Source organism: Onychostruthus taczanowskii, unplaced genomic scaffold (genome assembly GCF_017590055.1).
Source record: "Onychostruthus taczanowskii isolate IOZ18803 unplaced genomic scaffold, ASM1759005v1 scaffold1, whole genome shotgun sequence".
Classification (NCBI taxonomy): domain Eukaryota; kingdom Metazoa; phylum Chordata; class Aves; order Passeriformes; family Passeridae; genus Onychostruthus; species Onychostruthus taczanowskii.
Window position 1 is genome coordinate 23,277,006 of NW_024496525.1, and position 112,348 is coordinate 23,389,353.

Sequence of the window (112,348 nt, forward strand, 5' to 3'; positions counted from 1 at the left end):
CCTATCTTTAACTTGTAAAATCTGTTACCACCTCCACTATTCTAAACCTTTCCCCACAAGGCACTGAACTGGCTCTCAGGCAAGATGAGTGAAACCAGATGTATGGTTTGCCCTGCATACTAACACTGTTTCTGAGACAAAAACACTGCAAGCACTATCAAAACAAACACCTCTGAGCACCTCTCCTGCCATGTGCTGTCTGTCTTACAAGCTTCTTTGTATTTGCAGGGATCTGGATAAGTCAGGGAAATGCTGTGTTTCCTCCCCAGTGCTTCCCTCCTTGCTTTAGATTTAATAATAATAGTAAGTCACTGTGGGCATGTACAAGCACAGAGGTTAAAAAAAGCCTCTGAACATTAATCTCTTCAGAGAAGTACATTTTTTAGATGATATTATAAACCAAACTATATTCTTTATTCTTATTAAATTACAAATCTTCTACATACTCCTTTCCTACTCTCCAACCTCCTTCATGCTGCACATACACCAGACTGACACCAGAAGTGAAGGGGAAGGACAAAATCAGATTTCTAAAATGAACTCAGAAAGTACATTGCATTGCTGCAAAGCACATTTTGCAGAGAGCACTGAAAGCAATTTGAAGCACAGGCAAAAAAAAACTCCTAAATCACGGCAATGAAAGGCAAATATTCATCACTGGGAGATTATACACACAACATGCCAAAACTGAGCTGAAAAATTACGTTCAGGAGCAGCCTCACAATAACTCTGACCTTTTCTCTATTACTGCATTAGATAATTATCAGACCAGGAAAACCATCAAGCAACACAAAAAGGAAGCAATGCAGCTCTTTCCTTTTTACTTCACTGGGTTGTCTGAATTCGGTCAGTTATTATTCAGCAAACAGAAGTCACCAGTTACAGGCTAAAGGACAATATTCTGCTAGTCTGTAGGACACAAGTGAAAATATCAGCAGAAAGAGCATGTATCTTTACATTGAAACTAATTACCATTTCTTAATAGAGCTGGGAATATATTGAAGACACAGTACATATATCCAGTATAGCAGTTAGCATGTCATGCAGATTGTTGTGGAAACACATTGTCATTTGCATGGAAACCCTTATAAAGTCCAAGGGATTGCTTACAAAAAGCAACAACAGTTAAATCCTTACATCTCAATAGCTGAATTAAGTATGAATCCCCCAGGACAACCTTGACATCAAAGAAAGTATGCATGCCTGTAAAAGGGAGAGAGGCAGAGACCAGTAAGGAGATTTACTTTTGTTTGAGGCCCCCAAGTACCGGGACAAGAACTGTGATACCTTGTGACTAGCAAAGCAAAATGTGACACTTTGAGGATACTTTGGGGTAAGAAAGGTGATGGAAGGCTGCTGGTGATTGACTTAGGTACTAAATATAAGGCAAATAGTCACTGTTTGATTAATAAAGCAATAGCTCAGGCCCTAAAATAAAACAGAGTTCTCACATGCTCATTTTGTGGAGAAAAACTGAGTCAATAATAGCTTCAGGGGGCTGGAGAGTTCAGTGAGGAGTAAGACAGCAGGACAGACTGACCCAGAGGGCTGTCTGGCAATGAACCCACAGAGACAGCTCAGATTTGATGGTCAGCAGGCAAGGGAGTAGGACACGATGTTTCTCTTCACAAGGAGTACGTGAAAAGGAAAGGTTAGTACTGAGCACTGTTTGAATAGAGGGAGAGCTAGCAGGTGTGGACTTGACATTTCTGAGTATAAAGCTGGGAAGAGAAGCTTTCCTTGGAACAGCCAGTGGGAATTTCAGGCAGTGAGAGCTAAACGTTTCACAAGCCCATCAGGCAAATATTTGAAAGAAAGATGACACAATAAAAGTGGCATTTTATCGCCTCAGCTAATGAGAAGGCTTCAGTACCTGCTGCTCTAACGTAATTGAAAAGCAGAACACTACTTAACCTATTTCTCATCAATGCAGGTGTTTTATTCTCAAGTTTAATCTCCTTTCCTCACTTTTTCCACTTGTGATCAGCAAGAGTATTTCCCCCTTTGCAAGGCTGCTGAATTCTGCCTTTTGTAAAAAGCAGGACTACTGAATGGAATAACTCTCTCTGGGATTTACTTCTTTTCCTTGTTTTGATGGGTAAACATCAAGTCACAGTGACTTTTTCCCCAATATAAAACACACGTGTTGCTTTACAAGACCTATCAAAAATAAAGAAAAAAATATTTCCTAAAGGTTTTGCAAGAGTCCTATTTGGGATAAAAATAGATAAATAGGCAGAATAGAAAAGCTAAAAGAGACAAAAGTACAGGGTATCAGTCTGATGAAATATAGTTGCTACAGTTTGACAAGGACTGAGGTGCTGTTCATCCCAAATCTCTCCCTCAAATCAATGAGTTGTGGATGCTCAATCTGTACATTTAATTAATCTTACAAATATCTTCTGAATCAAATTTGACCAAGTTTTTAAAGCTCTCAAGATTTCCCTATCACTCTGATATTACAGACCAGAACAGCAACTGCTGTTCAATTCCTGTAAGAGGGAGGCCAAAAACCGTCTTGAGAAAGTGTCTTGATGCAGAAAACCTGAAAATTAAGAAAGCTTCATTAGAGAACCAGACCTTACCTCTTCAGTTATGACTTTTCTAGAAACACTGGGGCCCTGCTCATCCCTTCCTTACCCCTTTTCTTGAAGGAAATCTCCAGCCAAACCAGAAAACCTAATCTTAACGTTCCCAGCATTGACGGGGATGGAAGAAACAATTAGGGGAAACGTTACTTTTTTTTCTTGATAAAAACCTTTCAATTCTGCCCTCAGATAAAGATATGAAAAAGAGGAGAAACCTGATTCTGCAGGTCACCCTCATAGTCCTGACTTAATAATAGACACAAAGGTTTTATAGCAAAAGGACAAGAAGAATAGAGAAGGTATACATTATTTTTCTCCCTCTGTCCTGGGTCACCTGCTCAGCCATGGAGAGAAAGTGAGATTTTTTCACTTTAAAGTGGGTGGGTTGTATCTGTAGTTTGGAATGAAGCATCACAAAGAATTTAGTGCATATCAAACTTGCAATCCCCAATACCCTGTATGAAGGGTCCTGTATGAAGGATCCTGCTGACCACACCCACTGCTAGAACACAGCCACACCACAGAGACAACGATGAAGAAGATTCTGTACCCATGATCACGAATCACAGCAGGTAAACAGAGCACAGTGTAATGTTTTACAGGTTACAGGGCTCAGAGCCTGAGTGTTACACAGCCTGACACTGACTAATCAAGTCCCACACATCATGAGGACTTATCTAACACCAAATCTGACAGACAGATATTGAGGAGGCACCTTGCATCCTAACATTTCTGTGTACCTTTGGCTGGTACATAGGCCAGTGAGAGAAATCTCCCACTCCCTGGCCTACAACATCCTGGGTTTCCCTCAGAGGCTTCCTGTCCAAGTTCTGGCCGGGTTATGAACACTGATGACCTGAGTGTGCCCGGGTGGTGGTGCTCTAGGCATGTTCTGAGAGAGCCAAAGGCACTGCTCTCTCCCTCAGGTGACTCAGGCAGCTGTCCCGGGAGAAACTGTGCTTGTGCTGCACTATACAAGGGAAGCCATTCTATCACTGTCTGAGGAAAAATGACACTCCTGTAAATATGCATTTTTATTCTGAGGAGGAAATTGTTTTTTGTGATTAGTGTTCAAATAACCCAGCCATTTCACTGAGCAAAGCACACTCCAGAAAGCATACTGCCTCAAAGAACCCATTCCTACAAAAGCCAAGACAAGGAGCAGGAAATACAGTCACATCTGCAGAATTGAAGCAAAAGGAATTTACTTCTTAAGTGTTGTGCAGAAAGTCTGTGGCCAAGACCAGCTGCTTTGAGACCTGTCAGTCCTACAGCTAAGACACAAGATTCTGCTCCCTTTGCAAGCCCAGTACGGACAAACCTTTACCTTGATTTTGAGCCTTTCATTTCACTTCACTTTCACTGCTAAAAGTAGTATTGATCTCCCAGGGGGAAGAAAATATTTCTTTGCCTCTCTGAGGTGCCATGGCAATTAAGGTGGGTATAACTTTTTAGGAAGGTACCGAAATGGAAGGCACTTAGAAGTTCAAAGCAATATTATTATATTGCTCAGAAAATGACACAATATGCTGACAGAAATTATGCAGTATACTGCTTAATAAACTTAGAGCCAGCATAGTAAAAATTCTGTCAGTAATAAACTTCTTTCCCAGTTGACTGCAGTCTTGCGTTGCCAGAAATTGTCATCATCTTGCAGGTCCTGTAGCACTCCACCTTCATACTCAGTAAAATGGTACCCAATGACATTGGCAGCCATATTATTTATTATCTACAGTAATGAAAAATACAAATAATTGACCTTGGAATTCTTGGTCTTACTGCTAAATTGACCCATTAAAAAAGTAATAATATTTTATGCACACTTAGGTGAATGTGTTTCCATCTAAGTGGGTATGCCATCAAGATGTGGATCTGCCTGTATTTAATATCTTGGAGGTAATCTTTATTCTCCTATACATTTCTCTTCCCTGCTGCCCCAGATATAACTTACACTTACTGTCTTATTGCAGAATCATCTGGGCAATCACCTGTCCCTGCCTGGCCTACAAAGTAACCAACACACATCCAGAAGGCTTAAAAACAATACCAAACAACAATAAACCATTAGCTGATATATATTCTACTTTAGCACAGTGTCAGCTTTTCCTAATTTTTTAAAAATGGCCATAAATGATGTATTTGTGCACATGGGTGACTTGGGAGAAAAAACATGCCAACGGCCGGTAATATCAATGGGATCCTTTTGAAAGGCCTCTGATTTACTTCCTGTTAGTCATAAATGATCTGGACATCGATTATCTGATCAAAAACATCATCGTGTCCTCACGACTGTCAGCACTTTCTAAATGGAGAACAACACAATCTGAGAGTAATTTGTAAATAACAGAGCGAAAGCTGTTCACGTAAACAGATCGATGGACAAATGCATAAAGGGAATGGGGCCTCCTGACAGATTACTCATAAAAACAAGTTATTAGAATTCATTAAATAAGCATTACCAGTTTACCAGCTTTAACTATCACACAGCAGCAGATGACGGATTTTAGAGGACACAGCTCAGCAGTCTGAGCACAAGGTATTTGAAGTATTCGACTGCCTGTGAACTACTGGTTTGAATCCAGGCATAAGGCATAACATTTTGTCCCTTTATGGATGATAAGCCACATATTGGGTTCTTACAGAATCTAGATAAGACTTAGAGAGCAGTCTCTCCTGCTGGGATAATAACAATCACCTATCAGCTTTTCATTAAAGGAAAAGAATTAGTCAACAGTATGCTTGGCCAATCTTCTCAAGTCCAGCACAAGCATGCATGACTCACATCTTTCTGCTCATTGAAAACCTTTGGAGAGTGGCTTTTTTTCAGAGACTATCTATGACTATCCAAAGCTGAGTGCCAGAGTATGCCTGGTAAAACTGTATAAGTGGGAATGGCAATTCATCACAGGGCACAAACTGTGCAGCTGGAAAGATGCTATCACCAGTGCTAGAGCCATAAATCTTTACCTGAATCCTACCAAAGGGTTTAAGCATCATCCTGATGTGATTCTTCTTTTTTGCCTTTGCTATGAGAGACCACTTATGACTTGAAACTGATTCAGAGAAAAATTATTGTGTGAAATGAACATATTCTAAGACCAGCGTGGCTCCTTCTTGCACTAAAATTTGCTTATGAGTTCTTAAAAAGAGCACACACACAAAAAAAAAAGAACTGAGAAAGTAATTTTGCAACAGATATAATGAAGAGGGAAGTTCTTTTCTAAGCAGTAACGTCTCAAGAACAATACAGATTCATTGTAGTGTGGGAAACATCTGCATTTTTTTAATATATGTCCACTGCAGTTACCCTGTGATATGTCTTCTAAGAGTGTGATGACCAAATGCCACAAGGCCTTCTCAGAAATGTAGCACAGACCAAATAAATACATAAATAATCAACATTTCTTTGACATTCATTGACTTCCCAGGGGCTCATGGAATATGAAAGACCAGAATTTTAAGCAGTGTTGCCTTGTGTAGTTGAAAGGCAAAAGATGGAAGGATTTTGTTTACCTGTAGTCAGAGATACAGAGAGAATATGAGAAGCTGAAAGTAGAGGAGAAGTAGCTACTGAGCTTGTTCTTAAGCCAGAGATAACATGGATTTAGGTCTCTGACACAGAGAGCAGAGAGCCCATAAGTTAAACCTTATCTGTCAGACTAAGCTAGGGTTGATGTTTAATATTCATATTCCATAAAAAAAAAAAATTAAGGTTGAGCACAGTTCAAGATGCCTTCTCATGTCACAGTACCTGTGATTTCTTCTTTGACCAGTCTATTAAGATACAGATACTGCCACAATCATTCAGTGTAAAACCAGGAAAAAGAGTTTTTACCCCCTACTACTTGACCTCCCTCCCCAGCCCATCATCTATACAAGACAGTGGTAAATGGGAAACATATTTTTCCATTAATCAGGTATTTAGTCTTTCTACAAGATGCTTCTTCCAATTGGCTTATAAGGTAGTCAGTTTGGAAAAGAAGGAATTTACTGAGGAGGATTTTATGAAGCAAAACTAGCTTTATTGGTGATAGCTGATCCAATATTGTGCTGTTTGCTTAAAATGTATTGTTGCTGTAAGCAACACACTGAATTGCAAAACTATAACTGCAAATAGTTTATACATCTGTGGGTGTACACATCAGCAACAAAGCAGAATGCAAAGACGTTGGAATAGCTCAAACTCTAATTCAGCTATCATGCTTGCAGAGCTTGATTTACTGTTTTAATAGGGTGTCTTCTCTATGCTGGAGCTGTCTTAAGCATCATTAAAATACTAAAATTTGTTGCCAGCTAAGAACATACATATGTTTTTACAACAGCTCATCTCAAATATCATAACTCATCTGACAACAATTGTAAACTAGCATAAGATGAGGCTGACTCCTGAGTCAAGCCTCATGTATCCCTCCCCTAAAGTAGCAATCAGCCTCAACAATATGGAAAAACAGACTGTCAGTTTAATTTCCAGGAGCAAAGCACAGAGAACAAGGGTCCAGATCTATTCCTACTGACTCGACTGCCAGGCTGTGGGTTGCTCTGGTATGAGTTCTTCTTTCTTCTATCTGAAAAATCCTGCTCTGCTCTGGAATGGTAATATGTACTTCTAAAATCAGCATTTCAAAGGGCTGCCCATGTTTACCATTAAATACTCACAGGAAGTCATGCCTAAAGTCACTTGTTTTGGTGGTTTTGGACAGGGGGATGTGCCAAATGCACCCAGTGGATTTAACAAAGAATCACACCCTCCAAGTTCTTATGCTCCTCAAGCACAAGAAAATCCAGGAAAATTATTGGACCTTTTATCTTACTTTTGCACATTTTTTTGTGAACTAGTGTGGCTTCTCAGTCTGAATTCTTCACCAAGTGAGTTGTAAGGACAGATTGCACAAATTAAGCCTGACCAGAATCCAGGGAACTGGTCTGCAGAAGGGCTCACTACCCTCAGCTCCTGCTGAAGGTCACCCCCATCTTCACTCCCCCTGGGAGTTAGCTCCACTCCCTTACTTAAAACATCCTGCATCTGGCAAAGGGTTGCTGCTCAGCCAGCTACTCCCAGGAACCCTGCCTCACTCTCTTGGCCAAGGGGCTGACACAAGCCCTGCTCTCTGTGGTGTTTTCCACATTACAGCCCTCAGAAGCCTGTGCTCTGCCAGGCACTGCCCTCGGCTTTCTGAGGCATAGCTCTGTTCTCTTACTAGAACTCCTCCTCCTCCTCCTCAGCTTCACTGCTCTGTGCTCTGCATTACAGCACAGGGCAGCCCAAGCACCCACAGCACTGCAGCATCATGCCCAAACAGCTGAATTTTCATTACTGCTGGGGAATCCATCAACGGGAGTGCCCACCGGCAACCGGCAAGAACAGATTTACACCAGCATCTCGCCCAGGCTCTTCCTTCTCTCTCAGGAGCTAAAGGCTCCGTCTTAAAAAATTCACTCACTAAATAATGCAGGAGGAGCTTTTCAAAATTATTCAAAACATTGCTAACAGGCTGCCAAGCTGCATGTCTGCACTGGTTATACAAAGCACAGTTGTCCTGGTGCTATCCTGCTGGCTGAGACAGGCCCCTATTACTCACCTGCTCCAAAGATACTTTGCAAAAAACCACTGTCCTCAACAGGCCACATGATATCTTGGGATCTCTCAGTTTCTTGCATATCCTTCCCTTATCCAAGCACATTTTGGGTAAGCAATTTGCCTTCAAAGCACTGTGGGTGAAAGGGAAAACCTGTCAAAGTTTCAGTAACCACATTTCTTTCTCACTTTTGCACAAGAAACTAAAGTTATAGCAAGGAAAAGCACAATGAAAACCTGAGATGTTCCTGATGATCACTTTCTGTCAGAACAAACAAGGAAAAGAGCCATGACCCTGAAGCACAGAGCACCTAAAGGCCTCTAAAAATAACCAGCACTCAGAGGAACTTCATAAAGAAAACAGAAAAAAACCTACACAGACAGTATTAAGATTATAAACCAATAATCAAAATTTCTGTAGTTTTTAAAAAAGACATTACTTCTCATTAGATAGAGGGGCATGACTCTCCCACAGAAAACATTATATTCTTCTCCCACAGAAACAAACTCTCATTAAATACTGGTCTCAGGAGCCAAATAAGACAAACAAGACAAATAAGCACGAAGGTCCTTGCCTTGTGCATTCTCCCCACCCTACATATAATATATCCATTCTTTAAAGAAGCAAACCACAGGGATGCCTTACATAAAAGCAGGACTACAAAACAGTCCCCACTTCAGTTTCACACATCCTCTAGTTATTGCAACAATCTCTGTCAAAATCGGAAACATTTCTCACTTTGTTTCCCAGAAGACAAAGCATAGTGATACTTTTTCATGTCAGGATCTTGTATCTTGGTCTTAATTTACACAGACTTTCTGCTTCCCAGTCCCTGCATACATCCAGGTAGGCTCTTTCTAGAATGATGCAAAAGGTACAGAAAGAAAACCAGGGAACCCAGAACTAAGGATTTCCTTGAGTAAGGTGTTGCTGGAGAGGCTGAGCTGAGACAGCCCACACTGAGTCATGCTGCCTGACCGTGGGGGTCTGTGGGGGACAGGGAAGGACATCCCCTCAGGAAGCCTGGGGCTTAATTCAGAGTGAAAGCAAATAGCAAATAGCTGGCTATTAACCTACACATAAAGCTTTTGAAAACCTGGCATGAGGGAGTGAATTGCTTTCCCGGTAATCACTGCTCATTTACCTCTCCCATATTTCAGAATATGATGTTCTGAGACACTTGATAATGGACAAACCCATCCTCCCTTTCTGCTTTCACACTGTTGACCCCTATCTTTTCATAAGTTTCTTGATCACCCCAAAGTCAACCAGTTCCAATTGCAGATGTGATTTTTGTGTCCCCCCTTCACATGTTTACAGGGCTGCTGCCTTTCCTTGTCTCCAGACCCCTTTGAGCAAAGGACTGCCTTGTTCAAGTCTAAGCCAGATGACAATTCCTCTCAGTACAAATCTGCTGCTTCTCTCTCACAGTGGCTCCATCCCTTGCAGCTGCCCAAGCTATCAATTTCATATTTTAAAACTTCAGCAGAAAAATGAGCCCCACACCTCTGAAAACCTCAGACTGCTGGGAAATAACCATCTCGCAGCTGTACACTGTAAAAAGCTCCTGCACAGCATTCTCCTCCACTCGAGTCTGAGGTTTCACCCTGTGATCCCACCTGCACACCAGCACAGCTCTCCCAGACAGCCTCAGAGCACACACAGCTGCTCGCAGGGAGACCTTCTGATACTGGGGCTGGGGCATTTCAGAGGCTTTTAGCATATCGGCTGTAGCAGTGAAGAGCAAACTCATTGTACTTTAAAGATAATCACTGCAGGTCCTTTCTTAGCTTGAACAAGAGTTAAGAATTACCAAGACTCACACAAAAGCTGTGCCACTGGCGGCAATTAGAAATTGGCTTTTTCTTCATTTAATGGTTTTGATCCAGACAAACCACTGTAGGTAATAGACGCTTTACAGAGCATTCAGGGGTTTATAGGTTAATCTGCTTTAAGGAGATGCAAAATTATTAAATGAGGAATTAGTATTCCTTGTAAGGGAAGCCTTGAGTTCTGTGCACAGAAGGCCGCCGGTAGTCTAAACCTTATCTTTCTTCTCAAGTCAAGCTGCCTTCATTCCTTGTTTTTCATAGCTCAGAGCAGCTGGCCCCAAAGCCCGCAAGACAGCTGTTCCCTCAGCCATGCTTCCACTGCCATCTAGTGCCTCCAGCACTCACTGCAAGGGCCTCTTTTGCTTTACGAACTTGTCACAAAAGATAAAAAGTCCTAAGGTTCATGTCAAACCTCAATTTTTCATTCGGAAACCAATCTTTGTGATACCACTATAGATTTTTTTTCCGAGAACAGATCAGACTTGCTGTAATGAGGTGGGGTTTTTTTTGCAGCCTGAAGTATGAGCTACCCCTCCTGACTGTCTGGGCTGAGTGGTGATTTCAAATACCGTGTCAGTCACGCTCAGTGAACTGGAATAGCATTGTTGTTTATCTGGTTTCGGTTCGAACTGAGAGACTCTTCACAGGGACTTGGGTCTCCAGACAAGAAGTAGCTATAGTCACACAATAATATGAGCAGTGCTCGTTAGCTTCAGGAGAACAACACTGAGGAAAGGTGACTGCAGACAGAAAAGTAGACTTGGCCTTCTTTTTCTCTCGTACTGTTCTACTCTTTTGCTGGGTACAATTTACATCATTTTTTTCAGTAAAAAAAAAAAAAAAAGGAGAGAGCCTGGACATGAGAACATATTATGAACTCAGGTTTTTACAGATGCAATAACACTCCTCCTACCATTTTAAGTCATGTTAAATACACAGAGACTGATCCAACTCTAAGACACTATGTAAGCTTTACATCATTCTACCATGTGTTTCTATATCAAACATTTCCAACCTATCCTACTCATCTCCCTTCTACTGGCCCCACTAGGAAGGCAACTCTGAAGCACAGCGTGTACCCCTTACCTTTTCCAGATCTCCTTGCAGGCAGTGGGCAGCTGTTGATGATGTTATGTTTCAGCTCACTGACTCCACCACTTCTGCCTGTTTTTTCTATACTATGAGACTGTCAGACTGTGAACCCACAGCATTCCAATGTACACAGAATCAATGGAGTCCTTTCCAAAACTTTGTGAAGAGACCCCCACTCACAGTGTGACTATCCTTAGAGGCAGAGCATTATCTCTGCTCTGTGCAGACAAAGAATGAAAAAGGCAGTATGTTCAGCGGCAGATCCAAATGAAAATAAACTCATCCCTTTCAGTCTCCTACCACCTCTAACACAGAGCAGAGCACACCCACAGTGGCTTGTTCTCAGGGCAGTCATTTCCTCACAATTTCAACAGGAAGTGACACTGAGCTGTTAATCAAAGTTGTCCCCACTAATGCATTAAGTCTTTGTAGGAAGGAAGTTAAAGCAGCAGCTCTGTTTCTACTTAGGTCTACTAAGCAAGCGTGCTCAGTGCCATGGTATCCCTGTGTGCTTCCTCATGAGGAAACTGAGGCATGTGAAATGATCCCAGGAACAAAGTAAGGATGTGCTCCAGACCTCCATCCACCACTCATTTAAACCTCTGGTAACTGTAGAGAATTTAAAAGTTATTTAAAAATACAGATTTTTAGCAGGAGTACTATACACAATGCTCCATAAACACTTAAAACCAGAAGAGCACATTTTGAAATCTCAATACAGGTTCATACGCAAATTCATTGTATTCTGATTTCAGAACACTGTCTCAACAAAGAGAAACCTAAATAGAGACTCTAGAGCATCAGAAAAATGCAGTATGCAACGTATATTTCTCTCATTTGCAGTAGAGGACATGGGTAATATTTGCATGGTGTTGAGGTCCTTGCAGATTAAAGCGGGATGTGGCCCACCATCTTTTGAAGTGGTAGAAATGGGGAGAAAAAGATATTTCAGTTACCAAATGTAATGCTAAAAGATCAAAGGGCAGAAAATACCGCCACACTTAGAATTAGTATGTTACTGAAGAGGAAACTAGATACTTTTTCAGAGAAACTGCCGTCTGAAATGACTTAGTACAGATAACTAACCCCGGCGGAAGTCTTCAAAGGCATCTGAGGATGCAGTATAGGCTCATCAGGGAAGTTGCTGAACACAGAATTACTGTAATCAGGTTTTGATGTAATAAAAGCAACCAAGTACCCTTTCTGCATCATGCTTCTTGAAGAAAAAAAAAATTATTAAAAACAACAAAGAAACATGGTTCAAAGGAAAAGCACTATTATATTCCAGACTATTATATTCCAGTGCCTGATTGTATAATAAAAGTGATCAAAAACCTGCCTGACTTCCAGGAGGTTGAGTTCCACAGAGAAGGTACAGAAGATTGGCATTTATCATTCCCAAGTCACCATGCCACACACAAGAAAAACAGCCACCTTCAATCATTGAGGATGTTACCCAGGTAGCCACCCTAAATGGCACTGGAGAATGTGTGGGAGAAAGGAAAAATACAGGTAAGGTCACTTGGGCCTTGGGGGCTAAAACACCACAAGAAATTATAGATTTCTACATAGTCCTTTTGCTGCCTCCTTGCAGAGCCTGTTTAGATTAATATTATTTATTATAAAAATCAAGTGATGTGACAATATTCAGATCCAGCACAAGAAAAATATAGTTAGCTGCAATACAGAGGTAAAAAGATTCAGTTGTTTAAAAGATGAAGATTGTTGCATTTTCATATGGTGAAGTATTTGTTTGGGAAGGGTGACAGATATCCCTAAGTATTCACCATTTTAAAAGTACAGTCAGGAAAGGAAAAGGAAACCAAGGTATGTACTGAATGTATTTACATAAGGGGAGGCTGGAATTTTTGTTGTGGAGATTTACTAGAACTAATATTTAGGGAAAAAAATTATATCATACTATGGTATTTGAAATGAAGTGAAGCAACACCATAAGAGAAACTCCACTGGCTTGGGAACTGGGTGTTCGCAGTTGATGTATCTGCATGAAAGCATCCATCTAATCAAAGTATTTTGTCTCTCAAGGTAGAATCACAGGTGTTTCATGAAGGGCTCAATTCATCCTGCAAGTAAATACTAGAGCTAAATAAACACAAGATGCATTCTGCAGTATCAACCTTCCTCTTATGAATTGGGAAGAAAAGTTGAATGATCTCCCTGCATCCCTTACACAGATCATAAACAAAAGCAATGATGCTGTTTGTCTCAAAATCTATAGAATACCCACCTACAAAACAGAAGTGGGAGCTCTGTCACCCTTTTGTCTCAGCAGTCTAGTAAGGCACATCCTAAAAATGTACAGTCTATCTATCAAGGAGATGGGCTGAATGATCAACAGGGCATTCTCAGCCTCCTCCTTCTGGTACAGGCTTGTCCTGTGCACCGAGCATGTTTCGTATAATGCTGGCAAAACAATTTATTTAGGACAAGGTATCAGCTGGGCTGCAAGAAAAAAAATTAAGCTGGAACATTAAACAGCAATCTTAGACTGAACAGGAAATAGGCAGCTTATGCCAGAGACTTTGTGGATCCCAGTGAAGCTTTACAGATCTCTGCACTGAGCCATTTGTGTGCACCTCCGTTCAGCACAAAACCTGCCTGATCTCTTGCCAGTGAACACTACCATTTATTGCTCCCACTACAAGAGCAATCACATCAGAAGGGAATATGGACATCCTTAACAGGATTTGCTGCTAGCCATTGCCAGCTGCTCTTTCAAATGACTCTGTTAACACTATGTAATCCAGCCAAGAGGCTAGAGTCACTTCTGTGTGATCTCAGATTGGCCAATGTACACAAAACTTCCCAAAAACTTGGAAGGGGGGTGGCAGCAACAGAGAAATATTTGCCTTCTATTTTCCATAAAGCTCTGCTGCTATGCTCACAGGGAAGGAATCTTCTGCAACCAGGAGAGGGACTGAGTCACACACCACAGACATGCCTTTCAGCTGCATAACCTGTTTCATGTTTTCTAGCCTTTTCTGATTCTGCTGCTTTTGGGAAACAGCAGTGCCTAAAATTAGCTAAACATTTGCTTTTTAGCAACAATGAAGTCTTATATTCTCTATAGACATTTTAACTGAATCATTGTCCATGGAAAACAGTAAGGAAGATGGCTGTATTTTCCAGCAGTAACTGAACAAAGGAAGCCAAGTTAAATCCAGACTGTTCTTTGCTTTTTCCCTGTACTATTTGAGAACATGTGTGCAGTTTGGGTTTGTTTTTTTTTTTTTTTTTGTTGGTGATGCTGGTTTGGTTTTTTTAATAGTCATTTTGTTGTTACCACCTCTGTTTTAGACCATGAAGGATTCCCAGACCATGGCTGCATAACATTAGAATAATATTACACGCTAGGTTCAGTTTCCTCTTACATAGCCTCAAGTTAATTCTGTACTGAGACACCCCCTACAACAGTAATATCTTTGAAATGCCTCTGTGAGCACAGTAAAACCAAAGATTACTGTTCTCCTGCACTAAGTGAAGTCAAACTCAGTCAGGTACACTTGATACCAACAGAAAAGGCATTTTAAAGAATTTAAAAGTCAGCACTCCAACAAATACTTTTAGAATACTTTCATCTCTGCTTTCCAGAGACATGTGTAGGTTTAGCCTGGGGTACACAAAAGTAAGAGTCAGGTTTAACGCACTCATTGCAAGTTACCAGGAGCCCCTGACAAAACTGGTGTTGGGCTGTGTGTCTGTTTCTAACCTTATCCAAACATAATTCCTTGAGGGGAAAAACAGAGTTTCACAGTTGTTTGTCTTAGCCACTATGAAAACCGCAGAGAAGTATCTTGGCACAGAGCAAAAGCTTGGCAACACTGCTGCAGCACACATTTTCCTCTGCTCAATTACTAGTGGGCCTTTTGGGCTTTTTTTAGAACACAAATTCTAGAAACACAACCCTTATTGTTTCAGTGACACTTGGGCATAAATGGAAGGAGCACAGCAAGAGGAATTTGCTCATGCTGACTTTTCAGTGCACACTACTCTGAATTCTAAAAAAGCTACCTGATGATTCCACTACCAGCCTAGGAAGTCTTCAAAACTGGAGGGTTTTTACAACCTGCCTGTCTGCCACTCCCAGCATGTGCTAGACTTGTATGAATGTAGTACCTACAAAGGGCTTAAAAACAAACAAAAACAAAACAAAAGCACAAATGAGAAAAAAAAATAAAAACCCAAACCAACAAAAAACCCACACACAAAAAAAAAAAAAAAAAAAAAAGACAAAAACATCAAAGAGAGGATAATAAAGTCTCCAAGCACTGTCCCTCTTTGCCCATACTGCTGAAATAAGACAGCCATAATTATGATGGTTAAATTCATAATACCCACTCCCCTCCAGAAAATGGACTCTGGACAAAAACTTCAGGTAAACCAATGAAAATTTATTAAGTGAAAACAAACAACCTGCTGCTATGATGCAGTAAAACTGACTCTATGAGGCAAAAGCAAACCACTACCACTCCAAATCAAATCTGGAAGTAGAAATTTAGTTTTGATAGAGAGATACAAGGAGGCAGCTGCAAAAGGAGCCTAAAGAGTCTCCTGTAATTTTAAAGCAAACGAGTCCTTGTGTTTTGTATGAGTTTAAAAATCTCAAGAACTGCTCAAGTCTAACCTCAAAGATGGTAGCAGAGAAGGGACAGAATTGATTTTGATGCAGTGTTTGTGTAGGTGGTAGCACATAGCTGGTTACTGGAAGGCAACAATTCCAGGGTAAGAAATTACGGGCACAATGGACAGGGAAACATAACTAGCTCTATGGAATTTCTCCCTTCCTTGCAAAATCAAACCCTAAAGTTTAGCTTAAAAAAATAAAAATACTGTGTTTGAAGATAGATTCAAAAGGATAGTCAAAATAAAGAAGCCTTTAAACCATAGAAGTACATCCTTACAACACTGTCTGTTTCCAAAGCTACAAACTGACTTTCAGCTAAATCTCACATGACCTTAGTACTCAGCAGTTTTGCATCACTGGTCCTCAAATACAATTTAATTCCCTTCAATAAATTAAAAAAGAATCCAAATCAGAAAACCAGAAAGAAGCAAAATGTATATTGACTGCTATAAGAAAATCATTTTATCAATAGCACAAGTACTAATGCGAATGGATTTTGTGATATTTTTAATATGGACTGGTTGGCTATATTCTTCCAATCCAATTAAGTTAATATCAAGCATATTTATCAGAAAACACAATGGAAAAATTGTCAGCTTTCTTGCTGGAGAAAAACAAGACCCATTTTACAGAAGCATTCTGCACAAATAAAGCGTTTTTAAGTGTTTTATTTGTCCATTTGGAGTGATTAGCATTTATAATCAACAACATAAATCCACCCCTCAGTGAAAAACCCGACAGCTTGTTATTGCCAAACATATTACAGTCTACTGAAGGGTGAAGAATTACAGACATATAAAGACGAATAACATTATGTCACCATTAAATCACTTACTCTGTTCATAACACTTTAATCCTCCAACATTGTAAATTAATATTAGGGAAAAAAAAAATCAACATTTCCAGTGATAAAATACATAGTGTTCAGTACACAATAACAGTACAGTTTATTACACTAGTGCATGAGAAAATTAAAAAAATGGACAGCTCCTGTGGAATAACTGCATCATTGCTGATCTCTCTGCTTGTAGCCACAGAAGCTACCAGGAAGTCTCCAAGAAGCATCCAACTACAGAAATCCATCACAGCTAAAATAAATTTATTCTGAGATTATTATAGTCATATTACTTGAATATGAGGATCTAAAATTAGATTCTTTCACATGTGGAGTGACCAGTGACATTCCTTAGGAAATCAAGCAAGTAATGAACAGATCTGCATCCATACTTGAAAATTACATGGAAAATTGCCTTTCATTTTTCACCCACTTAAGTAAACAGTTACTTAACATTTGGTAGTCTTCTTTTTTAAAGAAGAACTCTTTTTTTAAAAAAGAACTCTTTTTTAAAGAGTTTTAAAGTTTAGTGGTTTAAATAATTTTTCAAGGTTACTGGCATGTATGAAATTTCCAAGCATGAATAAGTAGTATCAATACAACAGCTAAAAGACACAACATTTTTACTTACTAGAGATGGAATTTTAAGAAGCCTTCTCCAAAAATGAAAATGGAAGATCAACATTATAAACATTTTCCAGGAATGATCTCTATGACATTAATTTTATATTAGATGGCAACTTCAAAGACTCAAGTTAATTATTGGAATCAGCCTTCAAAATAAAGGGAACAGAAGAATAATCTCTATAAATCAAAGTACACTGCAAATCTTTTTCTCCAGATGTTGCCTGCTACAAACGGCCTCATACAGCTAATAGAGCTCTGTCAAGTATGTGGAACAACTTGCTAGTCAATTAAACAGGATGTGAATGTGAAAAGTAGATGGACACAGCAATCACATTTCATTAAGGGAATGGACATCATCTTCCTTCAAACTGACCAACAACAAACAAGAAAAATTCTGGAGCAAATTGAACTGCAAACGCTTGTGAGGAAAAACCCATTCAGTACCTCATGTTCTCAATTAATTGCTTTTTTAATAACACAGTAACTTGGAGAAAAAATAAAATGAAGCAACAGCTAAACAGAATCCTTCCATTCCCAAAGATCTGAATTATCCTCTGAATTTCATCCCATGATACCTAGGAAAAGTTTAAAAACAAATACTCTTCTGTCATTACCACTGCTTGGTACACTAAACAATTCCCTCTGTGTCCACCAACTGTTACTTACCTTGTGATCAGATTGCAAACTCTTAAAGACAAAGACTGCATTTTTTTTTTAAATTTCTTTTATACCAGGAAGTGATAGTATCCATATCTCCTCTGTGCCACAGTAATATAATAAACTAAATATAATTGTTAGGCTTTAATTATTTCCTATTCAAAGCTCTAAATCCATCAAAAGAGAGAGATGTTTGCCCAAGTTTCTAGGAACAAAAGGCCAGTTTCCACATGTGACCTGACATGGAAATATCCATGATGCAATGTTTTTACTCTTTGTACTACGCAAAAAACCCCACAATATTATCATCAACAAACTGTAAGTTATGGTATCTTTTCAGCCATTTCAACCCTTTCAGTGGAAAGAGGAGGTAGATTAGAAATAAGCCACATGCTGCACTCCCTGATCAGTCATAAGGCACATTTCCATTCCACTGAAAATAGGATATATTTTAGGGCTGGCAACAAAAGTTGAAAGATATAATCAAATGCATTTGGAGAACTGCAAAGTCTAGTCACAGACTGTAGCAAAAAAACAGACAAAACATCTTTTTTTTACTATAGGAAATCTAGCTACTTTATCCAAATGAAATTTGAGAATGATAGACCTACAAAAGTATGGGGCCCACTGGCTCATAAGGCTTACTGGCATTTAATTTTTTCTTTCACAGTGAAAGCAATGGACGTAATAGAGGAAGTGTTAAAAAATGCAGCTTAGGATGACTCTGTCTTCTGTTAACTTCTAAAGTTATTTTAGAAGTAAGCTGGTAAGTTAAGATGTTGTTATTAAAAGATATTTCAATCCAAGAATTTGTTTTCATCATTACCTTGAACTAAAATTTACCCCCAAAAACTGAAGGGCAAAAACCCACAGCAATAGGGGATAAAACTACAATCATGTCGATATCTACTCAAGTAAACCTTTAACAAATACCACGGACCGAATCCAGACTCTTTGCCAAGAGATCAATCACAGTGTAGCACTCAGCTCTCCTCCAGTTTGACTTGGCTCTCGTTCAAAGTAACGAGAACCAGGTTCCCCAAATGCCAAAGCCACCTCAGCAAGCTTCAACGTGAAAGTTGTCAAACTGTGCAAACTCAAAGGAGCGAGTTCCGAGGGCAGCCCAGCCGTTCCCCGGGTTGGAAACGGTGACATTCTCCCAGAGTGGATAACCATTCAACAGTCCTGAGGCCGAGTTGCCCTGAAAAAGAAAGGAAAATGTTAGCTTTGTAAAATCCAGGGTCTGTGTAGACACTGAGCCTGCTCACATGGGAGACAAGACAAAGCAGAAGGATGTCTAGTCCACTTTCAACTACATTTCACACATTTTTTCATGCAGAGATGCATCTAAATATTGCACAGAACCTTCTGCTGTCTATCAGCTCTGTGGAACAGATCTAATGCCTTTACAGTGAACACATTAAGGCTCCTCTTCTCCTACTCACAGCTTTGTTAACTCAGTGTAGAATCTGAAGGGTAAACTGGTTTTCGTCTTCCTTGATTCAGACTCTTTCAAAACAGCCCAACCTTTTTAAGGTGATATGATACACTTGGCACTGCTTCTGCAGAATGAGGCAGAAGTCAAAAGTAAAGAAAGATGTAATTTAGTAATTAAGCTGAAATAAAGAGCAGAACTTTTAAGTGTCACTGAAGCCACTTCAAGATGTTGAAATTCAAAGCAGTTTCAAGAAAAATTACAATTTATCTTTTGTGTGTTCCACTTAACAGTATTTAGAAAAAAGTACTTCAGCTTACTTGTATTTCTTAATCTGAAAGACACAGGTAAAAGCAAGGAATGTCTTTCAAGGAGTCAGCATAAGAATTATTTAAAGATGGCTCTGTACTTTGATCATTACACCAAAGACATGCTAGGTACAAAATACTTTAACAATGCAGATGGAAGTTTGAAGCATTGCAATTTTAAAATTACCAACACTGTTTGTAGTTTTAAGTGATTAATAACCAAATTCACATGCCTTGGCCCATTTTACAGATGGCAAACACTGTCATAAATGTAAGTGTACCAAAGCCAAAACTAAACCACATTCATTTCAGTGAATGCCTTAGGTGCAAATGTCCCTTTGTATCCAAATGTGACACTACAAGAGACAAAACAGCTTCTAATACTCAGTGACATTCTAGCATGAGGGACTCAGTGCATAATTTTAAGAGTCACCTTCAGTAGTAAAAATTCCCAGCCAGGATTCCCCACATTTCAAGCCAGCTGGAGTTGCAAAGGTTACATTAGACAAAGGGATAAGGCACTCAGAAGAGGAACTTAAAGCCTTTTAGGTGCTTGCACAATGACACACCCGTCAAAGCACACAGGGATATTTAAAGTACAGTTTGGGGCTGCTTTCCTCCCCAAGCCACTATGGTTAAAAAAGGTGAAGTGGGAAGGAAGTAAGGAAAAAAATGCAGACAGGCTCCTCATTAACTGCAGCCCATTTATACAATAACACAATGCCTGTGCTCTTCCAACACAGTAGAGAAAGAACTCAGCTCATCCGAGTTTCCAGTCCTTTACTAGCTCCACATACAAGGCCTTAGCCTGCAAAGGGAATTGGTGGGAGACAGATTTGTAACACAGCGTACCTTAGTATTTTACTGATCATCTTAAGAACAGGAAGCCAGGCCATCACCTTTCCAGCAGATAAAGAGACTTGCCTCTCTGACCCTTCTACCTCCAGCTTTCAATACAGCTTTCCAGTTATTTTCCATACCTTCTACAGATTCTCAGGATCTCTTTTACAATACAGGCAGCAGAACTTGGTATGGCATTTTAATATTGGTTCAATGTAACAGGCATTGTTTCTGGTTTTGATAGGGCAAACTAATGCAAGCACACCATCAATAGTATAGCACAGCTTTGTCTAAACCATTTAGGACTGGAAGTTTCATAACTGGTTTTCTAGCTTTTTGCCTGCGTCCTTACCTGAATGTTGAGAGTAAGTGTGTGCCATGCATTATCCCGGACACCAGCAAGTCCTTTCATTAATATTTCTTTTCCAGCTGCAAAACAAGCTTAAGTTAGCAAAGTGTTACTTCAGCTCTTTGCTGAAACTGATAAATACCAAGCCAGTGAAAGGATAATAATATCTATTTTTCAGAAGTGTTCAGGATTGACATTTTAACAATTTCAGTTGCAGCATGGAAGGCTTAATACACAAACCTGGACTCTGTACTACCAGTACATTCTCCTGTTTAGCCAGAACTGCTTTCTCACTGAAATCCTCAATGCTCTCAGCAATTTGTCATGAGATGAGGATTCACTCTATGGAGAGTACACGTTCACAAAGTGTGACAGTAGCTATTGCTCTGCTCATTCTATAGATCTTCTTGTTTATTAATTGTTTGTAACTATTTTAAAATCACAGGATTTCAGCTGCCACACTATGATGTTGTTTAGTTCTACCCAAAATTTAAGCTAAGCAAAAATAGGGTGTGATTGACACCTGGAGGGAAAACAAAGACCTGAAAAAAATTAAGTGCTACAAGTCTTCATTTATTCAGTAGACAGTTTTTACAGCAAGATAATTTAACATTCAGGCTCCCTTCTAGAAAAATATAAAGATGACTGAAAATAGCTGTACAGAAAAAATTATCATATTGTGTAACAAGAATCTCAGCCTGAAATAATGAGGTTGTTGATCAAAATCCACTCATTTCATTTAGGAAAAATTACTTCTGATAGCCTGAGAAACTAATCAGGTAATGTTGCCAGGTCTTACTACAAATAAATATTGAGTCGATCCTAAACACAAGTATGTATTTCCATACAGATGACACTTAAGTTTTTATGGAATTACACATTGCAAAGTTTCCCTAGAGAACACTGATGTGTTAAGAGAAGCTATGTAAAACCTTTGTTATGCTACCTGTCTATGGTAGAAGTGGAAAGGAATACAGACACACACACACACACACACAATATATCTTATCAGATATATTCTAGATCTAGAAGCTACATTTGACTCATCAGAAACTATTGAAAATTTTAATATATACTCCTAAAGTGATAGGAAATGCCTTTAAACAACTAAAGAGGCCAGTACCTGTCAAGTGCTCTAGAGATGAACACACAGGAATGTTAGAATCACAAGTAGAACATGTCCTCACTCCACTGAGCTACACTAACAGGAGGATGAATAATTTGAGGAAACAGGAGGCCACTTATGATCATCACTTAAGCCAGATGGAAGTACAGTGACTTGAACTGCTCTCTAAGAAAAGCCATTTCATGTCAATCGGGATTTTTTTTTCATGTGTAGTTTAAGAATACAGATCAAATCTTTCTGTAATTAATACTGTATCAGAGTATTTATAAAAAGCAAAATAGTTCATATTTGCTAGTGTAAAACAGACTTTGTAAGTGGAAAAACAAAAACTCCAGAAAGCTGAGCCTGAGAAATAGGCCAGCCAGTAGCCTTCAGATGCTTTCTCCGCATATGAAAAGTGGCCATCATTAGAACCAACAGGTTAAATTTATAGTAATGACAAATGAAGTATAAAATCTGAATGTTACCTATTTTCATCAAAGTTATCAAAATGACATGTCAATATGCCAGCATCCCCTTTTGCAAAGAACTGCTTACCTAGGTCACCAGTGACTCTGTAGGTGCCATCTGCAAAAACCCAGAAGAAAACTCCTTTGGAATGTCGCACGTATATCCCACCATTGTCAACTCTTCCTGCAATAAACACGCCTCCATCACGAGGTTTTTCTATGTAGATGTCACAAGTGACTGTCACGTTTACCCTGTAAGAGAAGATTCGTGTTTTAACAAGGAAGGAATCCATTTTTTTGAGTAGGCAGTATTAGAAATTATTTGATTTTCTAAGATTATACTCCAGCTCAACAGTAAAGCACTGTGTTATGCATGCAATGAGAGCTGTAAAGAAGAATAAAGCAAAGTAATACCAAAACCATCAAATACCACCCAGAAAATTTACACAACTTCCTCCTCCTCAGAGCTGCACTACGAATTTCTTAACCATAGAAATTCTTTCCTTCTATTAATGGATCTACATCCCACGTCTGAAAGCACTTGCAATACAGATACAGCCACAAGGTCACTTAATTACAAAGTAATAATTATCTATAATTATTTACAGAATGTGAAAAGACTCTGTGTGACAGCAGCTCAGCTGATACCTGAATCAGAGAATATCTATTCTAGCAACTTGTCTTCTCACCTCTAACATAGTAGCAAGAACAACCTGGGTTTTCATTCTAATGTAATGCTCGAGAATCTTGAATATATAGTCATTACACAAAAAAGATTACTTTCTTGCCTCCCCATTTATCAAAAAAGAGACCCCCACATTTCCCTTACGCCATTATAAAGAGACTCAAAGCAATACAGCAATAATTACACAGTAATACTTTCAGAATATATCCAGATTCAATAAAACCATCAGAGAAAAACACTAACAAACTCAGGATAAGCGAGCAAAAAGCTTTCACATGCACAAGTTTAAAATCCAAACTAAAACCAACTAAAAAATCCTGAAATTGAATCATGATAAATATCCATTGACAACTGAAGTAAAGTATCATCTTACAGAGAAATTTAATGCAAGATTGGCTCTGAATTTCAATAGAAGGTGTCCATTGTTGAAAATATCTGCCAGGGACAAGCTGACTCTCTTAAACTGAGGATGAAGCAAACAAACTTGAGGGCCTGAAATTGAGGACTAGCATTATAAAAAGTTAGAGACCAGTAAAACCTGAATAGTCAACTGAATATTCAGGAAGCAAGCTTGGTTTTGAAAGCAAGATGAAGGCACAGAAAGAAACTGAATGAAAACAAAATAATAGAAGTTTTTAGGAATCTCAGTACAGTAATTTAAAAGTATGTCCTATGTAACTGTTCTAGGAATCCCTGAGTATAATTTACTCAATGAGGGAAAGCTGATAGGGAGACATATATAGGGAGTTATAGGGAGAATATAAAACTTTTCTTAACAGAGGGCTGCAAAAGAAAACATCAGATAACTGAAGAACAGCTTCCAAGTACAAGAGGGTGGTATTCTTCCAGGCTTTGGATTAAAGTGGTCCAATCACATATCCAGACCTGAAATTAGAAGTGTGAGGCAAGTTCTGAAAAAGCATTTGCCAGATCAATGATCCAATTAAAGTGAAAAAAACCCTGACAAAATAGCTATTTTAAAGAATGTATCAAAAGAATTTAGATTAGGCCTCTAAGCAGAAAAGAAAGTTTTTAGCATTAAGTTTATTATTACTATTAAAATTATAATTAGTTAACAGGCTCTTTCCCAAATGCTTATTAATTTTAAATTAACATTATTCTAAAATATGCTTCTTGATTCTGAATTGCCATCATTGTAACTCCTAGCAATTTTTTAGCTCCTAGAAAGAATTACAATTGTAACCACACATTAATTAAGCAGTAAACTGCAGTTACTTTCACCCAGAAATAAAAGTGGTTGAAGTAGGATTGGCATCAAATCCACACAGTTCTAGGAACTGCTCAGAAGATGGCAGTCTCCAACAAATACAATTGAAGTATAAATGAAATAGTCTGAGAGTTATGAGACTGATCAAACTCCTAACAAATAACTCAAAATACTGTAATTCAAAATTAATCATTTTCTTGGTCCAACTTAGGGTAAAAGAAACTCAGGGCACACATTGGTGTTTCTAGTATGCCAACTCAGATCCATTAGTGTAAAAAATTAGCTTGAACAAATATGCCTAGAAGGACATAAGCAAAAAAAAAGCCATTCTAAGACAGTGTAGCATTAGGCTAAACAATCATGAAATGTGGTGGACTCCCCATTCTTTAAGAGTCATTTAGACAGACACAGTTGACCTTTGGCCCTGAGAAGGGCTCAATGACTTTTAGAAGTGCCTGAATCATCATTCCTACAGGTCTACAGAGAATCTGAAGGCAAAAGCAAAAGCCCTCTGTCCAAGAGAAATGAGGCTTGAGACAAATTAACTGATCATTACTCACACTAGTGAGGAGGACATTTCCCCAAATGTCACTACAAAAGAGTATTTACATACCACTTAAAATTTCCTATGACACTGATGGTCTGGTCTGCATCAGAAACCCAAGTGATGGGCCGCTGAACCACCACCTGGCGGAGTGTGAACACATGATCTCCTGGGTCAGAAGCATTTACAAAGTATTCAAATACACCTGTCTGATCTGCAAAATTTGGGGCTTCACTGAAAGGTGGATTACCTGTTCAGAAAATAAAATACACATCAACTCTAAAACATTATTTTTCTTCGGTGTACTTCTTTTCAGAAATTTCCCCTGAAAATTTTCTCCAGATTTTTGACTTGCTATATCAAAGCAGTCCCCAAAATGGAAGTTTTTTAAGCGGACACCAGTTTTGCAAACACATGAACACCAGGTAAGACATGAAATTAAATAAATGTCATTGAAAGCATAAGGTGTGCACTCATACAGGTGTAATTTGTTGGAAAAACAGGTATAAATAAACAAAAGCAAAATAGATCTTCAGGCTACGTCATGTAGATGACTCAAATAAGATAACTTACTGCCCTCCTACATTACAAATATATCTGTGTGAATGAAGTTTTGGGATAAGAGAATTCTGGCTTACGTATGTTGAAATCATCACTGTAAATGGAAGGAAAGGGCTGAGGAGGAGGCGGCTCTGGGTAACCACATTTCCATCCTGTCTTGAGTGTGGTTAAAGTGTAGACTTCATCCACATTTAGGTCTAAAGAAAATCTTCCCTTCCATACCTGAAATTGAAGAATGCTCAAGCTGCAAAATTTAACAACTAAATGACAAAACACCCAAGCTCCTGAAGTAAAGAAGATCCTCTGAAGTCCTGATTTCAGGCAAAAATCCCATCTTCTTGCCTCAGCATTTAAATATCTCTGGGCTATTTTTAAAACTCCTTTTCCCCAAACTCGTTTTTACCTCCAAGTACGTTTGTACACAGCCAGGGTACAACAGTCAAACAACAGTGTAGTGTAGTCAAACAACCTTAAAGCACACCCTAAATATGCAGCTTAAGCATGAAAGTTGAGAAGTTTCACCAAAGAGGGAAGACACACCTGAAACTGCAGAGAGACTGATAATTAAAACTGATCAACTTACCTGCAAAGGATTGAGTTGCTGGAAAAGACTGGAGTTTCCAAATTCAAAATCAAGTCTAGAATGCCACACTTGAAGGGTTTCTACCATATACTACAATGGAACACACCATACAATTTAAAACACAACAACAGCAAAATAAGCAACCTTGAATACTCAATTCAAGAAATACCAGTCCTCTAAGGGTGTCTAATTTTTGTTACTTTAAAGCTGTTGATCACATTAGAGGCCACAACTTTATTCATCTAATCATTACACATGCCTTACATTTTTATAGATTATACATCAGTAAGGCAATGCCCTAACAGGCCCTAATGTTTCTTATAAAGACAGAAAGCACTGCAAACACAGACACAATCTTTAGCTTCTCTGTCATCAACAATACACCTTGGATACAAGCTCTCTTCCAAGAAGTAACCAGACTGAAATAATATCCCACTAGTTTCACTTTTATGAGGCCTTCTATCTAGTTGCTAGCTCTTTGGTTTTAATTTTTAATCAAAGTATTTTGCTTACATGTCCCCAGCCTTCTGCAACACTACAGCATACCAACCACATTAGTTATCAGATTTTAATCACACATAACCCCTATGATTTCTTTTCAGTTACCAACATCAACAACAAAGTAAGAGACCTAGAGCTTGATTTGGATAAGCCATCTGATACTTCCCTAAAAGGGAGCCGTGTATCCAAATTGACACTAAACTACTTTTCCTAAGTGAACCATTTTATTGTCAAAGGTATCATCCAAATTATCTCCTTCTAAAGGAAATTATTGCTGCCAAAAAATCAAAATCAAATTCCAAATAAGTAACTGTCAAATTCTGAGAAGGAATCATCCAAATCAACTCACAATAAACTCCAGTTTACACCGTGAAAGTATTGTTCACATTTCAGAGGGAAATGTACTTTAGCGAGATTAAAAAATAGAACAAACAAATCAACAGCTGGGAGATTCCCAGAATACCTCTTCACAGGATGCAACAACAAAACCTACAGTATAAAATCAACTACAGCTATTCCCCTGAAAATTAACTAATAACTAGAAAGGCCATGGCTGTGCCAGCCCGACAAACTATGTCAGCATGTCAGAGCATCCAGCCTTGGAATATATTCTAAAGAAAATTTAGTTGCATTTCTGTCCTATGAAATTTCTTCTTCAATATACAGATGATTAGACTGAGAGGCAGCAATTCTACAATTTCAGTTATGACACTGCAACCTGTAATACTGACTTGCATGTATTTGATTATGAATGGCAATTCGTCTTACAAGGTTGATCACATGTATTCAAGATCTACTTACAAATGACCCTCTGAGGTAGAAAGTTGCTCTCTGAGGTATGACATTGAAATTTGGCAATGGAGGCCTGATACATTTAGAATGATTATGACTCTGAAGAAAAAAAATAAATGTAACAGAAGAGACACACATTACTGGAATGTAACACACGGCAACATTCATTAAAAACCTACAGCATAGAACTGAAATTAAAAGAGCAATAATTTATTTCACTGTTATCTTAATAGCTGCAATTGCAGTGTTTAATCATTTTATTCTGAATACAAATTTTAAGAAAGCACATGATATAACTTCCTCATAGTATGTCATCCAATTAAAGCTAATGTGTAATAAAAGGACAAAGATGGCATATGTATTGGCCTCCAGGAAGTCTCAACAAGGTATTTGAAGTTCAGATAGACCAAACAGCCTCTAGTGAACTCACTAATAAAGCTACAAGTATCAAAGAACATTCACAGATACCAAACTACACAAATCAAGACAGGTTCTTCATAACAAAACATTTGCTGTAACTTTTCTAGTCCACTGGAATTGCTGATGCACATACCATAGTTTCAATGATGATGGTAAGGTTCCCTAGGCCATCTGTCAGAGCTACAAAACTGCCACCTCCTTCTAAGTGTCCATCCACTTGCAAGTATGACCAGCCTGGCTGAGTAAACTGTGTGGTGTGTGCTGAGACAAAAATTAGAATACAATAATTAAGACTTAATAGAAATGGTAACATTTGTAGGCTTAATTAAATTTCTTTTTTATACATGCTGACAAAACTGAAACCTTATTTGGGGAAGAAAGTAATAGAACTTCCAAAACAAAATTTACCTATGTAAGAGGAAAGATTAAAGAATTACACTAAGGGAAAATTAAAAATATCAACACTGGCAGACAAAACAGTTAAAATTATAGTAATTATTTAGACATTAAGCACAAACGATATATGGTAACCATGTATTTGAATATTCATCACAGTTCAGATTTTTCCAAGTTTTCTTTTTTTTCTTTAAATAAATAAACATTTCTTTTTAACAAATAAATGGCAGAGAAAGCACAGATGGGCAACTTTATGATGAATAACTAAATAAGTAGGATTTTCAGAAAGTAAGTGAAACTATCAAAGAAGAATATGACCCAGATCATGAAAATCCTGAGCAACATGGACACAGTAAGAACTGCTCAGCTGTTCTATTCATGGGAAACTGTGACCAGTTTTGCTTTAATGCTTTTACAATATAGATAACTAGCAGAAGAACAAAAATTAAAGCATTTGTCTTGTTCCTCCTTCATGGCACTGCATAGTTGCTCTACAGAACTGCAGCAAAGACATTAAAATATTACAGGACTACAGAGTAGCCAGTGAATCCATGTGTCCATAGACACTACATGAACATGCTTCCCTTTCCCAAGCTCAAGGAAATGCTGATTTACACAAGACAAGAGTGTCAAGCAGGAAAAAATACAGAGGTTCTTTGTTCCACTTTTGCAAACTGAGAAGTACCAAATAGAATTGATTGATACTCAAAGATTAAAAATAAAAAAGGGAAAGGAAACAGGAAAGCACATTAACCTCTACGGGCACTTCAGATCAAAATATTTCAATAGTAACAGCTACAAAGGCAGTAGCTTATTACTTTCTGATACAGTTAAAGGTCAAGTATAAATATTTCCCTTACTATTATATCTTTTTGCTTTCTATTGAAATGAGATTATTTTCTTCTTTCTTAATGTATTCACAAAACTGTCAATGAATCAACCTCAATTTGGTACAAAAAATAATCCACATAAAAACACTAAATAAATAAAGGCCTCAGAAAATACAGTGATGTTTGGTGTCAGATCACCAACTTATAACTGCAAGATTTTTACCTGTAATCCAGATAGGAGATTCAACTTTATAGTGGCCACTCCACGGCTCCTGTGCTGTCATTAATCCACATCTACCAAAAGGCAGCTCCTCATAATAACTAGCCACCAGGTTCCATGCAATTGTTCTGGAAGAAAAACAGGTTTTCTCTATTCATATGGGTAGTATTAGATTAACTTAGTACAAGAATCCATTCCTCCTTTTTCTCCAGCATACAATGAAAATAATTTAGGAGGTGGAGGGAATATCTTTCTAGCTAAAAGGAAAAAGAAAACCAGCAGGAGAGGAAAATAAAGCAAATCAGCAAATCAGTGTTGAGAAATTCTTCCAAAACTGGTGGTAAATTCTCTGGCTAGAGCACCACAAAAAGTTTTACATTAAAAGAAATATGTATTGAGGGTAAAGACTCCATTTGTTTGAGGTTTTTTCCTGTTCTGAAGGGAAAAAAATTTGTTAGCAAAGTCTGCAGCTTTTTGCTGAATGTTGTTTCATTGAGGTTTTTGTGATTGCTTGGTTATTTCTGTGCATGGTGGTAGTTGTTTTGGGTGGAGTTTTTTAGGGTAGCAGTTAAGTACCACAAAAAAAAGTAAAGATCTTTATCCATATAAGTAACAAATAGAAAACAACTTTAACCAGCCAGCCTCAAGGAGTTGTTTGCTCTGTCCTGACAAGGATAATCACTTCACGCGCTTTGATTTGGGCTTCACTGAAAACGCTTTGCAAGGACTTTAAACTTACAGACCTCTGGGCCTTAAGTATGGAAATACAGCTTAACAGAGCAGTTAAGCAAAAGGCAAAAGCTGTCAATCTGTTTTGCTTTTGCATACAGGTGCACACAAAGGCCTCATTCTAAAGTCAGTGCCACAGACTTATCACTCTAAACATACATAAAAAAGAGATCCTGGAATCCTACAAAAACGTGACCATAAAATAAACAACTGTTGAATTGTAAATTCAACTTGCTCACATCAGATCTGTTCTGTTGATTTCAAACTTGGAAAGAAAAGTAGGAAACAGCTTCAAAGGAAACAAACTTAGCCGAAAGATAAGCTGCCTTTCGTCAGAAAGATTTTGTTTTCAGTATTGAAGCTAAGATAACTTCACTGTTGGACATCTGGACTTGGAACTATTCTACAAAATACAACACATATGCCTTGCTGTTAGGCTGCAAAAGAAATGGGGCAAATATAATTTGAAAGAGCTTGGAAAACAATGGGAAAAGACCCCAAATTAAGACATTAAAGTATATGAGGATTAAGAAGCAAGCAGAATGTTCAGGAATTCATGCAGGAAATATTCATCTGTTTGAAAATTTCAGCTTGCAGAAAAGACAGAAGATTTTTAGAAATAAGGTGACTAAAGAAATTCCCTTTTACAATATCAGTAATTTTTTCTGCAGTCCACTTGAAGCAAGAGACAAGAATATTTCTCTTTATTTTTCAAAAATGAAGTTACAAAGCATCTAAAAGCTTTGAACAACTTTGCTTACATCTTGACGCCTACATTTTCTTTAATCAAACTTTTTCTTTCAGATTACCAGTTGTTGCACCAGAAACATCAAACTTTATTTTTTATTATTTTCTAAACCTGAGTTATGTAATTTCCCACTAAAAAGAATATTTTTCTTACAGTTTTCAGTTTGGAAAGAAAATATGCAGAAAACAGCAAATTTATCATGCATGTTTAAGAATGGATTCTGAGAAAGAAGTATGGAAATACTAGATAATTACATTTGTAATTATCTGTTTAGCTAAAAACAGTCTGATAAAGACCTAAAGAGAAATATGATAAATTAGTTTTAATGTTATTTTCCTCCAATGTTAGCTCTTCTTAAGAACATTCTCCTTTGAATAATTATCATCATTCTCAAAAGCATCTGAAATGAACTGCATAAAGCCACTGCATAAACTGCATAACCCCATCAAGTGCTGGGGAATAAGATTACATTGCAACTTGTGGGACCTCTACTCCAGAAAGAGGTCAGAACAGCAATATTGTCCTATCTTACAATATTTGAATTCAGACCACATTGGGGTAACTTTCAGTTTACCTGTTTTCTCACCAAAGCAGATGGATGTGCTATACAGCACTTTAAATTATTCTTACATCCCAAGTTGTGAAGTAAGCAACAGTGCCCAGCACTTACGAGGTCATGTTTCCATTCACGTAGTTTTGGTTCAGGATCCGAGCCCAGCAGCCTGCACCAACATCATTATTGAAAGTACTGTAATCTTCTGATGACCACAGTTTCTTCCCAGTTAATATGGCATTTTTCACTGTTTTTGTCCCAGGATAATGAGCCCTACACAATATTTTGAAAAGAAAGAGCACTTAGTACAACGAGAAAATAAAGTTTGGAAGTACATACAGCAGCTATGATTCACTTCCTTCAAACTGAAAATGAAAGATAAAGTTTCTTTGGAATACAAGTGGAATACAAGAAAATTGAATAAGGGGGAGCTGTAACATTCCAGAGCTTATTGTATTTACATCAGCAGATTATCTCTTCTACTACATTATAGCATTTAGATAAACTTAGATTTACAGATGCCATGCAATTTTCACAGTTTGCTAAAGCAAATTCTGTCCTGAAATTGAGCTTGAAGATGGTCATTACCATAATGTGCCTAATAGAGAAAATACATGCTAACTCATACTATCTTAAACAAAAGTACAAATAATGTAAAACCAACAGCAAGATACAGCACTAGGCATTATGTTAAGAATTTAGCTGCATGAATGACTTAAAACTAAATATGAACTTGACTGATTTTGTAAATCTTTTTTAATAAACTCAGGTTTCAAAAAAACATGCTAGTTGGACTCGAGAAGTTACAAAGTATAAACTGATAATACTTGAACCATATAAAGACAGCTAATTTTCTTTTCAAGATCTTCCTTAGTATGAGGAGACATTCTTTCTCCCAATGGAGTCTTTGATTATACTCAGTCGCAGCACTGACCCACCATGCAAGGTTTGCTGACTGAAATAAAACCTTTCAAACCACTTGCAAAAAATAGGGTTGTGATTTTCCTCGCTTAGCACATTCATTGAACACACTTAATATATACACTAAAATGAAACTATTTCCTTAACTATTAGCCTGCAACTTGACAAACTGATACATTTGTAGCAGGACTACAAAAAACCACCAGTTTTTCTAGGCTGACTGTTCACGATTCTTTCATTATTTTCCCTCTAGTGGACAATGACCTACTTCCCAGTGTTGTAGTCCTTCATGTAGCTGCACTAACAGTAATCTAACAGATAGTAGGGATTTCAGCTACATTCTGCTCTGTTGTAGAGATTACTGCGCATTTCCCCTTTGGCTTGGAAACCTAAGTATTGCCTTAGTACCAAGCAAAATGTTTTTGTAATGGCATAAAGTGCATAGCTTGCAAAAACAAAGCAGAGAAGGAATAATTTGTCTCTCTACACTACTGAAAAGGTGCATCTTAAGTGTCAATACCCCTGCCCAATAAAACCTGAAATATACAAGTGATATTAAATTTCCCTGTTAAGACTGAATCAGAGTAGGGATGTAAAACTTACACTTACAGAGTTAAGCAAATACACCTTACTTAGACAGTGTAAAAACTGTTGAGCTTCATCCAGACATGATCCAAGACTCCACCTATGAAAAACTGCCAGGATACTCTTCATGTTCAGAATGTGGGGAGGAGGTTAATAGCAAGGGTAGATGACTCTGCCTTCCTATATGTATTTGCAGAAAAAGCCTTCATTTCTACACCTCCTGTGGTTCACATATATCAAGATGAATGGAAAAGTCAAATTGAAGGAAGGAACTGACAAATTTGAAACGTGATTGGGTCAGGCAAGTTTATGGGACCTAGTAAGTAAATTTTAGAGCTACAGTAAAAAGAAAAGTTAATGAACATTTCGTACACACATTTCCATTCAGCCATCAAGTCAGTAATCAATCTCAAACTTATTCTACTAGTAAAATATTGTGACAAAACCCAGAACTAGGATAACAAGTCAGCTGGTTCCATGTTTTCCAAACAAATTTGTCATTAAAACAAAATGGGAACTAAGAATCAAGCCATTGTAACTCAAAGAATCACAACCCAAATTCATTTCTGGATCACAAAATTTCAGTAACAAGCCAGTGGAAATTACAAGGCCATGTACTAAGCTGTAAAGCTAAAGCACTTTTTGCATATCAATTAAGAGTAAACAAAATCCTCAGGATAAACACTGTTGTCCAAAAAGACTTTCAATCCATCAAAAGTCCAACCATGCCCAACAGGAGTCTTCAGCATGATAGAAGACTCCTGATTAATTAAAGGTTGAGGCTGTTACTGGGACAAGAGCTGCATGATTTGATTGGGTTAGTAAGAAAGTTTTATTGTATCAATCCTTTCCTTGCAGGTAAGAGTACAGAGAGCTAAAGCCTTGTCTGTGTTAGTTATAAATAAGATGAAGACAAACTATAAACAAACCACCGAGAAAGAAGAACAGAGAGAACCCCCTACCCAATCACATCGACCACTCCGTGGAGCTCAGAGTCAATCATCATGACAAAGGAAATGGGCTCCCACAGTCTATCGCTGGCTATGATCCTCACCTGCTCCAGACCATGCTTATCCAATGTGTACCTCAACAGCTTGGAAAAAAAAAAGGAGAGTAAAGAACAGACAGAAGGGAAAAATAAAAAAAATGGTTTTCAAATTGTCAAAACTTTATATTGGGAAAGGCAGCATCCTCTTCAGCACTAGCTGGAAAAAAGTACTATGCTTCAATTCATGTTTTTGCAACTGTTACACCAAACAAAAGGTACAAGATTGTCAAGCACAAAGTGACTTAAAAGGACACCTTCTTCTTCCAGCATACTGAATTCCAAACTACATGACAAAAGGAAAAATTAAAAATGTTTTGTTCTTCTTACAGACACAAAAGTACAGATAAAGCATTTCATGCAAGATACTCTATTTGCAGATCAGATGTTACAGTGCTGATGGGTAAACTACACGACTGTGTATGAACTTTCTGAACCTGAGCATTTGAAGGACAGACACAAATATTATTTTTCACTAGTTCAGCAAGAACTCTCTATGATAGTACCTTAAAGTCAGCATTGGTTGAGAAACATGGTATTCTTGTTTTGTACTAACCTTAATTTCTCGATAGATAACAAAATCACTGCACAGGCAAACCTGACACTTCATTTTTTGTGATCAGTGGTGGTGGGGGACGTGGGGAAAAAATCTGTATGACATTCAAGAACAACCTCTGACAAAAAGAACTTCCATTTTAAAGAACAACTAAAACATGTCTGTGTTTCTAAGGGCACAAACAAAAACAAGTACTCCTGTCCTTGATTCTGTCAAGCCCTTAAAGAAAAAAGAACCTTACACAGTCAGTGCATTCATTCTTCAAGCTGTATTGTCATAGAGATCATAACTAAAACATTTCCTAATGCACCTGCTGAGCTGCAAGTCTTGCCTAACCTAAGAAAGTTTTTTTAAGTTTATTTTAGACCATTATGATTGATGTTTACAAACTCAACACATACAAAAGCAGTTTCTTTATAAAATCCCAGCTTAACTGACTTACTATAACCCTTCAACCATGTGTTCACTTAAACCATGATGAGCATATCGTATTTCCTTACATACAGAGGATAAAATGGTACATGAGTGACCACAAGAACGCTCTTATCACAGCAAAGTTAACAACAGAGATAAACAAGTTAACAAATGTAGCACAAGTGAGCAATTTGTATCTGCATAGGTAATTTCCACTGGGAAAATGTAATTTTCTAAAAATGATTAATAATTTTGAGAAACCAGAGTTTACAAAAAGAGCAAGTGCAGCAGCGTAAATTGCCAGAAGCAAGTAAAAAAGTGTATTATGGAAAAAGAGAGAAGGCAAACAGTTGAGTTGACATTTGCTGAAACACCAACAGAAAAAACTGAGATAGGCTGTATTAGTTTACAAACTTTGGGTGCTTGTTTTTACTTCTATGTTACTGTCAGTGCATGCATTTCTAATTTTATCTGTTATCAGAAATTAACCAAGAAACAGAAACTTCTAGCTCTAGTACATGACCAGAAAAATCTCAGCTGCAGCCACAGAAAGTCCCAGGGTGATAAGTCCCACTCTGAAAGCTCAAGTTCACCCAAAATGAAAACCAGTTGCAGACCAAGAATCCAATCCTAAGGTTTTTTCTGACTTGGAACATGCACATGCAGATTAGTTAGAAGTTTCCTGTCATTTGCTAGTGCTAAGAAGCCTAAAACACAGCTCCTAAATGGACACTTGAAAGAAATGATAGAAGAGTGATAAAGTCAGCTTAGACATGTACTAAACTGAAAGAAGAAAGACAAGAAAGACTAATCCATCACCACTGTACATAATGATGGAAAAAATGGAAACAGCTAGGAAGTATGAAATAAGAGCATATGACTCTTGAAAATGGAAAGGAAGACTTACAGATAGGAAGCAATGTTTAAAAGGCCTCCCTTCTCCCACACTTACCCGACTACCTCAATAGCATCATTAAGATAGGGATCAACTATCATCTCATTTGAGATGTTCCAATCTCCATCCGCAGCGATGATGCCAATGTTCCATAGACCCAGTCTGTCCAAAGAATGTCGAAGCACCTTAGTAACAGACAACACCACTTAAAGTACAGCCTTCATCAATGAGGCAACATGAAATTTAAGACTGAAAACAAGAACTTTGGAAGGAGTCAGTGGAAGCCTCTATTTGCAGACCGGGATGGATTAGAAAAGTTCTCACTTCTCAAACAAGAGCTATGGTGGCAACTAAGATGAAGTTAATGGTAAATATTTAAAACTGAAGGGTTACCACTGATATTGAGATGGTCATTACCCAAAAATGGGCTTCTCATCACTTGGATGACTTTTGACACCACATGTGCACACATATACTCCACTTGGACACTCTCAACATACTGACTCCCTGGCATGTATGTAATTCATTACACAAAAGTAATGGATTTATCATCAAGTCAGTCATGTTAAACTAATCTGAAAATGACAGCTGGCTGAAATGTGGAAGTGGACATATCTCCCCAAGTCATCAGAAGCAAAAGTTAACCTGATCCCCAAAAAAGTACATTGAAAAAACAGGGATTGAAGTTTTAACTAGAAAAGACATATTCATGCAGCTCTCTACAAGAAGAGAAATCTCTGCCAAGCACCTGTCCTGTTCAAGTGAAGAGCACCTAAACATTTTTCACTGCCCATTTTAGTGAACAAAAAAAAAAAAAACCTTGACATTTTAAGTGTTTAATATTTAAGTTTACCCACTACTTGGTTCTCATGTTTCACTAACTTTCAGGGAAAGCAATGAATAAATCTAGAATTGCATATTTACAACCAAACTAAGGGCAACCAACTTTGAATCCAAACATGCCAGCAGAAAATAATTCCTATTCTGTCTTTCCAGACAGAAATAGCTTCTCTTTACTATTTCACTGTTAAAGATGATAAACAGCTTACATTTGTCTGTGGAACTTCTTAGGTAAAAGATACCCACACAAAATATACTCAGCCGCAATAGTTAAGAATTAATAGTTAAGAATAGTTAAGAACACTTATAGAGGGCTGATACTATCTGAAAACTCAAACCAGAAATTTAAAAAAAGAAAATAATTAAAAAATATATTTCAGCAGCTTGCACATACAGCTGCATCTGAAAAAAACCCAGTCCACAGTTTAAAATGCTTTTTTCAAATTTAGATATAAAAGAATGATGCACTGTGTGCATGCATGCACGCATAAAAAAGATTTTTGCAACTTGATTCAAAGATCAGTAGGCATGAACCCTCAAATTATTTCTTGCCCCCTGGATATGTGAAGAAGAATAGGGAGTATTTCTCTTTTTCATGCAGTCAAATAAGGACAGAAATAACAGTCTAAGTGTTGATGACAATCAAAGCCTAGATCTAAAACTAATTAAGACATAAAGCTTACTAAGAAGAAAAGTAGCAATGAAGTTCTGTTCAGCTGTTTGAAACCTTTGAAACACAGTCTATCAAAAGAAAAATTCATAATACTAGAAGGTCCTTGCAATTTAAAGCATTCTAGCTACCAAGACACTCAGAAAAATTGGCTAACCACAGAGACACCTCAGAAGAACAAAATGAATGATTTCAGAATTTCCATGCTGAAAGAGAAGTACCAAGGGCACAGAACTGCCTGCACCCAAAACACATTCCACATTTGCAGAACAGCTCCCTCACATACAGGGAGGTGTTCATATAACTGAAAGAACAGGGTTTTCTTGAACAAGAATTTAGAAGCATTAGAATCTCCACTTCTTTCTTTTTTTTTTTTTTTCTACTTATTAAGAAACATAACTATTGCCTTAGAGGATGAAGTATCTAGTACAAGTAAAAATTTAGCCAGATAACTAAGAGCTTATCTGTGCTGTATTTAACAGGAATTACAGAAAATGTTTGGTGTGCAGTAGTACATTTCAGTCAATTGCCCTCTTGCGAAATGGCAGACTGCAAACAGAACTATAGTGCTGATGAGAGAAGTGGTGCCAAGTGACATTGTAAGAGAATGAATGGTAAAATAGGTGTTTAATAAAAAACCTCTTATCAGTTAACACATAGTGGAAGGAAGGCCAATACCTTTCAGTAAATATTTGGGTGATTTTATGGTCAAATTTTAAACTAAATATTCAGCTCTAGAACCCAAATGCTCAGTCCCAATTCAACAGTATTCAAAAAGCTATAAAGTAGAATGTTGACCCTAGACTCAACAGTTTGTTCTCCATATTCTTTCTCCCCACATGAGCAAGCCAAGACAAGCAGACAAGAAAGCCTCAAGGTGACATGACACAGATTTGAGATTGTTCAGCCTGAAGAAGAGAAGGTTTTGGGGTGACCTAATTGCTGCCTTCCAGTACCTTAAGAAAGCCCACAGGAAAATATGGAGAGGGACTTTTTACAAAAGCACGTCGTGACAGGACAAGGGGAAATGTACAGCCCCATCCCTGGATGTGTTCAAGGCTAGGCTGGATGAGGTTTTGAGCAACGTGGTCTAGTGGAAGGTGTCTCTGACCATGGCAGGAGGATTGGAACTGGATGATCTTTAAGGTCCCTTGCAACTCAAGCCATTCTATGATTCTCTGAGTCTTGTCTGCTTTTAAGAAGAGGTAATGCCATTGTGTTTTAGCCTCAAGCAAGAACAAGGAAAGGAACAGAGCAAGAGCTTGTGCTTAAGATTTCATCACAAGACAATGTACCAAACAGAAGAGTTTTCAAAGCAGGGTAGGGGGCGCTGCAGGAGCATTCAGCAGTGAGAAATATTACAGCTGTCTTAAGGTTGGTTATGTGAAATACTGTGTTCTTCCAGCTTTTTAGAACAAAAGGTACTGAATTATGCAAAGTGAAAAACACAAAGCCTTTACTTTGATTTAATAGCAATATTTAAGGGTACTGTAATCACAGAACTTAGCTACAGAATTTTAAGCAATTCTAGATCTTGGACTTCTAGCTATAGCCAAGCTGGTATAAAGATGATTTAAGTTTGTAGGATAGAAGAATCATTTGAAGCTTCCATAAAAATTTAGAAGTCCTAACATTTGGCATACACTGACAGGCCCAAAGTTCAAAGTAACATTTTCAGACACACAAAATAAACAATCTAGATATATGAATATGTTATCTTCCCATGCATGCAACTACAAGAAATAGGGTACAGTAAGTGATATAGCTGCAAAATTAAGGTCCCTTTCCTACACAAATTCAGAAAAGCTAATTGTTTGTGTATGGTACAACAAGCACTTTATAGAAATAAGAAAAGAATACATACCTTAATGTATTTGCTACTAAATGCCCTTTCATTCCATATCTATAAAGAGAAAGTAAAATCCATTTAGAAAAATCAGGATACGTCAATGGAGAATTAAAAGATTTTATTTGTATATATATATATGTAAGATTATAGAATCCATTAATCATCTCCATGGTTTCCGTGTGCTAGAGGGAAGTGCTGGTTGATTTTGTTATCGGCTTTTCTGGGGAAAATTCTGTATGAAAGTTCCTACTGGGAGCTTGTTTATCTTTCTCTAAGGTCTGCTGATTGCCTTCTCGCTGACAAGAACGCCAGAGCTGCTTGAGCTCTACAATGGCTGCAGTGTTACATTACCAATGGCTCTACAGTTTGCTAGGAATCATTGAGAAACATGTTGTGGCTTCAAGGTGTGGCCTAATGAATGGGCCCCTGTTGCAATACATGGACATAGGAGAGCCAGAAAAACTAACATATTGAACAAAATCGATGAAGCCTACTGTTCTTTCTAATTTACACAGTACTACATCCAAGCTTGAACACAAAAGAGATCCCGCATATTTTAAGTAAACAGACACAAAATGAGCTAATTTCTAAATTTTCCATCTTTTATGGAAAGAAAGTTTAAGCTGAACAGCTCAAAATTCAAAAGCAGGAGCACTGGTCTGCCTTTCAAAGAACCCCCTGGCCACATGGGCAGAAACCTTGTCTCTTTTATAACCGCAACCTGAACACTGTGACTCACATTCACCAGTAAAGGTTTAGCTTATGGATAAATACAACTGATTTTTGTATTTCTACATCTTCCTACAAATGCTAACATGAAACTTCAGAAATGAGCCAATCAAAACATTACTTACTGAAAGGCTCATCTCATCATAAAGCAAACAGTGATACAGAATGTGTACTCACAGCAAAAAGAGTGGCAAAGACTAACCAGGTACAACTATAATAGCACTGAAATTGTTTTGACAGTTTGAGCCTTCACAGACCTCTCGCTGTTTCCCTGTGTTTCAGATTATACCCACAAAGAAATGAGACAATATACAATACCATCACTCTGCCTGGATAAGCAGAAATTACCCTTTCTTAGAAGGAGAGAATTTAGAAGGCTAATTACTGTGAAGTAACAACACTGAATTCAATATTACTCAAATACATGAAGTGCAGACCTTGATTCTACTCCAAAAACACAGGGCAGAGAAAAATGTAACATCAATTATTCTTCCTCTCCCCACAACTGATTTACTGAAGTATCACTATGTTACCCACAGTGCAAGACTGACCCAAGTGAAATAAGCCAGCAACATCAAGGGGAATGCACTCTCCAGGAGACACATATGAGATACTGAGATACACTTTCCCACATTGCAGCAGAAACATCGGACTTCTAAGGGACAGGAACCACAGTTTTAGAAGCTTTGTTCTGCTGAAGTAATTTTCAGATTTTCTGCAGTTAAACTTCTCATATCAAAGCATTTAAGACTCCAAAATAAGTGTCCAGTAAGTATAGGATTGATTTTAGAGGAATTCTAGACACACTTTCTTGCTCAAATAGTGAACTTGAAGGGTTTTTTCAGATTGTCTTCTTCTCTCTCTCATCTCCAATTTAAGATATTTTTTCTCAGACATTCATTCACTACTTCCCTATATTGCACTATAGGACAACACAATAGCTGTACTGCAAAACATGAACTTTTATCTACTATAAATGATTCAGGTAAAAATGCAAAAAGTTGTAGAGGAGTGCTCCTCTGCCAAATAACAACCATACTTTATGCTAAGTCATGTTCGCTGACTTTCAAACTGCGTTAACTGATGCTTTTTGTTATCTGGCAACTGCTGAAAGGCAAGTAGAACAAAGCAGAAAAGGAAAGAGAACTCTCTAATTATTTGGTAACTAGTTTAGAACTGTAAAGGTAGGAACCATTTGACACTTTTTCTGCTTTAACAGCCAACATTCCAGGAAGACTGCAAACAAACACAACTACTGCCTTTCCCCTGGCAACAGTACAAGCCAAAACTGCAATTACAAAAAAAAAATTTCTCTTGCCATCCTCCTCCTCCTCCAGTCATCAACAATGAGAGGCAAGATTTTAGGAGTGAAGATAGATAAAATATACACAAAATATACAGGAGATTTTGCTTTACTGACCCCAATATAATCAATGTCCAAATCATGATACTGTTTTGCTCCTAATATCCAAGAAACAATATAGTAAGCAGTGATATCTGGATAGTCATAGGGCCAATTTTCACCCTTCCCTATCCATCCTGGAAATGCCCAAGGTAACCCTGGAAAGAGAGAAGAAAAACAAACGAATAAGGTAAGTGGTTGGTTTACATTACTCAATAGGCTTAAAGAGCAAGATGCAATTTGCTCTACCTGAAATTAAGGAACAAATATGCACTTGAAACTGGCTTGGTTCCAGTGAGGACAATGAAACGTAACTTCTCCAACTGCAGAGTATGGTCTAATACAAACTATGATCAAGCAATTAATAGCTGGTTTTTTATGAGCTAGGAAGCATTCATTACTAGAGAACAACTGATTACATATAATTTGTCCTTTTTATGGTACTAGCTCTAACTGTTTTAGAAATCCAAAGAGTTTAGGATAAAAATTTACAAAGCTAAAGACAAAGGGTCAATACAGAACATAAAAAATTGCTTATGGCCTGAACATGAATTTAAGAAGATATGATGATCTGATCATAATGGAAGAAGGAAGATTAGGATCATGAAAAAGCATTTCCAAGTCTCAGCTGTTCACTGGATCTTGTAGTAAAAAAGAAAAACAAAATAATCTAACCAGATGCTGCTAAGCATCCAGCCAACTTGTATAAGATACCACAGGCTAATTTAAAAGTAAACCCTCCTTCCTTTATTGAGAGCTTGATGTGAGGGAAGAATTCAATTAGTCATAAATAGTTGGCTTAACAGAACCTGAATGGCAAATCCTGCACTAAGGCTTGCTTCATGGCTGGATATGGTAAAGCCTCCTGGAAGATGAGGGAATTAAGACCTTTTAACCAACAGACTTCTTACCTTGTTTCATGTGAAATACATTTGTATATCCAAAATACAAAAATACAACCTAGGGTTCCACATTTGTGTTGTCACAACACACACATAACTTACAATCAAAACAGGAAGAGAGGAAACTCCTCTCACAACTCAACTACACCTGCAGGACACATCTGAAGACCAGAATCACTACAGTGAAGAGGTGTGTGATTGGTTTGTAATAAGAACACTTAATCAAATGCAATGTGTGTAAGATTTATATACTTATGCTTGCAGTAACTTTATCCCTCCCGATTATTTTTACTCAATTATTCAGAAATTCATCTCTCGTGATAAATCAATCATGTTCATTGCTGTAATACACTAAAAGCATTAGTTACTTAATACAAGCAAATTATGAGAGATTTGTTATCTTATGCTTCTTGTCAGGATGTCATGATGCTATAAAGGTAAAACACCATAAGCATCAAGAAAAGCTTAACAAATATTAGAGATTCTACTTTGTCTACTGCAACATCAAAACATCTCTCCATTAAACTGTTAACTAAGGGTCAGATAGGTAATTTAGTCAGAGGAATAAAAAGACATTTAAATCTAAAAGCCCAAAGCAATTTACCAATCAGTTTAATGTTGGGGTTCCTCTTTTTAGCTTCTTTCATCAGCCACCATTCATAGCCCCGGAAGTAGTTCTCATCATTTTCATAGTGCATATGGGAGGGTTCAGTACCATCTGGGAAGGAAAGAGACAGGTAGCTCACAATTATCTTCTGTGTCATAAGCTGTTACACATCATAAAGTTTGCTGCATTGCTCATTAACATAGTATGCAAGCACGTATCTCCAACATGGTTCACAAGGTCCTTGGTGTGTATTTCAAAGCCAAAGGAATAGTGGGAGGTAAATACAAGATTTGCTACCCTTTGTTTAAGCATATTAACTTAGCATAATTTTAATACTTTTATTTTGAAGGTTTTTTGCCTGCTTTTAACATCAGATGTGGTTAACTATTAGGCATTTTATATTCCTAGCTATGATAACACTAAATCTATATTTGCTATTGTCTCATATCTTGATACTAACAACCACTAGGAATGTTACAGCATTAAGATTAAGAGGAAAAAAAATCATTATATAAGCAAGTTATCTCTAAACCAAAAAACAAACAAAAGAAGGCTATAGTTTGTTTCTTCTGCACAAGGCAAGTCCAGGGAGAAAAAAGAAAGGAGCTACCATGATTTTTTTCAATTGCAGGAAAGAGGCTGTGTTTTTTTATTTATTTTTACAGCAAAATATCTAGTTTATAATTTTCAGTGTACTGTGACTGCAGAAAAAGGTTTTGGAATTTAATGCTATGTGCTGAATTTCCTCAGACAAAGGTAAACAAACCAGAAAGGTGCAAAAGAATCAGTGTTGCATGGGAAATCATTACACACCAAAGTCAAGTAATAACTTGTGTACATGACTGCAACAATTATGCAACTGATGTTAAATTGTATGCAGAGACCTCTTCTAATGAAACTTTGTTTTAAATGAAGCCTGCTGAAACAGCACATTTCATCACAGAAATCAGGATTGATTTTTTACATTACTAACACTAGGCTATGTGTAAGTTTGTCAGGGACAGAGAACAATTAGATTCGAATTTAGGCCTCATATCACATTTCAAATGAACTCCTGATCATCATCAAATGACCTCTCAGGCCAGAAGAAGAGCTGCAGTCTAGTGCACTGAAATATATGCATCTTTTTGTTCTTCTTTTCAAAACTGGACCATCACAAGTACGTGACAGTCTCCTGAGCTGTGCATGCCTGAAGACGAGTCCATTCCCCTCACCAGCAATTCATTGCCAAGCTCTTAAACCCAGCACAGTACTTTTCGGCATGTTAATTTACACAAGTATGAAAAACAGTATCTAACTATATAAATATACAAAACACAGACATCACAGAAAAAAAAGTGTATATATAAAATATATATATACATACAAGTATATATATACACAAACATATATATATAAATAATATATATTTATATATAAAACACCACAAAAACAAATTCTATGCTTTCTATTTATTAACTGTATCTGATGTAGCCAAAGTTACTTTAAGAAAGACATCAAAAAAAAAAAAAATACAAGCTGTAGGCTCTGCTTCTCAGCTTTTGGTCACAAACAGATACTAAATTTCTCTTGTATGTAAGTGCAGCAGATAGGCTAGGCAAATTACATCAAAACATTTTCATTTGCAACTCTTCCCAGGAAGAAAAAAAATCCTGCCTACTGCAAGCCAATGCCACTCTAGTGAAAGATTGCAGCTAATTAAACCAAAGAAATGTAACTGTTTCTGATCAGATCCTTTTGTATGCCATGCTTTTAAGACATAAAGTATCTGGTATTGCAAAACTTCTGTGTGAGAAATGCTCTGCAACTCAGAAACATACTATAAGGGAGAAAAAACAGAAATCTGCATTTGCTCTACAATGCAACCTATTAACCATATGATAGTGAGAACTGCTTCCAGGATGTTGGTGCAAATCTCTCTTGTACAAGCCATTATGGTTTACTGCAACTCAGTTCAGCTACCTCCATGCCTCAGCTCCAAGTGCAGCACACGCCGCTTACAGCACCACTGAAACGAGAAGTTAAATGCTGCTCATGCAAAATCCATACCTGTCGACTGTGCATCGCCTCCAATCTCTACCTTGAGCATATGTAAAGAAGCACCAAAATTTGGCTGTGGAAAAAAAGAGACAGAAAAACAGAATCCTGCTGTTAACAAGAAGAATGAGATAAGTCAGTGTACAATTTTGAGCATGCTGAAAATGCAATTTTTTTACCTTTTTAAGCACCCATTATAAATGTAATGAGAGATAACAAATTTCTGCTTTTCAAATGAAAATGTTCCAGGATAAATAGTACACTGATTTTTAAACAGTTTCATTGATTCTTGCACCATTAACAACACTTCTCCACAACTGTGCAAATTTTAAACAGTTTATGCTCAAGAAAATACTAAAGCACTACTAAAGCAGAACACAGAATATACACAGAATATATGAGGAACACCGTTTAATGTTGTTAGTGGTCAAACTTGTTTTCTTTTAAATTAAATTATTGAAGTCAGTATTTTTTATTCTTGTTTGTAAAGTGTTACACTGCTTATGTGAAAGAGAATACATACAGGTCAGGAATAATCTGGAAACTACACACAAATAGGCAAGAGCAAAAAAAACCCCACCACACTGGAAAACAAATGGCTATTCCACTATCCCCCTCCCCTGGCATCTGACTGCTGGAGCCAAATATAAAATTCAAGCTCATACAGGTGATCCTACTGCAAATATGTTCTTCCAGCCATTAGTGGCTTAAGAATTGCTCAAGCCAGAAGTTACAATTTATCATTATTTTAATAGCCACTAATAAGCTGGCCTCCTCCATGGAATTGCCCAAGTATAATTTTGGTATCTAAAAAAATGTTTTAAGACATAAGAATGCAATTTGATTTTTTTAAAAATGCTGCATACATGACATATCTTTTGGCTTACAAGTTTGGGATTTTTGTTTGCTTTTAAAAGCAAAGTAACTATTTCCAATTTACCATTTCTCTTTTTGAAAATTTTTTGTTTTAAACTTTTAACACATTTGTTCTCCCATCCATGAAAGCTGACTTACACTAAAAGACAAGGAGAATGAGGCAAGGTACACCCCTCCCAAACATGACAGTTTAAGAAGTTTTGGTAAAAGAGTATGTCAAAAATTCTTTGAAAATCATGATCTCTCTAGATTTTCTTTTACCACATGCCTAATCAGAACATCCATATTAGTAATACACAGCTTTAATCTGAAAAAAAAAAAAAAATCAGCTTTGATTCCCCAGGCACATATTACACCTTACTCTACCCTTGAAAATTAATTCTTTAAACTGCATGGTAAATTATTCCCCTCCAGCCATCTGGATTGCATTACTTGAAAGTGACATGACATCCTCCTCCAGCAGAGTAATTTACAGTGCCAAAAGCAAAACAAGCTATTAATGTCCAGTGCAATAATCTTACCATATATTAAGTTGGGTAACTCTGCAGGTTACACTTGCTAAGTAACACAGCTTACAAACCAATGAACTCACTACATCGTCTAGAGTCACTGCAGTTGTACTTGAGACTAGTTTGGAATAGATAAGCTGTTACAAACCTGCTGTCTGCACAGTCATTTTTCTGCTATGTTAATCTATCTGTACTCCAAAAAAATCCCAAGTGTCTCTAAGGCCCTCTTGCTTCAATCACTATGAACAGCTAAACCCCCAATTTTAGCCACAGAAACTACTTATGATTTAGCCCACAAAGACGATCAAATATATAGTTAAACACATTTTTGAAAACATATTTTCAAAATATGTAAAAACACAAAAGGAATTTTTACAACAATATGAAGAAACAGTCTCCTGAACAAAAACACCGCCTAAAATTTAAGGTTCTGATAACAATCAGTGCTAAAATAGACATTTTACAACATGGGATTTTGTCTAATTTCAAGCAGTATAGAATATACTATAGGAGTTCCCATATTACACAGTAAGAAATTCTGCATGAAAATTAATGTTATTGTAGCAGTAAAACCAACTTTACCTTGAACAGATAATCTAAAATCTCGGAGCGATAAGGCTCTTGGTAGTTCACCAGGAGTCTAGATGTGGCCTAAAATGGAAAGAAAACATGAAAATGTGAAAACACAACTTTCAAACGTTTAGCTACATCCCATCTTTTCAGTCTATGCCTCTCACAGAGCTAATAAACCTACAAAAATAATTATAGCACCAGGAACTCAGCTAAGCCTCTATGTAACTTGTTTCTAAACCTTCAGCTGTGCCTTTCTGGTTTCACAGGTTGCAACTGCTTTGTACTCCAGTTACCTGGAATTTATTGAAAACAGAGTCCAAAGAACAGAGAAACAAAGAGATCACACGGCTTTATGACAAGCAGAAGGCAGCTGCCTCCCAGCACCATTTCTCCTGCTCTACTCAACTCTCCCTGTTTTGGCTCACCATATGCCAAAGCAAGGGGAGCTCACAGGGCACACAGCGGGGAGGCCAAAGAAAGCATCGCAGCAGGTTAGACTGGGGATAAAAACTCCGGGAATCTCACAGCCCTGCTGCCTGGACCACACGAAAGACGACGGGAGGCTGTGGCTCGTCCAGCATTTTAAAAGGCAGGGACTACTAAGACCCTCTACATAAAAACCCGGCTTAGCTCTCCTTCAGCAGCACCCAGGACACGGCACCCCGAAAAGCCACGGCGCAGGTGGCCGGAGGGCTGGCGCAGAGCGGAGCCCGGCTCCATCTCCCCGCAGCCGGACCCACTGCCCGCACCGCTCCCCTCAGCGCCTCCAGGCCTCCCCCGCCGAGCCCCGCTCACGTCGTGGGGCTGTCCCCACACCCCGCCAGTCCTCAGGGCTCCCCTCGGCGACACCCGCGGCCCAGGCCCCGCCGAAGCCGCCACACGTCCCCACTGACGGGATGCCCAGCCCAGGTGTCCCCTGCCGCGCCGAGGGAACCAGCATCGCAGCCCAGGCAGAGCCGCTCACCCCGCCGCCGCTGACAGCCCCGATCCCGTCGAACTCCCTGCCCAGCCCGTTGGCGTCGTCCAACACGTAGGTGGCAGCCAAGAGCGGAGCGGCACCGACCCTGGGGGGCCCCGGGCCGCAGCTGCAGGCAAGCAGGATCGTGCCCCAAAGCAGAGCCGCGCAGCCCATCCCGGCCCAGCTCCGGTCCCGCCGCGTCCCGCGGCCGCTCCGTCCCCGCAGCGCCTCCGCACTGCCCGGCAACGCGCGCACGTGACCGCGCCGCCCGCCAGCCCCGGGGCGGGGCGGCAGCGCCCGGCACCGCCCCTGCCGCCATTCTGCTCAAGGGAAAGGAGGGCGGGCAGGCTTCCCAGCCTTTATGGGCAGCCCCGCCCGGCTGAAGGCTGCCGCTGCCATTTTGAGAAAGGGCAAGGCAAGCGGGTGAGGCGCGTGTCGCCATGCTGGAGTTGGGCACTGAGCGGCGCGTGAAGCTATTGCGGGACCATCCCGAGTGTGGGAAAGGCGCATGGCTGTGAGGCGAGGCGGGGTTTGTGTGGGAGCGCGGCGGGAGTGGCGTTCAGTGCAGCGTGAGCAGCCGCCCCTAGGGGCCGAGTCAAGCTGTCTTTTTTTGGGGGCTCTGACTCTGCTTTTTGGGGCCTCTGGCAAGGCACGATACTTGTTGCGGGCGAAGAACGGCGTTCCCTAGCGCGCCTTTCATTTCCAGGCCCTCCCAGCACCTCGCAGCCAGCTTCCTGGTCTCAGACTTGCCGCTCTCAGGCTGCCACCAAAGGCCCTGCAAGGTCGGCACGAAGCGGCGCTCTGAAGGAGCGCATTCCAGCGTGCCCTGAGAAGGATCTTGGGTCGCCGCAGGGGCAGATGCTGGGAGTGGCTCCAGGCCCACACAAGCCCTGCCCGCAGAGGTTGCTGGCAGCGCCGCGCCCTTCCCGGGGAATCCCAGGTGGCTCCAGTTAGATCAGCAGCTCCGTCAACAGGAGCCCAGAGAGGGATGCTGAAAGTTGGGGTTAAATTATGATGGGCTGAACGTGCCTGTTTACGCCTTCAGGGGTGCGCTGTAGGGCAGCCGCGTTGAAATGAGAGCAGCCAAGGTGGTGCTGAGCCGCACGGCAAAAATTTCCGTGAGGATTGCAGGGGTGTTCCCTCAGACTCCAGCTCATACAAGCATGCGGCTCGGAGGAAAAGTAACCCGGAGATCGACGACCAGCTTGATTAGCGTATAAACATTCGTAACGGGGAACTCTCTTGTCTGTAGACCTCAGTGTTTCACCGAGATGCTTCATGTGCCTAAAGGAGGAAGGAGCCGTGAGGAGATGCAGTGGCTAAAGTCCTGCATTGTGTAAGAGCTCTGAAAAAGCTCGGTTTTGCACGCATTCTAACCATAAAGAATGCTGTTATTCGAGCCTCGGTTACTCTTCTTGTCACACTGTCTCTGCCACTGTCATTGAGGGATCTAATGTCTCAGTGATGACATTACCTGACTGACGTTTCCTGTTTATTTCTTTTTAAATAACAATACCAAGCACTCACAAAACATTTTGCACTTTAAAGCAATATTGAGCATTAACTAATGAGCCTGCTCACACCCAAATGAGCTATATGGTACCATTATTACATGCAGATGGTCAGAGTGACTTCCTCAGGGGTATTGTGAGTCAGTGCCAGAGGTAGCATTATGCTCCTGGTCCTATTTCACATTCATTCCAGCAGACTGTAGAGCTTTGCACACTGGAAGGTTTGCAAAACCATTATGAATCATTAATTGATTCATTTTGATAGATACATTGATTAATGCATCAATTTATTTCATGTAAAAGGCTGCAGCTGTGAAATTCAGTCTCTTATTCACTCACGAGATGCTAAAATTGTCAGTTTTCAATACATGTATTTGCAATCCTGTGATGTGCTGAGTGCCCACCCTTTTCAGTTGGTACAGAAAAACATTCTCATAATCTGTTTTGGTGGAGGGAAAAGGATATTTTGGTGTCACTCTATCAACTTTCTTTCTGCATCTTGACCTTGTGTTGAACCATTTTTTTCTTTACACTGAAAGGAATGAGAAGGAGGTGTCTTTGCAAACAACCTATGGGCCAGATATGGAGAGGTGAAAGAAGCAGTGGGGGGAACCATGAATTCCATAGGAATTCCACTAATTGGCACAGACTGTTACTCACTCAAGACTGTCCTACATGTCTGGATTTAGAGGAAAAAAAACAGACACAAGGAAAAAGAAAAATGAGGGGGTATACATTATAAGGGGGTATTACACATTTCAGGAAGTCTGTACCTTTCAAGTGCCTCAGCCAGTGGGGAAAGGAGAGGGAAATGTGCCCAGGAAATTAGGATGAAAAGAAGGCTGCATCCCCTAAAAATTTTGAGAGACCCCATGGGGAATGCCCATGACATCTCCCTTTATTCAAATAAAGTTTCAGGACTCCTCTGTCTCCTTTTTGGACATAAACCTCAGATATTTGTGGATTAATTTTCCTGACAACAGCTTTGTTCATGGACCCTTTGTAAACTCAAATTTAACCAATAAACTTATTGAGATCTTACTCATTGCTTCTTTTCTAGAGAAGATTGTTTTCCACTCTTAATGCTTTTCTGTTTCAAGGTTGGGGGGAGGGTTTTCTCATCAAATGCTAATAACACCTGTTGTTCTTGAATGACTGATCTGAGATACTGGATATGTCCAGATCTCACAAAAAACCTGGAAAATTGTGCTGCTTACATCAGAAATTGCATTTTTGCATATGGACACAATTAAGAACTTAGTTTAATGTGCAGCTTTACTTCCAGAATGCATAAAAGGCATCATCTCCTCTCTTGCTTCCTTCGATCTTTCTGTTCTGCTGTCATCACAGCAAAGAAGTGTAGAAATGTTCCAACTATGTTTCTCTATTTCTAATAATTATAAGAACTATTTTTTCTTTAGCAAAGTATAGGAATGCTCAACAAAACACCAGAACCATCATACTGGACACTTAGTAGGTACCATGTTAGGAAAAAGCACATAGAAAGTGATGAAACAGGTCTTCGTCTAATTCATTTTTCACTTTTGTCTCAGTGAAAATGAAGGTGTGACTGAAATTTATTTTAGAAATTTATCTAAGCAAGTACTCTTCCATTCACCAAACAGAAAGGGACTATTATAGCATTTTGAGAATGGCCACAAGTATTGCATAGTTTAGGCTTCCTGTAAAAATCTTCATCAGTAAAAATCTGTGGATGAAAAGGTCACACTGAAAAAAAAGGAACCAAATCTCTGCCTACAATGGTTAAATATTATAGAGCTGCCTGGTATTCTCAAGGAAGTCAGTATGCCCCTATTTTAGAACTTTTCAATTTGTTCTCTTTCATTTCTCCTTAGCATCTGAATCATCAAACTGGATAGTTTTGGTGTTACTCAACAGATGGACATTTCAAGTGAAATTGTACCCACTTTCTTGAGGCAGAATCGTATTGTTCCAAACAGAATTTAAGAAAAAAATACAATAAATTATTCTGATCACAGAGAGGGAAGAGAACTATGCTCATGTAACAACTTTCCACTGGTCTAATTGAATAGAATTATTTGTTAAAAGAATCACTCCTCTGAAAACTGAGGTGCATCCCACCTCAGAGTCAGTTTATATAAAAATACATAAATATGTAACCTGTCATAGTGCATGAAATGCTGCTATCCTTTGTTAACTAGAACTATTCATGAACTTCTCATAAATTCTGAAAATACTTAATTCTTTTTCCACAAACTCCTAGAGTTATTGTAAAACATTTTTGAGCTCTTCTCAGGTGGATTCTTATTTGATTCTGTGATCAGTTTGTAGGGAAAAGCAGGTGAGGTCCTTCAGGCAACAAAAAACATACATATTTTGAACTTGTACAAGTAAACAAATAAAACACAGTTTTTGTTTCTGTGGATTGGTTTCTCTGCAGAACATGTCTCCTAGATAAGGAGTGTATAATATACCTCATATAATTAGGCAATATTTTAAATTAAACTTTTATGAAGTCTCTAAAACTATTCCTATATCTACTGAGGTTGCTTCCATCCTTTGTTCATCATCTTTTTTCTCATGGGTAAGCTTAGATTAACAAGGAATTGGGGACAGAAAAATAAAAAAAAAGGAAGCAAAACCAGAGATGTGTGAACTGCTGCCTGTTTATCTAAGAGCAGCTTCCTGTCTCTGTATCTGATCAAGCAGAAGCAGACGCTTTCCTTAGAAGCAGATACGGGTTACACTGCCAATGGCATAACGGGAACCGCTGCACGGGGACACGTGGCGGCCAAGGTAAGTGCTCAGGAGCCTGGGACAGCTTTCACCGCTCTGGGACAGGTTTCAGCCTAGCTCTCCCTAATGGGATGCTGACATCATCCATCTGAAAGAAGGGACACAAAAGGGGCTGGAAAAGATTGCTTTGGGAGAAGGATTATTTCAGTCCCAGCAAAGCCAAAACATGAGACTAAGGCAAGAGACATCAAAAGATTGAATTAGGAAAGATGTGCCTACGATTATGAAAGAACACTTGATTAATTGTTGTAATGGCATTGCCATGATCAAAATGCTTTTGATTACAAAATGGGGGAAGAATGGAGAAGAACTGTATTTGGGGGTGAATTTTCAACATTCTGAGCTGTCCCATCACTGCAAAATGTGCCTCAGGCCTCACAGAGCATTCTGGTAACTCTTCTGTTAGTGTTCTCCAGTATTTTCAGACAATGTTAAGATACCCAGTGCTATTTATATGAATATGCAAAATGCTTAGAACTTAGCAGAAAAAAAGCTCTGGTAAAAATAGCTTCTTTGATACCATGTATCATGTCTATGAAAATATATTGTACATCTTTCTGTATGCATAGAGGAAAACATGAGGCACTTAATGATATGGCAAAATAATACTTGCCTGCATGGCCTACATTCTAAAAAACGTGGGTTTTTTTTTTCCTGTTTGCTCACATTAAGTGAATGTTTATGCTCAATGAAACAGTCTGTAAAGTATATCTTAAAGTTAAAAAGGCTGAGCTCTTTTAAACCTGGTTGAGACTCTACAGAATCTCATTTGGGTGAAAATTAATGTTGCATGAGGAAAATTGCTGTTAATTTTATGCAAAAAAGGCCATTTTTCTGAAAAGCATATTTCAACTCTCCTAAACTATGAAGTTTTTCAGAATTGAAATGTAAGATCTGCTCATTAGGTAAAAAGAATCAGCTATGAACATCCCCTGTACTTTAAGAGCTCAACTTGGCAATAGAACTTATTTTGAGAACACAAAGCAGTATACTTTGAAATTGCTTAAAGAGATAAAGGAAATCAATCTATCTTTCCATCTTATGATTGATATACCATATCACCAGTACAGCAGCTACTGCACTAGCTCTCACAGCATTGTTCCTTTTTTCCCTTACAAATAGGGAATACTATTATATAGTACTACTATATAATACTATTATATAATATAATATTAGTATAATAATAGTAATAATAATAATAGTATTATATAATATAATTACTATATAATACTATTATATAATATAATATTAGTATAATAATAGTAATAATAATAATAGTATTATATAGTATAATTACTATATAATACTATTATATAGTGAATATTCCTATCTTTTTTACAGACAGGAGTAGGGAATATCGTTTTGTATTTAAGCTTATGAAAATTTAACTTTGTACTTTGTGACTTTCAAAATGTCATAAATGGAGAGACTACATAAAGCTCTCTGCGAACCTGAAGAAGATGCTGTAGAAATGTGTTGATACAAATACAGTGTATAATGACTACATTTCACTACAAAATCTCACAGGGCTCCTTTACAGGCTTGTTTGCATACAATACTTGAAGCGTAAAGTTTGCTAGTCTATTTCTCTAAAATTTTTTGTCTTACTGACTCTTCAGAATTCCTGTACAGTAGGTTTTCTGTAGCAAAATGGCAGAGGCAGAAACTATGGTAATAATTGGATAATGTATCTGAAAGAACAAATTACTGTTAAGAATTTTAATTTTTTTAATTGAAATATCTGATGCCAAAACAAGTCTGTAAAATAAGTCACAAATATATGAAATTAGTCACCGTTGGTTTGGACCATGAAAGTCAAACCATTAGACCATATCATTAAACGAAAATTCCTTGATGGTTAAAAAAAATACGTAATTGGGGAAAATAATAAAATATTGGTTTTTAGGATAGCTGTAAGCCAATACCATCCTCCTAGGCAAAACCAGCAGGTGTGCTCAGTAGCAGAGAGAAAACCTGGGGATGCTTCAGATCATGCGTTCAGGTAAGAAAAAATCATCTTGCATTACAAAGTCCTAATTATGAAAAAAAAACAACTCAGCAAGAAAGTGTGATATGGACTATTTCCTCTGAAATAAGGCCACAAGCAATTTGAGTGAAATGTGTTGTAATCAGGGCAAAGTGGTGCTCTGCTTTTATATTTTTGTGCAAGAAACTGCAGCATGCCTTGAGGTAGGCTTCATTTGCTGGCTCTTTGACACACTTAAGTATAGGTCATCAATACGTGACAGAATGACACACTTCTTGTTATTACCATCACTGTAAGCATGTCCTCTTGTAAGTACCATCAATGTGTCATCAAAGTTCAACATGGATTTCCTGGGAATGCTGCACAGCCTCCAGGGCTGTGTTCATAGGAACTAAGGAACATACTGGTTAAAAAGAAAAGAAAGCAATGGGTTATGGTGACTTATAAATATGAAGGACAAAAATTTTCAAGTGGTCTCAACTGACTTCTTTGAATATCATTTTTAGTGTCCCAGCCTGCCATTAGACAATTAAACTTTCGGATATTAGTTCCTTAAGACAGGTGGCAGAAGAGCAAAGCAAAGTCATGCTCCAAAGAACACGTGGTTTATTCAGATAAGAGCAATAAAAGTAGAAGTGTTTTACCTTATTATCAGTAAGATCAACAGAGTGAAATTCTAAGAAATAATGAGCTAAAATGAAAAAGCTGAAAAAAACCCAAGTGGTATGAGGAAATTAGCATGTTGGTCTACAAATAGATACAAAAGAATCTGTTGTGGGTAATAAGAGAGAAGTTGTGAGCTTACAAGGATGGTGAGTCTGTAACGCAACAAGTTAACAAAAGAGAAAGAGTTTATGGGGGAGGGAGAAGGAATTCCAATTCCTCAGTCACGAGACCAGGAAACACTGCCTCATACACTTGCTGCATTACACACATGCTTCTGAAAGGGCACGTTTCCCTCTTAGACATGAAGAGACCTGTCACAGGAAAAGAGATGCTAAAGTGTGATTAGGAGAAGAGGTAGGTATTTTATCTTTGATTCATCTGGTCTGTCTGCATACATTTGATTTCTCTTTGGTGAGAAATGGGTCACAAAACCCTGGCATCCAATTTCTAGAGCTAGGTTTTTATTTTGTGATACTTACCTGTACTGATAAGCTTACAATGCCTTATTTACTGTGTGGTTTTATGAAACCAAGCTGAAATGCAGACATCTTATGCTTGTCCTAAATATAGACACTGCATTTTTTTTTAATTGTCATTATGTTGATAAGGTTCCTCAATGGACCAAATTGGCAAGTCCTTCTCAAAAATTTTCCTAGGCTTTCAAGCTTGTGAATGAGATTAGCTCTAGCTGATAATTAGGCAACTTGATCAAATTAGACAGTGGCAGGTAAAACTGAGTATGTGTTTTCTGGGTAGTTTTGTCATTACTCTGTTTTTTATGAATAATAATGAAAGAGGCTTTTTTGTGGACAAGAGATCCATATAATAACCTCTCAGCCCAGACACTAAACCTGTTTTGGGTTTTTCTGATAAACCCACAAACACATCAAACCTATAAAAGGCTGATTTTTTTCTTACCACATGGAAAAGTTTCTGCCCACAAGATGTATTGCATTGGAGTTCTTTCCCACGTGAGAATAGTTGTAGACGTGCTATCTTGCAACCCACTCATTCTTGAACCTCTTCACCTCCTCTGCTGCAGCTCAAAGCACAGATCCAGCTATCACAGCAGTCTCTCAAGCAGTTAGTATATTTGGCAATATAACTGGTCTGCAACCAATATTTTCCTTTTTTTTTTTAATTTCCTGAATGTAACAATTAGTTCTCTAGAGAAAGGCACTGCCAAGTGTCAGAGCTGTGATACTATGAGTGACTGTCAGCTGTATCACAAGTACAGCTGTACACCCTTTCTTACCCTCTCTTCACCCTTTTCTAAAGGTCAGCTCTTCTACATGTTCCTAAGGCTCACACACAACACCTCCAGTCCCACTGCTTTAGTCAGGGCTGCCATTTTACTGACATTTTCATGTTGAAGCTGTTGATAACCACAGTCCTGGAAGTGACTAAGAAAAGTTTAATTTCTCATGGCTTTATAAGCTCATGCATCACAGCTGCAATTTTTAGAGGGAAAAAGTGTTAATGAAAAACTGTTCTCAGTCTCCACCTGACATGTTCATGGGGAAACCCAGGAGATTGTCATGTGCATGCAGGAACCCAATAGCCCAGCGGGTTTCACACTAGGGTTTCTAGTACATGCAGTGAGTCTTGCTGGAACAGCACACTTGATGGCAGGGTTCTGTGGGATCACGTAGAAAGGAGGAGAGAGGAAGTAGGGATGTGTGAGGATGCAAACAAGACAAGAGTGATTTGCAATACAGAAAGATACCAGACACACATTTTCCCCTTCTTGAGCAGATCTCAACATCCAGTGGTACCTGAATCCCTGTATTTCTATCCTTGTCTCTCCATTGCCTTAGGAAGGAGGAGGTTGTTTGAAATAATAAATCTGCCATATTCATATGCCCAAAGCAGTGTTTACCATAATAATAGAAAGTGCACTTCTGTTATTTTATTTGTGGTCCGCTTTCTGACCTCCTTTAACTCTCCCACAAGAGAGACCCAGGATTGCAGGACACCACCCCACTCCTAGAAGAAGTGTCTTAACTACTCATTCTACTTCTGCTGTGGAAGCTTCCATCTAAGTGACTTTGACAACATTTGATTTTGGGTTCCTATGCATTCCTAACTCCAGGAACATTAACATCCTCTGATATCATAAAAACAGTTTCTCTTTTTTAGAAAAAAAAAATAAAAAAATACCAAGAATCCCATAAAAACAACAGAAATGTAATAGCTGACATTTTTCCTTTTTGGTAGCAGAAAGCTGGAATCTTGTCAATCAGGTCCTGAAGAACTAACAGATGACAACCCATCAGACTACAACAGGGGGTTTTATTGCACACAGGCTGGAATTATCTCAAGGATACTATCGAGGTGGACAATGAACAACAACACTGAGTGTCATGATGATCACACCCTGGATAAGTATTTGTTTCCATTTGTGTACAGCATTGTGATGATGATCAGTATTCCTATCAACTGCATATCACTCTATGCATCTTGCATTCAGGTGAGGAAAAAGAATGAGTTAGCAGTCTACATCTTTAGCCTGTCTCTGGCTGACCTTTTGTACTCTTTGATTCTGCCTCTGTGGATTGATTATGCCTGGCATGGAGATGACTGGAGGCTCTCTGCCTTGCTTTGTCAGATTTTTGCCTTCCTTACATATATGAATTTCTACACCAGCACTGCGTTCCTTGCTTGCATCTCTCTTGACAGGTACCTGGCATTAGTTCACCCCTTGAAGCTCCAGTACTTGCGCACAAGAAGATTTTCATTGATTGTCAGCATAATTGTTTGGCTTCTGGAAAGCATCTTTAATTCAGTCATACTGGTGTACAAAGAAGTATTCAATGATCCTTGCAATTTCACTAATCATACTTTATGCTATGATAACTACCCCCTGGAAAGGTGGCAGGCAAACATAAATTTATTCCGGATATGCTCAGGGTACTTGGTCCCTTTGATAATCATTGTGTTTTGCTACCATAAGATCTACCAAGCAGTGAGGTATAACCAAGCAACAGTAGATGAAGAAAAGAAAAAAGTTAAGAAACTTATTGTTAACATCACAGTTAGTTTCATTGTTTGCTTCACTCCTTATCATGTTGTACTGCTTATCCGCAGCATCAAAGAACCTTCTACCTCTGACCCACATCTTTTGTTGCTGATGTATAAGATTTACAGGATTACACAGGCCTTAACAAGTTTGAATTGCATCACAGATCCCATTCTGTACTGCTTTGTGAGTGAAACTGCACGGACAGAGATAGTGAATTTGCTCAGGTGTTGCTTGTGCCTACGAAGGCGTGGGGAAGACCAAGTGAAAGGACAAGCTCTGTGCAGTTCTGCTACAAAGAACTCTGCACTGATCACCTACAGAAGTACTGGTGAAACACAGACTGTCAAAATTTCCTGAACCAGCACATGCAAAGGAATACTGGATAACCTAAAAGGAAAAGCAAGAAAAAATGTTCTAGGAGCTTGTGTACCTAGGAAATGCCCCCAAAGTCAGAGATATACCAGTCTAAGCAAAACCAGTAGCGGGAGCCAATAACAACTTACTATAGGGTCAATGAAATCAATGGGGTATCAACACATTTCTTGAAATCACGTGTGGTATATAAATCAGTGACAACAAACAAACACACAGTTAAGAAGGATGGCTGTGACATGCTGACAGAATTACTGAGGATCCCCCACAGCACTGTCTGCTGTTGCAGCTTGCTAGCCAGCCTGCTGCAATGTACTAAGCTGGAGGGAGGCTGAAGTCCTCTTTGTCCTGATAAGACAGAGGGAGTGTGGTAAATTTCATGTTATTTATGCTGCTATGTTGGTTCTTGTGTTTCATTAAAGACTCCAATTGTTCTTTAGCATACCCCTCAGACCATGCACTTCATATTTTGTTTACCTCCTGTGTATGGACACTTACCTGCATTTAAGCTTTTGTTTTCCTTGAAAAATATATGTTCTAATGTATAGCTGTATGTCATGAGTTTCATTACAATACCAGTATTGGGTTTCAGATAGTTGAAGATTCACTAATTCAAGTGCCTATAAAGAACCAAATTCTAGCCACCAGTGTTTTAATTTGGATGAAATGTTTCCTGATACATGGAGGGGAGGAACAGAAGGATAGAAAGGTGAGGTTTCACATCTCAGCAATGTAAAGGGCCAACCTTCAGAGTTGCTTATTGTGACTAAAATCTGGAGTGTGGTTCTGTTTTCAGACTCACTAGGGTAAGGTTTACATCCATTTACTTAACTGCACATGGAGGCCTCAGCTAGAGGTTCCAGGGCTCTCAGTCTGGCAGTTTTAAAAAAAATTAAACAAGCCAGGCAGCAATACTGGGAAACCAGCAAAGAGCATGAATGTACCAACAAACAGTAAGAATGCAAACAAAAGAACCCACATTTTAAAAAGTTGGTGTTAGCACAAATCAGAAGTGCAGCTGTTAATTCAGGGACTGTTCGTGTACAGGCAGAAACATCTGCCTTGCTCCCTGGTTCCTTGTCCCATCCAGACACCTGACCCTCTGAAAAGAGTTAAAATATTACATTTTTTTCTCTTCTCACAACCTTTTTACTTTTGCTCAATTTCCAGGAAAAGTATTTGGTTATGGTGATTTGTTTGGGGTTTTTTTTATTATTTCATAGGGAAAGAATTTTTCTTTCCATCAAAAAAAAAAAAAAAAGGAATTGCCCTCTAGCAAATTTGTGTGGTGGAAAGATTTGACCAGCACTTTTCAGCACCCTTTTAGGTCTGACATTATGTGTGGAGGGTGTGCATACAGTGGTCACAAGCAATAAGATACTTCTTATGAGAATGTCCCTCTGTGTTTAAATAAAAAAAATTCTCCATTGCAAAGAGCATTTCCATTGTTTTCATGAGTTGCTCTGTGTGTCTATACTTTCTGTTAGTTTCACATTCTGAAATGGGACCTTGCCAGGCTGTGCAAGCTGGGCTTGTTCAGCCTGGAGAAGACAAGACTTAGGGGTACCTAATGACAGTTTTGCAATCCTGCAAAGAGGATATTGAGAAGATGGAGCCAAGCTCTGCACAAGAGCTCATAGCAGGAATGGTGTGTTTTAAGCCTGGCTGGAAATTAGAGACCACGCAGCCACTTGATCAACCCCCTTCTGTCCCCGCACAGACAGGTGAAATGGAAAGGAGAATCAAAGTAAAACTTGTAGGTTTAGATAAGTACAGTTTTATGATCAAAAATAAATTTAAAATGCAGTAATAATCATAATAATAATGATAATCATAAGGGAAGAAACAAGTGATGCACAACACAATTGCTCACCACCCACTGACCAGTGCCAGACCCCACTTCCTGAGCCCAGATCAGCCACCCTTCTGGGTGACTTCCCCCAGGTTACCTACTGGGCAGGACATTCTATTGTGTGGAATATCCCTTTAGCCAGTTCAGGTCACCTGTCCCAGCTATGCCCCCTCCCAGTTTCTTTTGCAAATCTCCTGACTGGCAGAGCGTGAGACAAGAAAAAAAGTCCTTAACTTAGGATAAACACTTAATAAAGCCAAAACACAATAGTGTGTTATCAACACCATTCTCATTCTGAATTTAAAACACAGCACTGTAACACCTGTTGAAAGGAACTTAACTCTACCTGAGCTGAAAACAGGACAAGGAGGGACAAGAAATCATGTGTAAAACTTGAAGCAAGAAGGGTCAGAGTTGATATAAGGAAGAGTTTCTGAGCTATGAAGAACTGATAAGCAGTGGAGCAGGTTGCACCAAGATGTTCTGTGGGCTCCATCCTCAGCAGTTTCCAATACCCAACTCAACAGAGCTTGAGCAACACCTGACCTTGTAGGTGACCTTCCCTCTAGCAGAAGGTTGCACTTGGGATTCCCTGAGGTCCCTTCAAACTACAATTGTCTCCTGTGATCCTGTGGGTAGTCACTATTCTGGCTGCTGCTTTCCTCTCTAGAAAATTACATTCCCTTTTTTGTTTGCATTTACTGAATTTTGTTTTGATGTGGATTTGTGTTTGTGATTTGGGTTTTTTTTTCTGTAGTTCCTTCTTATATATTATGAAGGAAGAATTGTGCAAGGAACAGTGCAAGTTACTTAATCATGATTTTTTTTCCATTGCTGACCTTTGCATTTTGCAACAGAATGTGAAATTTCAGTGTAGCATTGAAATTAAAGCAGAACCAAACTTCACTGTAACTTCATGGAAAAAAGAACTCAGTAGTTCATTTTTAAATCTTTCACATGCCATAAAGGTTGGAATGTTAATTCTGTTTGGGCTTTTAATTTAAATAATTTAAGAACTAATTTAAAGAACAATGAAAACTGAAGCTAAGCAACAAAACTGAGTCAAATTTAACCTCTGTGTCAGGGAGTAGTGAGAGCTGGCAGCTCCACAAGGGGCAGTGAGCCAGGAGCTGAGGGTGACAGCCAGGCAGACTGGGCAGCATCGTCTCCAAGCCTCAGTCCCACGGCACCCAGCAAGGCAGAAAAGCAGGTCTGGCCAACTGCTCTCTGGCCACCAGACAAATTTCTGGTGACAAGGCAGGTTGGAGGTCAAGCTGGGAAGCCAAGTCAGGAAGGCAAGGTTGGGATCAGCAAGGTACAAGGCTGGACATGGCAGCACCATGTCAGCATTGCCTGTGCACGGGCAGTTAATTCCTAAGGTAGTAGGAGAAGAGACCACAGACTCTGTTGGTAAAGAGACCCTGAGCTTCTGCAAAAAGCTTCATTTCCACAAAATTTCACCCTGAGATTCTATATTCTTTAATATTCCACCAATGCTTATGAAAGGCATAGCATGGACCAGCTTACATGGGTATCTGTGGATGTTTTTCATAGCATCATTTCCTGTGGTACCTCCCTGCGTTGCTGGAGATTCACTTCCAGATAAAGGAAAACCATGACAGTGGCTGGGCTTCATGAAAAAGCTCAGATAAGTCCAAGGTCCTATCCCTTTATGATAATAAAATGTAGGTATCTAATTTCTTAGATTGCTGAAAAATTCTTCTGCCTCAGACAGCAGCTCCTGGTGGTCCCAAAGCCCTGCGAGATGGCAGCTGGCCCCTGCCCAAGGCCACCAAGTCCTCTGCACCTGGAGGGCTCCCAGTAGGGCTGATCCAAGGCAGCAGCTGATAAGTGATGCTCTAGCACTGATAAGGGGAAAGAGCAAAACACATTGTGCATGTGTTTGTCATGAAGTTTTTTTCTTGTTTGCTGCACCACAAAGGCTGTGTTACTGACAAATTGCTAGCCTAAGGTGACACAGGCAAGTCGTGGCTATTCAGCTATGAATAAGTAACCAAGCTACTTCACCTAAATCCTTTGAAACATTAGAAAGAGATGAAGTATGTTCTGGACTGGGGCTTCAGACAAGAGAAACACAAACCAAAACAATAATAAAAAGATTAAAAAAATTAAAAAAAAAAAAAACAAAAAAAACAACAAACCACCTAACAAAAACAAGACCGAAAACATTTAGAAGACTGCATCATATGATATGTAAAAAAGCCTGATCCAGGTGAATTATGAAGATACTGCACAAAAGAGAGTCAGATTCTCATCTCTGCCAACCTAGAGGTATTGTCATCAGTGTCCAGCCTCTGTACAGCAGAGTGTGTGTTCTATAGTATCTCTCACTGTATATCAGAGCACACACATCGTATCACTAATGTGTCATGGAAGTGCTAAAATAGTGGGAGGTGCAAAAAAAAAGTGGGAAAATAGGTCAATTCCTTTTCTTTTTTCTTTTCAAAATTAACTTTGAATATTTTGGTGGTGGGAGCACAGACTCACAGCTTCTTTAAATGTGAGAGAAATTGAAAAAATAAAAGGTGATGTCTCAAGAGCAAAGCTGGTACTTTGAATTTAGTATTTTGAGAAATGTTATTGCTATAGCAACTGCTAAAAGTTCAATACAGAGATAAAAGATCCTTTTATTTTCTTTTGTTTAATTTTCCTGGTAAAGTCAAATCTGTTGCTGGATGAAAAACAGAGCTGATGACAGAGTGGGTAAAAGCACTGTACCAGTGCCCAATCACATATAACCTTTGTGGGGTGCTGGTGGATGAGAGGCTGGACATAGCCCTGCAATGTGCACTCACAGCCAGAAAGCCAATCCTGTCCTGCATCCAAAGCAGTGGGCAGCAGGACGAGGGAGGGGATTCTGCCCCTCCATTCTGCTCTGCTCTGCTCTGCTCTGCTCTGCTCTGCTCTGGTGAGACCCCATCTGCAGTGCTGCATCCAGCTCTGGAGTCCCCAGCACAGGAAGGATGTGGACCTGTTGGAGTGAGTCCAGAGGAGGGTCTACAAGATGATCAGAAAAATGGAGCAGCTCTCCTATGAAGAAAGGCTGAGAGATTTGGGTTTGTTCAGCCTGGTGAAGAGAAGGCTTCAGGACAACGTAATTGTGGCCTTCCAGTACCTGAAGGGGGCTTATGAGAAAGATGGAGAGGGACTTTCTACAAGGGCATGTAGGGATAGGACAAGGGGGAAAGGCTTCAAACAGAGAAAAAGTAGGTTTAGATTAGATACTGGGAAGAAACTCTTTACTGTGAGGGTGGTGAAGCACTGGAACATGTTGCCCAAAGAAGTGGTAGAGGCCCCATCCCTGGAGGTGTTCAAGGCCAGGTTGGATGGGGCTTGGAGCAACCTGTAGTGCTGGAAACTTTCCCTGCCCATGGCAGGGGAGCTGGAACCAGGTGATCTTTCAGGTGTCTTCCAGCCCAAGCCATTCTATAATTCTCTGATGATTCCTCAGGTCATTTAGATACAGCACGTTGCCTTTCAAATGGCTTACTGAAGTTCACTTAACATAAACAATGACTTGCACAAGCTTTCCACGAGAGATGGTTATTAATATCCTAAATTTGTGCTATATTTCATACCTGCTGCAGCTTTATTTTGATTTCTTTTAGAATCTTGGTCTTACCTGCCATTTCTCCCTGTTTAAAAAAAATCTTCCTTCCTTTTAACAGAAGAACAAAGTAATAGCTATTTTTCTGACCCCACATGAAGAACTACACCCAGGAACAAGCTTATTTCAAATTTCTAGCATTTTAGCACAGAGTTTTTGCATCACAATCTTAGTCATATCTCAGGCATATATTGAATGACTGGAGAAATTGTCTCCACAGTTTCCTTCATCTGATAGCTGGTACTTTACCAGATGTCCCAACAAGTACTAAATCCAGAAAGCTACAGTCTGAAGGAGAGATCCATACACTGTGTTCTGTTTCACATACTTACTTATATGTGTGAGGAAACAACTGTGAGCATTCTGTTGATCCTGTAAATCAGGAATTCCTTAGACTCACATCCTTAGGCTCACATCCTTAAATGAAATGAACTGGTGAGGCTGAGGTGAGTATCCTAATTTGAAGTACCAGGTCTGAACAGGTGGTCTGGCTTATGGCAATTCGTCTTCTTAGTTATCATTTCACCACAGGAGACCTAAGGACTCTTAAAAAAAAAAGTAGTTCTTAGTGGGCAAAAGGAATTCTTAACTCTGCCAAATACCTACCAAGTGATTCCTGAGATTCATGTGTGCTCAGAAAGAGAACATAAACACATGGCTTCACTGTCTTTGCTTATCTTCAAGCAGTGCAACCCAACAAATAATCCTCGGAAAACCAAAGTTTCTATTCCTTCTCAGAATGTATTGCAGGAAAAAAAAAAAAAAATAAAAAGTCAAACTATTGAGGACTGCTGATATATTCATGGCAACCCCATGCAAACATGTGAGCTCTCCTTCCTGGCATGCAGAGAACAAGCACATGTCACTGTCTGGCAGCTCAGTGTATGTGAACCTAATATAGGTTCTGTGGAGCACAACCAGCCTAGGAAAAAGCTTCATCCTGAGACATACAGGGAAACAATGCTGCAGTCACATTTGTTACAGAGTTTGTGCCAGAAAAGTGTGAAATACAGGATATAATTTCTTGGACACCTACTCTGATGTGATCAGTGCCAGTCTTCCTTCCCTGTCTGATGGCTGTTGGCTCCCAACGCAGAGTCTAATGTTCATGTATGACTCAGACCTCAGAACAGAACAGAAAGAGAAAGATACCACAGTTTATTGTGAAGGGTGCTGTGTATTGCCTGTGACTTCACATGTAACTTTGCATTGAGTTTTGCAGCTGTGAAAATTCCCCATGCTCTAAGAAGACCATTTAATGATGAAGTCTGCTGTTCAAACTTAGAGGATGATTTACTTCTGTGGAAAGCAGAAAATAAATATAGGCAGTAGCATTTAGCAGTTTAAAATTAGACCTGTTTAGAGAGAAAAAAAAAATCCTGAAGGTTTTTTTGATCCCTAGTACACTGCTAGTAGATTCAAATTTTGGTTTTATATAAGCCTGACATATGCAGTTTCAAAAAGATCTAGAAATAGTCATCAGCAGTAAGCACCATAACTGTCTCTCTACCAAGGCAAGTCAAAGAAAATAACTTTATCTGAGGAAAAAAACCCTGATTCTTCCTGTCTCAGTTTTGTTTATACTCACGATTTCTTCAGAATTCTTTCATGTGGTTACCTGAGAGTCACAGTTCTTGTATTTGGAGGTTCATGTGTATTTTCCCTTACTTTTTCTTTTGTTTTATGTTCATAAATGTACAGTATTTACAATTTTAATTTTAGAAGACTAAATGTGGGCCAGGAAAAAATAATCTAAAATATATTATATTTAACTGTAATTGATTTTTAAATAAAATTTTAAAAGTGATTTGCTATGCTTTTTTTAAAACCTTAATAGTCAGTTTATTTCTTCAATGTAACTTACAGGGGGTGTGTCATGGTGGAAATAATAGAAAAGTGTCTTGATCACTCAGATCAAGGAAAAGGAACCTGCAAAATGGATTTAGCTGGAAGCCTTTCAAAAACTTGACAACATGGTACATAGGAGTTTATCTTTTCTTTCTTGCACATTCACTTCAATTCATTACACACGTACTAAAAGTGAAACCACTTCTGGATACTTCTTTGGGTTTTAACCAATTATGCAGTTTGTTTATTTTTAGCAATTCATTAAGAGGAAGAAGGAGCAGGAACTCAGAGACCTTTTGCAGCACTACCTATGCAGGAGGCATAAGACACCCAACACAGACACCAAATCTAGCTCTTCACTCAAGATTCCTGTAAATATATTCTGAAGACAATAGATGATTAATGATTGCAGTGAAAGGTGGTAGGAACACCTGTGCTTGGATGCATATCATTTTATGGAAAATGCCTGAGTTCTTGTCACTTCAGCAAATATGTTTTTCCTTAAATTCTTGGGTTTTTTCTTGCAAAATAATGTTTATCATTATCACTCAAACTTAAATGCAGTGGACTATTAAGATTACCTCAGTTGTATTTACAAAAGCCTTGTGTAAAATGAGTGAGCTGAGAGACTGTCCTCACTAGGTGGCGATTTTGGTCTGTTTAGGCAGGCTTTATGGAAAAGCATGAAAACGTCCCTAGTTTAAAGCTGTGTTTCTTAAACTGAAGAAAAGTTTGAGAACGGGGCTGGCCAGTGCTCCCCGAGTTCCCATGGGGCTGCAGGGAGTCACCCCGGTCCTTTCAGCCTCTGCCTGGAGCTCCAGCAAGCTGTCAGGCTGCCAACCATCAGAGCCAGGAGTAAATCCAACACGAGCCTTGGGAGCTGTCCACAGCAGTACACCATGAGCTCTCATTTTTCTGCTTCAGTCATGTGTATCTCAACATCACATTTAACAAGAAAAATGTTCAGTGTTATGCTGTGTTAGTCCATCCAATATAAAGCCTTAGGTTTCTCTTCTTCCTTGTTCTACCTCCATTTCGCTAATCCTTATGTTCATTTGCTGTTTTCTTTTTCCAAAGTTCATTCTTCTGTATTGCTCCACTCTGGTCCATTATGTGTCCTGAAGAATATTTATTAGAAATCTCTGCTCAACTCCTCACATCTTTATTACCAATACAAGCAACGCTGAGCCATGGCAGAGCACATGGAACTGTCATGTTGCTGGGGAAGGAAAAAGAAACCTCATTAGGTATCAGTATTTTGGCTAGGTCAGGAAGGACATATTTACCACAATGGCAGCCACAAGCAGGATTCAGGAGAATTTTCTCAGAGCTTAAATGAGTTCCAGGGCCAATCACTATGAAGTTTCATATGAATGTGATGGCAAAATAAACAGATGACATGCAACCCGGGTTCCTTGTTACTGCAATCTTCTGTGCTTTTTCCCCCTTTTTTCCCCCTTATATTTGGGCTATTTTTGTCCCTGTTAGTTACTTCTCTGAAGAGCTCTTTAATATGCAACTGAAGTAACTTAGAAATTGCAGTTTTAAAATTTAAAGTTGTTTACTAGAATAAGCATGTCTTTACGTTACCTTAGAATACCATGAGCATGATCTAAATTTATACTGAATTTCAAAAAATTACTACAGACAAATCAGCTTGATCAGAAAAGAGAAGAAGAAGAATCTTGCTGAGCTCTTACATCATATTAATAATTATATGTGAATATCAAAGAGAGAACAACTGCAGAGTGCTATGCTGGGCAGAAATAACAACTCCTTATTTAAATAAGATGATTTTTCCTCTTGCAATAAAAGCAGGGGAAAAAGACATTTTCTCCATATTCTCAGATATTAGTGGCAATGAGAAAAGTATTCAATGTCTTTATTTGCTTTGAAATGTTTTGTAGATATATAAGCATTGCACTGAGGTGTCCAAATAACTATATGAGCTATACACATTTAAATGGTCTCCCAGCTATTGACCATGGAGCTTTATACAGGACACACAAAAAACCTTTCCATTCTTCCCTTTTGCAGCCTTGGGATAGTTATGGCATGCAGAGCTGAATGCAGGGAGGATTCCCGCTCTCACCTCAATCAGTATTGACTCTGTTGTGGTCTGTAGTTGTCAACAATGCCAACAATGCGCATCAACAACAACAGTAGAACTAATCAATAATGTGTCAGGAGGACCAGTGGTATGTTCAGATGCTTGGAATATAAATCTTTGTCAAGAAAACATGATTTCAGCTTCAGGCTCTGTTACTTCAAGTGTTGAAGTGTTGGAAACAGTCTTTGTTTTTTATCTCAGAATCTGTTTTGGTAATGTTCTCAGTAGCTCCCACCAACACAATTACTATTACTATTAATATTATTTTTAAAATAATTATAGTAGCAATAATATTTATTATTATTATTTCCCACTTACACAATCTTTTTTTTCAAGAATAAATGGTTGTGTAATTTACCATAAGAATAACACATCCCAATAATTCTCCCTCTATGCCATTCAAGACAGAACAAGAAAATATGTGCCCAAAACCTTTATCAATAAGGAAGTTATCTGAAACATTTGGTTCTGTGGGAAAGTGATCATGTGAAACAGATACTAAAGGAACAGAGAGCCCTGATACTGTGCTGAGTGTCTGCTAGGCTGGAGTCACTTTGCCCACGCTCTTCCCGCTCCTGCCATGCTGCCATCCTGGGATGTTGTTTTGCTCTTTGCTTGTGCTGGGCATCACTTCTTGAGGGCACAGTGCATGCAGTCAGCAGGGGAGCAGCATGTGTGCAGGTATACACATGCACTCACAGACATCTAAGACTGCTGGAAAATGTCTTTGCAGAGAATCACTGTAGCCAAGGAAATACCCTTCCCTAAATTATGGGATGCTGTGATCCTGTATTGCATGGCCACTCCTACCTAACCAGTATTATGGCATCTTAAACATACATCACTAGTACAGTCCCTATTTCCTAATGAATTTAAAAGCAGAGATATAATAGCTGTTATTTTTCAAATACACTTTTTATTTTTCTATATTAACTGCTAGCAAACTGCTACTACCAATAGTATTTGCCTTACCAGTGACTCTGCCAGACAGTGAAAAAAGCTATGGCTGAGCTGGTCAGCCACCACACCTGGATACAAATCTCCCACAGCAAAGATATAAATAAGATCAGAGTCTGAATACAGTGCAGCTCAGAGTCTGAATACAAGTGCAGCAAGTAGTCCAATTATATATGTGTTATATATGTCATGCACATATCAAGTGTTACAAAAAACCAATGCCAAGCAGACAATACAGAGCTCTAAAAATAACTTTTTTGTCCTGAGATAATTGTATTTCTCCCTCACTGTCAGCTATTTGTGGAAAAGTATTAAATTTCATGAGGTACTAAACCACAGAGATTCCTATAAAGAGAATATTAAAAAAGTCATCATCTCAGCCCAGAAAGGAAGAACCCCCTTGTCTCCAATGTGGCTCTCATTTCTGTATCTATTGCACTTGAGAATTCACATAAAATATGCAGATATAAAAAATTACATGTACATGCTGACTTTTAACAATAGCGTGCCCTAATTCAATAAATTAATTCAGCTAAATGTAAAAATAAAATTGTTTCCCTGGGTATGGCAACAGTGAAGGAAAGCACTTGTGACAAGGTATATAACTTATTTCTCATTTTCATAATCTTTTCTAACCTTGTTAATGTTTTTTTCATGCAGCAACTTTCTTTCCAAAATCAATATGAGTGTACAAAAGGCATAAATCAGCTCCTGTCAGATTGTGAAGAATGATTCCTGGGGAGTTTGGTGAGCTCTGGGCTATGCTCTATTTCATCAAATGAGTAGCACTTTTGACATTACTAATGGCAAGTTCAAATTTAAAATAGAAAGTAGTATTTAATCAGTGTGATTCATTTTTCCATAACACTGTCATTGCTAAACATTTCATTTGGTTAGGCTGCTTTTATGGAACATCACAGGTATTAATATATTGTTTGAAAACACTACATTGCAAGTGAAACTATTATCTCTAACGTTATCAAGAACTGCCTTCTTCAATCAAATGGTGGCATTACTGTACTTGTCACCGTTCCAGGAGATGTTGTGGTACAGTACCTTTGCTGTCAATGTGCTTGTCTCCTCGCTGTCACTGACTGGAAACTGTGGGCATCTGGGGAGCCCTGCCAGTCAATCCAGAGCACACTCAGACACTATCAGCAGTCACACCTGAACATGTTATGTGGTTTCTCACCCTGGCATTCTGCTCTGAAAGCGAAACACTGCCCTTGTCTATTGCTGTGCCGCTGCCGGGCCAGTGCTCGCGCTGGGATGAGCAGCACTGCGAGCACGCCTGCCTCCTCAGCAGAGTTATTTTGGTATCTGCTGGTGATTGCTGCAAGTGCACATTGCAGGCTATTCCTGCTGGCAAGAAATAAGCCCCAGTGCTCTGTCCCAGTGTAAACCAGTGCGAGAGACGTGAGCCACACCCAGATCCATCTGCTCGGATCCATCTCTTCCCATCTGCCAGCATGCTCTATGCTTTCCATAGGACATCGCCTCAGAACTGTGAATCATCCTCTCTAGGCTCTCCACATCCTGCTGTAACAGATGGCCATGACATATATTCCATAATATCCATTCTGGATATAGCTGCCCTTTGTTATATTAATGAGAAAGGAGCCAGCTAGCTGGCATTACTAAATTACTGACCTTTCAGGTAAAAAAGGCTCAAGTCCAAGTCTGTGTTAGTAACCCCAGAGAAGGCACACCTGTGAAATAATGCATTTCTTCTTGGTGTGACTGGAAATCAATACATGAGGTATAGTCCAAATCTTTGTTAGTACCACTAACTATGGCAGAGTAATTCCTAGAAATAATTAGTGCTGTCTTATGAGTGGCACTAAGGCTAAATAAATGTTCAACACTTATGACATTTTGTCAATACATCAGTAAAGAGAAATAAATATTTATTAGGAGTGAAGCACAGATGAGTTCACAAGAGGAGAGAAGCATCTCTCTGCTGGTTGTTTTGTATGATAAAATGCTATGTGCATGCCAATTTTTAGAAGATGTGAACTGCTTTCTGCTTCACAGTCCAAATTTCACAAATGAAGATCCAGGCACGAGAAAAATGTATTGCATGTCTCAAGGATTCAAGATATTTGATCATCCAAGAAGAAAGCTGAGAAGTAATTTGATCACTTTCTTACATGTTTAGACACTGAAAAGGTGTGTGTGACAGGAGGAGCAGAGATTTTCTACAGTGGCTGAAGGTGCTGCAGCTGCCCCACCTCCTGCACAGCTAGCAGAGGAGTGTGCTTTAACCACTTGTGTGACACAAAGGGAGGAACAGACTGGGCCTTGAAGTTTCCTTCCTTCTGCTCCCTCAATGTCACAGCTACAGCCACTAATGCTGCAACCAGTAACTCAATACTGAGGACAGGGACAAAAATATACAAAAGCATGAGGCTCAATGTGTGCACTGTGTGATTTAAAAAAGTATTTATGATAGGAGAAAGTTGGAGAAACATTATTTTGAGAGATGTGGGGTCTTTTTTTTTTCTGTGTAACATATTACAGGAAAGCATACAGAATTGCTGAGGCACCTCAGAATCAAGTAGCACAGAGGGATCTTAAGGCCTCTCACTATAAAAATCTCTGGGTTTCCATTTCTCCAGCAACAGTGGCAGGGATTGGTTCCCATTGGGCTATCAGGTTTTTTCTTAGACTTATCTTTTCCCTGGATGTGAGGGATGAGGGGCTGTGGGATGTGGAGGTATTCAGATAGGTCTGCAGAATACAGCAAATAGTCTCCAGTTCTGTTGAGGATAAACATTTCTTCAGCTACTTTGTAGATCTCTTCATTGCTGATGGGATTTTTTTCATCAACACCTCAAAACTTCCAAAGGAAACAGTTCCTATAAAAATGTAATTGGTGGTGCATATGAAACTTTAGTGGTGAAAGTGACAAAACCAGGCTGCATTTTACATATGCACATGATTTTTGAAGACAGTTGTCCATCTAACTTCAGAGGATAGAGGACATCATTGCTAAATGAGTAGCTTCCTTGACTGATGGCATCTCCATAAGGGTCTACTGTCCCTTGCTTCCAGGCAACAAAGCCAACTTGCTCTTAATATTGAAAACCAGGAACAAAATGTGCTTTTGTGCTATGACTGCGGTAAAATTTAAAGTCAATTAATTTATTTTTCTTAATAAGTGACAGAATTCATTCTCATAATTTAACAGGTTTTATCTAAACATTTTAATACGTTTTCAGTAATCTTTTATTTGCACTCAATTCCACAGTGGCTAATTAAGATGTATAAGCAAATCCAAAAAATTAGACAAATTCAGCAGAATTAACCAATATAACAAACATAATGCATAATATTATAATGCAGCTTTCTACTTATGAATATCCCTTAGAATGTGTAATTCCAGGCTATAAAAAAAAGTGCTTTCTCTGCATTTATTTAAGATTTGTACTAATGACTCTAAGCATGGCATCATCATTAATAATAATAATTAGATTCACAAATCATTAAAGGAGTTATTTCTGCAGCATTTCATGCTGTTCTTTCACCTTTAAAAATCTGTTTTTCTCCTACATTGCGGAAAGAAGGGCTCTGAATCCCTCTCTGATTTGCTGTGGACGGCCATTAGCAGATAAAGCAAACCCAGTACACAACTTCTGGCTGAGGCATCAGAGGAAGTCTGCCCTGTGGTAGAAAGCAGCTAGCAGAGGGACCTCCTTTGTATATATATCTTTGTATACATATCTTTGTATAAATATCTTTATATATATATATATATATATATATATATATATCCCCCCTTTGCTGTGAGATTGCTCTTGGTACCACACTGGCACAGACAGTACACCTTTTTTAAAGATATTTCAACACCATATAGAAAAAGTGCATATGCTGGCAAGAAAGCATCTCTCCTTACATGAATAGCACTTTCTCCTCATAATCCATCTATTAGGACAAAGAAAGAAGCAGCTGATTACTATGACTGATATACTAAAGGGAAAAAAACCTGTCTTTGCCACTATTCCCATTGCATGCCATTGCCGTTCTGTAAGTGATTGCATTTTGCAGGAGATAATTGATCTTCAACTTGTTTCTAGGGAATAACTTTCAAAGTTTCTCTGGAAACAGCACTATCATGATGGATTCATTTATTGAATAACCATGAGACACCTAATATTTCAATTAAAATAATTCCTCCCTCAACCTGCATTTCTCCTTTCTTCTTGAAAAATGGCATGAAATAGCTTTTGAGAGAAATTATGTACTTTCATACACATATTCAACATCCATCCAACATTGGTTCAAGATCACCATCAGTTAAACTATGTCAGACATCAAAGTAATATAAGAGCCAGTTTCAGACTTGCTGTAATGAGATGCAAATCCAGATCCTGTTCATTCATGAACTGAATTTTTCTTGAACAGGGCAAGGTTTAGTACTGGCTTTTTGCAGGATTAATTTGCAGATATCCCACTAAAGGAAAAGTGGGTAAAGATAGGAAGGAGTCAGTTTAAAGTTGTGATTTGGAGTCCAGAAAAATATTAGCACAAAAGTGTGTATTCTGAGAGCTGGTGGTAAAGGCATTCTGATAGCACGTGTGAAATTCAGCTGTGGTTTGAAGACAAATCTCATAGCAATAAACATTACAAGACACTTTTATGAGCTTAAAAAGGAACTTCAGTCTAAAAAAAATATTCCTACTTCTGTGCATCCACATTGACAAACATGAGCCAAGTTCAGCCTTTTTTTGTCCTATAGACTTCAACATGAACAGATCAAAATCCTCTATGAAAAACAATCAAACTATCACTTCCCACACCAATGTTATGTGCTATTGGCAGACATGTGGGACTCGTGGGGATGGTGCTGTGCAGGGCCTGGAGCTGGAGAATTTTTGAGTCCAGACTCATCCTTCGCAATCGCGGCCGCCCAGAACCACCTTTCCCTGTGTCAGGGCAGAGACACATAACAGCGGACCCCGACACTTGTGGGTGCCTTCCAGCTCAGCTTATCCCATGATTCTGTGATTCTGTGACATTCCAAGAGAGCAGAACTGGAAAGACTGAGTACCAGAGTCATTTGGGGTCCCTCATTCATGATGCATATTCAGAAATTTGATCCACGGCTCAGACAGACAGACTTGTCCTACTGCTCTCCAGCGGTGGCAGAGAATGGAGACCACCCCTCCCTCCCCGGCTCAGTTCTGCTGTAACCTGCACAGCTGCCTCCCTAGATCTTCATAAAAGCAATTAATTGGTGACATGGTTATGGGTCTGTTGCAAAGTTTGTGTAAAATCTGTAAACAAAATCAAAGCTGGCTATTCTGAAAAGGAAATAATTGCCAGATTGAATTGGGAAACAGATTGTTATAATTAATTCACTTGGAGGACACTTCAATCTCTATAAGCATTTCACAAAGACTCTTCATTCAGGAACACAGATGTGATTGTGTCTTTCAATTCTTTATCTATTCCATGATAATTGAGCATGAATAATGTGCACTAAAAGCCAATGCCACCCAAATTGATGCCATTAAGAAGGAACAAACATCTATCTGTTAGTTGAACTGTTGCTGAACCTGCAGGTTTATGTGATTCTTGTCACTAAACATACCATCAGCATTGTATAATGACATGTAAATTAATAGAATTGTTCTGAATGAAAATGAAGTGGTTTGAGAAATAGGAGGCAAAAAAAATTTGCACTGCATATCAAAATGTACACCTAGGAAGTTCTTCTGTTTCTGGTGGGGGTTGTCAGTCAGATCTTTTTGCAATTCACTTCAGGTGAATCTGCTAATGGCCATCCATGTGTGTCTCCCCTTATTTCCTTCTTTTTCTGCTTAAGCAAGTATTTCCCATCTGTAATTTAACAAAATAGATATACTTATGTCTTGATAATTATTAGATAATAATGCCTTCTTAGATGAACAAGACTAGCTCAAAAACTATAGACTTGGCCAAAACAAATCTTTAAATTGTTATGCAAACAGAAGAAAATAATACAAGCTAGAAAGACTCCCTGTTCTGCCTGTCCTCCTTGCCTGAAATATGTATTTAAAGGCTCCAAAATGCTCCACAGAATGAATTCATCATTTCCACCTTGAAGAAGGAAAAACTGAGGACACACTGTTCACTTCATGTAAAGTTCATATGGTCAATCATACCTTTCAATCCTTTTTTTCAAGCATCATAAGGTTTAATGTCCAACTCTGAACCCTATACACAGCCTCACATTGCCTTTTAATCCACAGTGAATTTTGTACATATGCCCTTTTGTGTTCACACATAAATGTATATTTATAATTAATTTTCTTTCTCTGCCTTGTGTGCATACAGATAACACTTAGGATTAGCCAGAAAACTACAATTTCAACATGAGAAACATTTTGGATTTTTGATTAAATATTGAAATGTAAAGTTACAGTAAAGTGACTATATAACCTAGATAACAAAAACAGCTATAAAAAATACTTCCAAACCCCCTTAAGCTTTTACTACTTATCCTCTTCATCAATATGTGTTAATTATTAATTTTAAAGCAGACACAGTGCAGAGCCAAGACAGCTTCTTTATGCTAATGGCTCAGAAGACACTGTTAGTATGCTTACAGCTCTTTTCTGAAAATCAAATTATTTCCGTTTCAAACAGCATTCAAGTGAATTACTGGAGGTGCCCTTTGCCACTTAGTGCATAGCCAATTACCAAATGCCATTAGTTTCAAATACAATGAAATGTTTTGGTACCACAAGGTTAAAGAGAAAACCTATTTGGAATGAATGAAAGGGCATAAAATGTCACACACAGAAACAGAAAGACAGATTGAGGAGTTCCAGCAGGAGTCAGAGGTCCAAAGCACAGATGAGCTGGTTTCCCCAGCATGATTGCTGGCTGTGAATGAAATGGGATATTCACCTGAGAATCAGGAGGCTCTGCACAGTAAAGGGTATTGAAGTAGATGCTAAATGCTTTGTGCAGCCACCTGTGAGGAAGACAAAAGGTTTTTGCTTTTATGTGACATTGTGTTTAAAACATGTAATAGGAAAAATTTTAGTTGAAAGAGCTATGCTGTGTCAGGTTAATATTTCTGTATTTCAATAGTACCCTTTAAATGTGTGAATATTGTTGGATTTTTTGCTTTGTTTTTTGTTTTGTTTTGGTTTGGTTTTTTTTTTCTGGTGAAACATCTATGACAGGTTTGCAAATTTACAGACTTACATTCTGTAATGTCAGTACAGCAATTTGTAGGTAAGAATCACCTTTAAGGAGAAGTTTGCCTTCTGTTGTTTCACATTCCCCTTTCATGAAAGGTGTTTTGCAATCTAAACTGAAATCATTATAACTGTGGAGCCTACAGCAATTAAATCTACTACAGAACAGCCACCTTCCAGAAAACAATGAAAGTATTACATATAAGAGAAATACTGGTGGTTATGTAGGTACACACACTCATACACATACATACACATCAAACCAAAGAAACTGCTGACATCAGAAGAGGCTTTCCAAATATGTTCTCCATGATCTGTCCACAATTGTAAGTAATCACTATCAAAATAAAGTAGCAAGCATGTAGGCAGAAATTAACCATCTAAATCAATAAAAATACGTCACCCAGGATATTAGTTTCTCTAATATCAGGCTCTGTAGAACAGCTGCAGATTTCATCTTTTGTTATTGTTGTCATTTTAGCTGTAGTAGTGCCTATTCCCCAGCACTGTGTCCATTTGTCATTTCATTTTCCTTCAGCTACTGATTTATGCTTCCCCTTTTGGCTAATAGTGTCACATTTCGATTATTTCACTTCCTAAGTTCAGTTCCTACAATTACTTGAGAAATGGCTGTTTTCTTTATTGCCCTGGGCAGATTTTTACCACAGAATTCCCCATACCATGGCATCTCAGAAAGGTTTGTGCCTGCCATCTAAAATTGTCTTAGCAGTACATTTCACCATTCACATTCTCTTTTTGGTTTCTATTCTGTCTTTCAGAACCTTGAAAACTCCTTAAAGACTCTGCTTTCAAAACAAGCTTTCTGTGGTACATAAAGATATGAAAACCTTTCCAGATCAATTTAAAAGATACTGGGATAGTAGAAATGTAAGACTAAAAGTGAACATATGAGCTTCAAAAACGTGACTGCACAGTGGCAGGCACAGCCAGATCCATGGAGTATCGATTCCCCCTTACTCCCACACTCCATAAAACATTTCCCCAAACCTGCCTAACAACCTCACACCTTTAATAAAATACATACAGGCACAAATAAAAATTTAAAAATGGAGATAGCAGGTGAACTCAAAGACATTGTTAATGCTCCAGGTTCTTTCCCTTAAGGGAATCTGTTTGACAGAAGAGGTCCAAGGCTGCAATCCTGTGCATAAACTCTCCTCATGCACTGTAGCCAAAGGTACTCGTGCAGAAGGCTGAGCTTTGTCCCCCTCGAACCTAAGTCAGTGCTGCTTATTGTTAATTGCCTGCACACAGGTAATTAACAACAGACAGGCTCCAAGTGCTTAGGACTAGGTCCAGAATCAAGCATTAAGTGACAGCTGTCAGTGAGACGCAGAGCTGCTGCTGAGGGCTCCTGAGCTGCCAATCATGCCATCCAACCCACGGCTCTGACTTCCAGCCCCTCCTCCTTCCGGAGTGATGTGCATCGGGAATGCTCTCCTGGAATCAGGTAAACAGCAGGAAAGGCAGTGCAAGCATAATGGCATGGACAATCAGACTTGCCTTTCAAAGGGCTGCTCTGAAAAGAGACAGCAACCCTGAACTGCAGCATGTAAGGTGAAAAAGAACAAAACCTTCAACAACAGCAGTGGGAACAAAGAAAACCACAGACAAAGCACAATTCTCTCTCTGTAAAATTACCAATTTTCTAAACTTGCTCTAATGTGAAAAAGATATTTTGAAACTTCAATTAAAAAATAAAAAAAAAAAAGAGACAGCAGCAGACTTTGCTTTTACCAAAGCCAGTTATTTGCTCCAGTTGGATTTTAGTTTGTTTCAAAGTGTCCTCTACAAAACAATCCAGAAGGACAGGGAGAGAGCTTTGAACCAAAAATCAAAACCAGAAGATACAACAGTTTCCTTCTACATACAGTGATCATTAAAAGGAAAAGGAATTTTGTTCACAGGAAGACAGCTGATTTTGGTTTTACACAGAATTATTTTTTTCAAAGAATAAGAACCTTTCCTATTTGGTGGATCATAAAGATTTGTATATCCTATAATGCATTTTCCCTGTAACTATTCCAGACCTAAAATACATTGGAGACAGTGCAAATTCAGAAAAAAAAAAAGAGTTCCGTATAAATCTCTGAACCTTTTCCTTCCATAATCCCTGTTGTTATTGCTGGTTATTGCGTACAATACTTTTCTCTAACCTTTGTGCAATTTTTTAACAATTTCAGAGTGGTATTGTTGCCTCTATTTTTAATGGGATAAGAGAGATCATTTTACATGGGGAAACATCACTTTAAGTGACCAGGAAAACAAATGAACCCACCTAGCCTTCAGTTAATCAATAGGAATATGATCTGTAATTATTGCACAGAAATTCTAATAATTTCCCTTAATAATAATAATAATTTCTTTCTATCCCTTATGAAGAGGGCAGCTGAACAGTCTGACAAGCCCTGAGCTTTTTAATATTATTATATTAACTGGTGCCCTTGGAAACTGAAGTATCTAATGGCTGTGGTGTGGACAGTGGAGCCATGAGGCCTAATTTTCATACTGTATCACATAAATCTACAGTGGGCTTAGTGCCACGTCACCTCACGTCCCTGTGCATTTATTCATACATTAATTATCAGAGCAAAATGGGAATAAAGTATCTCATAAAGGTGTATTGAAACTTAATTCAGCAGTATCCATAAAACAATTTGGGACCTGCAGATAACGGCTTACAGATTAAATGTGTAAATATTTATGATTTTTGTAACCACTGTCAAGAACTGATTTCCCACTTTTTCTTCTATTACATCTGTGTTTCAGTGGTTTGCTGATGGTCCTCAGCAGTTGCAGTCTCATCCTGGTTGCCAAGTTCTCATTTGTCCATGAGACACCCAAACACTGCATATTTTCCATTTTTCTATGGTCCTTTTCTTGGTGCATCATATTGCTGTCATGGAGTTAGATGTTTAATGTTACTGTAGTATAGACTCAGCCCGTCCTGAGGCTCTTCCACGCTTTCTCATGAGGTGCCACAACTGTCAAAATAATATGACCCAGCTTATTCCAAGAGGTATCCCAAAAATTATCTGGGCCTGATTTCTGGTCCGTTATGGCTCAAAATGCATTTGAAGCAGTGAACTGGAAGACAAAGTCTTGTTTTCTAGGCATTACTAGATTTGATTAATCTGCCTCCTGGTTTATCATGGAAAATAATTATTCATTGTCACTATAATTTTTCTGATCCATAATCAAGGAAAAACAATCCTGGCAGATGGTCTGGGACTGTCTAGGTACAGATAAACACCCCACACAAGGTTGTGAAACTCCCTGTGCTGTAACCTTTAGTATTATGAAAGGATTATTCAAAGCTGTGTAATTCTTCAATAAATAAGACAATGAGACTTGCCTACATGTTGCCTGCTGCCAAAAGAATATGTTAAATATTCTGAGGAGCTCAAGATTCTGAAATTACTGATAAATACTATGCCTTTCTAGTATTCTTCAGAATAAAAAGGCTAAAGAATCAACCAAAAGCTCATCACAAAAAAGAAATGTTTTAACAAAGACAATCTGGCCTTTTTAATGTTGATAATTTTGTTTTGTACATGTGCTGCCACATTTGACGCATCTTATTTGCCTTTCTAAAGAGTAAACAGAAGACATTTAATTAAGTTTAAATACAGATTTCCTTACTTTAGGTCTGAGGCTGAAAGCCACTAAAAAATTGCTGAAGACCAGGACCCCATCAAAACAAAAAAAATTTCATGAGTTGTGAAATTCCAATCTATTTTTCCATTTCTTTAAAAAGTGGCATTTTTGCTTAATATTCCTGGGTTTGGTTTATGATTAATTTTTCAGCATAAAAATTCTGATTTCCAGGAGTGCCCAGGACTGCATCTGGGCTCCAAAGCAGTGCCCTATTCATCCCTCTTAGAAAAAAGGGGCATATTTCAGTGAGCTGTGTGTCACAGCTTTTGTCATTTCTGCATAACCTAACCTTTGTGGTTAAGCTCTGATCTGTGAAGGCTGCACCCATATTTTATTGGAAAGGTAATTTACCCTGGATTAGGAAGAAAAGGTCTCCTGTTTCTCTGTGCCCCTTCCATCCCATGTCAGTGCTGGCCGTGCAGGGTGTGTGACTGTGGGGCTGAGCAGCTGCCCCCGACCCCAGCCCGTGCTGACAGGCAGGAACGTGCCCAATTTTACATTAGCAAAGAAGCCTTGGCACATGAGGAGTTTTAGCTTTCTCCTTGCCATTTTGCTGAAAATCTGTATTCTTATCTATTTCTGTGGAAAAATTATAAAGCAGGCAGGGGAAACAGAAGGGAAATAAGATACCCTTTTAGCACACACCAGTGGAAACTCTCAGGCTAGTGTTTCATCTCTGAATTGAATAATGAAAGTAAATGGTTATAACCATTATAACATGGTTATAACAAAAGAGCAGCCTCAAACACAGCAAAACACAAAGAAAATCATGTTTATTTGACCATTCCTTCTCTCCATAATGCTGCCACTGGCGCCCGGCTGGGATGTGGATAATATGATCAGATATTACAGTGATAAACATGAGGGGAAATCTGTAAGAGATGGAGAAAAATAATGGACTGCAGAGCTCAAAAAAAAAATTTGCAGGCAGCTCCTGCTTAGTGCAATAGAAGGTTTTATGGGTGATGAGAGAAGGGTAAGGAGATCTCTATCCACCACCTAGCAGATGTCCTCATGACAAAGCTCATGGCATCATTCAGTACCATTAAAACCAAGATGACAGGACAAACTTTTTATTACTGTGAACATTTATTTTGCTCCAAAGGTAAGGCCAGTGGCAGAAAGCAGATGTCTGTGCTGTTTACCAGGTTTACCTGTACATGTCCTGCCTGGGCTGTGAGTAGCCAGGAGAACTTGTATTAATTCTCAGGTCTGACTTGTGTATCACCTCCTGAGAAAGCCAGCTTAAAATTTTCCAGATTAAAATGGTCACACAGATCTCGTGTCTCACTGCCCAAGGGCTGCATACTTGCAGCTCTTACCAAAATCAAACTTTCACCACTCAAGTATTTTTACTTGGATGAATTTTAGCCTTAATCTAATTATGTATTACTTTCTAGTTTTGCATCTCGAAGACATTGCACTGTGCAAAATGGAGACCTTGAGGGACTTTCAGCTCTTTTAAAAGGCAGACACTTTGGCTTGCAAGAAATATAGAACTATTGAAATAATTTAAGCTACACTGATCTAATATAGCTTCTTAGGCCAAATAATAAGTTTTGCCTTCACTTTCATCCATGCCCAAGTACTGTTTTTCAAGAAATGTGAAATTGATACTGCCTTGATGAAACATTAAGAGAAGGAAATTTCATCTAAAAGCTATTTTCATGATGCTAATAATAATGCTGTGGTTACTAATGATGCCATGAAAACAATTCCTATGATCTATAGGAATATATCTGCAAACCTAATTAGCTAAAAAATGAAACTATTTAGCAAAGTCATCTGATAGGTTTTTTAGCTTAAAACCACATATTTTCTTCTTTGATAGGATGAGAACTTTTAATAGTTTTCCTCTTTTACTCTGAAGTGACATCTTCAAAAGGTACCTAGTTTGTATCATGGGAAGTCTTGATCTCAAGCCTGTAAAAATTAATATGCCTTACTACTGAATTCAATGAGATATATCTCTGACCATTAATCTGTTACTAGCTTATTTTTCACCAGTTCTTTTAAAATGATAAAGCATAAAGTGTCATATTGCAAAAAAGATCATTAAATGAAACTCTATTTCCCTACTGCTACCACCAAAGTCTCCCCTGGGAGCCAATTCATGCAGATACTTATCTCTGTTTATCACATTCATTGCCTTTAATCAGAGAGAGGTGGAGACAAGGAGAGACAAGGTGATGTCTGTGATGCTCTTTAGGCTCTCTGCAAAACCCCGGCTTCCTGCACTACAGTAACTGAGCTCTGTGTGGCAGACCTCATCGAAATCTCCTATTACAGTCCATTAGGTGTTCTGACATGGACATGAAATACCATCTGGAATTGCACAGCTGTAGGTGGGGATGCTGGTTTTCAGTTGTCTTCAGCTGAGCCCAGAGGTGCTGAAGTCTCTGGGAAATTTGCCATCAAATTTAAGTAGGCAGTTTTACCCCAATGTTTTCACAAAAGCTCCTTGCAGTACTAGGGACTATTGCAGCTTAACAAGAGTAATTACATGTAACTAATTTGTAATCATGTGGCAAACCATCTTCTAGTCTGTCAGACACTTCCTCCCTTAACAGGATTTCCCCCTCATTTTAAATAGAAGGAAATTGAATATTTCATTACCTATTTTTCTTTTTTTTAAATGAATGCTATTTTTAGGGAAAGAAAACTGAATTTTAGTCTCTGGTGCTCAGACAATTGAATCATCTGACAATTTCAGGAGAAAGAAATGCTGAACTAATGCAATGCTGCAGATTATTCAGCTGAGTGCTTACGTATTTGCAGGTACCAGGACCACAGAATGTACAGTGCAGCATTCAGATTGAAGAATAGTTCTTCTCTGAAATGTTACTATAAGAAGGCCTTTGTCTTTCACTGCCAGGAATGTGCCTGTGTGTAGTGCCCATTTCCATTTTCCTTGAAATCTGTCTTGCGTGCTCATTGCACTGTTGGAAGACAAACATATTCAGAACTTGAATGAAGATAAGAAAGGGGCAGAAAAAACACAGAGAAGTGACACGACTTTTCATAGGAAAAATAATTAATTGCATGTATCTACCAAGATATATTTCTGCTCTTGCTTACATTACTCAGTTTCCCATCATCTGAGCTTTAAATTAAAAATATTTTAGCTTTGCCTGATATATTTTATCATAAACAAGTACTTGATCACCATGACAACCATGTTACTTATTGCAATGATTTTCACTTTTAATGATGGGCAGGAAAAGCTTCATTTGCATTCTACAATTTATTTAATCCTTTTGCTTTTCAGTTCTGTAGAGAGTGAATGAAATGTTTGGGGCCATTTCCATTTTAGTCCATCTCCACTGCAACATCTCTGGTTCTATCTGAAATTATATTTCATCCTTCGTTTTCAAAATGCAAAACAAAAGCAGAGATATTACGAAGCAGGAGATGCATTTAGCTACTATAAAGTGCTTTTGTTAGTCTGTACAAGTAGCCTGGGTGCTCCACTTTTAAGCAGTACTGTGATGCTGTGGCTGTGATTCAGAGCCAGCTCTCACAGTGAGCAACATCGGGATGGGCCCTGTTTGATGGAGCTCCAAGAAACACCTACATGCTGCAGGAAATGGTGAGTCAGATGTCAGCAGTTTCCCTCTAAAACACCACAAAACAAACGCCTTAGTATGGTGCAAGAGTGATGGAATAAAAATTTAAGTTAAAGCTTGAGCTAGGTCATTTCAGATGTCCCAGCCACTGCAGCCAGAGGTGATAAACTGTGCTGCTGTAGGCTCTCCTACACACCTGGGTCAGTAAGAAGTCACTTCTAGCTAAAGATGTCTCCAAAGTCTTTTGGCTGACAGGGGCATTGTGGGGGCATGGTGTGCTTTGATGTCTTGGCTTGACACCATTAGGTACTAACCAGTGTGTCATCACCACATTGCTCAGGATTTCAAACCTGAGATTCATGAAGCTCTGGTGGTGATGGGTATAAGGTGATACTGAGGTGAGAGGGCCTTGGTTTTGACTGAAGTGTTTTTTTCCTAATATCTCTTGCATTTTTCACAGAAACGTGGGTGAACCTGTGGATGTGCCTGCATGTTGCATAAGCTGGAATAACAAGCTCAATGCCTGGAGCAAGCTCCCACTCTAATGACCTCATAATTGCTCAGATTCGCCCTTGCCGTCAAAAAACTGTTGTCTCCTTGCTCACAGCCTGCCTGGTGTTAGGCCCTGTGGCTCTTCCTCATAACTCCAAAAAAAATCTAAACATGGGTCCAGAAGGAACTCAGTTGTAGGGTTTTGAGAGACCCCATTTCACAGCATCACCTGCTGTTACACACATGAAAGAACCATCAAGCTTGATTTCTGTCATCACCTTCATAGACTCCAAAAGTGAGGGTAGCAAGAAATAATATTCATCCCTCTGAGAGATAAAGAGGCACTGGTTTCAGGGGTCTTTGAGAGTCTAGGAGGATCTGACCCCCATCCTTCACACATCTCTACTCATATAGCCTGCACAATGCAGCTGTGTTCACTGTAATGATATGCTTGCATTCACTGAGGCAGAGCATTTCCCCACTCTGCTGTAGTTAGGATGAGAGAGAGGAAGACAAAAGATTATACTTAAGGGTTTGCATCAAATAATCCAACTTGTAATTTGCTGGTTTAAGTATACCTACCATTCCCAAAGACTATTTGAAGGCAAACCCTCTTTTGGACAGGCTGTGGTCTTGACCTCTAGTAGCATTTGTTACACGTTTAAAGAACAGTGTTAGCCCAAGTATTCTCCAAGGAAATATTTCATATATTGCTGCTTTTGCTTGCAGTCAGTGGCAAGATATACTATAAACTTCATGTTATGAATGTAAGGACAGAACATGACCTCCCATAACTAAACTCACACAGTCAGCTGCTTATTTATTGCATTACACAGAAGTTGCATCCTGACAATTATTCAGTAAGGAAAATCACAAATCTAGTAATTAACGGATCCAAAGCTTTGCAATCTGCCAGTCAACAATTCGGGAAAAGTAGAAATCTTCAAATTATTATTTAATGAAACTCCTGTTTCCTCCATCACATACAGGATTTTTTTAGTGTCACACAGCTTTTATGGAGCAGTAGCCACTTTTATTCCTTACACAGATTCTTCTCCTGTACCCATTCACTAGGCACCTCTGCCAGCCATTTCCAAATGTCTACAGGGAAAACTTTTCTTCCCTACCAATGTTTTGCTCTGAGACTGTGCAAAAATAGTCTGGATGTGACATGGGAGGGGTAGATGAGAGTCAAAACTGAGAAAACCAGCACATAATAAATATCCAAGTGCATAATCTTTGTAAGGAATATGAATTCTTTTAAGTCATTCTTTTTCCACTGGTCTCTTCCATTGATAAAAGATATTTAACGAAAATGTCTGTAACCAAAATAAAAACTTTTACAGCATCACCTGATCATGAGTTATGCTTTTTTTGCTTTCTCTGGTGAGAACATGCATGAACAATTTTATGTGTCTGTCACAGGATATTTGTGACTAATGTGTGTTGAAACTTACTGCATGCTTCATTCATAAAGTCAACACATTCAAGGGACTGTCCTTTGGGTTTTTCATTACCTGAATCCGGTACATCTTGTCTGAACACAAATGTTGTGTGACACTTCCTTTTAGAGCAACAGGTGAACTCCTGCTTGCTGCACCAAACTCAACTTGAAATAAACACAGTTTTAAAATGAATTTAAATAAACATAGCTTTAAAATAAACATAGCTTTCATTTCACTGCCTTCTGACTTCAGGCATGTTTGCTTCATAATTTCAATATATTAGAGTCTTGGTTTTGATCTTGGTCTCCATGAGATGCCTGTCTATATCCCCTTGTGCAGCAGAAACCAGAAAAGGGATTTCCTGCATGCTTACTGTTCTTTAACTAGATTTAATTTTCTTTAAATTAATTTTCATCAGAATTCTTCTCTGCCTCATGGACCATGCCACTAGGATTTTTCATCTGAACCGTTCTGTCCACAGTTCAGTCTCTGAACACCAAGAGAGCACCAAATCTTCTAAGTACTATACAGAAAGGGAGAAAAACAAAAGCATCTTAAACTCTTACTGAGGAGAAAATGAAATTATGAAAGTCAGAACTAAGGTTTGGTGAAATGAGCAAGAGAAAAAATGCTTTTTCAAGATGCCCATTTGTAGATTAAAAACATCCTAAGTTTTCCTTGGATCAATTCTCCACTTCTCTTTTTGCCCAGCACCCAGGAGGTTCTCAAGTGACTACCTTCAATCTGGAAGAAGTGGGCACATATGGGCTATTTCCACAACCATCTTCTATAAAATAAATCCTCACAATAATCTTCCTATTAATCAAGATTTTGTTATCTCAGGAGTCATGCAGAACTGTCATCATTGCAGACAACAGACGGGTTACTGACTGCAGAGGATGTGAGTGGGCAGCATGGGGACAAAACAGCTAGAATAAAACAGAATGAACTTTGCAAGCCAGCCATATTTGGTAACTGCACATTTGTGGGTTTAGTATTTGTTAGGAGCACAGTTCAGCCTTGCTAATTGTTGGCAGTTTGGTATGTGGAGTCTCACAACAGCCTTAGTCATGACCCAACTGCTTTAGTCATGCAACAATTCATGACTTCTGTTGTTCATTTCATTTCCCTTTGACAGCAATGTAAAGACATACAGCTGCAAAGATATCCTTCTCTTCTCATTGCCTGGCTGGACTTCCACCATTTTCAGACTGAACAGTGGAAAGTGTGCTCTAAATAGTCAAGTGTATTTTTTGGAATTTGGTTGTCACTCTTAGCGATGGTTTTGGATTAATTATTTTTGTGGGAACCCACAACTGGGCCAATTGTTCCAGACATGCAAAATTCTGTGTCTGCAGGACAGGACCTGCCACTGGCCGTGACCCACCTCATCCAGACTTTTTCTGTCTGTCACTACATGCTCAACCAGAAAAGAGTCTCCTTTCAGTGGATATTGACAGACTGTCTCCAAAACCTAAACTTTCTTAAGGAGAATCTGGACTAAGTCAAAGTTCAGGCAGCTTCTGGAAGATTAAAGAAATTGCTTCCCAGGAACATATCTGTCCTACCTTCTGGAAGGAAAGGTGGGGTAGAAGCAGAGGAGTTTCACACCGTGGAGCCTCCTGGGATGGAGGATCCCCGTGGGAGGCTGTACCCAGCTGCCAGCCGGGGCTGCAGAGCAGCAGGGACGTGACCTGGGACTGGTGTGCTGACAGCCTGTTTTGTCAGGCCTCATGGGGACAGACAGACAGACAGCAACCAGCTCCATTCAAAGCAGGCCAGTGAGGCACAGCCAAGTCCCAAGAAGAGCACACTATCAGAAATGCAAGGCTCAGTGGGATAGGCAGCACTAGAATGGGCGCTGGATACCTCATTCGTGCACGGCTTGCAAACCCAAGGCAAACAGGCACAAGGCAGCATTTCCCAAGGCAGTGTAGATACAGATTCCAACATCATCTAGACTTCAAAGAGTACCTAACCCAAATGACTTTTATTCTACGTAAATTTTATTCTACAATGCCATTTCAGTTTTTCAAAGCTGCAGTTTTATGATTCATCTAGATCAACTGTTATAATAGCAAATCTTTTCAATTAGTGCAGTATCTTTGCACTAAAGAAGTGGGAACTGTCATGTGAAGTAACTTACCAGCATGTTATGGGATTTTTCCTACATTCATGCCAATTCAAACAGATGTGTCAGCCCTGTTACCCATTAACATTTTAAGTGACAGAAGATATCACTTGCTGACATGCAGAAAATATATAATTAAACAGCTGGCTAGTAAAGAAAACAGCTCACTGAAGAACATATTGAAAGTAAACTGCTAATAAATACATTTGGAAGCATGAAGTAGTATATGAATTCATTTACATGATCCAGAGGGACTTATGATTTGCCTTAATGAGATACCTTTGGGGCTTTTTCATTTGTTTTAATTTACCTGGAACACTACTGCAATCAAATGGCATTAAGGAGGACCTCAGAATGCAAATTTCTTACCAACTGAATGATGTTTAAAAAATTAAATTAACCGTACATTTATTAGAGTTATGTACCAGAACTCCAAGCTTGCATGACAAAACCATATTCACTTTCACATAGTTTCTGCTGGGAGACTTAGAATATGATTTTTACAGATTGCAGGGAGGCATGGTATTTGATACCATAATGAAATCCACCAGTTCATTATGAGCAGAGAAGGGAAGATCATCAAATTTTTTACACTGTGGAATAACTTTATGAAATAAATAATCCATTTGCAGTGTTTTCCATCAGAATGTGAGGATTTCCCCTTAAATATTTCTCTACACTTATAAGAGATGCTATCAGATACTGGAAGTGCAGAGTGGCATATGATATAGGTAAGCATAATTTTATATTCTGGATAACTGGAAAAGGTTGATGTAGTACTTAACTCTGCAAAATATTGAGAATGTATACTTACATTTAAAGTTGGTAAAGATGTGGAAACCCTTCTGTTCAGCAATGCACTTATTCTTCGGTACTGTTGAAAGTTGTTTTCCACTACACGAGTTCTCCAACAGTAAGCCACACCCTCCTTACTGAGAAAGCAAATACACACTGCTAATATAAACCAGTTTTGGCACTGAAGAGGAAAGTCCTCAACAGACAACCAAAAATGAACATTATTTTCCGCAGAATTCTCATTAAAAAATGTCTGAGTATTGCTGTAATGCACAGCCAGCCAGAGCAGAAGACATCGTGTACCTGAGGTAGCCACTGACCCCTGAAACATTGATCATTTCTCAATGATCTTTCATCCCAAAACTCTAAGAGTAACTTTGAGGCACTTCCCATTTCCCTACTTTATTTATCATGGAAACAATTGCAATATTGAATTTAAATTCAAACTTTACGAATACATTTTTCCTGTGCTCAGTCTATGTTTAAGAATCTGTCCATATCAGCTGGTATTTCTAAATCTTAGTGACACTTTCCAACAAGCAATGTACTGGATTTCATAAGCTATTTAAATATGAAACTTCATTGAAATCTCCTTGATCTTTTATCCTTTTTTGCTAGCTATAGATATTTAAGAATATTTCCTTGTCTTTCCTTCTTTTCCTTCTGCTTGTCACAGAATTAAATCCTTCAAACAAGAACAACATGACTTGTGCAACAATGATTATTATTCACAAAAAAATTGGCCTGTCACACAGTATGCATTCATTTTTTTATGTGTAAATGGGGTTTTTGAGCTTTTGAGGTTTGAACATCACTGTGGAAAACCAGAAACCTGAGCATCTCTTAACTTGCTGTCACTGTACCCAAATCCTCTGCAGCTTGGCCCTTGTAGAAGTACTTGCATACACTCAAACTAAGAGCAAACCTTTCAAATCTGGCTTGCCTGGTGCTCTCCAGGCAGAGCTCTGAAGGGTGAGCTGGTGAATAACCATGCTCAGCAGTGCTGGGGCCTGCTGAAATAGCCACCTTGGACAGGGTCAGAACAAGTGAGAAAAGGTGAGATGTAGGAGAAAATTTCAGATCCTTCACTGAAAAGCTAAGCACAGTGAAAGTTGCGTGCAAAAATGGCACTTACAAAAACGAGATTCAAAAATTCCTGGCCTCAGAGGACATTTGCAATCACTGCTGTGCTGTGAAATACACAGCTCAGGGTCATCTCACTTTGAGACACAGCTTCTCCTGAGTTTCTGCCTCCAGTCCAGATGAAAAAGGCTGCTCAAGAGGGCTCTTTAAAATTTGACCAAGGGCATTTTATAGCAGAAAACCTGAACTTCAGCAAATTACCTTGAATTACCTTTTATTCTAATGGGATTTTAAAATATTTACCATAAGACAGTAGCATTCCTTATTGATCTTTAGGAGGATTTTTTTGGCTCTTTCAATGTTGACTTAAAATACATGTGAAATAAAACTTAGCAGGGCTTGTTAAAGAGCCTCACTCAAATCTGTTTGCACCACCTTGCCTGCTACACATTTGGAATCTTGATGAGAGAAAGCCAACAACTGATGGTGGGTGGAGAAAGAGCATAAGCAACCTGCTCCTTTCCCTGGTGGGGTGGCTGTGCTGGACAGGCTATTCTTCCCTGAAGCTAAATACAAACTTTCTTAGGAATGAAGCAACAGACCGTGTTCTCAGAGCCATTTGTGACCCAAGCCAGTCAATAGCAGCAGGGTTTTCACCACCCTCTGTAGTTTTTCAGAGGCTGCTTTTCTCTTGTTCTGCAGACAGAAATATCTATAGCTCCTGCAGTGCCTTTCTGAATCAACCTTGTGTCAGGACACTGGTGGTCCAGAGCTGAAATGGGATTAACCTTTACTCCATTCTGCAACAATATGGCTCTGTTCTGCTGGAGTGGAGGCACAAGCTATTTTTTTGTCTGGGTTTTGAGCAACTTAACATCATATCATGAGGAGAGGAGAAAAGAAAAGATTATATAAAGAAAAATGGGGTAAGAACTATGCTTCTGTTTTGAGGGGGAAGAAGAAGAAACTGTACAAGCAACAAAGAACAAACTTTCTGAAGAAGGAATAAAGAATAAGCATCAGACTTCTAGAAACTTTTCTCTTAAAGATGAGAAAAAGGCTTCTTGATGAAAGAAAAGAAAAAAAAAAAAAAAAAAAAGATATATCCATAAAAGCTACACACACTTCAGAGGCAGTTTTCAAGAACTTGTATATAACATCTACCACTTAGGACAAAGACCCCATTACCATATCACCGCAAAATACAAATCTGATGTGGGGCTTTTGATGCAGCTAAAAAGCCATGCATGACACAGAGGAGCATTATCAAGGTCAGCCCAGAAGAGTCTGCACAGCACAGCTCCTGTTGCTTCACTCAGACAAGTGTAACCTGTATTTGAGCTCTTACATCATTGCAGAACTGGCTGGGCCTGTTTTCCCCAAGTTTGTAAATTTGTGAAAATGTCAGCCACAACAACAAATCTGTGGCTTTGCAGGTATGCCAGGAGCACGTGCCCGTAACAGGACCTTGCAAATGAATCCTTGGAATGCAGTGCAGCCAGACTTGAGCTAAGGGTAGCATATTCCCACAGTCACTCATGCTGAAGTAGGTTTCCCAAAGTAATTTTAATTTCAATTTATATGACCACTGCTTAAATACTAAGGATACACTTCCTGTGAATTAATTACCAGCTTAGATGAATAGACAAATTATTATCTCCACAAAATAATCAATTCCCCCAAAAACTCCTTTTCCTGGTCATTACTGAAAGCAGAATACATCTGCAGAATTCATCAAAGTAAATATTGCAATTAATCACCATTCAGGAAAGCCTTGAGGAGCAAGAGGGTTTTTTTTTTGATTTTGTGGATTTTGACTGTGGCCTTTCAAACACATTTCATAAGAATTTGGTCAAAACTTCTGTTAGTTTTGCAATAATTGTCTTTTTATTCAAGCAGTTGATGAAATTAAGGGGGAAATGATACCAAGGACTGATTTTGGATATCCCTATACACACACTAATTTAAATTAAAAAATTTGTTTTAATGTAATTTATTGCATACATAGGGAATATTAGTTCTGTATATATATCTAATGCTGTAGTATTATAATACAGCCTAACATGAGTCAATCCTTCCTCTCCCTACCCTTTGGCTAAAAGATGTTAGTCACCTGTTTTATTGCAACTTTCGTGCTTTTTCTTGTGCTTTGGTTTCATTAGGCTGGCAGTTTGCATGCACTGATATTTTGTAGCTCTCAGTTAAATTTTTAGTTTATTACCATATCTCAATTTGATAATTTTTAGGTAATAGGCAAACAGAAGACATCCTTATACTGGGAGGACTCATTATCAAAACATGAATTAAAAAGCCCAAATTGTCCTGTCTGCCTTGAATAATTGCATAAGACTTCAAGAGTATTATTTAAAAAATTGTTATTGAAGGCTTCTGGTAGTCTGTTTTATTTTCCTGCATCATTGCATAGATTTAAATTCCCACAACTTCTGAAATTTATGTTGCCCAGCATGTACCCAGCTTGTTATAAACCAGATACCTTCTTGTCTAAACAGACTGTGTCTGTAACAAGAAGAGGTGCCCTGCACAGTGTTAGCAGAAGTAAAGCTCTGGGGTCTGCCCTTATTGTCCATCTGCTCTGTGCCTTTGGCAGAAATGAGGGCCCAGGTCACAGGCTGATGCTTGGTGCAGCTCTTACCCAGCAGAACTCTGCTGCTGATAGAAACATCAAATAGGAAATGCTACAGAGGAGCTAGCACTGGCAGACTTCCTAAAGTCTTTTTTGGGGGGTTACTTTATAAACTAAAGCCTTAACGAGACTCTTAAGCTTAAACTCAATCCTTTTGCTCCTTTTGACCCGAGACAAAGGGAAATGTTCTCGAGCCAGAGGAAGCACTGGAGATAAGGTATTCACCTATACACTAGAGAGAATCCCAGAATGAGATCTGACTTGCTTAGGTAACCACAGACTCAAAAGTAAGCCTGAAGATTAGGGTTAGTTTGCTTATCAACACTTTGGCAGCTGAGCTGCTACAAAGCCCCCGTCAGCGGTCAGGTAGGAATGATGGGCTGTGCCACAGCACCCCTGGGGCCTTGGGCCGTGGTCAGTCCTGCTGGGGCTCCTGCCCTGGCTGCCCCTCAACTCTGCAAACCCAGCAGCCTGGGGGAGCTTTGGCACCAGAGGCCCAGACATATATTAATGCTGCTCAATATTGCACTTTATAAGGGCTCCGGCAGGAAGATGCTTGTCTTCATGTGTTAAGGGTGTGCACAATTCCACCACCTGCATTTTTTTGGTGCAATATTGGTGCCAGAATACTTAAATTCACTGTTTTCAGATATTGACATTTTCCCATAAATTTGACATAAATTCAGCTCTGTGGGATTCTCCGGAGGAAAAGGCACATTGATTCCTTTCCTTTTGTGTCCCCAGCTCATGTCTGCAATCAGCACAATATTTCAACTTTGACAAACAGAAGAAGCTTGTAACTGGATTAATAACTGTCATGGGATTAAGGGAAAAAAAAATCAAGTCAAGGTTTTTAAATAGCTGTTTAGCAGCCATGAGACAAAGAAACTCCCAAATGTCACAGCTATGAACAGGAATCTGAAACTATAGGCCCCTAAATTCCTTTGGGCAGGTTGCCTGAACAAAATCAGTGATATGTACATAACTTTAGGCATTAAAACACCTTTTATCAAGTGGTTTAAACTAAAACTAAATAAAAATAATATTTCATTCATTTTAATGATCATATTTAAGCAGAAATCACCTACCCATGACAGAATTTTTGAGAATTATGAATTTTTGGAGAACTATGAATTATTAAGCTATAAAAAAGCAAAGCAAACAAAGTTATAGCAAGGCAAGGAACTGCAAACAGATTTACCCGGTGTCATGGTCAATGCACAGCTCTGGGGACTCTTATTTGGCCACTGCAGGCTTTTCAGGTTGGACTCTGAAGAACAGGCAGGTCCTTCAGAGTCTGGGCAAGACCTCACATAAAGAATAAACCCAGATTTTTTAGATATTTATGACATTCCAGAGTGATGAAGGCTGAGATTTCAAGTGCATTTTCTGTTTTTGACATTATCTGGCTTCAGATAGGATCATTGCAATCAGAGACAGCTTCCCACAGGGAAGGCAATTTCCACAGAGCAGCACATTTATCTCCTCACCATTTGTTTCACTTCCCAAGGAACCAGATGCATCTATCGCTAACAAAATTCTGGCTGAGGAAAAAGAAACATTAAAATTGACCCTAAATGTGATTTAAATGAAGAATAAGGGAATGTATCTTCACAACAAGTTTGTGTGAGACACGTAGATTTGGACCTGCCTGAACCTATCCACACAGGCACGTTCATGGCAGCAGGGATACGTGTCCTGCTGCTCTCTCCTGGCATCACAGGCAAGAGCAGGTGCAGGGACAGTGCACACACGTGCACCCCCACACTGCTCTGAAAGCCAAGCACACTTCAGGTTTCCAGGGCTGGAGTGTTTCCTTGGCACTAGCTGGTGTACATGCTGGAGTGTTCTGTACCTGTAACAGAGCCCTCCCCCTCATTTTCTAGGTCTGCTCCTATTTGCCTGTCCTAGGTGTTATAAAGCTGCTGCTGGATTGTCTAGCTCTCCTGGCATTGCTTCTGACAGTGATTCTAACACTAAAAGGTTCACTCTCACTGTGTTATCTTTCAAAGTTCCAGTCCCTTCTACTTGCAGGATCAGAGTAAAAATTTAAATTCTTTTCCATTGTTTTTTTACTCTACTGCCTTGAGCCATCTGGATGATTAGCATTAATATAAATGATTGCTTCAATTATTAACACTGGTGACCTTTGCTAAAATGCAGCAAGGAGGAGAAAAGTATAGTCAGGATATTTTGCTAATAGTAATAATCAGCAGGAGGTCTCAGTGGGAAAGGAAAAAACATGGAGTTATATTATCGGGCAGTTCAAACAAAGAGGCAGAGGAGAAGCAGAAAGCAGGAGGAGAAGGATTTGATTCATGTTCCTCTTCTACCTCTGTATCCCATGGTACTGTCATGTAAAATATTACAGAGAATTTAGTGAGACATGAAGCCAAGAGAGACACTTGGTCTGGCCCAGCACAGCAATATTCTTACTTGGTTTGGAGAGCTGAAGCACATTTCTAAAATGTTATAAATGCTGTAATTCCCAAATAGACAACTATCTTCTCAGGTACTGTTCTTGTGTTCATTTTCCGTGGATTGAACCTCTGAGGACCACACACCTTTACAAACCACTGGGTATTACCAAGCTTCTTTCAAGTGTTTGAGTTTACGAGAATGCTCAGGCAAGGGACTGAATAGGTAAGCAGTCTTCTCCCCTGGGGATGATGGCTTTGGTCTGTGCAATGTGCAGAGTTCCCTGGTTTCTTCTGATTGCAATCCCTATGCTGAGTGGCAGGTGGGGGAGATAACACAGAGGAGAGAACAGCAGCTCTCCCTCCCGTATCCAACTACATTACTCGACTATGGGGTGAATGCTGTAGCTCTGCTTTAATCTCAGTCAGGGAACAATCAAAAAAAACCACCAGAGAGTGAAGATTAGCAAAACAGGAGTCCAGTATGGCAAGATGCTCAGGCAGAGAAGCTGCTCCCCTCCCCAGAGAACTCAGTAATTTTACCATCTGGTTGTTCTCCACTTCTCAGTCAGTTTCAGCCACATGGTTTCCCCAGGGAATATGACAGCAATTAATGGTGATTTTCTCAAGTGGAGACATTGCTGTAGTGTTGTGGAAGAAGTCCTGTGTGCTGGTTGGAGCATCAGTGGCTTGGGTGATTTCCATGCACTCATCCTGAGCAGAAGGGTAAAGGCACAGCTTTTCTTCCCAGTGCATGCAGCCCTGGTAGCTCAAACACTGAACAATGTGAGACCACCAGGATTTTCAACCTATGTTCCAAGAATCCTGGTACAGAATTTTGTGCAAGACTAGCAGTGTACTGGGTGAAATACAGTAAAGAATTTAATTAGGGTTTATTCACTGAGCTGTAAAAAAGTCTCTGTTCTCTTGTTGAGACTCATTGGTTTTGTTGCTACCAGTAACATCACTGTTATAAATAGCTGTGCTGAAAACAGTGCCCAGGGCACTCAAGTCTTTTACCACCCACAGTCAGAGCCCTCTCTCATCCTCTGACTTGCTCAATTCCCTAGCACACAGCTCTCCTAACCCAGAGCATGGGCAGATTCTCCTCGTGGCCATTCCCCTCTTCCTCTCTAAACTGAAGGAGGAGCACTTTGACTAGCCTGGAGTGTGTCAGATGGACCATCCAAGCTGATCCAGGCACAGCAGCTTTGGGGAGAGCAAGTACAGCAGCACACCCACAGCTGGCATGGATGCTCTGGGCTGCTGCAGGGGGTCTGAGACACTTGGTAGTAGTTAAATCTCCTCAGCTGAACACTGCAGGTTAGATTTCCCAGACAGGAGTTTTTATTGATTCAGTCTTCATAGTTTTTAGCAGACAAAGCATGTGACTTGATTTGATGTGCTAATCCTGCCCCCCAGTATCTTCTTTGATGGGACAGCTTAAAGTGCACTAGGCCCTTTGAGACTGGGGCAAATAATTGATAGAGGCTCATCAATTACAAGTCTGTCTGCTCTCTGAAGGACTCCGCCAAATGCCTGAGAAAAGCTCTCCCTTCTTTCCTCTCCTGGAATAGAAGTGTTGGCAACACTGCCTTGTTACCAAGGCTCTCCCTGAATTAAACAGGTGGCAGCTGTCAGCAGCACAATGGGTTTTACCCAGGAGGATGCTCCACAAACATCCTGGCGATGCTCCCTCTCCTTCTAGCCCCCACAGGATCTCTGGGTGACATCAACTGGGTGCTCAGGGACCTTCCCCAGGATCAGGTGGCAGCTCTCCCCAGCTGCACTTTATGCAGCACCAGCACTGCAATTAGCTATGATGTAATTAGAAGCAAGGAGCAGAACATACTATGTATGCAGAGATGGTTTGGGAGCCTGAGGCAAAAGGCTTTTGTCCATCAGCTGGTGGGCTGAGTAACTTAGATATTCTTAAATAACTGTTGCTGGGCTCTAGAAAGTATTCAGAGTACAAGAGAAGAAATTTTTTTTCTCTGTTTTTTTTTTTTTTTAAATCTGAGGAAAAAAAACAATAAAGGGAGATAATAGCAACTTCCCAGGGGCTTCTTTTAAAAGAAGTTGATCATAAACAACATGAAATAGTATCAAAGACTTTGTATAAAAACCAACACAAGCTGACCTGTGTTGACCAGAGATTTTGATAACAGAATTGTTGAAAAAATATGTTAAAAGGAGGTAACTAAATAATCTAAAAGATATGATTCAAGGAATAATTATTTCACTGTTGTGCTTCTGTTAAATTCAGACAATGGCTGGGATTTTGCCCACACTGAAAAAAAGAGGTATTTTTCAAGTGACTGGAAGAGCATCTGTTATCTTTCTCTGTCCTTATTGTGGGAGCCATGAGGACACAGCATGGAAAGGGCAGGTGGGACAGCCTGTGGTGGGGAGGAGCTGCCACTCCAAGGTGGGCCAGAGGAGGAACATCCCGTAGCCACCCAGGACTGCTCTCACCAAGCATTAGCAATAAAGCCCAGAACCACCCCAGCACATACAAAGGCATATTCAGGGAAAAGTTATCTCACCTCAGGAGTTGATTCTGTTTTCCACCCATCTGCTTGTTGTATATTTACTGTACAGTGAAGACTGAAATGCATTAGAACAAGTAGAAGACCAAGCCATATGGGTTCCAGAGTCCCCTGAATCATCTGCAGGCTCATCAGGAATCACTCTGCTGCCTAGGTGAGCACTAAGATCTCACAGAGCCAGTGACACTTGCATGGAGATAATTCCTTCTCTCTCTTTCTCCTGTGGATCCCCTGAGCTGAGAAGGAAGCCCAGCATTTATTTCATCAGTACTGGGCAATCTCACACTTCAGAGCCACAGCTCATCAGCACTGAGGACGGAAAGGGGTACCAGAAGCCACATACTACACTAAGTAATGGAGGACAGAACAGGTTTGTCATCTCCTTGCTTGCCTAAAACCACAAAGCATCTAGAATGTACGATAGCATTGCCACAAGGGCCAGCAGGTCCCAGGTCCTGTGCCAGGTCCACATTCAACCAGAGAGGTCATCCCCTCTCCTGGCTTGTTACTGACTTCAGACCTCACTTTCTGGATGCTTTGGTCCCCATGACAGAAAATCAGCACCTGCCAGGCACAGTGACAGTACAACCCTCTGGATGAAACAGCACAAGGCCTTTTTGAAGTCAATCTTCAGTAAAAATGTATGAAGTCCTAAGAGGGGGAGGGAGACAGGAAGCCTCTTGGGGCTGTTTGAGAGAGGCAGATGTGAATACTTCTAAATGATATATGTGAATTTGATTCATTAAGCAAAGGTCTTTGCTGCCTTTGTACCTGCTTAGGAGAGAGCAGAAAGGAGGCATTGCTGTCAAGCCATTCTGCACAGGCAGGAATCCATATTAATCACTCCACTCTGGCTGCTGACCGTCTCAGACAAAAAGGGCACACCCCACTTTGAACTAGCATGATGATTAGAAGCCACTTGTAAATTAGTGCAATAACCTCAGAAGACTATGGCTGGCTAACACAAATGTGGTGACTCAAAAAATGAAAGGAAAACATAATCAATAATTCAGAAGATTTCCTGAATGAGATACAATTCAGTGTGCTCCAAACCCTCCAGCTCTCATCCATTCTCTTTCTGCTTGCAGCTCACTGAAGCAAGTTAAACTTTTTTTGCTCCCTTTGATGCATATATAAACAGATAAACTCAGTGAAGTAGCATGGCATGATAGCATGTATTTATGATACTGGACATGCGCAGCCCTATTTATCTATCACCATTAGCAAGCGTCCTCTGAGATATATTGTCATATTGTAATGAAGTCCCCATTGTACCCAAGACCAGTCCCCATCCCTGATAAGTGTCACACTGGCTCTGCCATGCTCAGTCATCAGATAAACATGAAAATGCAGTGCATAAAGAGGTCTTTGAAAATGCTTCTTCAACGTCTTTGCAATTTATGGCTGTAAATATTTCCTCATGGGATTGAAGGGTAGCTGTGTCTCCATCCCTCTTTGCTCACAGAGGTTCAAAAATGTTTTCATTAAATTTAAATGACTTATATTATATAAGTAAAATTTCAAATTTACTCCCCTGCTCCCTCCACATTTCACATAAAGGATTGAAATGTCCTTTGATAACATTATGTCAAAGCCACTTCCTCAATTTGAAATTGAGCCAAACATTTACTGTATAGAAATCTATGGAACAACAACAGGGACTCTGAAAATCTTTGTGTTCCATGATTAACAGGCTACTGAATTCAGAAATAAAGGGTTTCAAAGTGTAGTCTTTTGGAGCTGGGCAAAAAAGGCAATTACTTTTTCATTCCAAATCCTTTCAGTTACAATACTTATAACAGGCCTTGAAAAGTTACAGGATGAGCCTTAAATGTTCTGCCCTCTTTATTTTAGGGAATGTTATTTGTGCCCTAGAAAGGACTAAGATGATGCAAAAGTGACTCAATCTCTAAAACAGCTGGTAAATATGAGGCTGATAGTGTGGTTCTACTCTGACAATTTGCAATATAAAGCTGGTAATTGAACCTATCCATGTTGTGGTGTGTATTCCAAGCCGTAGCAAAGCAGTGCCAAGACTAAAAATACTACTTCCTACCCCTATTAGCCCAGCACAATTAATGCAACCAAGGGAGAAGGAACTGCACTAAGGCTTTTCTGCATTTTACTTGGGCCTCACTGAGATAATGGAGTGGCTGAGCCAGGACAGGAAACAACCTGTTAAGGCTGATGGACCTCTAATAAGCAGACCTTCAATAAGATATTGAAATAAAGAAATGACTATGTGATGTTCCAGACCAAAGAGTTCAGGACCTCAGTCTGCCAGAGCCATTTAAAAAAGTAGCATTTTTTATAAAGTTGCCAGAGGATGAACTGGGGCATTATTATGGTCACTTAAAACAAACAAGCAAAAAATCAAATAATAATATAACAAAAGAATAACTAATCACAGGCTATAGAAGAATAGATGCACTAAAGAAAAAGCACAGATTGCCACTCTATTTAGAGATAATTATGTGCAACTTGAAGGAAATACAGTGAAGTACAAACAAGTGAGGTCAAGCAACAGATTCCCAGTTTCAAAGCAAAATCTGCTGCACTATTTTAAGTTTTTAATTCAGATTACAAAAATGCAAACCAAATTCAGTTCCCACTAAAATCTGTGATGAGGATAGATTTGGAGAAAAAAAAAAAAGATACTTTCCCTGGAACTTCAACACACATTTTTTCTTCCTTTGTAGAACGAAAAAGAAAAGCTATAGGGTTAAGTCTAGCTGAGCTTATAACTGGCTACAAGAAAAGGAGAAAAAGAGAAGTGTGGGGGGATAGAATATAAGAAAATAAAGAGAGTGCAGAAAGCAATCTCATCCCTAAGGAGTTGCAGCTGGGCCAATTATGAAGGATTAGGAACAGGCCTGACTTAAACAGGCCACAGCTGCCACCAATGAGAAGAAGGGGGCTATAAAGGAGTGGGTTGGCTGGTTTAGAAGGGTACTGGAGTCAGTTTGTGAGGAAGAAAGAGTCAGTGCTCTGAAGAGCTGCCCATGAGAAAACACCAAGAAGGTACGAAACTTCTGTGATAAGGTGACAACAATATGGAACTTTTGCAATATGATGACAACAGAAAAGGGGATTTCTGCTCAGAGTAAAGCTGCTTCCATAAGGTATCTGCTCATAAAGGACTTCTCTGGGATGGGTGAAGATGGGTATGGATAGGTCTAGTACATATGAGTGGCTTCCAGGACAGCTTTAAGTGTCAAGCTGAGAGGAAAATGTGCTCCACAGAGCACTCTAAAGTGTGGACAGAAGGACAGCATGGGAGACGAACATGAGAGCCCCGACTTCCTGCAAGACTGTTCCATAAGCAGCAAAAGAGGCACTGGGGTGCACTGAAGAGCACATTCCCTAGCTCCTGACAGGCCACACTGACTCAGAAGGACATTCCTTGTCCCTCCTGTCATTCTCTCTTCTGCCTGAAGCTCCTGTTCTTTTCCCCTTGCTAGGACAACTGGCCATATCAAAACCAAGAGACCCCTCATCTTCTAAGTGTCACCTTCACCAGATGGCACAGTGGACAGGACTGGTAACATCTGATGCTCACAAGCCTTGAGGGAGGGAATAAAAGGGGTACTGAAGAAATATTGCACTTGGTGAGAAAAAGGGTTGGAAAAAAGGAGGCTGGGTGCTGGTATGGTAGGACTCTCTGGAGAAGTGTCCTATTTCAGGATCTCCCTCACTAACTACTCTCTTGTTTCTGATTAACTGATGGAAGTGGGGACAGAATGCTAAGAAGTGTGAGGTCTCAGTGCATTGCCCATGTGGAAGGCAGTTCCAAAACTGAGCCATTGCTTCCACCCTTGATCAAAGAGTTACTCAAAATCCATGAGCAAATTATGAAATATTTAAGATGAACAAAAATCCCAAAGAATGATGTCTTGTAGTTGCAAAGCCAAAATAAAAGTTCTGCCTGAAGCAAGAGGAGTACAAACTGTGCTATTTCTGAATCTAATTGTCACAGATACATGGGGGTGTTCCCTTTAATGCCCTTTTAGAAACCTGGAACCCCATGACTTTTTGGAATAATTCAACTGGATTTTGCCCTTTACTTTTGATTAACTATAAAATACTATATGTTTGTGGAGATTTTTGTATTTCATGTACTAACTTCTGCAAATTTAACATCTCATGAAAGGATTTAAATTGAGCTGCACACATGAAATATTTTGTGAAACATCCATGGTCTCATCTACCTTTCACTTTTCTCCACAGCTTGAAAACAAAGTAGCAGTATGCAATGCACCCAGAGCACAGAAAGGCTGGCTATTCATAATACATCACCAAAAGTTCACTCTCTTACCAAGGAAATATTTCCATTATGTTACTGTTTTTCTTTTACTCTCTATGCTCTATGTCCTTTTTACAGATGGATTTGTATCTTCATGCACTGATATTCCTCTTTTGACATTGCTCCAACATGGGCTATGGTGTGCAAGGCTTTTTGTCTGATGATCTTTTCAGAACTTGGAAAGAACTTCTGGACAAATCCAGTAACTCTTTGGCATGTAAAAGGTTGTTGCTGTAACAGCAAACATTCTTGAAGCCTTATCTAATACTAGCTTCTGTGTTGAACGAAGAAAAAAAGTGTCATTCCTCAAGCGTTTTGCTTAGACTTTAACGAAAACACTTGTATCCTTCTGGGATGTGGTATGTCTTCAAAAACTCTGATACAGAAACTAGAAGAGGTCTCTTGGTTTGGGAAATTAAATTCCATGTTAGAAAACTGCATTCTTTCTGCTTTCTCTCCTTGGAAATGCTGTAAAAGCCATATAACCAAGATTTCTTAAGGTGACCAGAATCTGTTTCATCCTCATTCTCTGGACATTTACCCCGCGGAGCTGTTATATCCCAAGGTGCTACTATGCTACTACAAGGTGCATAGTACTTTACTGAAATCTCAGGTTCCAAACTCCTCAAGCTGAACCATGGTGTTAATGGAAAGGCACTTTTTGTCCTTCATTCTGCCCTCTGAGTGGGGGAATAGCACTGCCCTACGTCCCTGCAGCCCCCCTCAAGGGTAGTCAGTCTTGTGAATCATTCCTGATGCACTCATGATTAACACTACTGCAAAGCACATGAGAAAAGATCAATCCACAGAGTGTGGGTGGAAGAGCTCTCAGTAAATAAGGCCAGGCTTGATGTGGTGAACATGAAGGAACAGACAAAGTACTCAATAACTGATCAGAACTCATGGCATGAGACAGAAACCCCATGACAAGTATGAGGTGATGCTAATCAAAGATTGTCCCATAAAGCAGGCATAAGAGGAGGAATTAAGGTGCATAGACAGTCTCTGTTCTGGCACCTTGCAGTCTTGTGAATGCCTGACTACAATTTATCAATTAATTTAAAAAAAAAGTATATTGAATACTCTCAAGGCTTAATCCAGCAGTTTATTTATAGGAAAAGCTGTACCTGACCCGTGGTATAGTCAAGAAAGCATGGCTAGTCAGCTACTAGAGCACATAGTAACAAGTTAGAGTTAAAACCCTTGCTTGGACACAGGTTTCTGTGCAACCTGAATTATCTAATCTATTTCCTATGCTATGAAAGAGGAATAAGGATATTTCCTAAGTATTTTGATTACAATTAATTATTATTTCCTAGAAAATGAGATTGGAACTGTTCCTCTGGAGGAAGAAAAGTAAGTAAATATTAATCATCACATCACTGACAACACTAGAATTCTTTCTGCACTTCATTCTCCTATTTTCCTAATGCTTCATGTAAATTCTGTGATTTTAAAAATACAACACAGTACATTAAATATGAAGCTGAAACAAGAGCCTCAAGGAAAAAAAATATTTTCTGTCTAGAAATTTAAGTTAATACACAGACAGCACTTACTATGCTACCAAAATAATTTAAATTATCAAGAGTTCATACATGCCATAAGCTTAGCATTGGCTGCTCAATTGATAATTGGCTCCTTACATTAGACTCCTAATGGGAAAAGTCTTTTTCAGAAACATGTCCTTGTTTTTTTCTAGTGACTTAGTGATTGTGTTCAATGCACACTGGTGAGAGCAGGCTTCAGAGCTGCCCAGAGATTCAGTGTACCACAGGAAAGAAGCAACCTGCTCCTATTTGAACCTTATATGCCTCCTGCTGGCAAAACCATCCGACTTCTCATTTGAGTTGACAAACCAAATTCAGTTGAAATATATTTTGGTTATTCATGTGAAAGAAAAAAAAAAAAGGAAAAAAAAAAAAAAAAGACAAAGCACTTTTTTTTTTCTTCATAAGCTATTTTTTTTTTTCCTTTGAAGTAATATATGGCTTCTTTAATTTCAGGAAATAGTTCATTTTAAATGGAAATGTGACATTTGCTTTCAGATTGAAAAGACAATTAATTCCAATTGAATTTGACTGGAGATTTTTTACTGTTTTTATATTTCACTGAGAAGATATTACTTCAATTTAATGTGACCCACAATAGATGGGGTTTTTTTGTTTTTTGGTGGGTTTTTTTGTCTTGCAGAGGTTATCTTTGAACTGAAACATCAGTAATTCCAGTTTTACCAAGATTCCATCTCTTTTCCAGTCTGTCTTTAGCCCAGGCTTGTAATAGTATTTTGCTAGCCTTGTGCAATTTTGCTTCTAACATTTGATCAAATCCCTATTTCAAGTCTGATCCAAACATAGCATCCCTTAATCCAATCCATTCCTATTTTACTTTTCTAAACTAAATTTTAAAAAACAAATCTTATTATTTAGCAGTGTTTGCTTCTCTGGAAAACTACTCCTAATACCCACCATGATACAACAGAATTTTTGTTACAATGTAAAGAAAAGGTAAGACTTTGCTGTAATGGTTGTTAAAATACTCAGAAACAAAGTGAGTTTCTAAATGGACCAGAGATGCCAAAGCAGGGCCCTGATCTCAGTAGAAGAAAGGCCACTTCTGCCTGCTCTGCAGTGCTCCTCATTAGAGCTGGCCCTGCAGTCTCCCCACAGCCGGTGACACATTCATGTCTTTTCCTGGCCCAGGGACCTGACATATCTGGATTTGTGGCTTGACAGTCTGGCATTTCAGCCAGCATTTCTGATTTCTGCACTCCACATACACATTGAGTGCAATGCAGGTTATTGATGATTACAATCATGGACATGAAAACCTCCTCCAAAGAGTCTGTGCTTTCTCCTTACAAGACAGTTCTTTCCAAACCACACAGCACTGTAAAACAAAGTGCCTTTTCTGGATCACATAAGCACCTGTAGCTCTTCTTTTAATTCTTTGTACGGACTGGCCAACAAACTGATCGAATAACTGAGCAATACCACCAGACACAGAGAGGAAAAGACTTAACTATTTCCTCTTATGGAGCTACAAGGTTTGACATATAATACTTTATTTCTTTGGAATTTCTTTCAGCACCTGAAACAACCCCAGTGTACTCATTTCCCCAGCACCTGTATGCTTAATGGAACTTTACAAGTCAATAGCGGATAAGTGTGCCTAGACCAATATACAGAGATCCACACACCAGAGATGGTCATTGCTTAAGACAAGAGCCAGAGGACCACAAATATGATGGCCATTGTCATATTTATAGAAAGTATGTCCATCTTCTTGGCCTTCACATCTTGACCTTACACATGAAAAAAACATACATCAGCAATCCCCTTTACAGAGAACTGGGATTAAAATTACTGCAGGCAAAAGTCCATTGCCATGGGTGTTACTGAGGAGCAGACAAGCAAGAATCAGAAACCCAGGGAGGGATGTGTCACTAATGATGGGCAAGAGGAATTGCCAAGCACAGCCTGAACTGCTTTGCTGTTGTATTAAATTGCCTTATTTGGGAACTGCCAAATAAGAGCTGATGAGCTCGGGTTGCTTCATACAGGATTGCAAGTGGGCAGGGCTGATTTATTAGCACCCAGCCTGAGGGAAGGAGGTCCATTCTACAGAGAGGAAGCCACCTGTTTTCACAGATTAGTGAAGGCTTGGCAAGGCAGGAAACTTAAGCAATCAAAAGCAGGAATGAAATTATTCATTTAAAGCTCTTGTTAAGCTGTGAAATATAAAATAACTTCCTGCTAAAAAGGAAATCATAGTTGCAGGATGTGATAGTAAAAAAATTATTTCCCAGTTTAAGACAGGCCCAGATTTCAGAGAATCTTCTTCTTTTCCTTCTCGGAAGAAATGCAGTCATACACCCTTCTTCAGATAGCAAGACTTGCTGTTTCTAAACAACATTATAAATGCTGTTATAAATCATTCTCAGCAGGCAGCTGTGCTGAAGGAATCCAAGAGGGAAAAAGTGACAATTGCAGCTTTTAAGGGGAAATTTGCTGCTATTTTGTATTTAGTTAGGTTTTTTTCTTTCTTAGCTTGACAAAATATGTTCAATTTGTCAAATTGAGTTGCATCAGACTGAGAAATGGAAATGAAAGAATACAACTGGCTTCACAGCACAGCATGAGTTCCTCACAAGATGGATCTGCTCTAGGATAGAGTCTGGGCTAAACACTTGAGTAGGCTGTTGTTTTACAGACACCCGTTTGGAGGATTAAACATTTTGGTGTAAACCTGACAGCACAACTTGTATCTTTTGGCACCTAAGGCACACCTGAAATCTTGTTGTCACTCAGATCATGCCTATTATTTCACTTGTTACAAAACACACAGTCATCATTCATTTGTGCTTAATCCCTCAAACACCTGCTGCTCTGTTCACTGTGGAGGAGTTATTGATTAGCCCTGCTCCAGCCTCTCCACACTTGAACAGATGTGACAATGATTGCCAGGGCTCTTGTTTTTCCTGCTGCGAAGTCTTAAAAGTCACTCTCAGGTCTGTAATTTGACATCATAAAAATGATCTCATGAGGTTCCTGTCTGTATTTAATCACTCTTTGCAAAATGGCCTCAGTTTATGTGCTGTTTTGTTTCTTTTTCAATCACACATTGTGCCCTGGAACACACTGGGTGGTTTTTTTTTCCCACAACCCCTCATAGGAAGAAGAGATGTGCAGGCCCAACCTCTGTCCTTTGTGGAATTTTTGGTGTCTGTTTTCCTGCCCAGATATTTGTGCAAGGGGGAAGCAAGTTCTTCATATGCACAACCAAGATTTACAGTTCCCATATGCTTTGGAATGCAATACAATCTTAATTTACAGCTTTATTCTTCCCAGTCAGATAATAGTACTAAGAGGGAAATAGTGGCACAGGTCCATTTAGCTAATTGCTTCAAGTCAAAGCAATGGTGTCCATCCATCCTATTTAAATAGGGTTCAGTAATGACATTCACATTGCTCTGCTTCGGAAATGACACTGTCAAAAGAGTTCTCCATCAAGAAAAACATCAGCCCCTTGTGCCAGAATGAAAGGAAGGGATGACCCAGAGGCAGTCTCCTACAGTGGGGAAAGTCTCCAGGGTGCCCCATGGAAATGATCTTTTCTAGAAAGCAACTGCCAGGCCAAAAAACATGCTTTGAAATCTCTGTGATACACTCTTTCCTGAACTATTCACTTTTATTATGTTACTTAATTATTATATACTAATTTATTGGTTTTAAAGCAACTTCAATTGGTTTTTTACCATGTAACAATTTGTTTCAAAAATAGTTGATATTATGCAAAACAGCAGACTGTACTGAGAAAATTGTTTTTCAGCAAGAATCTCACTGCAACCCTCAGCATCCTGCATAGAGATTTTGGAGGGAAAAAAAAGGTATTTCACAATGTGTCACACATCCACCCTTTGGTTTTTCTGGCTTGTTGGGGTTTCTTCTTCTTTTCTTTGTCTTTCTCAATCACCTCTTGGAACAGTGACTTGGGTCAGTTTGCTAAATAGGTCAGTTTGCTGCAGGACTCCAGAAACTTAAGTACCATCTCTATATCCCAGGCAATTGTTCACAAAGTCAGAGAAAACAGCTGTAGCTTGATAAAGTCTGGACCTGGAACTCAAGCAAACAGGCAGAATGTGCATAAACTTAAAAATGCAAATAACCATTTTTTCATGAAAAGTAAGAGTGATACAGGGTAGCTAAAGCAGGTCCAATTAAGAGACTCAGAAGAGAGAGAGAATTTTGGAGATGGAGGTGGGCTTTGGAGAAATATGTATTGACTTGCACAGTTTATACACAACAAGCATTAATACAGTTAATACACAACAAGCATGTTCTACTCAGCATGGACTGAGTAGAACAGCATATAAAAAGTAGCACAAATACAAGGGAGATTGTTTTGCTCAATACAGAGAAAGTTTGTTGAGGTTTTTTTCCTCAAAGTCAAGCAAAGGCTCAGCCATGAGGGATCTCTATACACACTATGCAGAACTATGAACCACAATTACTGGGATTTTTTTATCACCCCAATTTGCTGAAAAAAGGAACCATAGCTCAAGAGTTTGCAGCCTCTGAGTGGACTGGCCTGTGTTGCAATTTCCCAAGCTAAAGGGAAAAGACATGAGGGAATCTGAGGCCCAACAGAGAAAGTAGTCAACACAGAAACATCCAAAAATCTGCAAAAACACAAAAGAATTCACAGAAAAAGACAACCGTAACCTTGTCTGTGCTTCCCAATGTCAAAAAACTTCACCTCATCTCTCCATCCATAACTTCTTCCAGTCATTCTGGCAAATAATTTCTATATAAAGAAACTAGGAAAGAGAGACAGAGCCTCCTCAAATTTCTGATTCGTGCTTCCTTATTGACTGATCACTAGATGCAGAAATGGCTAAGTATGAATAGAAATATGGCTGGAAATTTGTGTCTCTCTTTTGGTCCAGCACCATGGCTTCCCAAACTAGACACCCAGGAAATATGGGAATCTGGATCATCAACCAAGGAGAGAAGGTAGAAGGGGCGAAAACAAGCTCAAAGGTCCAGCAAAAGTGATATTACCAGCATGCAGTGTTTTCTGGAGATACACGAAAGAGGAGACTAATTATAGTTCCAGTCCCATTGCTGGATGATAAGGCAAAAGAAAGAGAAGAAAAAAACAAAACAACAAGGAAAATGTTTTCATCTGGATGGTCTTTGTTGCAATTTTTTTTAATCTTTCAAAACATTGCATCATAAAATAAAGACAATAGCAGCAAAACTTATCAAGTTGGTACAAGCACATTCTGCTCTGCACTCTGGTAATGACATTTCTGAAATTTTCATTTTTCTGAAAATGCCTTTCTAAAGCACCATTGAATCTTACAGAAAGAGTGAAAGAGGGACAGAGACTAGAAAGTAGATAGAATATCCTTACAAGTGGTTTTACTGATTGTTTATAGTATATTTTGAAGTTGATCAGGAAAAAATTTTAGAACAGCATCCCAAAAAAATGTTTCCCCAAATTTTAAGAAACTTCTTTTTTAAACACAAAGCTGAAAATTACTAATAACGGTTTCTCAGTACTGTCCAAGATCTAGATCAAGTTCTAATAGAACTTGGAAAAAAATCACTCTAAAACTACATTGATACACTGCCCTGAATAAATTTCAATTGTTGGGGAGATATGATCTAGACAAACTCTGCTTTTTTTCTTATTAAATCTACTATATGAATCCAGGATCTGAGAAACTGCTAAATGGTAGGCTGAAAGCTGGTATGTTCAGCTTACATCTCAAAATAGGCACCACAACCTTTCCTCTTGAGAGTATCCAGCTCTCACAATAAAAAGGACTTTGGGGACAGAATGTATTTGGGAGACAAAAGTATTCTCACGTGCCAAGTATCACCTGCCTTTACTTTGCTCTGAAGATCAGTGAGGGAAAGCAGATCCTCTTTGTCTCAAAAGGCTAAATGCTATAGAAACGTCCACTTTCCCCCAAAAGCAGCAGCCCTGTCATTTCCTGCTGATAAGGCTTAGCTCAGATATGACCTGTAACCAGAGAGGAGGGAGCACAAGAAGTTCACATCTACCTGCATGGAGCGAGGAGGCATCACCAGTAAACCTGTGTGCAAGAGCCGCTGATGTGAGCCACGTGAGGGGTGTTAGCATGGGGCCGTTCTTCAGCTGGATCCTAAGAACTCACCAGTGGGGTGGATAAGGCTTGCCTTTAGGGTGACCTTCCCACCCCAGCATGATCCAGCTCACAGATTATGCACTGGCTACATCAGGCCAACTCCAAATTAGCTCCATGATTTCAACAGCACAAGTCAACAGAGACTAACAATGTTATAAACTGCAGTGGCAGGAGGAAAAAATACAGTTCGGTTCAGCAGTGGTATTAGGGAGAGTAACTGTTGCTGATAGTAAAGGAGATGGGACCTTGGGAAAATTTCAGCAACCCAAAGGAATTTCAGATCTAGATTTTTTTGGTGATACATTTTAGCAAACCAGTTTTATACATTAATCTACAAGCCTTTATTTGAGCTCCACAGATTTATGTTGATTTGCCTTGTGTTTTCATTGATATTTAAATGCCTAGGAAACTGTTTCTGAAGCTGAGCTTATTTGTGTTTAGTATGGATATAAAGCCATTCCAGCAAGTATAAATTGTAGAGATAAGTTATAACAGCAGGCCTTTGCTATAAAAAGCTTAAAAATAACAAGGCAGCTTCGTTTTACTGCACAGACTTACAGGGGCAGATTTTGGCCTAGATTAGACAAAACATAGCTCAGAACAACTAAATGTACAGGGAGGACTGAAACGGTCCTCAGTCACCTTTCAGATTCGTATCTGTTTAGTAGGAGACTTCCTGCTCTAGGTTAGTACACAACATAACATGATGCTTGGTCTTTACCTGTAATTTATTTCTAGTAGATGATGGGAAAAGTGAGAGTAGCAGACATCATGCAACCTGACAACACAAACCCCTGAGAAAACCAAAGCTGGCAAACAAACAGCCCATGTACAGCATAAATACAAATACTTCAATGAAGGGCTTTTAAGGACAAGGTTTTAATAACCTGAACTCAGGCATAATTTCATTTATTATGGGTTAGAAATTTTTGCAGAAAGTCTCTGGCATAGTCCATTAATGGCTTTGGAGGAAGCAGACTGGTACTAGCAACATCCTAAAGCCAGGCAGGAGAAGCTTGGGTGATTTATAACTTCATGGCCACAATCCAAATCGGGTTCCATGAATATAAATCATGGGGGGGGGGATTATTGTATTTTATTTACTATTATTTCTAAGATTTATTAGAAATAATGTTCCCTATTAAGTGGTAATGAAATTAGCAATCTTTTGAAAACCAGGATCTGAACAAGTTCAGTGATGCTTATGATATCATTGTTCAGAAAGATCCCCAAATTCAAATGCAGAATTCTCCTGCACAAAGCAGTGGAAAGTGGGACTGCAGAGCTGAAAGCTGTAGGGATACAGCAGCTGAGTCATCCTCTGTGTGTGAGGGCTGCAGCTACATAAAATCCATGTTTCCTTGTTCTTCAGGTCCCAATTCCCATGTCAAGTCATGTTACGCTCATGGCAGGATCAGAGAGTTAAAGTCAGTCACCCTTCAGTAACCCAGCCTTATTTTTAGGCTGTTGTGAAAGGTCCTAATTTAGAGAAAGGAGTTTTGGATATGGTTCAGACTACTTTGGCTAAAAAATTTCTATAATGGTGGAATAGCCACACTAAAAATAACATGACAAGTTTTTTATAGGTGTTACTAAATTCCAGAAGATGGGAATTTTAGCCATAAAAACACTTGATGTTTGAACTGGCATTCTCTCTTGAGGTGTTGCAGACAACTAAAACCAAGGGATGCCCTTTAAAAGGGGAAAAGCAATTTAGCTCGTTAAAATGTCATTTTAGGTGTCAAGATGTTTCTGTCTGGCCCCCTATGAAACACACCATTTGCACTTCCCATATTATAATAAAAATTATGTATATTGAGGTATTTAATAGACAATCATCTAGCAGAAAACATTTACTCCTGTCATAGCCTGGCAACCTTCTCAGCAAGTTTTACAGACACAGAAATGGAGAGGAATGAAAGAGAGCATTTTGTTTTCATATAAAAGGTCATCAAATGCTCTGCTTAGTATTTCAATGGGATTTATTGATCATCACCTTTTGTCCCTGAACTGTTATATCCCAAACCAGGGGATGCTGAAGAAACAGCTGATAAAATGTCAGTCAGGGGCTCCTGCATGGCATGGCCAAACGGAAATTAGAATGATACACACACACCATCACCTGAAATCTGGACAGGGGGCAGACTGAGAACTCAGAAAGTTAAGATTAAAACTATTCCAAGATGTCATTATCCTTCTCTTGCATCAGAGCAAACAGTTCTGAGTTTTCCCAACAAATTTTGCCTCCTCACTTTTCCATGTTGACCTACTTTCTGTGATTTGCTTGGTGTCCAACTCCCTGCTCACACAGACAATTCCTGCAAGACAGACTTTACTTTCCCTGACCCTAATCAGAAGAAATGACCTGGCAATGGCTAAACTTTATATTTTGTATGTGGAAAATGCATCTCTTGGGAGATATAGCCTTACAGATGTCTGTGTGACTATGCAGAACTTTTCTATTGCAGACAAGCATTTCTTGTGAGAAGAACTCATCTGAAGAGCAGATAACACTGCATGCATGATATTGATCTTGGCATTTGGTAACCAAGGAGAATTATTTGCAAAACTGAATGGATTGCATGCTTTCAGAGTCAGATGAGATGTTTTTGGGTGTCAGATCCTTCACAGATGCAAAGCGCAGGATGATGTAACAAGGAATTACTGCAATTCTCAGACCCAAATTTTACATCTCAGCACTTCTGAACCTTTTCTGGAAACCAAATGCAAATCTAAATTGTAGCTTTCACTCCTAACCTCCTACCAGTAAAAAAACAGATCTTAACAGCCTTGCTACATCCAGACATGCTTCATCCATCCTGACACTGCAGAATTAGTGATGCTCATGAACAAAACTTCAGAACATTTGCTCATATGTGGAACCCAAGGCCTGCCCAAAACCAGCCGTAACAGGTGGATTAAAGAGCTCCAGATCTTGAGGAGTCCTGCACCATGCTGGTGTCTGCCTGGGGCTGGAGGAGGATGGGATCCTAGGATGGTCACCAGCCGGTGTGTTTGTGAAAGCAAGCACAGGGCTGGCTGGCACAAAAGTCTCCAGAAGCCACGGCAGCTCTTGAGTTGAGTGGAACCTTCTCCAGGGTCTGGGCTTACTGCCCTGTGTCTGGTAATGTGAAGCCAGAGTGCAGCCCTGCACCTTAAGAGATTCACTGGTGAAGTAAGCAGAATTCAATTTCTCTTGGATCTTATTGAGTTAGAGCAATCCCAAATGACCTGAAATTTTTCGAACATTGCTTTTTCTTCCTTGATTTTCAGACAGATAATGAAATTAGAAATATAAGACATTTCAAGAGAAGTGAACCAGCAGACAGAACAAACTAAAAACTTCTTTCCTCCTCTGTACTAGCAGAATTTGACTCCCTCCAGCAAATTCAGCAGTTATTAGATATGCAAATATGTATACTCAAAATTTGCATACACAGTGCCATGCTTCCATTCATAGCCGTGGCAATCTTGAATTGTGGTGGCCAGTTTGATTTTGAGTCATCCTATTGTGCACAAAATCTCAGAAAGTATCAGAGAATGATACATGCACTTTTGTGTGTGTAGACATCAGCATGCAATTCCAAAAGTCTGTGTCTGCATGACCTGTGGATGTCTGCATGTTTGACTAGCTTGCAAGTCTCTGCAATCAACATCCATGCTTACCTTACCTATAAGCCTACAGTTTGAATTGCAAGAGTATTTAGGATTTTGTGAAAGCTCAGGGAAAACATTGCTGGTACAATCATGTGTATCTCATTTCCAGCATGCAAAATCTTCTATCTGTAGTGGCCCACCCAGCAGCCCACAGGCTGACACTACAAAAAATTTAGTAGGTTTTGCAATTCCCATTAATTATTTTGCAACATTTTCTTTGAAAACACAATTCTATTTTTCATATCCATATGCCCAGACAGCACAAAGGATTTTTAAAAATGCCCACAGTTTGGTTACATTTCACTTTAGTCTAGAAATGCAGAGAGATCATGTTTAGTTTTTATCAATAAAAGGGATAGCAAATTTCCAACAAAGATAGTACTTGAATAGAAATTAACCAAATAATTTAAAATACTTGTTTAAAAATTTACAAAATATGACGGCATTAATGGCACTTAAAGTTATAAGCACT

General features: G+C 39.0%; 2 protein-coding genes across 2 annotated transcripts; one reads left to right on the forward strand and one right to left on the reverse strand.

Annotated features, from left to right (window-relative positions):
* Window positions 1-16,384: 16,384 nt before the first annotated feature.
* GALC (galactosylceramidase) lies at window positions 16,385-47,959 on the reverse strand. The gene is given in 18 exon segments (XM_041401122.1): window positions 16,385-19,053; window positions 20,788-20,864; window positions 22,448-22,611; window positions 24,886-25,066; window positions 25,455-25,599; window positions 25,961-26,050; window positions 27,263-27,352; window positions 27,807-27,934; window positions 29,123-29,247; window positions 31,267-31,422; window positions 33,618-33,748; window positions 38,940-38,978; window positions 41,074-41,213; window positions 42,562-42,675; window positions 44,614-44,677; window positions 46,569-46,637; window positions 47,524-47,698; window positions 47,700-47,959. Coding segments are annotated over 18 exon segments (2,292 nt in total). The 3' UTR covers window positions 16,385-18,909.
* An 8,841-nt stretch (window positions 47,960-56,800) lies between these two features.
* On the forward strand, window positions 56,801-58,501 carry GPR65 (G protein-coupled receptor 65). The gene has a single exon (XM_041401133.1). It carries the CDS (start codon window positions 56,801-56,803, stop codon window positions 57,836-57,838), a length of 1,038 nt encoding a protein of 345 aa, XP_041257067.1. The 3' UTR covers window positions 57,839-58,501.
* Window positions 58,502-112,348: the final 53,847 nt, after the last annotated feature.

Bases quoted from the DNA above. Each gene is read 5' to 3' on its own strand.
- GPR65 (XM_041401133.1), top strand. From the start codon at position 56,801: ATGAACAACAACACTGAGTGTCATGATGATCACACCCTGGATAAGTAT.